Source organism: Alosa sapidissima, chromosome 13, assembly GCF_018492685.1.
Source record: "Alosa sapidissima isolate fAloSap1 chromosome 13, fAloSap1.pri, whole genome shotgun sequence".
NCBI classification, from domain to species: Eukaryota; Metazoa; Chordata; class Actinopteri; order Clupeiformes; family Clupeidae; genus Alosa; species Alosa sapidissima.
In genome coordinates, this window is record NC_055969.1 from 18,183,861 (window position 1) to 18,325,349 (window position 141,489).

The window sequence follows — 141,489 nt, forward strand, 5'->3', positions numbered from 1 at the left end:
GATTCATTGCATCCTGCATCTGCACCCAAGACACTGAGCCTATCCATGTTGTCTGCTCTTTCCCTTTGCCAGAGAAACAAATGAATTCCCAGTGTATCACTGAGGATAAGTCTGTTGTGAAAGCTTGAGCTCTATCATATCCAGGAGGTGGCCAGTGATTCCATCCATGAAACAAGGCACACTGTTTTAAATGTATGATATCACAAAAATGTGATGACACCTATGGTTACTGTAAAAATGTTTCAGAGTCTGTCCTAATTTGGCCAAATGTCATCAGTAGGCCACAATTAAAGACCATACATTTTCCTTGAGATGAATAAAGTATCTATCTATCCATCTATCCATCCATCCATCCACTGGAAAGCACTACAGAGGGTGGTGAAAACTGCATCGCTACAACACATCACCGGTTCCTCACTCCCCTCCATCGAGGCCATCCAGGGCAAGCAATGCTTGCGTAAGGCACGCAGCATCATCAGACTGTTCTCACCCCAACCACAGACTGTTCACCCCACTCCCCCTCCGGGATGCGTTACATGTCTCTCCCCACCCCAACCAGCAGGTTCAGAGGAAGTTTCTTGCCTCTGCATCCCAGTGACAACCAACCAACTAAGGCCCCCCCCCAGCCTAATGCCTCCTTCCTTGCCTGTGCCTGTTGAGGTACTAAGCCCATTCCCCCCCCGGACCCATAATATTCTATTTATTTATAACTGTACATACTTTAACTAGATGTACCGCAGAGGTACAAAATATGACCGCCGCCCAGTCCAGCACATTTTTTCCACAAAACATGTGTCACGCTTGTCAAATTGTGTTCCTTTCCTACTTTGTTCCTTTTTTGTGTGTTTGTAATTGAGTGTGTGCAGAGTGTGTGGTTGTTTTTGTGTATATGTTTTGTGTGTGTTCTTTTGTGTGTGTGTGCGTGTGTGTGTGTGTGCGTGTGTGTGTGTTTGTGTATGTAGGTGTGTTTGTATGTGTGTGAGGGTGTGTGTGTGTGTATGTGTTTGTGTTTGTGTGCATGTGCGTGTTTGTGTGTGTCGTGTGTGTGCATATATGTGTGTGTGCATGTGTAGTGTGTGCGTGTTTACGTGTCTTTGTGTGTGTGTGTTTTTATGTGTGTGTGTGTGTGTGCATGTGTGTGTGTGCCTTTATGTATGTGTACATAAATAAAGCAAATCAGGGAACCACCTACTCTTTGCGATAAGTGCCATGGGATCTTTAACAACCATGGTGAGTCAGGACCTCAATTTAACATTCATGCAAAGGAAAATATCTCCTGCAGTATAGTGTCCCTGTCACTGCAATAAGACATTGGGATTGATATTTGTTTGGTGGCGTTTGGCCACAGGGAAGAGTGCCACCTACTGGCCAGCCACCTACACCACTTCCAGCAGGAACCTACTCTTCCAAGGAGGTTTCTTATCCAAGTACCCAAGTACTAACTAAGCCTGCTTAGCTTCAGCAGCAAAGTCAGGGTATCTGCTGGTCTGGCTGCTGGCTAAAAACAAAATGTGAAAGGCATATATCAGGGGTATTCAATTAATCTTCAGCAAGGTCCAGTTACGGAAAATAAAATAAGTAGACTAAAAGGCAACATTCGAAATGAGAAATAAGGCAAGATAAGAGTAATTGGGGAGAAAAACTGAGTAGCCTTGGCTATTTTTAAGATCTTAACGTGAACTTAAAATAAAATTTGAGCTGAGACAAGGATGAATATTCCACAGCTGGTTCCTTGAACCCATTAATCAGCAGGTTTAATTGAATTTTTTTGTCTTTTTTATGTTGACCCGAAATCCTGGAAACCCAGGAACATCACGTTGTTGGGCAGTGAATGCATGTAGGCTTAACTAGATTGTGGTGGATCAATCATATTGCCTTCTTAAATCGTAAAATATTCTGTGGTCTCAGTTCACTGTTGAATGGGCCTAGCCTACCCTATGCTTGCTCAAAATATATGCTTTGTCTAGTAGAGGTGCTTCAAATTGTCGCTTTTAAAAATCGCCTGTCTCAGGATATATAGAAGAGGTCCAGGGCAATTCTGCGCAAAACTGTCACATCCATATTTAGTTTTGCCAGTTTTGCGTGGTATTGCCTCCGTATCGTTATATAAAGCTCTGTTCTCGCTGTCTAGCTTTCTCCTCTTTGAGCAATCGATGATTTGAAAATAACTTACTTATCGTTAACTTGGATATCCATCTGATTGTTTCTCAACCGTCTCCTCTCCGCGCTATAAGTCTCTTCTCCATAGTAGGCTACTTTACTCACTGACTCGACTTTATCAGAATTCACAGATTTTACTGGCTGAGTAGCAGCAAGCGAAATGATGGTTCCTGAAGCTCCTGAAGTAAATGCTGTTATCCTAACCAACGAAACATTTAGCGCAGCTTTGAAATCTTACGTGAAAATCTAAATTAGGCTATTATGGTCCGGGTCCGGATAGGATCACGTCACGATCCAGACTCGGACCGCGGTCCGCCATTTGGTGACCCCTGGCATATATGATTCGAACCGTCTCACTGAATTGCATTATGCACACTCAATTCTCACTGGTATCTGCTAGATAACAAGTACCAAAACATGATTAGTTCATAGATTTCACATGTAAAATACATTTTATACAACCCCTCCCCCATCTTGCCTGTTCATAATTCTGAGAAATTCGTGTGCATGTGTGCGTGTACGTGTTTATGTTTGTGTGTGTGTGTGTGTGTATGTGTGTGTGTGCATGTGCTTGTGGGTGTGCCTGTGTGTGTGCCTGTGTGTGTGCATGTGCATGCATGCGTACATACAGTATGCCTACTGTGTGTGTATGTGTCATACGTATGATTACTGTGAATGCATGTGTGTGTGAATATCTGTTTATGCACATGTGTACATATGGAATGGGTTAACATGACCCCTGGAGGCAAACATACACAAAAAATTGGTCATCCTAGGCCCTACGGTTCTCAAGATATTCACAGAAAACTCTGTTGGTGTACTGTCACTAAATGTACACATAAATTAATTTATTGTATGGACCCCATGAACGAAAGTCCACAAAACTTGGCATGCATTCAGAGGGTATCATAATGATCCTACACTTTCAATTTCGTGCAGTTTGACCATGTCAGCCAGAGATATTGTGATTACAACACCTAATGTTTTGCTTTTTAATTTTTAACTAGGTGGCGCTATACATGAATTGAGTGGTAATGGGATGGGTTGACATGACCCCTTAAGACCAACATACAAAAAAAGGTGGTCCTCCCATGCCCTACGGTTCTCGAGATATTCACAGAAAACGGTGTCCGGCCACCTACAGGCCAGTTGGTCTACAGTAACATAAATTAATTTATTGTATGGCCCCCCATGAACGGAATTCCACGAAACTTGGCGTGCATTCAGAGGGCGTCATAATGATCCTACACTTCCAATTTTGTGCAGTTTTGACCATGTTAGGTCACAGATACCTGCGATTGCAACACCTCATTTTTACTTTTTCGTTTTTAACTAGGTGGCGCTATACATGAAATGAGTGGTTATGGAATGGGTTGACATGGTCCCTTAAGATCAACATACAAAAAAAGGTGGTCCTCCTAAACCCTACGGTTCTCGAGATATTCACAGAAAACTGTGTCCGCCCTACCCTCCTTTCGGGGGTCCAGTCCAGCGGGGGGGCTACAGATCAAAACAATGGTTCCATGCTATTCTTGTGGGGCTTTCAGTGTCCCTGGAATCCTTGACGGAAAATTGGCCATGCTGCGCAGCGGTCATAACTAGGTGATACTTTGACCGTGTCAGTTTGACAATATTCACTTCCCGCAGAATTTTGGTGATATTTTGTGTTGAATTTGGGGAAACCAATTGTTGTTTCAGTTGTGTTTTCTCAAAAAAAAAAAAAACTCCAAAACTGTATGTATTTTGCAACAAAATTTCTAAAGGGGTGACAATACTTTTGTCAGTGGCTGTATGTGTCGAGCATGCCAAAATGTAAAAGTATTGTGTTCCCTTCAGATAGCTAGAAAGCATCTTTCATCTTTCCGACAAGTCAGTTTCCGTAGACCAATAAATCTTAAATTGATTTTAAATGCAACTAGAGAAGTCAAAACATGTTACAAATATAAGCATATTATTCTGATTGTCATTAAAAACAATATACTCATATATTCTGAAGAGACTTTTATTATGTATCGTTACAGAATAGCCACAGTAATCAGGATATTAATCCATCTGAGTGACTAGTCAGAAGATTTCACAGGATTTACTCTGCAGCCTCCTTGCCCTAAGAAAGAGAAATTGAGAAATTTAATGGAATTTAATGTATGAAATATGAACATATGATGGCTTATAATAAAATATGGTAAATGTGATTTACCCTTCCAGAATCACGGCTCTTGGCTCTCATTTTGTTGACCTGGGATTCAGCAATGTCAGCACGCTCCTCAGCCTCCTCCAGCTCATGCTGAACCTTCCTGAACTTAGACAGGTGGGAGTTGGATTGCTCCTCCTAATAATGAGCAAATATGTTTGAGTTCAGAGGCTTCTGTTTTGAAGCTAACAGTTTTTGTTTTACTGTTTTTCCTCTGTTGCTTTGGCACATTTCTCAGATCAGAATGGTAATTCTCAAAATTGTTTGTTCAAACTCCATATCATCTTATCACTTGTGCACATCATTGCAGTTAGGCAGTTTCTCCCCATTTTGAACAAATAGCAATGTTTGAGTACATCCATGCACCTGATTTTGTACAAATGTCTGCTGTTTTTTGAATTTTCAATGGCTAATGTCATGTTGGTCAAAATGCACTATACTGGTTCCCTGCTGACAGGGCCGTCGCAAGGGGGGTGTGAGGCCTTGTGCGAACTTGACGGGTGCGAGGCTCTTTTCACTTACGGCCATAAAATCATGCGATAGCCTACTTTACACGTAGTTTACTGTCCTGGGATTCGGAATTGCTCAAAAAGAACAAAAAAAACTTCAGGCAGTTTTCAGTAGTTATGAGGAGCAATATGAGAGAGAAATTTGATTATCATTGATCGTTGTTTTGGGACATTAAGCCCGTTAAGCCTTTTCCATAGGCGTCAGTGAAGGAGATTGAAGAAACATGCTGTCACGTCAGGTAGCCTAAAGTTCATAGGCCTAATATGACTTCATGCAAATTTTTTTGAAGGTTCTTAGTGATTATGAGGAACAATATGAGAGAAATTTGGTGATCACTGATCATTGTTTTAGGACATTAAGCCACGTTAAGCTTTTTGCTTAAAATAGGCGTTAATGAAGCTTAACGCTTAATGCCATCTTCGGCCAGGCGCGAGGCCCATCAGACGCGAGGCCCTGGGCGACGGCCCAACCTGTACTTCCTGTCTGGTTAGTTTCCCTCCATTTATGCTTGCACCTGCTCCCTGTTATTGTCTTGTTGGTCTCATCCAGTCCTCTGTCTTTCTGTTAATTAGTCTGTGTATTTCTACCCCCCTGTTCCTCTGTCCTTTGTCGGTTTGTACTGTCAGGTTTTAGGCAGGAGGACCCAAGCGCAAGACTCTTCCAAGCAGAAGTGTAGAAAAACACACTTTAGAAATTTAGAAAAACTTATATTATAAAGAAGACACCATCATACGCCTAAAATGTAAGTAAAGGAAGTTTGCTTTAGACAAACAATTCAGTACACTAGGCCTATACAGTACAGTTCTGCATATGTCGATAACAAACGAAACAAAAATAAGTGCTTGCATGTAAACTATTAATAAAAATATATCGATATTATGTTTTTGAAAATCAATACAGTATTGTCTAATAAAATGTTGCAATATTCAATTTCATGGATACTTTCTTACACCCCTTTAGGCAATATAAGAAGCTACTTACAGCTTCCTCAGCCTGCCTCTTGTAGGCTTTGACCTTCAGCTGCAGCTTGTCAACCAGGTCCTGCAGTCTGGTGACATTCTTCTTGTCCTCCTCAGTCTGAAAAGAAAAACAATCTGTCAGTCATTGTATTCCTTGAGTTAAATTAAATGTTGTTCCATTGTGGTTAAATAAACTTTGTACCTGGTAGGTGAGCTCCTTCACTCTCCTCTCGTATTTGCGAACTCCCTTGACAGCATCAGCACCACGTCTCTGTTCAGCCTCAATTTCAGATTCCAACTCACGGACCTTTATATAAACAACATTTTCATTTCAGACAATGTCTTCATTTTATTCATTGCGTTCTTTAAAAAAAATGTTCTTCTCATCCAAATTTAGTCACTTACCCTTGACTCCAGTTTCTGGAGCTGTTTCTTGCCACCCTTCATGGCCAGATTCTCAGCCTCATCCAGGCGGTGCTGCAGATCCTTCACAGTGACCTCCAGGTTCTTCTTCATCCTCTCCAGATGAGAACTGGTGTCCTGCTCCTTCTTCAGCTCCTCTGCCATCATGGCAGCCTAGATGACAGCATGATTGTTTATGGAAGGTTGCATGAAAACACTTTCTTAATGTTCATATATTTAATACATTAGGGATGAATTTAGAAAAAATATCACTTCATAAATATCACTTACATCAGTGATGGCTTTCTTGGCCTTGTCCTCAGCATTTCTAGCCTCCTGGATGATGTCATCAACCTCGCCTTGGATCTGAACCAAGTCAGCCTCAAGCTTCTTCTTGGTGTTAATCAGACTTGTGTTCTAACATTCAGAAATAATTTCAAATATGTTAAATAGTGAAAAATCTTTTGAAAGAACTGGGGATATGATTGAAATTATTCTCTTTTGTGAGAAAAAATATGTCTCTACCTGAGAGTGCAGGAGGCCAACACGCTCACTGGCATCAACTAACTCCTGTTCAGCCACTTTGCGGCCTCTCTCTGTCTGCTCCAGAGCAACTCTGAGCTCCTCAATCTCAGCCATCATCAGGGTGTTCCTGCGCTCCACCATGGCAACCTGCTCCTTCATGTCTTCTTGTCCTCTGACAGCATCATCAAGGTGCAGCTGGGCATCCTAATAATAAAAACATGGAATGACAAAAAAGATGTCATGCTACCAAGAGACAGTTTGGATGAAATCTTATGTTGTTTTTTGGAGAAACTTCTACTATCAATCGAGTAGTAATGATGGATAGATAAAATCACACAGGATTCTTGTAATATTTTATTCTATAACTGACCTTGAGTTGACCTTGCACATTTCTCAGTTGTTTCTGGGACTCAGAGGCCTGGCGGTTAGCATGGCTCAACTGAATCTCCATCTCATTGAGGTCTCCCTCCATCTTCTTCTTGATTCTCAGGGCATCATTTCTGCTCCTGATTTCAGAGTCCAGAGTGCTCTGCATGGACTCAATCACCCTCTGGCTGTTCCTCTTGATCTGCTCCATCTCCTCATCCTTTTCTGCAAGCTTCCTGTCAACCTCACCCTTGATCTGGTTGAGTTCAAGTTGGACACGAAGAATCTTGGACTCCTCATGCTCAAGACTTCCCTAAATAGCAAAATTAAGAATAGTAAAATATAAAGAACATAATTTACAATTCTCACTGTGTAGTAAAGCCCATCTGAGTTTCTACCTCAGCCTCTTCGAGGGCTGTCTGGATCTCAGACTTTTCAGTCTCTACAGTCTTCTTGGCCTTCTCCAGCTCATGGATGCTCTTTCCAGTCTCTCCAAGTTGCTCAGACAGGTCAGATATCTCTTCTGCAAATATGCAGTTATATTACAGTAAACATATTATATGGAATATTTAAAAATATGTTTTGAGTTGGATACGTATTGGGTTATTTTGACTCACGTTGCAAATTCTTGTTCTCCCTCTTCAGGGTCTCAAGGTGGTCAAGAGACTCCTCATAGGAGTTCTTTATCTTGAACAGCTCAGTGCTGAGAGAACGAGTTTCTTTCTGGGCACCCTCCAACTCTGCCTGACCCTCCTCGTACTTCTGCTTCCATTCTGCCAGGACCTTTTAGAAACAGTTTTTGTTGTGAGGCTTATTTGTTCATTTTACCTACATTCATTATCTGAATGATGTTTTGGAAGGTATTACCTTGTCAAAGTTTCTTTGCTTCTTGTCAAGATTGGCAGCTAGAGCATTGGCTCTCTCCACATCAATCATGAGGTCCTCAACCTCACCCTGGAGTCTCTGCTTGGTCTTATCCAGAGAGGCACATTTGGAGTTGACAGCCTGGATTTGCTCCTCAGCCTCCTGAAGACGCTGGGCAAGCTTTTTTCTGTAAGAAAAAGCACAAGATTTAAGTCAGAGGACATGATGGTTTTGCCCCCAAGAAAATAGAACGTTTTAGTGGTCAATATCCATATATAAATTCACTTTTTGCCATCTTTAGCACATACTTGGACTCCTCAAGCTCTTCAGTGCGCTGGATGGCATCAGTTTCGTACTTAGTCCTCCACTGAGCAACCTCGCTGTTGGCCTTGGACATGCCACGCTGCAGTTCAGCTTTAGCCTCCTGCTCTTCCTCAAACTGCTCCCTCAGGAGGTCACAGTCATGGCGTGCAGACTGAACAGCATGGGCCAGGGCATTCTTGGCCTATTTGTAAACAAGTGAGGGTGTTAAAGCCTTTCACATACTGTGTTCTATGTAATCCAATTTGTTTTCTCTTGGTGCATCAGTATATCAGTACCTTGACCTCCTCTTCATTCAGTCTCTTCAGCTCCTCAACTTGCTGAGTGAAGGCCTGCTTGCTTCTGGTCAGCTGAGACACAAGAGCATCTTTCTCCTCAACCTGGCGGCCAAGCTCACCATTTTCAGTCTGAAGTCTTGCTCTCTGAGCACTGAGGTCATTGACCTGGCGACCAGCCTCATCACTCTTGGACTTGGTTTCACTGAGTTGGTCCTCAAGGGTGCGGCACATCTTCTCCAGATTTGTCTGTTTAACAAAATGTCCGTTAGTAGCAAAAAGTTAACCAAAGTATTGGAAGTTGGTTTGTTTAAAAGATAACATGAGGGTAAACATAATCAACCTTAGCTTTAGCAACAGCCTCCATGTTGCTGGCGAGATCATCAATTTCCATCTTGTATTCACTCTTCTCCTTCTCAAGCTTCTGCTTGACACGTTGGAGGTTGTCAAGCTGCTCTCCCAGCTCAGCCACGCTGTCGGCCTGCTTCTTGCGGAGAGTTGACGCAGTGGCTTCATGCTGCAGGGTGGATTCTTCAAGGTCACGACGCAGCTTCTGGAACTCAGCCTCACGCTTCTTGTTCATCTCAATTTGAGCAGCAGTGGCACCACCAGCCTCCTCAAGCCTTTCACTGATCTCCTCAAGTTCCCTGGAGAGATCAGCTCTCTGCTTCTCAACTTTGGCACGAGCTGCACGCTCAGACTCAATCTCTTCCTCCAGTTCCTCAATTCGGGCCTTTTGAGGGGAAAAATGTAAGACAAAAACCTGCAAACAAACTCAGAGTTTTAGTTGATAGAGAATAATCAAACCTGAAGCTCCTTGATCTTCTTCTGCAGCTGAGCACCCAGTGATTGTTCATCTTCAATCTTACTTAGAAGTTGACTTGTTTCAAAGTCCTTTCTGATTGGAAAAAGAGTAAAGAAAAGGAAGATAATGGATAAAGGAAGAATAATCTCTGAAGTTGGCTGCATACATACAGTAGGAATTGAACGGTAACATTTTGCAATAGATAAGGCCTTTACTTCTTTATCTTCTCATTAGACTGCTGCTTGTCATTCTCCAGATCCATGATGGACTCCTGGGCCAGCTTCAGGTCACCCTCAAGCTTTCGCTTGGCTCTCTCAAGGTCCATACGGAGCTTCTTTTCTTGCTCCAGGGAACCCTCAAGCTGCCAATTTGAAATGTGAAGTTAATATGTGGGAAATATTGATTGTTTATACTCTAGATTCATATTATAGACTATAGATTAAGAATTTACATCATCCACTTGCTGTTCAAGCTTAGACTTTGATTTGGTCAGAGTGTTGACTTTGTCTTCCTCTGCTTGAAGATCATCAAGGGTCTGCTGGTGGGCCTCTTGGAGGGCTTTCTTCTCCTTTGTCAGCTTAGCAATGGATTCATCCTGAGAGGCCATCTCTTCAGTTAGGTTCTTGACCTGCACGGGGAAAGTTTAACATTAGTAAACAGTGTAACTTACTGTAGATGCTTTATTTTTTACAGATTACATTGGTAGGCTCTTTATAATTTCCAACCTTGTTCTCAGTGGCATGTTTCTCCTTCTCCACTTTGGCCAAGGTCAGCTCCAGATCATCAATGTCCTTCTTGAGCTCAGAGCACTCATCCTCCAGTTTCCTCTTCTTGGCAGTCAGCTCAGCATTGATTTCCTCTTCATCCTCCAGTCTCTCTGTTGTCTCTTTGACTTTGGCTTCGAGCTGGATCTTACTTTTGATAAGACCCTCACACCTCTCCTCAGCATCATTGAGACCCTCAGATCCCTATTGTAAATATAACATGTAAACATGACATCTGATTTGTTTTGAAAACACAATGCTGAGACTGGGTATTTGTATGAAAGTGAATATTGAAATTGTACAGTATAGACCTACAGATGCCACTTGCAGTGCCAGGTCGTTCCTCTCTTGTACCAGAGCCACCATCTTCTCCTCCAGCTCCTTCTTCCTGGCCTCTGCCTTTGCACAGTTTTCTTTGAGTTTATCATAGTTCTCTTTCATGTTGGCTAGCTCCTTCTCAGTTTCAGCACTCTTCAGCAGAGGCTTGACCTTGTAGTACACCTTCATCCATGGCCAAGTCTTGACATTCATGAATGAGCGGATATTGTACTGAATGGTGAAGATAGATTCTCTAAACAAGAACAACTGTTTGTGAAATCATTTGTCCTTGAAAATAAATACTCATACTTCCAATTGTTGAATACTTTTAATTGAAAACAATTACCTCCTTTCCATCATCTTCACAAACTCCCTCCTCATCAGGTATGCACGGCAGAGAGCCTGAGTCATTGTGACCAGGGTAGCCAGTTTCTCATCTCGCATTTCCTCAAGGGTACCCAGCAGACCAGCTTTGAAGAACACCTGAGGGATGAATGACAATATAAGCATTAATCTCACACAGAAAATGTGCTCTAGTTCCCTGTGCTCTTGTTGCTCCTGTACATATGATAGTCAGATAATAGATTACATGACACTTCTCTACCTTTGTGTGTCCAAATTTGTACTGGGTATGATCAACATCAATGGATCCCAAGAGCTTCTCAGCAGCCTTCTTGTTATCAATGAACTGACCCTCGGGGATGACACTGGCATTTAGCACTTTGTATCTGGATAGAATAAATGCATGTCCATATACATTATTACCTTTTCCTCTCTAAATGCAGTATTGTATTTTAGTATATTCTTTATCTTCTACTGTCCTTATTGCTTAGTTGTGTTTTTACATTATATACTTTAATTACTTTTTCTGCTGTTAGTGAATGTGTGTGTGTTGTCTGTATGCTACTGAGACCTTGAATTTCCCCTGGGGATCAATAAAGTATCTATCTATCTATCTATTGAATATCTGTAATGCTTTATTGGCTTTTTCAGTTCACCTCTGCTTGAAGTCACCATATAGGATTCTGCTTGGGAAACCCTTTCTGCAGATTCGGATACCCTCCAGTACACCATTACACCTGAGCTGATGGATGACCAGGAAGTTTTGCATAAGACCTGCAAATATAGATATTTGTATTTTTCAAAGAAAATACAAGGTGAAGAATAATGAAAAGCTATTTCATCATCAAAAGCTCTCTACCTGGTTTCTTAATTTCATTTGGAATCAGACAACGCACAAAGTGAGGATGGGTGCTCCTCAAGTTGGTCATCAGTTTGCCCAAGTTCTCCTGTTGAGATAAGAATGCAATCAAAAAATCCCCTCACCTTTCTTGATTAGATGATTGATTTGTTTGTTATTGGTTTAATATACATACCCTGAACTGTGATGACACAGTCTGCATGGAGCCACCCTTCTTCTTCTTCTGCTTACTACCAGCAGCCTCTGTTGAAATACAAATGATGGATTCAGTAATTAAGTTACATATATAGAAATTCATACACGGGATATTTGTAGCATTAGCTTATAGACTGGTATAGGTTTTTTTACCCTCAACAACAGGTGGGTACAAGGTAGGTAGGAGTTTTACTCCTGACTTCTGGTACAGCTGCACAACAGAATCGTTCAGTGGATCCTTGTTTTTGTCCAGCCACCCAGTAACATTGTAGTCCACAGTGCCAGCATAGTGCACCAGGGAGAAGTGGGCTTCTGCTTTGCCTTTGACAGGCTTGGGCTTCTCAAAGGCCTTAGTTTTGCCAAGATGCTGGTCATACAGCTTGTTCTTGAAAGTGGTGTCAGAGGCCTTGGGGAACATGCACTCCTCTTCAAGGATGGCAAAGATTCCCATAGGCTGTTGGATGAGCTTAGTTTTAAAAGTGGATATTATAAAACAATACAAATCTAGCACTTGGGTCATTTGACTGATTGAAACTGACCTTCTCAATGAGCTCAATGCAAGCGGCTAAGTCCATGCCGAAGTCAATGAACTCCCAATCAATGCCCTCTTTCTTGTACTCCTCTTGCTCCAGAACAAACATGTGGTGGTTGAAGAACTGTTGCAGTTTCTCATTGGTGAAGTTGATGCATAGCTGTTCCATGCTGTTGTACTGTGATTGAAAAATAGTTTGTAATATGAATGCCCCCTACTGAAATTATACCACATTGTGGAGTGAGTGAAAATGGTGTTAACTTATGCTTACATCAAAAATCTCAAAGCCAGCAATATCCAGCACACCGATATAGAACTGCCTTGGCTGTTTAGTATCCAACATCTGGTTTATACGGATGACCATCCACAAGAACATCCTCTCATAGATGGACTTGGACAAGGCTGCAACTGAGTTATTGACCTGAAAAAGAATATTCAAGCAGTGGTCATCCTATGCTCAGAGACCAAAAAGTAAAATGCTTATAGGATAAAAGCAGGTCATTTTACTACTAGTAATTTTGTCCAAATACTGCCAAGTGGTTTGTCATCTTAAGTGAACTTTTTAGTGAATAATACCTGTGGCACAGTCTGACCCTTAGTGACATATTCATTTCCGACTTTCACTCTTGGGTAGCACAAAGCCTTCAGCATGTCAGCAGAGTTCAGGCCCAGGAGATAAGCGACTTTGTCAGCTTCTAAAAACAGTGCAACAGTGAAGCATTGTAGGGATTCAAAATGTATAGCTTGGAAAACAATTTCATGCTCCACAATCCAAACAAATTTGGGACCGCATATAATGCAGGTTTGTCCACATTCATGAAAAAAAAATATAATGTCCGCAACACTTAGACTCCCATATTATGTAATGTACAAAGGCAAAGTTTCGACCCTTCTGGGTCTTCTTCAGGCAAAACACTGTCCACATTCATCTTATCTCTCTAAACCAAAAGAAAGTGTAGCTTAAAGACTATGTGCAACACAAACAACAGAGGTTTTTGATGTGGGTAATAAATATAATAAATGAATTACTATGAGACGAGGAAAAGTTATATGTTGATATATAAATTATACATAGTAAAATACTACAATAAACAAGACTAATTTAAACTTGAAGAACTGACAGAAGTTCACTAGAGTATTGTAATATGTTAGCTCTAGGCACCCCGGGACCGGTTTTGTTACAGTGCCCCCCTCCTCCTCCCGTACTGTACATCATCAATTCTATGCAACATATCACAAAGCACCATAGTGATACTATACATCTTTTGAAAGCTGACACTCTCAACAGATTTGGTACAGAATGTTCACATTCAGGTGAAGCACAGTACTTGGGCGGAGTGATTTGCAGGCCGCACCTGAAAAGTTCCGGTGTTACTTCTTCAAACCCCAAGGAGCGGTGCTTACATACGCTTAACGGCTGTGTCTCCTTTGACATTGTTATTTGTACACGTTGTCACTATACAAATCACAGCATGTAAATAGGAAAATGTTGGAGTTCTTTTGTCACTATTGGGAGGTGTAGGCTATTGGAACCGGCCACTTCGAGAAACCTGTGCTAAGCTAGTAACAACACGCACGGAGATGAGAAGGGTATGTACTGTATCGACTTAGCTAACTCTGGGGAATACGGTTAGCTAAAGTCCCAAAAAGTTGGTGTGTTCCTTTATGTATCCTACCCTCATTGCCATCAGGCTCAGCCTGCTCCTCACGCTGCTTCTGCTTGAACTTCATGTTGCCATGATGGAGCACAGCACCGGTCAGCTTGTAAATGGTGAATTTCTCCTCATTAGTGAAACCCAGGATGTCAATGGCAGTCTGAAATGATAAATGATATGCTTATTTTCATACTCTACATTCTCTGAAATAAGAAACCAAAGAACCTAGACATATGTAAATCATACATCTGTGGCCACCAACTCCTCTTTGTCATCAATGCTGGCCACAGCGATCTGACCCTGACTGCACATGGGGAAATCATAGGGGTTGGTTGTGATGAGGGACATTTCTGTAGGGAACAAAACACACCATAAACATCATACACATCTTCAGCTATCAACATCTAATGTGTTCATTCAGTATTGTTTGAATGGGTTAGCCTACCAACTAGCTCAGGCATGTGATTGGTCATCATCTGATAGAAGATGTGGTAGCCTCTCTCATCAGGAAGCTGGAATGTCACTCTAGACTTCTCCAGCAGGTCTATTCACATAGGGAAGTACAGTATGTATTTTGATTTGACAAAAGGCAGTAATAGTGAAACATTTTATAAATGCAGGATAATTATACTTACAAGTCTCAATATCAGCACTAGCCAGTTTTCCAGATGTGCCAAAGTGAATTCTGATGAATTTACCCTGATTGAAATTACATTTTGACATTAGATTTATTCATTTAGCTGACACCTTTAACCAAAGCAGGTTACAAGTGAGGAAAAATATTCAAGTATTCAATAAACATTTAGTAAATAGACCTAAGAGTAAATATAAATACTGCCTTTAGGCTACTAATATAAAAAGCAATTTAAAGTGTGGTTTAAGTAGAAATCAGAGGATGTTTTTCAAATGAGATATAACAGATATAACAATCTGGGTACATGATACTGTAAGTGTGAGTTAAAAAAAACCCTAAGAAGTTGATTATCTAAAAACTACAAAACTGAAGTAAGAGTTAAGATGAGAAACTAAACTTACGAAACGTGAAGAGTTGTCATTCCTCACAGTCTTAGCATTACCATAAGCCTCCAACAGTGGATTGGCAGCAATAATCTGGTCTTCAAGTGAGCCCTGCAAGTCAGTAGATATATCGTTATTGAAGTTCATGTCTGTGTTGCTATGTGATAATTAGCTTTTAAATATGCAAGGGAGGACCTTACCTTAATTTTTCCACTACTGGCTGGTGGCTGCTCTTGCTTCTTCTTGTCACCACCAGCCACTGCAATTGTTGCAAAGTACTGGATGACACGCTTGGTGTTTACAGTCTTGCCAGCACCAGATTCTCCGCTGTATTAAACAGAAGATTTGCAGTTTTCTATATCACAATTACAAAGTGTATCAAAAGATTATATAGAAGATAATGCAAAGATTTAGCCCTCTATTAAAATTCTAAAAAAGTTTTAAGGCGTGCATTGACACTTACGTGATCAGCACTGACTGATTCTCCCTGTCTGTGTAGCAAAATAGAGTTTTACATGAAAGGTGCATTTTACATAAATTAATAAAAAATATTATGTATCGAAATTATTCAGTGTTGACCTTTAAACTGAAAGTATACCTTGGAGCATAAACTGATAGGCGTTGTCAGAGACAGAGAAGATGTGGGGTGGGGCCTCCACACGCTTCTTGCCTCTATAGGCAGCCACCACCTCTGCATCGTACACTGGGAGCCACTTGTAGGGGTTCACAGTGACACAGAAAAGTCCAGAGTAGGTCTAGAATGAAGAAATAAAGAGGATTGGTTTTCCAGCTTTTCATTTTTTGTTATTAGTTCAAAGGTGTAATGCTTACGTAGATCATCCATGCTGCATAACGCTCTTTGAGGTTATACAGGACAGAAGCTTCATTGAGGTGGGTCATCATGGCCATGTCCTCAATTTTGTCATATTTGGGAGGATTCAAGGGGAAGACTTCATCTTCCTTCACTGTCCTTTCCTAAAACAAATGTAGAAAACAGCTTTAACAAAGAGATGTATTCAAGAAACTTTCTGTGAAAATGCAATTTTAACAGCCTTGCTAAAGTACCTCCTTTTTTTCAAGTGTTTCAACGACACATTTGCCACCTTCCTTCTTTTTAATTGTACCCTTGATGTACAAGTCCTCTTTATCAACCACAAAGCAAGCTGTCTTTGCATCAAAGGGCCTGCTTTGGGCCTCAATTCTCTCCCTCTCAGGCTTACGAAGGTAGATGGCAGCCTTGCCAAACACGGCCATTTCACCGTCTCCCATGGTTGCTGGTTACTGTATTAATCATGAACATGAAGAGCAGACATTTTCAACATAAAATGCTTTAAATAGTTAGACATGTACAGACACAGTACAGTACAATCATTAGGGGACAAAACATGGAAAACCACAGTTGTTTGCCAGGCCATGGAGTTTATCAATAGGGTACTCAAACTGTACAATTAATTAAAAAGTCACATACAAAACAGTCTTTCGATATCTAAATAATAATGGAAACAATTTAGAAACGGCATTATTGTTCTGAAATATAATCCCATTACCATCATATTAATATACACATTGAATACACACATATCCAAACACACCATACTGTACAAACCACTGAAGTGATTTATGAGCATATTAATTCACTGTAGAAAAGTATATCTTACCAAGTTTATTAAGATAAAAAAATCTATTAGTATTGCTTTTAGTATAAATATACTTACTTTGAGCTTTCTTGTAAGATTATTTGACTTAAAATACGTCAAAATCTTCTTATATCTTCAGACATAAAAACAAGTAAATTTATCTGCCAGTGGATTAAGTAAATTTATCTTAATTTAAAGGAACCATATGTAAGATTGTGGCCAAAACTGGTACTGCAATCACTTTCAAATTAATGTAGAGTGGTGTATCCCCTCCCCCTCCCTCCTGACTCAAGGTTGCCAACCTGGATGCCGAAACACTACTGACTTCGTGATTAGTAGATAGGTGGAGGGTGGTGCATCAGGCCAAAACACAACATGACATGACAAAACACAACATCAACATCAGTTGAGGACTGCAACTTCACTTTTTAAATGACAATATCCTGGCCGGACTACTGTTGTCAGTGATATAACTATTTGAAATGAACATGATTTCTTAATGTCTAGTGACATATCAGGGCCATTTTATGATTAATTGAAATACATTTCTTACATACGGTTCCTGATAAGATTCTTAAATTAAGATAAAATTACTTAATCCACTGGCAGATAGTGTTACTTGTTTTTATTTTAAAGTGCTCTTTAGAGAACATCTCCTCTCATAGCACCACTTACAACAAGTCTTGCTGATCCTAGCACTCACCAGCCGTCTTAAACTGACACGTAACTGTTAAAAACAGCACTCACTGATGCACTTATTCTTACTGTACTCTACCGTTTTTTAAATTGTCCTAAAATTGTTGAGAATTGCTTTAAAACTTAAACTGTTTACCATGTTGTAAGTCGCTTTGGCTAAAAATGCATCAGCCAAATGTAATGTAATGTAATGTAAAGTAAGTACTGTATCTTTATACTAAAAACAATGCTAACTTTGTTTTATCTTAATATAAGATTATAACACTTATATATATTATTAGATATACTAATAATATACTTAGATATATTATTTTTTGCAGTGTTGAATCTGACGGTGCTTCTCTGTTGAAGCTTTTTAGGCATAAGCTATCCGTGAATTATGGTAAAATTCAAGATCTGTGTAGGCACTAGAGTCATAACTAGGGACATTAAGTAATTAATGGTGTAGACATATTGGACACAATTTGCTGCAAAGATTGAATATTTCAATACAAGTTAAGCCTTGAATGGAGCTACACCTGTGTCACAGTTCATAGCAATAATTAGTAAATGCCCCCAAAACATTTTGTTTACTTGAAGACAATCGTTAAGCTGTTCAGATAAATCAGATGTAGTGACTTACCTTTTTCTCCCAAGACCAGATTCCAATTTCCACTGTTGTTAGAGTGTCTAAAAATGATAAAACATACAAAGTCAAGTATTTTAGTATAGGAATAAATGTAATGTAAATACATAACGTGTAGCAGTCTTAAGTGTATTAGTTCCATACTTTAGAGATTAAGAGATGGAGTTTGCCATGACACATTCTCTAATAGGAGGAGCCACCTCCTGTCTGTGTCTGTGAAAACAAAGAATGACTTACTGTGCACTGGATCCCCCCTGGCCTCTTTTGTAGCCCTCCCATACTCCCAGCAGGTCCTTATATTGGCCGTATTCTGTCAACTAAGCAGAGCTCTAATAAGGCAATGTGTGTTTGATATGTTTGGATTTATTTAAACATTACCTCAACCTCACTAGGACACAAAAACCCCCAGCAAATTGTGTGTGTGTGGGGGGGGGGGGGAGGGTGTTAGGGGGGTGCTGTGGTGAGACTGGCAACAGCGCCTGTACCACCAAGTGCCCAGTTTTGAGTAAGGATTTCCTGATCCCACCCCATCTCTCTCTCCCACTCGTTTTCTGTCAGTTTCTTCACACTCCTATCATCATAAAGGCCAAAAAGTCCAATATTTTATGTTAACTGTATATGAAGAGTTCAGATGCAAAAGCCTCTAAACACTACCTCCATCACAAATGAGATAACGATGGTGCGTGAATGCTCTCCACATGTACAGTAGTATACATTAATCAAATAATTTTGCTTCACTACTCGCTAAATACTACTCTCTTCCTGGTCTGAAGTATGAGCCAGATAAAAAAAAAAAATACAAGAAAAGTGGTCCGGTGGATTAAGAGGGTTTTGCATAATATGTATAGTGTACATATGTAAGGTAAGGGAGTTTTTCCTTGCCCCTGTTGCTCTTGGGTGCTCCTTGTTGGTGCCCCCCACCCAATCCCAATCCTCCACCACCTTTTTTATGCAGCCCTTGCCACTTAATCTACTAAACCCCTCTTCTACTGCACTCTTTACCCCCCCCCCCCCACCCCATTAATGCACAAATAGGCTGACACCAGACATAATTTCACTGCATTTCTTACTTCCACATATGCATGTGACAATAAACTTCCTTGTATCCTTGTATCCTTGTATAACAGTAAACCTCAAAGTAAGGGTCATAATTAATGTTGTGCCTTTTTTGGGATGGTTTTGTGTGTATTATAACTGATTTATTTATGAGATATATTAGGATTTAAAGAATTGTAAAACCATTTGATACCTGGAGATGCTCATTATGGTCAAAATCGGTGGCTATATTTAACTGAGCAAAAAAACTATTCTAGAATAAGAAGTTATTGGAAGGGGCACATGTTGTCCATGAATATGTTTTCAGTATGAACATAGAACAGTACTTTTATACCAGTGTGATACAAATGCAATTGTTATCATATATCATAATTAAAGTGTAATGTCTACCCCATCAGCTTGTCTAGGCATTTTTGCTTTTATGGCCAAGGGCTTCTTGTTTGTTTTTGTGTGGTGACTGTGAATATCAGATTACAAAATGTTGTTCCCCAATGATTTGGAGGCTCCCTGAAATAAATTGCATGTAACTAATATGTCCTTCAAATATGAATGTGCTGTATTCTATTTATGCCCACGATGCATACGTAGGATGTGGCAGTACTTTTGTTTTGGCAGTGATTGAACTAGTACATTTTATACCAAGATGAAGAGCACAGCGGTTTTATTACTGGTGTTCAGTGTCATACTGTATTTCATATAGGCTCTCTGCCTGGGACATGTAAAAAGAAGCAATACTGTATTCTGTATTCATCCTTGACCTTCTGTCACTATTAAAGACATGTTACTGTTGTTTATGTTGGTTCTTCAAATATGTGCAACCAGCTTCCAGCTCCATAGTTGAAACACCATGCTGTTGTCATATTTATTATGAGACTGTGTATGTTCTGTTTAGTTTGAAGGCACAACTGAATGTATCACCCAAATGTGTTTTAAATTGTTTCAGCTTAGTGATACTGGTTGTAAGCAATGGAGAGGGCAGTCAACCCACCCTTCCTCGAACCTGGGTCTCCTCCGTACTAAACAGCAACGGCAAAGACCCAGACTTGTTTGTATGGCAGTGGTATGCTCAACCGTAGTGACGGTACTTCATCACACTGCCCTCTCCATTGGGAAGTGTTCATGCACTTAAAGGAGAAATCCGGCAACTTTTTACATAGATTTCCGTTTATTGAGGTCACCGAGTACTGTTGGTACGGAAAAAACGAAAACAATCGATTTTACCTAGCTCGTTACTACAGCCAGCAGCTGACGCAGCAAGGAAGCTATAGTGCTACATTCTGAGGGCATATCCGTGAGCTCCCATGTACAGTACATGCCCACAGAGTGTAGCGCTGTAGCTGCCTGGCTACATTAGCTGCTGGCTTTAGCAACTCAAACTAGGTAAAACGATTGTTTTCATGGTTTTTTCGTACCAACAGTACTAGGTGACCTCGAGAAGCGAAGATCTATATTAAAACTCTAAAAAAAACTAAGTATTTCTCCTTTAAGCACAGTGGCGTCCCTCAATCACCCACCAGCCATACTTCTTCCAGCCCAACACGCGTCACCCATCTCTGGGATCCCTCACACAACCTTTCCTGGGGGTCCATAGAGCTTACATAGTGGGTACTCTTATAATGGGCTCACGGCATGCCATCCCACTTCTAAGTTTTTCTGTTGCTAACACCATCATAAAGTGTTGAGCTGATCCACTGATATGTCCTTTTTTGTCCTTAGGATCCTGCTTGTGGTATTAACTAAGCAAATAGATTCTGCTGCCTTATTAAAATGAGCTTTATTTAGGCTTTGTCTGTTATCTAAATATGCAGTGCTGTGCTCTGGAGGCCCATATTGAACTGTTAAATTAGCCTAAATTAGCCTATTAACTGTTGAAATTAGCCTAGAAATCTAGACGCACCCTAGCGGCAGCAAATTATATGCTGCCAGGGCTAGTCTAGCAACTCTCCGTTGGCTTGTGAGCTCGAAAAATTAAACTTCTATCAGGCCAATCAAATCGTGTATAGAGTCGTTAGGTGGGCTTAACATGATGATTGATGGCAGAGTTGCAACGGTTTGGCTTGAATTCCCTGCTACTTGAAAACAAATAAGATGGATGTTGCTGTTGGCGAACAGTGTGACACGAGTTAAGCTTTTATTAAGTTGGCAAAAGTTTGAACTAGCCAACTAGCTCCGCTGGTGGGAAACGCATGGGACTCATAGCGCTGTCCTATTGCGTGTAGAGGAAATTTGAAAGACAACCGTTTATCCCGCCCCCCGGATTGAGCACTGCCAATGGTAAGTTCCCAGACCCTACATCTTGATGTGGGCCTGGCTCGCCAGGCTACAAAATATGGGCAATATCTAAATGATTTACAGTAACTACTGTCTGAAAAAGTGATAAAAACACAATCAATAAATATTATGCAAACATAATTAGCTAAACATCATTATGAAACATAATAGAATTATTACTGAAATATAGCCTACCATACACAGGAATCATTCTGCAGAGTGGTAGGTACTGTAGGGGTCTTGTCCCGTTTTCCTGTCTGTACTTTTATTTTGTATCCATCATGTCTGCTCCTGGGGATTCAGGCAACACGGATTAGGGACAGGAGCTCCAGCAGTTTTAGAAGTTGAGCAGTTAAATATGCAAGGACTTTTATTATGAAACAGCAAAATGTATGCACTTGAGCAGAGGAAGTGTAGAATAGTGTATCCATATTCCTAGTTTGATGAAGTGAGACACAGAGAAAGAGAGCCACAATAAATTGAGCAGTAAAATGTGCAATGACTTTTATTTTGAGAGGAAGTGTAAATGAATGTAGCATTATTCCTAGTCCGATGGAGTGATACACAGAGAAAAAAAGCTTCAGATGTTCTATGATATGTCCATATTTATTTTATGCTGGTATCTAGACTATATTCTTGCATTGTTGCACTGTTGGACTTACTCATTTGCACCATCACCATGACAGTCACTCACACAGAGCACCTTACCTTACTATGCACAGAGAATCACAGGCTCAGTCCCTGCCTCAGTCATTGCACGCGCCTCTTGATTAATCACCCACTATGTGGATACTGTTTTTAGAATTGATTTAGATTAAGTGTCATTTACTATAATTTGTATTTTAGTATATTTAGTATATTGTTTATCTTCTACTGTGCTTATTGTGTGTGTTTTTTATATTATATACTTTTAATTACTTTTTTCTGCTGTTCTGAATTTCCCCTGGGGATCAATAAAGTATCTATCTATCTATCTATCTATGTAAAAGTAAAGTAACCAAGTTGAGTCGACTACCATAAAGAGTGATTTTCCAAATCAGTGAAACAATGAAAATTGTTTGTCGGTTCTAACTATATTGCAATAAACCTATTTCAACTGTGTCATTCAACCAAATGGAAAGGAAAATTCAAAAGCATATCTCCTCTTTGTCTAGTGGCTAGCCTATTTGTTCAAGACACCATTGAGCTTAACTTAACATCAGATTTTGACCATTGTGGTGTAGCCTAATTTCAACTAAAACACTGCATCCAAACTTTTGTTTATTAAAATAAAAAAATGTAAACTTTTTTCACTTTCTGTCCAGCATTTGAAGATAGCACCTGAGTCTTTGAAGGAACTGGCCCTGGGGTGTGTTTCCCAAAAGCAAAGCAACAACCTTACTAAAATGATGACCGCTGCTAACAAAGATTTTTTTTGTCATTATTCTATCATATAGAATTATATCATTATATTCATTATTCACTTTTTTCCGTCATCAACTTCCTGAACTTTGAATTGTTTTTATGGTATGTTGGTCTCAAGGGCCCACATCAACCTAGCCCATAACCACTCATTTGTGATTTCCACCCTCCCCCCTTTAAAAAATAAAAATGCAACGATATACCGTTTTAATCGCCCCTAACCCAAGTTTCATGGAATTTCATCCATGGGGAGCCATAATTAATTTATGTGTACATGTAGTGACTGTACACCCATCAGCCTGTACAACCCCAAATCAGAAAAAGTTGGGATGTTGTGTAAAATGCAAATAAAAACAGAATGTGATAATATACAAGTCTTGTAAACCCATATTTAGCAGCAAACAGGGCAGAAACAACAAATAAAATTTTATTTCATGGAAAATATATGATCATGTTGAATTGCACGCCTCAAGCATGTTTCAAAAAGAGTTGGGACAGGGAATGTTTACCACTGTGCTGCTTCACCTCTTTATTCAACAAAATTCTGTAAATGTTTAGGAACAGAGAAGACCAGTTAAGTTTTGAGAATTACATTTTGTCCCATTATGTCCCACAGTATGAGGTATTGTTAATAATGTTTTTCATTCCATGATACACCTAATTTGACAGGTCTGGACTGCAGACAGGCCATTTTAGCACACAGATTCTTCCTCTATAAAGTACGGTTTAAATATGTGCAGAATTCATTTTGGCACTATTTTCCTGAAATATTCAAGGAAAAAAAAACATTGCCTGGATGGCAATATATGTTGCTCTAAAACCTGTATACATCATTCAGAATTGATTGTGCCTTGCCAGATATGCAAGATGCCCAAGTTGTAGGCACTAATGCACCTCAACACCATCAAAGATGTTGGGTTTCGAACTGAGCACTGTTGGATATGTTGGATACTTGGATAGACCCTCTCCTCTTTAGCCCAGATGAGTCCATGATTTCCAAAAAGAAAAAACATCACACTAAATGAATTTCCACATTTCCACACATTTCTTTTTAGGATCACCTGCGCTGTCATGGCCATCAAACAAATCTAACATATGCTCAAAACTTTGTCAATGTCAACAATTGATGCCCAAAACATGGATTTAGCCAGACCCAGACCAGTACTGAGACTACAATTTGCAATATATGCTGGGGGGACTTCAGCACTGAACAGAGCAATTAGAATAATGATCAGGATGGTGTTACAGTATACTTTGGTGATTTTGCAGTCTTGTCTGCATATACAGTATATAATCACTTTATATTTGCTATCTTCAGAACACTCTTGGGATATTGCGTGGTCTTGCTTGGAAAACAAGTACAAATCTAAAACTACAGGACATGTGCAGGGCAAATGCATGCTAAGCAGAGCTTTTTCCAAATAGCCACCAGAGTGCATGGTGCTTAGTTTCAGACCAATGCTTGATCTCATTTATAAATACTCTCAAATAATTTCCTTTCGGCTTAAGTGCCCCCCCCCCCCCTCCCTCAACAAAGTATCCTCTGACTGTCCCCATTGACTTTTGGACTAATTAAACTAACACTCACAAAATATCCTTCTAAGGGAAAATCCTGCAGTGTGCCAGATTACTAGTCCAGCCTTGCCTGTATGTTGTGCACAGTATTGTCATTTGTGTCCACATCTGTGAGTTGCAATGAAAAGATAATGATCAAAATGTTCCCACTGTATTGCAATTATCCTTCATTGATTTTACACACCTGCTTTTTAAGTCTGTCCATACAACACACCTGTTTTCAAAATCCAGGCATGACTTGAAATTTCTTGTCATAGTTTGTCATGTAGTTCATCATGTCTCAGGACTGTGAATGACCATTATGAACTATATGGAGGGGGCAAGGGGACAGCAGAGATGTTTCATAATCACAAGAGTAACATCATCCAGGTCCAGATCCAGGTTTAAATATACTGCTCAAAAAACTAAGGGAACACTTACAGTTTTCCACAATTGTTAAAACACATTTTTTGAAACCTTCCACCCTTTTCTCCATTCTCAAACTACATTCACAGAATGTCTGACAGTTCTTGCAAAATAAAACACTCACCTCAAAAGTTTTACCTGTTCTCAGAGCCAAACAGTGTCAGAGTACCGATCCAGTGGATGATTGAAGTGTTCCCTTAATTTTTTTTAGCAGTATATCATTTGAGCTTTGTTGTGCCACTTAATTTTAAGCATGGTTTAACAAATCCACAATTAAAACCATAACTTTTTAATTATGTTTTTCTGCAGGGGCCCTATGTTGGGCTACATGGATTATTGTACTTCAAACAATATGCAATATCCTCATAGCTACATTTCTTGTCTAGGTTTATGAATTCGAGACTATTTTAGTTAACATGCTTGTGTTATCATATGGGAATTGATGGAATTAAAATTCCGTACTTTTTTGAATGTCAATGCACTTAGGGAATATAGACATGCTTTTAAAAATAACGGTATAGACTTTGCTACTACCTCAGCAGCAAGAAGGCAATAACATGAGCAACACCTACAGTAAATGTGTGTGTGTGTGTGTGTGTTGCTGTGTTATGCTGTGTTGGTACAGCTGGCGCAGATTCTTAAACCCTTTGATCATTCTGTAAGGCCAGCAATTTGCATACCTAAACCAGTGGAAAGGTTTCATGTTGACAAAAGCTTTTGTAATCAACAGCACCCCTGTTTATTCATACGGTGAACTAGAAAGTATCTGGTCTCAGCTGCCATTTGATCTCATTTCTTGTCACCCTGCTGAGGGCCTAACTCAGTCCCAGGCCTCCATCAAAGTTCAAAATCCCTGTGCACAGCCCTTCTTTTTCCAGGTGCTGATGATGTGCAGTAGAACTAAACCTCAAAAACGAGTATACATCGCCTACTGGAGGATATATTTTTTTGAACGAAAAAATATCCTCCAGTGTGCAATGTACAGTATACTCGTTTTTGAGGTTTCAGTCCCAGGCCTCTCCTGGACCACAGGAAAATACCTGAACTCTAACTATATTTGTCAAAGGAGAAATTATAATCTGCTCGTGTTTGATATCATTTTTAAAGTCACCATGTGAGAAATACTGTATTGTCAGTTGTAACAGTAAAGTTAATGCATATGATGTTTCTGTAACCTGGGATATTTGATATTTGATGACATACGCCCACACCCCCTGCTCTCAGATAACAGAGATACCCTGGTGATTCGGGGGTTTCCAGATGAATGCCATCTATATGTTAATATGTTAAGTTGTTTTTAGATATAAGGGGAGAACACAGATGCTTCTCACTTTTGCCTTTATTTTTTTTTCTCTTCTATTCTGCCTCTTGTCTTAGACTGGCTAGGCTCTGCCCTGCCTGCCCACTCTTCTGGAGGAGGCCTTGCTCTCTTTGTCTTTTTCTTTCTCCCTCTCTCTGTCTTTCTCTCTCTCTCTCTCCTTTATTTGGAATTTATTTCTTTATTTGATGAATTTGATGAGTTTTATCTGGTGTATTTCACATTCTAACTTGTTAAGTTTCAGTTTAAGTTTGTTATTTGGTTAACTTTGTTCTTTTGTTACTTTGTTACAGTATATTGACCTATCTGAGTTTTACTTTACACTCATTGTTAAGTGATTTTGGTCACATCTACCTTCATGGTAGCCTGGCTAACGCCAAACCTCATCTCATTAAGATGGGCTCTGGGAACTACATGTACATTTTCTCGTATTTGAAACGTGGTTTACGAATGCCCAGAGCCTTTTATTGGGCGCTACGAATGTCTATCAAATGCATCTGTACGTAGCTCATAACCGTTTCGGTGTGTCGTCATTGTCTTGCTGCCCCCCCTCCATTCTGTGATTGATTCCTTCGTTGAGGTGAAAACGAAGTCCATGGAATCCAGGCTGCCTAGCAGCGTGAATAAAATCACACGCGTAAGGCCTTTATGGTTTACTGGTAATAAATTGTCAATAAATTGTTAATTCACCCACCATTTATATATTTCTTCTCGTATGCCATGCCACTACTCTGCTATAGTTGATAAACTACTTGGTAAATGTCAAGTGTCAAGTTCTTAATTTTATGGAGTCAGATTAATCATAGTTTTTCGTAATATTACCACTGCTTCACCAGTCTGTCCTAAATGTTCAATACACGTTTAAACTTTTGATGGCCAATGCAATTCTCATCCTGAGAGCGCATTGTGCCTTCCTTTACAATTCCAACATTTGTGCTATGTGAACTCTCATTTTGTGGTTGTGATTCAACACAGAACTTGGATGAATGTATTATTTTTTTTTATCTGTTCATTTAAAATTGCATGTAATACTTGTGTGTGGTGGCAGAACAATGACACAGTGAAAACATAACAAGGGCCACATTGGAAAATGCTGCCTTTAATGGGCAAATTGGCATTGAAATTAAGGACCAGTGGCGTCGTTAGACCTGGGCATTCGAGGCTATAGCCCCGGATGTCTTGGGAATAGCCCCGGATCTCTATGCCTTAAAAGATAATAATGAAAATCGCCCTAGAGGTTTTTATGAGGTTCCAATCAAACGCCACGGCCAGCAGCCACAACTGCAACATTGTTACTAACGATGCGTTCCTCACGGAGTCGGAATAATTTGTTGCAAATGCAACATCAGTGTTCTATTCTTCTACTGATATTACCAGAGCCCGTCTACAGTTTAATAACCTACTATTGCAGCGTATAGTTAGTTGATACCCGACAAACACGGGACGTTCCCCGGACCTTATGTGGACATTCACGACGTCCCCGATTGGTCCCGAACGTCATGTTCTCTAGCGTACGTTCCGGTGACCTTATTGACGTCCGGAGCAAGTTATCCTTTGGTTATTGCGTGACGTCCGGTGCAGGACTTTCTGGGGACGTCACCGTCAGGTCCCTCGGATGACATTTGCATTTAGTCATTTCAAAGACGTCTTAAGGACCCGACAATATAACGTTATACCGGGGACATCATGGGGACGTTTGTTTATTCACACATGGAAGCAAAGTTGAGAGTGCTCTGGCAGAGAATGTCTAAGAAGGACTCTGGCTCTGGCTACAGCCTGCAGTACGGAGACATCACATCCATGCACGACTTCACTTACACGTCATAGCAACATTGAGGTCGAGGGTCAACTCCACAGCATTCGGAAGAAATGCACAATGGGTGGCCACCGATGAAAGTAAGTAACATTTTTGGCTGTGTATGTAGCTAATAAAGTTTTCAATAACTGAATGAAACTGAATGAAAAGTTGTCATAATGTCAGCTGCTAACGTATAACGTAATGTTCTGTAATTTCCCTCTGGGGATGAATAAAGTATCTATCTATCTAAGGGACTGTTCGTTATTTATAAACGGGGCCACCAGAGGAAAATAGGGGAGGGTCATGTCTTTTTATTCTTTGTTGAGGGGAGGGTCACCAAACTTTTTTTTGTCTAGGAGGGGGGGTCACCCATCTTTTGTATTAATGAAAACAGCAAAAAAACAAAGTGGCTTGTTTGATTGTTGATTTCTGTCGCCATATAACTGTCACGGTTCAGACAGACGACCAGAGGACCACAATTGCGTCACACCAGAAAGTTTATTAAACTTCAGGGAAAAGGGAAGTAGGGAGTGAGTGAAGGCTCCAGGGGTTATTCCAGGGGAATAACAGGGATACAGGGGTTCCGTCCAATGTGCTGTGACTGTCCCCCCCAGTGGCACCGATGCGTCCTATGACGCCGGTGGTGGGTGGTCCGGAAGTCCTGGGGGGGGAACACAGACACAACAGGGCGGATGAAACGAGGCAGAAGTACAGTTCAAGGGAGATCCAAATTCGTAGTAGCAAGGCAGAAGGCTGGTCAGAGTTACCGGGATCGAAGAGTAGTCAGGAGTCGTTACGGCAGAAAGCAGGTCTGGTTTTCTGGGGCAGAAGAGAATCCAAGATTCAGGCAGGTCCGGGGTCACAAAACAAGCGTGAGCCAGAAGCGCGAGCAAACAGGTTCCGGGTGTGAGCTTTGCAGACGATCTGACAAAGGAGAGCTGAAAGACAGGGCTTTAAATACTGGGAGAGGTTAGTGGGTAATGCAGCGCAGCTGGCAGAGTAATTAGAGCAGAGCAGAGCAGGGACAGGTGGAGCTAGTTAGGCTGAGTAGAGAGAGAGTGGTGAGCAGAGTGGAAGATAATGGAAACCACTTAAGGTGGTAACCCGGTGGAGTGAGAGGGCTCATGACAGAACCCCCCCCCCCAAGGGACGGCCCCAGAAGTCCCAAGAGCAACACCACGCCGGGCGGGAGGAGGGGAGCCGGAGGAGGGCTAGAACTCCTCCGAACGGTCCGAGTGAACGTCCTCATCCTCGGAGGAATCCTCATCCCCATCGTGGTCGGGAGATGGGACAGGTCCCGAGACAGGGTCAGGCACAGGACGGGAAGCTGGGCGGGCAGGACGGTTAGGGACCCCTCTGGGGCGGCCCCTACGGATTGCAGGTTGATCAGGATGCCGTTGGTGGAAGGCGGTGATGAGAGTCCGATCCACAATCCGACTAGCCGGCACCCAGGTCCTTTCCTCAGGTCCATAGCCCTCCCAGTCAATGAGGTACTGGAGACCCCTACCCCTCCGTCTGGACCGAAGCAGGCGGCGGACAGTGTAAACTAGACCACCATCGACGAGCCGTGGAGGAGGAGGAGAAGGCGCAGCAGGGACCAGCGGACTCTCATGAATGGGCTTAATCTTAGACACATGGAAAGTGGGGTGCACCCTCATGGAATTAGGCAGTTGGAGCCGGACAGCAGTTGGGCTAATCACTCTTATGATAGGGAATGGGCCAAGGAACCGAGGTGCCAGCTTTTGCGACTCCACCCTGAGTGGCAGGTTCCTCGATGACAACCACACCCTTTGACCAACATGGTAGGTGGGAGCAGGAATTCTCCGACGGTTGGCCCCGGTAGTGTAGCTGGCAACGGATCTGAGGAGTGTGGCTCGGGCTTGTGACCAGGTGCGGCGACATCGACGGGCAAAAGCAAGAGCAGATGGGCAAGTAACCTCCCCTTCCTGGCTGGCAAATAGAGGAGGCTGGTATCCATAAACACATTGGAAGGGGGACATACCGATGGCAGAGCAGGTCAGAGAATTGTGTGCGTACTCCACCCATGTCAATTGCTGCGACCAGGAGTGGGGGTTGCGTGAGGTCATGCATCGCAGTGCCTTCTCAAGCTCCTGATTTGCCCGCTCTGACTGCCCATTGGATTGGGGATGGAATCCGGAAGTCAGACTGACTGTGGCTCCCAGCAGGTGACAGAACTCCTTCCAAAAGGCGGAGGAGAATTGTGGGCCACGGTCAGAAACTACATCCTTTGGCAGTCCGTGGATCCGGAAGACGTGTTCCAGGACCACCTGGGCGGTCTCCTTGGCGGTTGGGAGCTTGGGGAGGGGAACGAAGTGTGCCATCTTGCTGAATCGGTCAACTATGGTGAGAATGACGGTCATGCCACTTGAAGGGGGCAGCCCCGTGACAAAGTCAAGGGCGATGTGAGACCAGGGACGTCTGGGCACAGGCAGGGGCTGCAGCAATCCGGCTGGGGGCTGGCAGGACGACTTGTGTTGGTTGCAGATGGGGCAGGCTTGGACGAATTCCCGTACATCCCTTCTCAGAGAGGGCCACCAGAACCTCTGGGCGAGCAGGTTGTAAGTGCGGGTGGAGCCAGGGTGACAAGCTAGGCGGGAGTCATGTCCCCACTGAATGACCTGGGACCTCAGGTTTTCGGGGACAAAAAGGCGGTCAGCTGGGCAAGCGCTGGGACCTGGCTGGTTACGGAGAGCTTCCAGCACCTGTTCCTCAACAGCCCAGGTCAGAGCTGCTACGATGCAGGGACTTGGCAGAATCGACACAGGATCCTTGGAGGGGGTGTCATCCTTCTGGAATTGACGGGAGAGGGCGTCTGGCTTGGTGTTGCGTGATCCAGGCCGGTATGACAGAGTGAAATTAAACCTGGTGAAGAACAGGGCCCAGCGGGACTGCCTGGAGTTCAACCGTTTGGCCGTGCGGATGTACTCCAAGTTCTTATGATCGGTCCAAACGAGAAATGGAATGGTGGACCCCTCCAGCCAGTGACGCCACTCCTCCAAGGCAAGCTTCACAGCCAGCAGCTCTCGGTTCCCTATGTCGTAATTGCACTCAGAGGGGGACAACCGACGTGAGAAAAAGGCACAGGGATGGAGCTTCCTATCCTCCGCAGCCCACTGAGAAATCACAGCACCAACTCCCACATCCGAGGCGTCCACCTCCACAATGAATTGCCGGTCCACATCAGGCATCTGGAGGATGGGAGCGGAGGTGAACCTTACCTTGAGGGTACTGAAGGCTTTGTCGGCTGCTGGGGTCCAGGTGAAGGGTTGCTTGGTGCTGGTTAGAGCAGTGAGAGGGGCAGCAATGGTACTGTAGTTCCGGATAAACTTTCTATAGAAGTTAGCAAACCCCAGAAACTGTTGCAGCTTCTTTCTGTTCTCCGGAACTGGCCATGAAGTGACTGCTGATATTTTGGCAGGATCCATTTGGATACTTCCCTCTGCCACTATGTACCCCAGGAAGGCCACTGTCTTGACGTGAAACTCACATTTCTCTGCCTTGGCGTAGAGGGAATTCTCCAGGAGACGATGAAGGACTTGCTGGACATGGCGGGTGTGTTCAGACAGGTTTCTGGAGTAGATTAAGATGTCATCCAGGTAAACGAAGACAAACTTGTTTAACATGTCCCGCAGCACATCATTCACTAGAGCCTGGAACACAGCAGGAGCATTGGTGAGGCCAAAAGGCATAACCAGATACTCGTAGTGGCCTGTTGGTGTATTGAATGCGGTTTTCCATTCATCTCCCTCCCGGATCCGCACTAGGTGGTAAGCGTTTCTGAGATCCAACTTGGTAAAAACAGTGGCTCCCTGGAGCAACTCAAAGGCAGAGGTGAGCAGAGGCAGAGGGTAACGGTTCTTCACTGTGATGTCGTTGAGTCCCCTGTAGTCGATGCAGGGGCGAAGAGATCCGTCCTTCTTCCCCACAAAGAAGAAGCCAGCACCAGCAGGAGATGAAGATGGACGGATTAATCCTGCGGACAGAGAGTCGTTGATGTAGTCCTCCATGGACTTTCTTTCAGGAGCAGACAACGAATAAAGACGGCCCTTTGGAGGGGCTGTTCCAGGGAGGAGGTCGATGGCACAGTCGTACGGTCGGTGAGGGGGCAGAGATGTGGCTCTTGCTTTGTTAAACACTTCTCTGAGACCATGGTAGCATTCTGGGACATTGGAGAGGTCAGGAGCGGAGTTAGTGGGTATTGGCCGAGGGGGTAGTGCGGCAGCAAGCAGGCAGGTTCGGTGGCAGTCCTCTCCCCACTCCCTGATCACCCCGGTCACCCAGTCGAGCTGAGGGTTGTGCCGGCGGAGCCATGGGTAACCCAGGATGAGGGGTTGGCCTGGAGAGGGGAGCAGGTGAAACTGGATAGTTTCTTGATGGTTTCCGGACAGACCCATCGAGACCGGGGCCGTGACATGAGTGACCGATCCGAGTAAGTGTCCGTCCAGTGCCCGGGCAGTCCAGTGCCCGGGCAGGGGTTTGCGGTCGGAGGACTGGATGGTCATTGAGCTCAACCGGACTCCCCCTATGCCCGGTGAGCTTCGGCTTTTTAAAGGGCAGGTTACCACACGATGTCCATCACCTCCACAATAGAGGCAGAGGTTTGAGGTGAAGCGGCGCTGGCGCTCTGCAGGAGTGAGAGAGGCTCGCCCAATCTCCATGGGCTCAGACTGGTCAAGCTGACTTGGGTGAGTGGCAGTAGATGACAGGAGCCCAGTCGGATCTCCCCGAATGCCGGTAGTTGGTGGACCTTGGCGCCCCCTCTCACGACTACGGGTCTGTATCCTTCTGTCGATCCGGACAGTCAGTGCGATGGCTTCATCGAGAGTGGAAGGCAGTTCATGGGAGACCAACTCGTCCTTGATATAGTCGGCCAAGCTATGGAAGAACGCGTCCACCAACGATGGTGTGTTCCAAGAACTTCGTCTTGCCAGGGTTCGGAAGTCGATGGAATGGTCTGCGACTGTACGTCTGCCTTGCCGAATACTGAACAGTTCACGAGACGCCTCTGCGGTTGGTGAATCCAGGTCAAACACCTTCAGCATCTCCTCAGCAAACAGGTCGAAGGTTGCACATGCGGGGGTTTGACGTTCGAACTCCGCTGTTCCCCAGAGTCGAGCTCGGCCCGTCAGGTGAGTGATGGCATACCCAACTTTAGCCCCTTCCGTGGCGAAGGTCCTTGGCTGCAAGGAGAACTGAAGTCGGCAGCTAGTCAGGAATGGCCGGACCTGGGTTGAATCGCCGTTGAACCGCTCGGGGTTTCCAATCTTGGGTTCCGGAGCAGCGGCTGCAATGACCGGGGCAGGTAACTCGGGGGCAGGGCTGGTGGGCAGACTGCCTGGAACTGGGCCGGTGGGCGGAGTGGCTGGGGTAAGGTTGGTGAGGAGTTGGATGATCATGGCGAGCTGTTGCTGCTGCTGGAACTGCTGCTGGAACTGCTGATGCTGTTGGTGGCCGACCTGAAGCAGGGAGGCGATGTCGCCGCTCATGCGGGCTAGCCCTCTCTCAGTGTGTTCCAGGCGTTGCATGGCGGTGGGTTGCTCAGGTTCGTCGGTTTCCATGTCGGGGGAAGTGTGCGCTGAGTCCATGATGGTCAGATCGTACTGTCACGGTTCAGACAGACGACCAGAGGACCACAATTGCGTCACACCAGAAAGTTTATTAAACTTCAGGGAAAAGGGAAGTAGGGAGTGAGTGAAGGCTCCAGGGGTTATTCCAGGGGAATAACAGGGATACAGGGGTTCCGTCCAATGTGCTGTGACTGTCCCCCCCAGTGGCACCGATGCGTCCTATGACGCCGGTGGTGGGTGGTCCGGAAGTCCTGGGGGGGGAACACAGACACAACAGGGCGGATGAAACGAGGCAGAAGTACAGTTCAAGGGAGATCCAAATTCGTAGTAGCAAGGCAGAAGGCTGGTCAGAGTTACCGGGATCGAAGAGTAGTCAGGAGTCGTTACGGCAGAAAGCAGGTCTGGTTTTCTGGGGCAGAAGAGAATCCAAGATTCAGGCAGGTCCGGGGTCACAAAACAAGCGTGAGCCAGAAGCGCGAGCAAACAGGTTCCGGGTGTGAGCTTTGCAGACGATCTGACAAAGGAGAGCTGAAAGACAGGGCTTTAAATACTGGGAGAGGTTAGTGGGTAATGCAGCGCAGCTGGCAGAGTAATTAGAGCAGAGCAGAGCAGGGACAGGTGGAGCTAGTTAGGCTGAGTAGAGAGAGAGTGGTGAGCAGAGTGGAAGATAATGGAAACCACTTAAGGTGGTAACCCGGTGGAGTGAGAGGGCTCATGACAATAACGTTCTCTTTCGTTCCATAGCTCTGTCAACATTGAACAATGAAAATAAGGGAGATTTCCCGGGTTTCTCACGCAAAATACGGAAAATGTCAACATCCATCCCCATTAACGTTGGAAGGGTTGGAGCAACAAAGTAGCCTACTTTTATCCAGCCCTAAAAAAGCTAAATTTAACTTTGGTTTACTTGTAGTTTACCGTGTAGCCTAACTTTAAACAGTGTGCATGCTTCACATGAAGCATACTTGTGCTTCATTCATCCACACATCCAGCTCCTAACGTTTTGACAAGCATTTCTACCAATTGACCTTGTTCCTGCCCATCTCTAGCTTTGCTGTCTCCATCCTTTCTGTTTTTGTTGTTTGCAAAAAAATATATAGTAGGCCCTATTTATTGGTAACCAGCAACAAGTGCAATTTGTTAATCGCTGTCATTCTCTCTCCTGCCAACAAAAATGTGTTACGTTCCAAATAGCAGTGCGTAATTCTGCTTCATAAAGTTGAACAAATACATTGGTCATATAAATAGCCAGTTTATGGTCTACAGTGTAGAGTTGGTAAATTATGGTAGGCCAACTTGGAGTGAATATACAGGGGGAATTGTCTACTCGTAGCTGAGTAGCCTGGCAGGTGCGCACGTAGACATAGCCTATGGCCGAACACTGCAAGCGCCAATGAATCCTGCTCTCACGACAACCACGTCGTTAACTTAAATAGGCCTAGGTTAACATCACTCTGAGTTCGCATTCAAGCAAGCAAAATGATGATTTGAATACATCTGTTTCACTGGAAGGGCAAGGGGTAACAACAGGACAACACAGAGACAGGCCAGAATGCAGGACTAATGTTATGAGAGTACAGTAATATGGGGTATTATACGGGAAAATATTTAAACGGCAAGACAGCGGGAAAAAGTTAAAATGATAAACCCGGAAAAAGTTGGCATGTTAGGTATTTTTTGGTCCCTGTGATTATTTGTGAAATTGTGCAAACGGCCTTTTCAAGTCATTTGAGAAGGAAGGAGTGTAGCAAGCTCCTAAATTGACGCTCGTCTGAGAAATTGAGTTTTGGATAATGTTCAGCTTCGGCAGCTTTACAATGACTGAGGAAGCCTAGAGACGAGTCCATAGCAACAAGTTCATGTGTTAAATTTGTTATTACCCAGTGTGCTTTGTTGTTGAATGGTCTCAATGTTTTATTGTTTTATTTCATGTGAATACTTACTAGAGGAGTAACTTATTTCAAGTAGCTAATGCAGTTGCAGGAAGTGTGCATTTAGTTTCCATGCTTATTGTGTTTCCACAACAATGTTAGTGAGTAAATCTACTGAAATGGCCACCGTCTTGGTGAAGTGTGATGGGCAGGTGGGGCATCGAACTACCTGAAGCATCCTCCACAAAAAATAGTTCCTCAGTAAATCATTGCTCCAAGTCTACTTTTAATAATGTGATTGTCACATTAATTATCTATAGTTTCTGTAGGCTTTCCAACTATTTTTGGTCCATTGACATCAACTTTTGGATGATGGTGGCGATTCTCGTTGAGTTTAATGTGTCATGCAATGTTGGTGCAGGGCACCTCGACGATCGCATTCCTCAATAAATTATCGCATAACCCTAGCAGCTTCAATAAGGATTGCAATCCGCGCTAAAAGACGCCTGTATGGTCGTAAAGTAGTCTGCCCCATGGTCATATTCTAGAACTAGCCTACTCAAATTATTCCACCAGTTATAAATTAAGCCTATCTTTTCATTTCAAGATGCAGAAATGGCGAGTAGTGTTGCACCTGTTAACCGTGTTGAGTTTCTGTTTAAAAAAACTATTTGAGAGGTTGAAATTAGAAGATACGTTAGCTAACCCTGGTGTCTTCCTTGGTTTAGTAGCTGGCTTCTAGTGGATTTAATAGCATCTTTTGACAGCGCAAAAACGAGAAGGCAACAGTGTTCGAAGGTAGGCTATGGCATAGGCTGCTGCATTCAGAATGAGCTATCAATATAGCCTAGTTTCTACAGTGAGTGGTTAGACAATTATCCATAACACTAACTGTCTTGAGTTGCAGTTATAAAACCCAACTACTTAAAAATATTAGATAGTTAGCAGGCCAGACAGAACACAAAAAAAAATTGTTTTGTTTACCCAACGTTGCTATGCTTCGCTGGTTTAACGTGATGAGAACGGTGCTGGGTTACTGATCTACAATTCTGACTGTGACATGATTTAACCATACCGCAAAGTCCTGTAAAATATGTAATTTTAATGTAGCCCAAAATGATAGGCTATTAAAAAAACTCAGACTTTCTGCCCTACCAAAATGTATGGTCACCGCACGCCACTGCCTTCCAGCGAAACAGATGTCTTCAAATCATCGTTTTGCTTGCTTGAATGCGAACTTAAGAGTGATGTTAACCTATTTAAGTTAACGGCGTGGTTGTCGTGAGAGCACGATTGCGCTTCCAGTGTTCGGCAATATGTCTACGTGCACACCTGCCAGGGAACGTTCGGGAACCAAAAACTAACGTTCCCGTAACCAAAAACGAAGAATTGTTAGCTGCTTAGCTATACACAAATAATTTCCCCTGTTTTATATTCACTCCAAGTTGGCCTACCATAACTTACCAACTCTACACTGTAGATCATAAACTGGCTATTTATGTGAAATAACCAAATGTATTTGTTCACTGAAGCAGAATTACGCACTGCTAGAGCGTAACGGTACCGATCTACTTGCACGACACTTCATTTTGTTTTGTCGCATAGATGTCGTGCTGCCTCCCCACGTTCAGTCGTGTGTGGGCGTTTTGTTTAAAATGTCAGTTACCAGCTCATACTCTGTTCGTTTTAACGTATCTTAAGTGTTTTTTCACAAATGGACCACAATTTTAGGCATTACAATAGTATACAACACATAGTATACAACACATTAATAGCCTAAACAAACTATGCAAGCCATTTGGAAATCTTGTTTTATTTAAACAACTCAATGCAATCTCAAATCCTCACCAGAAACACCAACAGTCAATATCATCCAAATCCTAGTTTCGTTTGTTTTATGGACTACTAGGTGGTCGTGGAAGAGATCGTTAAAACATTATTTGTCTTGTAAGCGGAACCAAAGTTTCACAGGCACCGTTGTGGTAGAACAAAGGACCTACAACCTCGTCCTTTCATTGGAGAGTCGCCTCGCGTTCAACGGATTCATTTGCATAAAGATGGGCTTCGCCCAGCTTTTTGATGCGTGACATATTTTCAAATGCAGCGCTGCCTTCCCGGAATGCTTTGCGGGCGCATTAAAGTCGCTTGACGTCACCCATAGGACTAGAGTGGAATGCGACACGACAAAATGAAGTGTCGTGCAAGTGGATCGGTACCGTAATGGCTTCTACATACCTGACGCACCCGACCGGTAGCGCGACAATGTGACGTCAAAATGACGTAAATCTTGCTGGTGCGCCAGGATTGAAGCCAGGTAGCGCGAGGTAGCCAAGGGGGCAGGCGAATTCCCGGAAGTAGAAGAATCGACGTAGGCTGGAGGGACCACCTCTCTGCTAACTCCCATAGAAGTCCATTCATTCTAGGATTTTTTTGAAATACCATAACTTCATATAACATATATCCTGTGCTGATATTGTAGCTTTTGTGTAATCAACATAAACACTACAAAGGCAAAACAGACTCCACTACCTCGTCCGTAATGTTGGTTACCCGTAAGAAGAATGGTTAGCTTGTTTGGTTGGAGGGAAGCTAGCTTTGACGTAATCTCTCTTTCGCGCCGTAGGGAGATCACCGTATTGTTTGGATAAGAAGCTCAGTCCACCTTACTGACGGTAACTCGTAAGCAAAACCTAGCATACACGACCGTATGTTAAAGGAGAATTCCGGTGTGATATTGACCTAAAGTGTATCGAAACATGATACCGAGTGTGAACGTATGTCTCATAGCCCATCTCGGCTTGTCCCCTGCACTCCAAAATCTGGCGCTAGTTAGCCGATGCTACCAACATCTTTTTCAATAGTGGTGCTTCGGCATCGGGCTAGCCATGCAAATAAATCACTGTTTTACACCCATTTACGAGGCTCAATGTATCTCCACACTTCATTGGTAGACTTCCGAGGGCCCTGACATTTAAAACGAGACATTGAGAACTTTGAAAAAACACTGGTAGTTTACTTACAAGACGATTTATACAGACAGTATCTTCACGAAGTTTAGCGTTTGCAGCCATCTTGAATTTAGTCACGATAAGTCGAGCAACGAGGGATCAGATTCCAAAAATAATTCAGTGGAAATGCATGGATTCCAACTGGAATCCATGCATTTCCACTGAATTATTTTTGGAATCTGATCCCTTATCATACCTGTTCATTCTTACTCGTTGCTCGACTTATCGTGACTAAATTCAAGATGGCTGCAAACGTTAAACTTCGTGAAGATACTGTCTGTATAAATCGTCTTGTAAGTAAACTACCAGTGCTTTTTCAAAGTTCTCAATGTCTCGTTTTAAATGTCAGGGCCCTAGGAAGTCTACCAATGAAGTGTGGAGATACATTGAGCCTCGTAAATGGGTGTAAAACAGTGATTTATTTGCATGGCTAGCCCGATGCCGAAGCACCACTACTGAAAAAGTTGTTGGTAGCATCGGCTAACTAGCGCCAGATTTTGGAGTGCAGGGGACAAGTCGAGATGGGCTATGAGACATACGTTCACACTCGGTATCATGTTTCAATACACTTTAGGTCAATATCACACCGGAATTCTCCTTTAAGGTAAAGCATTACACAGAGGCAACCTAATTTAAAAAAAAAAACAAAAAAAACGGCAGTAATCATTTCAGAGGTTTTCAATGGATTGACCGTAGGTCGGAAAAGTGGAAAGAAAATAGCTTCAAGGCTATAACTTTTTTGTTTTGTTTTAGCATGACTGTTTTTGAAGATGATCATGTATGGTAGCTTCAACATTAACACGACTTGGTGAGGATGATATTAATAATAATACATAAATAAATGTTTAACTTTGATGACTTTGAAGGCGAAGGAAATGTGAGAAGAATTTCTGTGTGTCTATCATATGAGTTACAAGATTCAGTTCTATGGCTATCGTCACGAAGTTAAGTGTGAGGCTGCGCAGTACTGGGGGGACCAACTGAAAAATCGTTCTATTTGACTCAGTGCCCTCTCATTGAAAACGACGGAGTCTGTTCGTCCATTTCTTTTACTGTCTATGGAGGTAGCGCACCACTCATTTTTTTTTAGACAAGCGCGACAAGGCAGAAACAGGAAGATGGACTAGTTCGAGGTCAAGCGAGAGTTGCAGTGTTTTGTTACAGTCGTGAATTTTTAATAGTTTGCTGGATAAGTTAACAAAGTTACCAGTGAGAGTTGCAACACATGGAATTTAGAGGAAAGAATAGAAACGATTTATTTTTAAACACAGGATATCTATTAAGGCCTGAACAAACTCTCTTTCAACTTCAGGAAATTACACAAACTCAGCCAGCTGCTAGCTAGCTAGCCAGCTAACTAAACTGTTTCAATTATTAAAATTTCCCTCGGGTTGACTAAAGTATCTATCTATATATCCATCTATCTATCTATCTATCTACCTGTGCACACACCTTGGAAACTAGATGATAATGATGATGGTAGTTGTGAATAGTAGCAACCAAAGTCTGAAGTACCATCACAGAGGCTAGCTAGGTAGCTACTAGTGTTTCCAGAGAATGTCTAATAAGGGGAGAACCATAGACATAATATACATAGACGCCGCATCGACCGCTACTCCTTACTAGCGCTGACGAGATTTGGAGCCGCCATCTTGGACCGGTCATCCACTCCACTCAGTGTAATCTGTTTGGCCGGTGAGATGAGCTGTCAGCGCACTTAATTAATCATATCTCACTGAATACCGAACAGATTCTCCCGCGTTTTTTTTTGCTGCAAAGGTCATACATGTAGCTATGATACAGGACACATGATTTAGCGTATTTTAATATTCATAGTGGGTTTAACAGTAATAGAATATTCTGATATATGATAAAGTGACCTGACGTCCGATATCAAAACTGGGAACATAATCCATATTTGACAGCATAGACAAAACTAGTTTGATACAAGTTCAATGAGTTAAATATAGTTCACAGTTGACAGAAAAGTTCCATCAACAGCATTATTCACAGTCCACAGAAAGGTTCCATAAACATTTAAGTGAGATCAGTGCCATTCAGACATCTGAGGGGTATTCCAAGTAGGCCTATGTGGTTTAGTGACAAACTTGGGTAAATTGACTCAGAATAAGTTGTAAACCTCCCAGTAGAAAAGCTGTATGATACAGGAAACATGGTTGTGTGTATATTCATAGTGGGCTTAACAGTAATAGAATATTCTGATATATGATATATTATAAAGTGATGACATCCAATATAAAAACTGCGATCATAACTAATCCACGTTTGACAGCATAGACAAAAACTGTAACCGGAGGGTTGCCGGTTCGAACCCCGACCAGTAGCCACGGCTGAAGTGCCCTCGAGCAAGGCACCTAACCCCTCACTGCTCCCCTCACTGCCGCTGTTGTTGCAGGCAGCTCACTGCACCGGGATTAGTATGTGTTCACTGTGTGCTGAGTGTGTTTCACTAATTCACGGATTGGGATAAATGGCAGAGACTAAATTTCCCTCACAGTTCAAAAGAGTGCTTATACTTAAATGGATTAATCCAACACAACTCCTTATTCAATTTTCAGATACCTACCTATAAGTTTTAATGAGTTAAATTTATAGAAAAAAATCCATTAACATTTTCAGTTCAGTGCCATCAAAAATAAAGTGATGAACAGACATTGGTGTGGCATAAAGGAAATGGAGTAACTGGGTTCAATATCAACAGCATTTGTTAGACAAGTTCCATAAATATTGTAAAGTGCAAGTTTGTAGGTTTGTTTCTGATCCTTAAAAATCAGACATTGGTTTGGCATAGTAAGTGTAACAGTTCATCAATTTAAGACAAAAAGGTGACTTGTCACTTGTACAGTGTCAATGGGTTCATCAACAGCATCTGTTATTTACAGTTCACAGAAAGGTTCCAGTGAGACAGAGTTACCGTCATGCAGTTGGTTCTATGATTTCGACAACTGGTGCATGTCATTTTGTATGTTCCCACCTTGCTAAAATTGCTTGGGTACACTTTGGCTGAGAACAAAAGTGCTTCAGACAGCAGGTGGGCAAATAAGATGGCATAGTAAACTGGGTAAACTCCATAAAAGAGGACTGAGTCAACCAGACGATGGGAAAATGGGACACAGAGTGGCGAATGCAGGTGATGAAGGTGGAGCTCATAAATCAAACATTCAGTCACAGTGTAGCAGATGCCCTGCAGTACTGCAATGAAGAGCTGCACCTTCCTCAGTTCCAGGGGTGTGAGGAGACCGTTCAGTTCATTCACAGTCTTCTTGAACAAGGCAGTTGTTCTGGAGAGATACAAAATAATAAATAAATGAATGAAAAGGAATTTGAGAGGCATCTTATTCTTGTTAGGGTAAATGGCATGTGAATAATACAGTGTTGGGCAAGCTACTTCGAAATTTTAGTGAGCTAAACTATCAGTTACTCTGCCATGAATAAAACACTACACAAAACTACCACCCAGTCAAATGTATTAGTAGCCTAACACAAACACAGCAGTAGGCTAGTTCACTACATAGGAAGCTACTTTAAATTGTGCTAATTTCACATGACAAGAAAAGTGTAGCTTGTCTGGCTAAGCTACTTGATAAATAAAGAAGTTGAGCTATTGAAAAGTTACTTTATTCAGGAAATAGTGAGGCTACCACCAACACACTTAGGCTACAAGTAGCAGCTAGCGATTGCCCAATAGGCTAGTCTGTGCCACTTGTGTAAAATTCGCCGGCCAAATCTAGTATGATTTATTTCTACAATAGCCTTCTTGTGTCAGTTGTAATCTAAGTCAGTGTTATGGAATATGACTTATCAAGTCTCAGTTCATAGCCGGGTGAACACCGAGTAAACATAGCCTAGCTAGATGGCTACGATTTTCATACAGTAATATCAAAGATTGCTCCTTCTCAGCTCTCTGGTAATATTCTATTCACAAAATACAACCAATAGTACGGTTATGTTAAATCTTACTTGTGAAAAGTAAATCCCCCGAGTATGGTCCGCCGATTTGAGAAGGAACATGCTGCACAGTGCTGTCATCTTGTGTCTTCTGCTGCAACGCAACGAGGAGTATGACCGGTCCAAGATGGCGGCCGCATTTCTTGTTTCCAGCAGCCAATGCGGCGTCTATGTATATTATGTCTATGGGGAGAACCTTCACTCTCGGAACGCTTCCGGTGTGGTACTGCATCTAGGGGCGCTCGCGGGCGAGTCCAGAATGAATGGAGGTCTATGGAACTGTACCCCTCAAAATCCACTTTTCTCGGGATATAATTTTTTTTCAAGTAATTTGAATATTGTATTCGAAAGGGGAGGCAAAGACAATACACTTGGTTGAGTATTATATTTTTTAAAGTCACTTAATTGTTCTAAAAAGCCTTTCAAACGTGTCAATGACGTCATTCGTAGCATGATCATAGCATAGCATCAATGCTAGCGTGTTATTTGCTTGCTCACTTGTTGCTGGTTACCAATAAATAGGCTACTATATATTTTTTGCAAACAACAAAAACAGAAAACAGCAAAGCTAGAGATGGGCAGGAACAGGTCAATTGGTAGAAATGCTTGTCAAAACGTTAGGAGCTGGATGTGTGGATGAATGAAGCACAAGTATGCTTTACTATGTTAAGCAAGCACACTGTTTAAAGTTAGGCTACACGGTAAACTAAAAGTAAACCAAAGGTAAATTTTTAGGGCTGTATAAAGTTGACCAAATGAATGTAGGCTATAAAGTAGGCTGCTTTTGCTCCAACCCTTCCAACGTTAACGGGGACGAATGACATTTTCCTGTATGAGAAACCCGGGAAATCTCCCTTGGGCTAGTTTCAATGTTCAATGTTGACAGCTATGGAACGAAAGAGAACGTTATATGGCGACAGAAATCAACAATCAAACAAGCCACTTTGATTTTTTGCTGTTTTCATGAATACAAAATTTGGGTGACCCCCCTCCTAGACAAAAAAAAATGTTGGGTGACCCTCCCCTCAACAAAGAATAAAAAGACATGACCCTCCCCTATTTTCCTCCGGTGGCCCCTTCAATAAATAACGAACAGTCCCTAGGCTATTTTTAGTCTGTCCCTGTTTGATCACAGGTCCAAGAAAACGCCTAGAGTGGATATAACGTCCATGCATTCTAGTTAGGCTATATTTCATGTACTTTATTTCATGTTGAGTTTTGCTTCCCAGCATGCATTGCGATTCATTTACGTATTTTTGGCTATTAGTTTTTTTATTTTGAATCAATATGGTTTGAACAATTTAGCTTAGGCTAGCCTAAGCCTATTCTGCTGATGTTTTGAACATACGGGATATGCCCATTAAAACGTTGTAGTAGTTTATCAAGAAAAAGACACCGTAGATGTGAAAGCAGCACATCCTAGCCTGGTATAAAGGTCCATGTCTACTCAGCATAAGTAATGCACGAGGAGGACGTGATTTCATACATGACTGGATGACGTGAAAACATCAGGTAAGTGTAATTGATTGAATAATTGTCATACATCATAATTGCATGTTCATGTTCTGTCAACCTCTCTCCTAGCAGTGGTGAAACCTATAGACTGAAATACCGCTACATCACGAATCATGTTTTTTTTGTTTTTTTTTTCGATCGCGGAAATATAAATGTCGCGCGCATAATGTCGCGTGACCATTACAGGACATCCCCTCAAAGTCTCGGGGACGTCTTTTAGACCTCCCGAACAGAGGTCCGCGGGACGTCAAGAGAACCCTACACAACCCCTGATAATACTTCCATCAGCTCAGGATAGTGAAAAAAGCAGCCAGCTCTGGTTTTGAATTAATGGTCTTACTAGCTACTAGTAGCCAGCCTCTGTACCTCGCTAGCTTTAAGACACTTCATTTGGATACCGGAGAAGAGATAAACTTACTTACCCTACCTGCTCTGTAGGAATGGATCACATTCTTCACAATTCTTCGCATTCGTTTTCCATGAACTTGTTCCATTAAGTCTACTAGTACAGTAGTCAACAGCCTTTTTTAACACTGCTAGCTACCATAGGGTATAAACCGAGTGGAAGCGCCAGGCTAGCCACAGATAGGCAGTCCTAGGTATCTGAAAATTGAATAAGGAGTTGTGTTGGATTAATCCATTTAAGTATAAGCACTCTTTTGAACTGTGAGGGAAATTTAGTCTCTGCCATTTATCCCAATCCGTGAATTAGTGAAACACACTCAGCACACAGTGAACACACACTAATCCCGGTGCAGTGAGCTGCCTGCAACAACAGCGGCAGTGAGGGGAGCAGTGAGGGGTTAGGTGCCTTGCTCGAGGGCACTTCAGCCGTGGCTACTGGTCGGGGTTCGAACCGGCAACCCTCCGGTTACAAGTCTGAAGCGCTAACCTGTAGGCCACGGCTGCCCCAGTTTGTGATTAGAGTGGCACCTGAAAATGATACATTCATTCATCACGTCACGGGTATAAAAAATTGTTTGGGTGTGTAAATGTAAAATGTAAATTTAGCTAAGAAATTTATTAGGTAGCCATATGAAATTTTAACAGATTGAAGAGCAGATCATGTACTCCCTATTTGTGCAAAAAAAAAAAAAAAAAAATTAAATTGCCGATACTGTTCTTAGCCTTTGTGAGGTCTCTGTTAAATGATGCTTTTTTTCTCTTAATGCCCCATAAATACCATATGCTCAGTAGGCCTACTGTAGGTGAGGGAAAATTAGCTTTATTTGTTATTCAAATATGATAATGAGGACCCCAACAATTGGGAAAAAAGCATCTTTGCACTCCTAGTGAAAAAATTGGATCTTTTGCACTCCTAGTGATGCCCCTGTATCCGCACCGGGCGGATATATATATCCTACTATATCTTTAACAGCCCAATTTACAAAATTTCCCGGGGGAGAAATCCCCGGACCCCCGCAAAAAAAAAAAAAAGGAAATTGCTGGGCCAAAACCCCGGACCTTTTGCTCTAGTGATGCCCCTGGTGTGAAGCACTGGGCATAACTTAATTCCGCGGCTATGTGGACCACTAGGCTAATTGTTGAGGAGGCCCATAGTTTGAGAAAAGCTGCAGATCATAGACAGTCCTTTTCACACAGCGATCACGCTAAATTTGCGGGAAGAGGAGACGTCTTTTTGCCGCAACGTATGTCTGAAAACGAGGTGAAAATTTGCCGGCCTGCTGATCTGCTCACATGATGCAGCATTTTGGGGAGCCAGGAGGCAGGATCAGCTAGCAAATTAAAATGTGACGTGCAACAGGGGGCGTGTAGAGTTATAGTCGTCGGCCTTACCTAACGTTCATGGGCTTCGGAAAAACCTTTTTCCCAGTGAAAACATCATCATTCCGCGTCATTCACGTCACGTAATGTGTGAGTCAGAGGTCGGAAACTGGGGCTAGATTTTGCTAACAGAGTTGCCCAGTTAGGGGCTCGTCATCACTTTTGTCGTCACGTTGTAGTTCGTTTGTAGTCCATGTGGCCTTTCATGTCCAACAGTTTTAATGTGAACTTGGGAATTTGCCGTTTTTGTCACTTGAAAGCTGCATATCTTTCTTTCACAACCGTCTTACGCTACATTTTAAGCAAATAGAGTTGTTTGTTTAGGATTAGTGAGTGTATGTTTTAACCTTTGTTGTGGCATCCGTGTTTGTCAAACATTCCGACGGCAAAGCACATGAACACTTGCTGTGGGAAAATCAAAGTAGCCACGGGGACGGTCCGAAGTGCCCTGAATGCACCATTATTATGTGTGGGCCTTCAAATGCAGCAGGTGTGTGATTTCCAAAACCATGGCGGGAGAACCGACTGCACTTTGGTTAGCTTGCATTTTGCTTTGCTGTTGCTTAGAATGTTAGATTATTGCGATAGATGACTTCAGACAATAAAAAGTAATTTGGGAGGGAAATTGAAGAGAAGAGTTGCCCCCTGCGTTGGCCATGATTCCCCTTTGAAAATCAGAGGTTCACAGGCTACTGTGGCCTTGGTCAGTGACGCCGCCAGCCGCAATCCTGTACGCACTGTGCGTACAATTTATTCATGAAATCATTCAATATTACAACAATAAAAATAGCTTGTATACTGTCTTAATTGAAGCATGCTTCGCGCACAAATGATAGCCTAGGGCAAAGAGAATGGACATCTCAATATAAGGATACATTAGAAGATGATGATTGGTGTAAACTTTGTCACACGACGTGATAAGCAGTTCTGGCGCTTAAAAACGCAACGTTCCATTCAGTCATAAATCATTCAAGCGTAGGCCGAGTGCTCGTCATGAAAAGAAAACAGCAGCTTAATATTTTTCAGGTGTTTAACAGTAGGCCTAGGTGCACTGTTAGCAGTTATGCCGAAGGCAGTGAGATTATTAGGCATTGCATCCTAGCTGTCACTCTGTTTGGAACATCGCAGTTCGCAGAAAGCATAATGCTCTGAGAACAGTAGCCAAGGGCCTTTCTGCAGAAACAACAAGTGCCTTGATGCGCGCACCCCCGCTTTCACTTTGACTCCCTGCATTTCTACATTGTGACAAAAACTCAGACAGGGAATATTGGTTTACTAAATTAGCATAATGCGGTAACAATTATCATTTCAATTCTACCTCAAATCTGCTCACTGCAGACATTATAATACAGACCCAAGCAGCAGCACAGCCTTGAAAGACGCACACTTTGAATTTGATCAGAGCGGCTCTGGTTCTTCACTGATGATAACTTGATGTGATTGGCTGGATGACTGTTCAATCAAATCAACAGAGCTATTTGTGTCTCTTTGTGTGTGCGTTATGGTAGATATGGTTCCAACTCTTTACGGAAGCATTTATTTCCATATTTTATTTTCGTTTTAAAGCTGCAGTAGGCAAGTCTGACAGATTGAGGGGACTTAGCCAAAATTTTGAATGTTTACAACACTCATGCCCCTCCCCCACTACCACAAGCACCCTCTCATCGAGTTTGTGCTCGTCAGTGCGCACCAGACTGTGATTGACAGTCAGATCTCACACAGCCCTGCTCTGATTGGACCAGAAGAACCGGGAGCTGTAGATTTTTGCAAAACAAATAATAGACTCTAGGTGGAGGTAGAAGTGTGTTTTTTTTTTTAAACTGGCTGATTTATGTTGTTCTGTCGGAGCATAGTGTCGGTTTCAGTGAATATGATCAAAAAAATCTTGCCAACTGCAGCTTTAATCTGACAATCTTGTTCCAGCAAAAGTGTGTACGTTATAATACCCACATCCCCCACGCTTGCTACGGCCCTGACTGACACATCTGTTAGGTTTACGAAAGGGATAACGAAATAAGATCAGATAACGAAAATATGACTAGGCCTATACTGTTCTGAGCAGGTGTTGTCGGTGAACAGGCTGTAACTATTGGCTAAGTTAAGACACTCATAATTATCTGGGAAACATTTGGCCCTTTATTTGTCTTGTAAATCCCCCGCCCGAGTTGGAAAGTGTAAATTACACAGTTTCTTGCTGCATTTCACGCAGGCATGCCCCCTTTACCTTGAGGGTACCCCGAGGTGGCCGTACAACCTTACGACAAACATGGCTGCGCCCATAGTTGAGATGAGATGACATTTTCTTTGCATTTGTACCGTGTTGGTCATTTTAATGTCGATGAAATGCTCTTACACACTAGATTACATTGCTGCTTCAATCCGGTCACCAATTCATGCATTGCACGGTCTTGCTGTGCGTGCAATACAATGAAACAATTTGTTTTCCAGCCGGTTAGCTAGAGGCTACATGTACTGTAGCACAATAATTGTGAGCGACGTGTTTTTGTTTAAAATATTTATTTCTTTATGAGATTTTCCTTTTTCTCAAAATAAATTTGCTTCCCTTCAAGGTTGGATTTTTCTTATTTTTTTTCATTGTGAGATTACAATAATCAACATTATTTTTTATACCGGTTTTTAGTCATCTTTAGCTTTTTCCCATTACTACTTGCGTTTATTTCAAGTTCATTGGTGAATAAAAGCAATATTAAAAATGCATTTGAGTATAGAAAATATTAAATCAATGCATGTTGGCAAACTGTGCAGACATAGGCTACTGTATTTAATACTCCTGATTCCTGATATCACTGGTGGACGCGCTGATCACATCTGGCCCTCTGACAGCAACAAGAAAATGTTCTTCAAAGTTGCCCATCCCTTATCCCCTATATATATATATATATATATATATATATATATATATATATATATATATATATAAACAATAAATAAGAATATTCAGATTTTCAATATTTATTAGACAGTGTACATAGCTACAGAATGATCACAGTAATTAGGATATTAATCTAGATGAAAGTGAGTTGGTTTATTCTGCAGCCTCTTTGCCCTAAGGGAAAAAAACAGACATAACATGAATTTCATTACATACAAAGACAGGAAATAACCCAAAGCTTCCCAAATAATAATAATAAAAACATAACAGGACATAAAAAAAATATATAACAGGAAATCTTTTACCTTTCCAGAGTCGCGGCTCTTGGCCCTCAGCTTGTTCACCTGGGACTCAGCAATGTCAGCACGCTCCTCAGCCTCCTCAAGCTCATGCTGCACCTTCCTGAACTTGGACAGGTAGCCGTTGGCTTGTTCCTCCTGTATTTAGTAAATGTGTTCATTAAATTAAATAATTCATCATGCAATAAAAAGCCCAAGTGAGATTATCAAAGAGATTTAAACAACTAAAAAAAAATACTACTCACAGCTTCCTCAGCCTGCCTTTTGTAGGCCTTGACCTTCAGCTGCAGCTTGTCAACCAGATCCTGAAGTCTGGTAACATTCTTCTTGTCCTCTTCAGTCTAGAGTGAAACGTGTATTAAGCCTTGTTGCTTTGTTTGAGTTTGATATTGATTAACAAAGTGAAGAGAGAGGATCAGGTACCTGATAGGTGAGCTCCTTCACCCGCCTCTCGTATTTGCGGACTCCCTTGACGGCATCAACACCACGTCTCTGTTCAGCCTCCACTTCGGCTTCCAGCTCACGAACCTTAATATTGAGAATAAGTACATGTATGACATTATTCTCTGTTGCTGTATGTTTTTGGCACATGTTTTAACCTCCATATTTTGCTGCTTACCCTGGACTCCAGTTTCTGGAGTTGTTTCTTGCCACCCTTCATGGCCAGATTCTCAGCCTCATCCAGGCGGTGCTGCAGATCCTTCACAGTGACCTCCAGGTTCTTCTTCATCCTCTCCAGATGAGAACTGGTGTCCTGCTCTTTCTTCAGCTCCTCTGCCATCATGGCAGCCTAGATTATGACATGGTGTTTCATCAATCATCATCAAATAAAATAAACCTTTAATATGTATTTTAATATATAATTTAGATTAACATTGGAAAACTCAATTTTACATCAGTGATGGCTTTCTTGGCCTTATCTTCAGCATTTTTAGCCTCTTGGACAATGTCGTCAACTTCACCTTGGACCTGAACCAAGTCAGCCTCGAGCTTCTTCTTGGTATTAATCAGACTTGTGTTCTAAAATTAAACAGACCCTGTCAATTATAAACTGAAAGGTGTACATGTTGAATTGATCTACCTGTTTTCAACACTCTTCTCTATACCTGAGAGTGCAGGAGGCCAACACGCTCACTGGCATCAACCAGCTCTTGCTCAGCCACTTTGCGACCTCTCTCTGTCTGCTCCAGAGCGGCTCTCAGCTCCTCAATCTCAGCCACCATCAGGGTGTTCCTGCGCTCCACCATGGCAACCTGCTCTTTCATGTCGTCTTGTCCTCTTACAGCGTCATCAAGGTGCAGTTGGGCATCCTGTCCGAAAAATGTGAAATGACAAAATATATAGTGCTACTATTTACTGCTAAGATTTGTTTTACTACTTTTAGATAATATTACACTAGACTACACCAAAGTGTTGTTTTATTGACATGATCAAACAAATCATTAGATGCATAGTAAAATCGACATGACTAACCTTGAGTTGACCCTGCACATTTCTCAGTTGTTTCTGAGACTCAGCAGCCTGGCGGTTCGCATGGCTCAGCTGAACCTCCATCTCATTGAGGTCTCCCTCCATCTTCTTCTTGATTCTCAGGGCATCATTCCTGCTCCTGACCTCAGAGTCCAGAGTGCTCTGCATGGAGTCAATCACCCTCTGGCTGTTCCTCTTGATCTGCTCCATCTCTTCATCCTTTTCTGCAAGCTTCCTATCAACCTCACCCTTGATCTGGTTGAGCTCAAGCTGGACACGAAGAATCTTGGACTCCTCATGCTCAAGAGTTCCCTAAACAACAAATTACGAATTTTAAAATATATAAACAGCATAATTTCCATTTCTCACTGCGTAGGAAAGCCTGTCTGAATTTCTACCTCAGCCTCTTCCAGGGCTGTTTGGATCTCAGACTTCTCAGTTTCTACAGTCTTCTTGGCCTTCTCCAGCTCATGGATGCTCTTTCCAGTCTCACCAAGCTGCTCAGTCAGGTCAGAAATCTCCTCTGCAAATATGCAGTTATATCACAGTAAACATATTATCTAGAAGTTTACTGCAATCTATTTACTGCACTTGTCCTTTAGATAATTTAAGCTTGTTTTATATATGCCTTTGATTATGAGTTTTATTTTTGTTGTTTGACTAAATTCAGGACTGTACACACAGTACACTACTTTTTTGTAATATATTTTGTAATATTTTTGCCATGTCAAACAAGGAAATCTGTTTAAAAAATATTTTTTCAGTGGGATATGTATTGGGTTATTTTGACTCACGCTGCAAGTTCTTGTTCTCCCTCTTCAGGGTCTCCAGGTGGTCAAGAGACTCCTCATAGGAGTTCTTCATCTTGAACAGCTCAGTGCTGAGAGAACGAGCCTCTTTCTGGGCACCTTCCAACTCTGCCTGACCTTCCTCGTATTTCTGCTTCCATTCTGCCAGGACCTTTTAGAAACAGTTTTTGTTGTGAGGCTTATACTTATTCACCTACACTCCACATCTGAATGATGTTTTGGAGGTTACCTTGTCAAAGTTTCTTTGCTTCTTGTCAAGGTTGGCAGCTAGAGCATTGGCTCTCTCCACATCAATCATGAGGTCCTCAACCTCACCCTGGAGTCTCTGCTTGGTTTTATCTAAAGAGGCACATTTTGAGTTGACAGCCTCGATTTGCTCCTCAGCCTCCTGGAGACGCTGGGCAAGCTTTTTTCTGAAGAAAAAAGCACCATATTTAAGTCAGAAAACATGATGATTTTTACACCAAGAAAATAGGTTTTAGTGGACAAAATCCGTATCCAAAATCATGTTTTTGCATCTTTAGCACATACTTGGACTCTTCAAGCTCCTCAGTGCGCTGAATGGCATCAGTTTCGTACTTGGTCCTCCACTGAGCAACCTCGCTGTTGGCCTTGGACATGCCACGTTGAAGCTCAGCCTTTGCTTCCTGCTCCTCCTCAAACTGCTCCCTTAGAAGGTCGCAGTCGTGGCGAGCAGACTGAACAGCATGAGCTAGGGCATTCTTGGCCTGTTTGTTAACAAGTAAGGGTGTTTATGAAAGCATTTACCAAAATGTGATTTCTGTAATCCATTTTTTCCATTTCATGCATACTGTAGGTATCGGTACCTTGACTTCCTCTTCATTCAGTCTCTTCAGCTCCTCAACTTGCTGAGTGAAGGCCTGCTTACTTCTGGTCAGTTGAGACACAAGAGCATCTTTCTCCTCAACCTGGCGGCCAAGCTCACCATTTTCAGTCTGAAGTCTTGCTCTCTGAGCACTGAGGTCATTGACCTGTCGGGCAGCCTCATCACTCTTGGCCTTGGTTTCACTGAGTTGGTCCTCAAGGGTGCGGCACATCTTCTCCAGATTTGTCTGTTCATGATAATGTCCGTTAGTAGCAAAAAGTTAATGAAATTATTGTAAGTTGATTTTTGTTGACAAGATAGCATGACGGTAAACATTTCACCAACCTTAGATTTAGCAACAACCTCCATATTGCTGGAGAGATCATCAATCTCCATCTTGTATTCACTCTTCTCTTTCTCAAGCTTCTGCTTGACACGTTGGAGGTTGTCAATCTGCTCTCCCAGCTCAGCCACACTGTCTGCCTGCTTCTTGCGGAGAGCTGCAGCAGTAGCTTCATGCTGCAGGGTGGACTCCTCAAGGTCACGACGCAGCTTCTGGAACTCAGCCTCACGCTTCTTGTTCATCTCAATTTGAGCAGCAGTGGCACCACCAGCCTCCTCAAGCCTTTCACTGATCTCCTCAAGTTCCCTGGAGAGATCAGCTCTCTGCTTCTCAACCTTGGCACGAGCTGCACGCTCAGCCTCAATCTCTTCCTCCAGTTCCTCAATGCGAGCCTATTGATTGTGAGAAAACATGTATCAACACTTAACTTAAAGAAAATCAAAACAGTTTTTTAAAAATGGCCACAAAAAAAAACCTGAAGCTCCTTGATCTTCTTCTGAAGCTGAGCACCCAGCGATTGTTCATCTTCAATCTTACTAAGAAGTTGGCTTATTTCAAAGTCCTTCCTGATAAACAAGTGGAAGAACAAGTTAACCCTCAAATTGCCTGCATGCATGGATATTAATTTTAATATTAAAGCAATGTTTTGTAACAGATATTAGATATTGGCCTTACTTCTTTATCTTCTCCTCAGATTGCTGCTTGTCATTCTCCAGATCCATGATGCTCTCCTGGGCCAGCTTCAAGTCACCCTCAAGCTTTCTCTTGGCTCTCTCAAGGTCCATACGGAGCTTCTTTTCTTGCTCCAGGGAACCCTCAAGCTTCAAAATGTGAGGTGTGTAAGTGGGAAATAGTCTCAATTGCATAATTTGTTTATTCATACACAATATATTCAGAACTTACATCATCCACTTGCTGTTCAAGCTTAGTCTTGGACTTGGTCAGAGTGTTGACTTTGTCTTCCTCTGCCTGAAGATCATCAAGAGTCTGCTGGTGGGCCTCTTGGAGGGCTTTCTTCTCCTTTGTCAACTTAGCAATTGATTCATCTTGAGAAGCCATCTCTTCAGTCAGGTTTTTAACCTGAGCATACAAGGTTTCATATTAGTGTCCAGTGAAATTCCAAAGAATTACTGACTATATGCAAAGTCCATATACTGGTCATCCATCTTGGCAATTTCAGGCTAACAACTTCAGGTTCCTATCTAAATGATTGAGGAGAGATATGTAATTCCTCATAAGAAGATCATACAGACATTAAAAGTACATCATGTGAATACATATTCACATCTGACATAAACAATCATAATATTCATAAATATTGTCCAAAATCTATTGTTATGTTATGGTGACAGAAATAAACAGTGGGTGAAACGTCAGTCATGCCCAACATTTTAAAATAATGTGATTATATTGCAATGCAGGACTTCCAGTTAACAAATACACCATGTTTGGTGTTACGGATTCCCACTTATAGATTCCAATTCATTTTCCTGCTAGTGATCTGTATTATTCCTCATTCATCAAGTTTCTGCTCTATGCTGCTTATTTTGTCCAGTGTTGCCGTTTTCCAACCCTACCAAATACCACAAGTATGCCTTCAGAAATGCATACCTTGTTCTCAGTGGCATGTTTCTCCTTCTCTACTTTGGCTAAGGTCAGCTCCAGATCATCAATGTCCTTCTTGAGCTCAGAGCACTCATCCTCCAGTTTCCTCTTCTTGGCAGTCAGCTCAGCATTGATTTCCTCTTCATCCTCCAGTCTCTCGGTTGTCTCTTTGAGCTTGGCCTCAAGCTGGATCTTACTTTTGATAAGACCCTCACACCTTTCCTCTGCATCATTGAGACCCTCAGATCCCTATTGTAAATATAAAATGGAAGCATGACATCTGGTTTGTATTGAATACACAAAGTTGAGACTGGGTAGTGGTATGAATATTGGAATTGTATACTATACACTTACCGATGCCACTTGCAGCGCCAGGTCATTCCTCTCTTGCACCAGAGCCACCATCTTCTCCTCCAGCTCCTTCTTCCTGGCCTCTGTCTTTGCATGGTCCACTTTGAGTTTCTCGTAGTTCTCCTTCAGATTGGCCAGCTCCTTCTCAGTTTCAGCACTCTTCAGCAGAGGCTTGATCTTGTAGTAAACCTTCATCCATGGCCAAGTCTTGACATTCATGAATGAGCGGATATTGTACTGGATGGTGTAGATAGCCTCTCTAAACAAGAACACTTGTTTGTGAGATAATTGTCCTTGAAAAGAAATACTGATACAATTGAATGCTTATAAAAAATGAAAACAATGACCTCCTCTCCATCATCTTCACAAACTCCCTCCTCATCAGGTATGCACGACAGAGAGCTTGAGTCATTGTGACCAAGGTAGCAAGTTTTTCGTCTCTCATCTCCTCAAGGGTACCCAACAGACCAGCTTTGAAGAACACCTGAGAGAGGTGGGATATTATATGTATAAATTGGACACAGTAAAAAAAGTTGTGATCCTAATTGTTCGACAAGCAGATTTAGATTGAAACCTCTCTACCTTAGTGTGACCAAACTTGTACTGGGTGTGATCAACATCAATGGATCCCAAGAGCTTCTCAGCAGCCTTCTTGTTATCAATGAATTGACCATCAGGGATAACACTGGCATTCAACACTTTGTATCTGGACATAATAAATACATATATTTTTACCTGTTTAAATCTGGTATACAACATGATTAATAATTTAGTTGCTGTCCTATTTCACCTCTGCTTGAAGTCACCGTAGAGGATTCTGCTTGGGAAACCCTTTCTGCAGATTCTGATACCCTCAAGTACACCATTGCACCTGAGCTGGTGGATGACCAGGAAGTTCTGCATATAACCTGTCAAATACAGGTCATGAGATCTCATATTCTCAATGTAATGCATCTTTATTCACCACCGAACGCACTTTACCTGGTTTCTTAATTTCATTTGGAATCAGACAACGCACAAAGTGAGGATGGGTGCTCCTCAAGTTGGTCATCAATTTGCCCAAGTTCTCCTGTTGAGGTAAAAATGGAGTCAAAATATCCCGTCACTGCTCTTTAACATAAATGGTTTGTTTGTTATTGGTTTAATATACACACCCTGAACTGTGATGACACAGTCTGCATGGAGCCACCCTTCTTCTTCTTCTTACCACCACCACCAGCCTCTGTTGACATACACATGATAGAGTCAATAATTGAGTTACATATGCATAGAAATTCATACATTGGATATTTTTGTATCGCTCGTAGACTTGTATAGTGTTTTGTTGTTACCCTCAACAACAGGTGGGTACAAGGTAGGCAGGAGTTTTACTCCCGATTTCTGGTACAGCTGCACAACAGAATCATTCAGTGGATCCTTGTTCTTGTCCAGCCACCCACCAACATTGTAGTCCACAGTGCCAGCATAGTGCACCAAGGAGAAGTGGGCCTCAGCCTTGCCCTTTTTGGGCTTAGGCTTCTCGAAGGCCTTAGTTTTACCAAGATGCTGGTCGTACAGCTTGTTCTTGAAAGTTGTATCAGAGGCCTTGGGGAACATGCACTCCTCTTCAAGGATTGCAAAGATACCCATGGGCTGTTTTACAAAAGATTAGATTAGTTGATATGGTTGACATCATGAAACACTACAAACTTAGCACTTGACTAGTTTGATTGATTAAACCTGACCTTCTCAATGAGCTCAATGCAAGCGGCTAAGTCCATGCCGAAGTCAATGAACTCCCATTCAATGCCTTCTTTCTTGTACTCCTCTTGCTCCAGGACAAACATGTGATGGTTGAAGAACTGTTGCAGTTTCTCATTGGTGAAGTTGATGCACAGCTGTTCCATGCTATTAAACTGTGGTGGAAACATATGAATCATTATTTGACAGTGGCTCACTTGAATCATGGAAACGTGATGGTGAACAGTCTTAATTTTGTCCTGATATAGTAATGAGATATCTTTTGTGAGTGACACATGTACATGAATTGAATGAAATTGAATGACATTTTTCTCCTCATATTTACATGTTTACATGTATTTAACTGTGGTATAATGTAATCCTTACATCGAAAATCTCAAAGCCAGCAATATCCAGCACACCAATGAAGAACTGTCTTGGCTGCTTTGTGTCCAACATCTGGTTGATACGGATGACCATCCACAAGAACATCCTCTCATAGATAGACTTGGACAAGGCCGCAACTGAGTTATTGACCTGAAAAAGGTTTTAGGCACAGACCAAACCTTACAATTAGAGTGGTTTTGAACATTTATGATTAAAGGTCAATACCAATTCCTTCTATACATTCTCAAAAACTGCTATTTAGTCAACCTTGTCATGGGTGAAATAATACCTGTGGCACGGTCTGACCCTTGGTGACAAACTCATTTCCGACTTTCACTCTTGGGTAGCACAAAGCTTTTAGCATATCAGCAGAGTTCAGGCCCAGGAGGTAAGCGACTTTGTCAGCATCTGAGAACAGTGAGGTTTTTGTTGTGGGTAATAAATATAATAAATTAATAACTTTAATAAGAGTAAAATTTGAATAAATGTATATATATATAAGTAAAACATTGTAAAAATACTACAATAAAGAAGACTACTTTAACATTGATCCTAGAACTGACTGATTCAGTATAGTGTTGTAACCTACCCTCAGTGCCATCAGGCTCAGCCTGCTCCTCACGCTGCTTCTGCTTGAACTTCATGTTGCCATGATGGAGCACAGCACCAGTCAGCTTGTAAATGGTGACTTTCTCCTCATTACTGAAACCCAGGATGTCAATTGCATCCTGGAATAATAAATGATATGATTATTATTATTTATTTATTTTCAAAAAATTGAATGGGGGAAAAATTCTTGGAAGACTTACATCTGTGGCATCCAACTCCTCTTTGTCATCGATGCTAGCCACAGTGATCTGACCCTGACTGCACATTGGGAAGTCATAGGGATTGGTTGTGATGAGGGACATTTCTATAGAGGTTAAAACATAATTTTACAAATTCAGAATTACATATACATTGATACATTGATATTTGAATGTTGGTTGAAAATATTAACCTTACCTATAATTTCAGGCTTGTGGTTGGTCATCATCTGGTAGAAGATGTGGTAGCCTCTCTCATCAGGAAGCTGGAATGTCACTCTAGACTTCTCCAGCAGGTCTATTTGCATAGGGAAGTATGTATTTTAAGTTGAAAAAAGACAGAAATCATGAAACATTTTTATAAACACAACATAATTATACTTACAAGTTTCAATATCAGCACTAGCCAGTTTTCCAGATGTGCCAAAGTGAATTCTGATGAATTTACCCTGTTTGAGATACAACATTATCTTAAGAAATTGATCTTCATCCATAACTACAAAAGTGAGGCAAGAGTTCAGATGAGAAATTAACTTACAAAACGTGAAGAGTTGTCATTCCTCACAGTCTTGGCATTACCATAAGCCTCCAACAGTGGATTGGCAGCAATAATCTGGTCTTCAAGAGAGCCCTGCAAGTCAATGTATAAATTGTTATAAAGTGCATGCCTGTGTTGCTGTGTGATAATTAGCCTATACACATGCATGGGGTCCTAACCTTCATTTTGCTTTTTGCTTCCGAGTCTTTCTTCTTTTCACCAGACACTGCAATTGTTGCAAAGTACTGGATGACACGCTTGGTGTTTACAGTCTTGCCAGCACCAGATTCTCCACTGGAGTACACAAAAGATTTTGCAATTTTTAGATCATGATTAAAAGAGTGCTATACTATTACACAAAAGATAATGCAAAGGCTTTGTCCTTAAAGCTGTGAAAAGTTTTAAAACATGCTTTGACACTTACGTAATCAGGATAGACTGGTTTTCCCTGTCTGTGGGGCAAAATAGTTGACATGAGTGAATCATTTTGAATATATGAATCAAATGTATCATTTATGGGTAAGGCTATTTGCACCCCTGGTACAATTAGCAGTGTATTCGTACCCTGGTGCAATTAGCAGAGCCGGACAGTAACGGAGTACATTTACTTGAGTACAATTTTGAGGGATCTGTACTTTACTCGAGTATCATTTTTGGGCAGTACTCATGACTTTACTCAAGTACATTTGAGAGGCAAATATTGTACTCTTTACTCCACTACATTTCTATCCATAGCCGTGAGGACCCGTTACTTCTTCTAAAAAAAGGAAAAAAGAGAAATCTCGGAAACCCTCAATTTGCTGTTTCCCTCTCAAACGTGATTGGATTGTGCAGGCGCCACTGATTGGGACAGCCTATCAGCAATCACCTTCAGCTTTCTGCCAAAGTGAACTCCATGGTCAGATTTAGATAAGAGACGAAACCATGGACGAAACAATGGATGAAGACGCAGCAGGTCCATCCCGGGAATGTGCCAACCTGTGGCCCCACCCAGACTATTTCAATTTTCTGAACAAGTTAATGATCGTTTTTCGCTTCAAGTGTTTCAATTACAAAATAGTATTTTATATTTGAAATATGTATTTTAAATACATGTATTAGAAATACTGCCCATCCCTGGCAACATGGTAAAAAGATGAAAATGATTTGATTTTACTGTCAATTTTTGCATTCTCCAAGGTATTAACATTAACATTTTTCTTAACTTCATGTAGGACCATTCTGTACATAAATGTAAGCACTGTGGCAGTAGTATTGCAATATTTAGAAAATGTAGGCTACTCTTGTACTCTTGATATTCAAGTACTTTTAAAAACAAGTACTTCAGTACTTTTACTTAAGTAGACATCTGACTGTTGTACTTTTACTTGTACTTGAGTAAAATTTAGTAAAGGGTATCTGTACTTTTACTCAAGTAATGAAGCTGTGTACTCGACCATGTACATGACCATGTTAGGTCACAGATACCTGCGATTACAACACCTCATTTTTACTTTTTAGTTTTTAACTAGGTGGTGCTATACATGAAATGAGTGGTTATGGAATGGGCTGACATGGCCCCTTAAGATCAACATACAAAAAAAGGTGGTCCTCCTAAACCCTACGGTTCTCGAGATATTCACAGAAAACTGTGTCTGCCCTACCCTCCTTTCGGGGGTCCAGTCCAGTGGGGGGGCTACAGATCAAAACGAAAAACGATGGTTCCATGCTATCCATGTGGGGCTACATACCCACCAAGTTTCGTGTACCCCGGTCTTTCAGTGTCACGGGAATCCTTGACGGAAAATTGGCCAATGCGAATTTCGGTTGTCTGGTGGGTGCTTCGTCTCCCCCTAGAGCTTCTCCGCGGAAAAAACGAATATGCAACTTTCTGGTCGCGGTCCGAACACATCCGGATTTGACTCAGCGGAAGTCTCCAATCACGCCTCGAAAATGTAGTCAGATTGTAGTTTCTAAGAAGACTGCAAAACGGACTCCGACTTGGCTTTGTTGCTGTTGAAATTTTAAGTAGCCTACCCTTGGGTGAACTTCGTTTTTGTAATGTGGTTTGAACAATGTGTTTGCTCGACCGTTTTATTGTGAGCCCTGTATGTGTTTAGCTTGGTTTCTTGATGGCTAGCTCGCTAGCTAGTGGGGCTTTAGCGTAGCAGTCACTTGCTACCGAAGCTGCAGGTGAAAACCCAGAAACAGCGAAGGAATAACCAGACCTGCATAGGGCTTCTTTAAAGGTGTCATGTGTAATGTCCGCCAAAAAATCAATTCATACTCCACATTCCATAAAAGATGGGGGCAGTATACCTCCAGAAAGTGAGTTGGTCTACCCTAGAGTAACAACCGAGACATGTGTATTGCAGTTTGGCTGGCGGTTATGTTGCCTCTCATGGCCGAAACTGGTATTATGACACCTGTTGGGCTGTGGCTAGTAATTTAGCAGGCTAATTCAGGTTGATATCTCTGCAGCACTATACTTTGTCATTTTTTTAATGACATCATCACCCTTATTTCTTGTCATTCTTTTGATGCGTGTAGCTCATTTTTTGGATATTTTTACCTCAATTCTTACACATGGCACCTTTAATTCAGTGGCTCTTAAACTGTAAGCATACCTTGAAGCATGAACTGATAGGCGTTGTCAGAGACAGAGAAGATGTGGGGTGGGGCCTCCATGCGCTTCTTGCCTCTATAGGCAGTCACCACCTCTGCATCGTACACTGGGAGCCACTTGTAGGGGTTCACAGTGACACAGAAAAGTCCAGAGTAGGTCTAGAATAAGGAAATAGGAAGATTGGTTTTCTAGCATTTTTATTTGTATTTATTTAATTTGTATTTAACTGTAATGCTTTTGTTTTTGTATTTAACTATAATGCTTACGTAGATCATCCATGCTGCATAACGCTCTTTGAGGTTATACAGGACAGAAGCTTCATTGAGGTGGGTCATCATGGCCATGTCCTCAATTTTGTCAAACTTGGGAGGATTCATGGGGAAGACTTCATCTTCCTTCACTGTCCTTTCCTAAAGCCAATGTAGAAAACAGCTTTAACAAAGAGATGCATTCAACAAACTTTCTGTTAAAATTACATTTTATTATTAGAACAATTTTTACAGCCTTGCTAAAGTACCTCCTTGGTTTCAAGCACTTCAACAGTGGCTTTGCCACCCTCTTTCTTCTTAATTGTACCCTTGACATACAAGTCCTCTTTGTCAACCACATAGCAAGCACTCTTTGCATCAAAGGGCTTGCTTTGGGCTTCAAGTCTCTCCTTCTCAGGCTTACGAAGGTAGATGGCAGCCTTGCCATATTGCGCCATTTCACCGTCCCCCATGGTTGCTGGTTACTACATAGATCAGAAGAATTTATAAAATTACTGAATTTAATCAATTAAATAAGTTTAATCTAATATTTTTAAGTCAATATTACTAATGGTGCAGATGCCATAACAAAATAAATAGAATCTGGAAACAATGCAGAAAATTGTACATATACAATAATTGGTATTGTTATAATTGTACATATACAATATGGTATTGTTATAATTGTACATATACAATATGGTATTGGTATTGTTACAATTACATCAGTACTCAAATTCATAATGGTTTACCAGTCTACACAGTACATACATACTGTACATATGTCTATTGGCATTAACAATTTCTGCTCCCCTTTCTTCTTATAAACATCTTATAAACTATTCCCTTTAATATTATTCATTGAAAACATTCAGCATTAAATCCATGACCAAAGAAATGGCAACCTCTGATTTTTTTTCTCTATTTTGCCCAACAATTACAGAACAGATGATGCTGCATATGGGGAGATTTAGGACTGCTCTCTCTGAATTCTGTTTGACCGGCATTCAATATCCTTGGAAGGACTAAGAACAGTGTGCAATTATATTGTGGAAAGAGATAGCAAATATTTCTGTGTCATTTATGGTAGATTTGACAATAAATCCCTTTTTCTCCTAATGACTGTCTTTACCTATCAAAGATCAATTTTGAGAACAAAACTTTTCAACTCAATGATATGCTGTAAACACAATAATAATCACATTTATAAAGGAAAATGTTTGGATTAGCCCTGCAAAGCAGCCACCTTGTTGTGTGTTGTAGCCATATAATTAGAGCCATACTATATAGAACTGGAGAGAGTGAGGAAGAAGCGCCCCCATTAATTTCATTGGCTGATACTACACTAGCTAATTCAGCCAAAAATACTCATTAGGCTGCCACCATCATTAAAAATGGCACCCAACACGTGCTCACTTCCACCAGTTAGGTGCCTCATTACTGATGGCCACAAATTGTGTTGTCCATGTGGATTGGTGGTTTCGCTGGTAATTTCCTGCTGGGAGGATTAGCCAATCTAGCCTGGCTAATGCCAAACATCATCTCATTGAGATGGGGTCTGGGAACTACATGTACATTTTCTCATATTTGAAACGTGGTTTACGAATGCCCAGAGCCGTTTATTGGGTGCTACGAATGTCTATCAAAAACGTCTGTACGTAGCTCAAAACCGCTTCGGTGTGTCGTCATCGTCTTGCTGTCCCCCCTCCGTTCTGTGATTGGTTTCTTCGTTGAGGTGAAAACGAAGTCCATAGAATCCAGGCTGCCTAGCAGCGTGAATAAAATTGCGCGCGTAAGGCAGCATAGGAAAACCCAGGCTAAAGCCAATCCACATTTGTGTGAAAATATAATTGGAAGTTAGCATATGTTAGATATCATTTTTAAAAATGGAGCCGGCCAGCTGGGTAGCTGAAGTTAACCCTCCAAATTCTAACCCCCTAGTGATTGTAGCGTATTCAATTTTACAAGATCACCTGTCCAATTCTATTAAATGACAGGCTATGGAAAGTGGTCTCTAAAAAATAATTATCTGATATTTTTATTGTTATATTTGTAACTTAAAACTTAAATGGAGTAATAGTTTTTTTGCTAAACTAGTAAATTCAAATAAAGTCTTACCTTTTCTTTCCAAAATCAAAATGAAATGTCAAAGTTGTTAAAACCGCTGAAAAACAAAGTCAGTTACAAAGTTAGATGACAAAACGCATATGTAAATGTAAGCAAAAGTAAAGGTGAAGGACTTTTTCATTAAAATCCAACTCTCATCCTTCACCACCACAGTGTTTGCCATGTAACAACTCCAGCAGCCTTCTCCCTGTCAGTGTCTGCAATGCCTGCAGGGAAGACTTACTTACTGTGCACAGGAACCCCCACCCTCTTGCTGTTCTCCCTGCTCCCTGCAGGTGCTTATATTTGCCATCTTCTGCAAACTAAGCAGCCCCCTAATAAGGTAAGATGTGTTTGATAGACATGGTTTGATATATTTAAACATTACCTCAACCTTGCTGTCCAACACGCTAATTAAATTGATGGTTTACTACATATCAGTAGTTACTATAATATTATTCCAGTCAATTGTAGTCAATTTGTCAGATACATTTAACTACTCCTAAACTGGTCATATTATGGCAAATTTCTCCTTGAAGCATCATTTGGCATCTTAATACACTAATATATATATAATAAATATAAGTATGTATATATAGTAGCTTCTGCATGTAACCAGAAAAGATAGACATGATAACGTATTACATGAGGCATTTTGATATGTATGAAGATGATGGTGATGATATATTGATAAATGAAGAGTTTGGTTCCAAACGCTATATCTTCCATTTTCATGAATTAAGAGGTGGAACTGTAATTGGGTTATTGTTATTTGATCTTTACTCAATCAAAACAACACAACTGCACATATTATTGCTATTACCTGAGATTAAATAAAATTACTTATTGTTTTTTAAATTGATATATAGCGTTTTGGAACCAAATTGCTCAATGGATATGTATATTGATGTTTGTGTGTGTGAATATATGAGTACAAGTGGAGTTCTCAGTACATTTCAGTGGATTGAAGTATATGGCTTCTTTGTGATTTATAGGCCATGCCTGTAGACCTTGAAATAAATTCATGAAATCAATATCCCTATCAAACATTAATATGCTGACATCTATTTATGCCCCACACACATGTAGCATGGTTTAGGCCTTTTTTGGAAGCGGTAGAACTGGTTTATGTTAAGGTTAAGAGACCTTTCCAGTTTAATGACTGGTGTACTGTGACAAGTATTTTTCTCTTTAACCAAGTACACTCAGAACATTCTATATCATGCATACATCAAAAAGGGAGACAGAGAAAAGGCATAAGATTTTTTTCAATAAAATGTTCTCTCTATCTTCTCTCTTCCTTAGACTTGTGGCGCTATTTATATTTTTAATACTTGTGACCTTCTCCACAGTAAACATGATGACCTGTTGCGGTGTTATTTTGATAGCTTTCCAGCTCCATAGTTGAAACATAAGAGAATCATCAGTCATATATTTATTAGAGTGTATTATGTTCCACTCAGTTTTAAGATCCTACTGCTGGATTGCATATGATAATTTGCCATTCCATAAAACACCATAGTAATAAAACTGATGAGGAGTATTTTTCTTTATGTATTCATTTATGTTATTTGTGAGGGACCATGTACAATGTCAAGCATAAATATTGCCATTTTGTGCATTGTACCGGTTAGCCGCTAATTTACATCTGCAGACAACTGGCAGTGCACAATTAAACAGCCAGTAGACCAGACCGACACCAGACAACATTCAACAAGTGACCAGACAGATAACAGTAAACAGACAAATCACATATACTAATACATACACAAACACACAGAGAGAGAGAGAGAGAGAGAGATACATACACAGTCAGTACCATAAGAAACAAGCAAAAGTGACAAAAGAACTCAACATTTTCAACAGTATTTTCCTATTTACATGTTATTGTGGGGCAGCCGTGGCCTACTGGTTAGTGCTTCGGACTTGTAACCGGAGGGTTGCTGGTTTGAACCCCGACCAGTAGGCACGGCTGAAGTGTCCTTGAGCAAGGCACCGAACCCCTCACTGCTCCCCGAGCGCCGCTGTTGTAACAGGCAGCTCACTGCGGCGGGATTAGTGTGTGCTTCACCTCACTGTGTGCTGAGTGTGTTTCACTAATTCACGGATTGGGATAAATGCAGAGACCAAATTTCCCTCACGGGAAAAAAAGAGTATTTATACTTATATACTTGCTAACTTGGAAATGAGGTCCTATGTCCAAAATCCTGAACCACCCCTTTAAAGCATAGATGCCCTCATTGTTTTGTCTTGTCTTTTAATTATTACATTTAATCTACTTTATTTTTAAACTATTTTATGCTTTCTAATACTATCTAGCTAAACAATGTTATCCCCTTTGATGCTTTCATTTACTATAATTTACACCTCAAAGTGTTAAATGTTAATGCCATGGAGTCTGGAACTAGGCATATTTCTTTCAACCACACATTGGGCTGTATTTTGGGTCACCAGCGCATGGCGTAAAGTTCGTTTTTCACCCGCGCGAAGTTGAATTCGGTATTTTGCACGTATTTTTTAAGCATTGCGCCCAGGGGTGTGGCAATTAACAACCTAGGGAGGGGCCTAGCGCGTTGTCTAAAAATCGCTATCATACACCACCTAAACCTGGTCAGAAGTCAATGGCGAGTTGTTCATATGCTATTTTAAGAGCGCATGTCACCAGTCATATTGGCAGGTGCACGCACCATCCTCCTATCATTCATGAACGCACACCAGCGCACGTCCATGCAAAGCATTACAAATTGCACGATTACAATGGGAAACATAATTAGAACAAAGATATTACGAAATACTGTACATCTCATAATGAGTAGTTATTCACCATCATTTGCAAATTGGTAATGACGGTTAAAAGTGATTAGGGGAGAGGCGAGAGACACGTATGGAGCACAGCTGAAGACGCACTGTCACGAGATATAAGCAACTCCTCTGCAGGATAAATGTTGTTTCATTCAGTCATTTGAGCAATATTAGGGTAAGTGTTGCTTTTTCCAGCCTATGTTTTCGGTGGTAACCCATTGTCAGTCAATAGTGAAAGTAACTGCATATAACTGTCTTGTCGTTGACTTATTCCTTGGTGAAGTTAGTTTCACTTTGCCAATGAGTTCAAATAATAGACGAGTGCAAATGCGTGAAGGCTATGCTAGGTTTTAGTAAGTCATGGTTTAAGAATGACTATTCCATACGGTCTCGCAAGCAGCCTCCTTCAAATGCGCCGTTGAATGCCAAAATACCGATGCATTTATTTGACATATCGCGCGTTGCGCCGTTAAAGGGAATGACAGATGTCATTCTCATTGGTTTAAAATGATGTTACGCCCCAAACACACCCATATGACTGATTAAAAGACCTAGGAACACCTTGTTACGCCATGCGCTCCACTTTTGATAGCGAAACCCCTCCCAATGTGAACTGGACATCCTACTAAATTTGAATAGACTTTTGACGAGTGACGATGCACTTTAGAATGTCATGATAGGGCCCATTGACTCATATCTCAACACACAAGACAAACTGTCATTGTGTCTTTATTGTGTCTGGCTATGTCTTAATTATTTTCTGGTCCTGGTTATTTTGACTAATTGTCTTTAGTGATGTAGTACTCGAGTCCGGTCTCGAGACCAATTTCTGCTTTCTCGGTCTCGTTTCGGACTCGTTCCTTCAAAGACTCGGTCTTGACTCGGTCTCGGACCACAGTGGGAGGAGAAGGACTCGTAATTTCAGACCGAGTCCTCGAGACCAACGCATTTTTTATGTTCATATAAAAAAACAGACAACACATAACAACAATAATAATAAAATGCATTATTTAAAAATGACATCCCATGGTGCAATGCAAAGATACTGCCGTCAGAGCCGTTTATTTCTATGGCTCTGCTGCCGGTGAGTGTCTGTAGGTCAGCATAGTCCATATTAAGACGTTAAGACTGCTCCTCTAAACAATTCCCAATCTAGCTTAGTCTGTAGGCCTAACTGTTGATTATTAACTGGGGTGATATTAAATTATGAATATTAAAACTAAAATTTTTTTATGGTCTTGGTCTCGACTCCTAAAGGACTCGGTCTCGACTCGGACTTGCTTCCTCAAAGACTCGGTCTTGACTCGGACTCGACTGTATTTGAAAACCAACAGACTCGGTCTCGACTCGGTCTCGACCCTTCAAAGACTCGGTCTTGACTCGGACTCGGCATAGGCGGTCTCGTCCCCATCACTAATTGTCTTTGCACGCGTGTACTGTAAGACTTGTTTTGGGAGGGTAGGGGTGAGAGTGGTTGTTAGAGAGGGTGGGTATAAGCTAAGGATAAATCTGTTTATGTCAATCAGTAGTAAAACTGAAAGACTTTCTCATTGAAATCCAACTGTCATCCTTCAGCTATTTGACATAACTACTCCTGCTTGATACCCTCTCTCTGGCAACTGATGCAGGTGATAACTTACTGTGCATTGGAACCCCCCAGCCTCTTGCCGTCCTCCCAGTTCCCTGCAGGTCCTTAAATTGGCCTGATCTTCTGCACACTTAGCATTACTCTAATGAGGTAAGTTGTTTGATAGATATGGTTTGATATTTAAACATCATCGCAACGCAACCTTGTTGTCCCACACATCAATATGGATGGTTTACTGCATTGTTTGGGTTGTTTGATTGATGTAATTATGCTTGATCAATGTTGATGCTTGATCTTGAACTAACATTGACATCTTAAAACGTGTTTAAAATATTAGTAGTAGCTATATTTGTAACCAGAAAAGATGGAAAACTCCATGGTGTATGTTTATTTATTTATTTTATTAAAGAACATGTAATGCATACATTTGTAAATAAATTTATTGATTATCTTATACACATACAAATTACTCAACGTTAACAGTTTAAACCTATTTTTGTATGTATTTGTGCTTGTGTGTCATTGTTTGTTTGGGAGATCAAGTCACTGACTGGCAAGTAGGCTAAAAGTAAGTCTCAAGTCAAATCGATGACGTTCGAGTTACGTCCCTAGACAAAGATAAAGAAGTCCTAAGTAAGCTTAATGAAACAGAAGCAATGTTTTCTTCAGAATATTTCCAAGCTTTGTGACACTATTTATGTAAGGGATAATGTAAAGAACGCTGGTCATTATCGGGAAAATAAGTCCTGACAGGGCAAGGACCCGGCGCATCAGCGGAGTGTTTTGCTTCGCCCTGAAGGGGCTTATTTTGACAGCCATTGACAGCGGTCATTATATGTTCCAGCGATCATTACATGGTGTATATTTGACTGTAGAACGTTGGGAAATCCCATTCAAGGCAATGGAGGGAGCCGTGTAATAAATGTATATATTTGTGACCTTTTCCAGCTAAACCACGATGACCTGTCATATGTAGCAATCAGTTTGTGAATATGGCACATTTCAGTGAATCAAAAGTCAATAATGAGTAACCTAATTGCCCCTTTATTCAGGGGTCTCCAACCTTTTTTCCTCCGAGAGTTACTTTGACAAAATGGACATGGCCGAGAACCTTTTTTCCTCCGAGAGTTACTTTGACAAAATGGACATGGCCGAGAACCTTTTTTCCTCCGAGAGCTACTTTGACAAAATGGACATGGCCGAGAACCTTTTTTCCTCCGAGAGCTACTTTGAGGAAATGGATATGGCTGAGAGCTTTTATATTATAGTAGCATGCCATGTATTCACATAGCTGCTCTACACCCAAAACTGCTGAATAAGATTTGTATGCTTTTTAAAGATTCCTTTCAACTCATTTACCTTCTCTCTTTGTAGACTGTGAATTTGATGTCATAGAAATGTTTCCCAAGTGGTTGGGTTATCAGATTTATAAACATCGTCCTCAAACCTTTTGGAGAGCTACTTAGAAAAAGGTGGGGTAGCTTGTGATTAATATATATATATATATATATATGAAAGAAATCTATCTTTGAAATTAGATGTAAATATCCCTGATGTTATCTTAAGCACTGCTATACTGCATAAAAGAATGGTAACCTCATCTATCTTAGCTATTTCATTCAAATCATATTTCATAGATCATAGTTTATGTAGACTTGGGTTTTATGCTTGCAATCATCGATTTGCTGTAAGAAGGCTATTTTTAAGTTAGCTGATCCTAGATAAATGGATTCTTTATTTTGAGGTTTTTAGTAAAGACAAACTGACCATGTGGTCAAACCCTGATTCTGCCTTGCAAATCTGCCTTTAGAGAAAGAACGAAAATGAATGCTCAGATTCCAATAATTTATTGTAGGTAGTGAACTTAGCTACAGAATGGTCACAGCATCAGAATCCAGGTAAAAGTGACTGGAGTTCAGAGGGTTTACTCTGCCGCCTCTTTGCCCTTTGGGAGAGAACAAAGACATTACATGAATTTGATTACGTTACATGTAGTCAAGCCAAGAAATCGACATTACTCCACAAAAAATCTTACCTTTCCAGAATCACGGCTCTTGGCCCTCAGCTTGTTGACCTGAGACTCAGCAATGTCTGCGCGCTCCTCAGCCTCCTCCAACTCATGCTGCACCTTTCTGAACTTGGACAGGTGGGAGTTGGCCTGCTCCTCCTGTGTGAAATAATTGTGGATCCATTCAGTTTCAAACCAATCATGTTAATTATGTAATAAAAAGGCCAAGTGAATATTTGCAATAGAGATGAGGTTTGGATAATAAATACTACTCACGGCTTCCTCAGCCTGCCTCTTGTAGGCCTTGACCTTCAGCTGCAGCTTGTCAACCAGATCCTGAAGTCTGGCAACATTCTTCTTGTCCTCTTCAGTCTAAAGAGTAGATGAAGTGTATCAAGTCGTATCTTCTTCTCTTAAGCGTAACACTATGATACGGAGTTAAAAGAAATGTCTGTACCTGGTAGGTGAGCTCTTTAACCCTCCTCTCGTATTTGCGGACTCCCTTAATGGCATCACCACCACGTCTCTGTTCAGCTTCAATCTCATTTTCCAGCTCACGAACCTTAATGCGGAAAATATTTGCATGTTAAACACTATTTTCTACTAATGTGAGATTTCTGGCACATTTCTTCACATGCATATTTTGCTGCCTACCCTAGACTCCAGTTTCTGGAGTTGTTTCTTGCCACCCTTCATGGCCAGGTTCTCAGCCTCATCCAGGCGGTGCTGCAGATCTTTCACAGTGATCTCCAGGTTCTTCTTCATCCTCTCAAGATGAGAGCTGGTGTCCTGCTCTTTCTTCAGTTCCTCTGCCATCATAGCAGCCTAAATAACAGGACAATCATATAAACTACATATTCGCCTTTGCATGTGTCTAATTTCAAAAGAAACACTTCTTACATCAGTGATGGCTTTCTTGGCTTTGTCCTCAGCATTTCTAGCCTCTTGGACAATGTCATCAACCTCACCTTGGACCTGAACCAAGTCAGCCTCAAGCTTCTTCTTGGTATTAATAAGACTTGTGTTCTAAAATTAAACACACCATGTCAATTATAAACTGAAAGGTGTACTTGTTGAATTGATCTACCTGTTTTTAACACTCTTCTCTATACCTGAGAGTGCAGGAGGCCAACACGCTCACTGGCATCAACCAACTCTTGCTCAGCCACTTTGCGGCCTCTCTCTGTCTGCTCCAGAGCAACTCTGAGTTCCTCAATCTCAGCCACCATCAGGGTGTTCCTGCGCTCCACCATGGCAACCTGCTCCTTCATGTCCTCTTGTCCTCTTACAGCATCGTCAAGGTGCAGTTGGGCATCCTAACCGAAAAATATGCAATGACAAAAGATATCATGCTACTACTATGTCCTGCTAAGATTTGTTTTACTACTTTTAGATAATATTGCATTAGACTGCACATTGACATGACTAACCTTGAGTTGACCCTGCACATTTCTCAGTTGTTTCTGAGACTCAGAAGCCTGTCGGTTAGCATGGCTCAACTGAATCTCCATCTCATTGAGGTCTCCCTCCATCTTCTTCTTGATTCTCAGGGCATCATTCCTGCTCCTGACCTCAGAGTCCAGAGTGCTCTGCATGGAGTCAATCACCCTCTGGCTGTTCCTCTTGATCTGCTCCATCTCTTCATCCTTTTCTGCAATCTTCCTGTCAACCTCACCCTTGATCTGGTTGAGCTCAAGCTGGACACGAAGAATCTTGGACTCCTCATGCTCAAGAGTTCCCTATAGAAGAACATTATTAATTAAAAAAATGATATTACTTTCTTTAGAGTTCTGTAGTCACGTTTGTATCTGAATGTCTACCTCAGCCTCCTCCAGGGCAGTCTGGATCTCAGACTTTTCAGTCTCTACAGTCTTCTTGGCCTTCTCTAGCTCATGGATGCTCTTTCCAGTCTCACCAAGCTGCTCTGTCAGGTCTGAGATCTCCTCTGCAAATGTGCATTGATGATATTACATTAAACATATTTTCTGGATGTTTTCTGCAACATTTTTGTAAGCGGGTGGGATATGCATCAGGTTTTCTTAACTCACGTTGGAGATTTTTGTTTTCTCTCTTCAGGGTCTCAAGGTGGTCAAGAGACTCCTCATAGGAGTTCTTCATCTTGAATAGCTCAGTGCTGAGAGAACGAGCCTCTTTCAGGGCTCCTTCCAACTCTGCCTGACCCTCCTCATACTTCTGCTTCCACTCTGCCAGGACCTTGTAGAAACCATTTTTGCTATTAGGCAGATACTCATTCAGATTTTACCAACATTCCACATTTTAGTGGTATTTTGGAGGTGTTACCTTGTCAAAGTTCCTCTGCTTCTTGTCAAGGTTAGCAGCCAGAGCATTGGCTCTCTCTACATCAATCATAAGATCCTCAACCTCCCCCTGAAGTCTCTGTTTGGTCTTGTCCAGAGAGGCACACTTGGAGTTGACAGCCTCAATTTGCTCCTCAGCTTCCTGCAGACGCTGGGCAAGCTTTTTCCTGATTACATGATAGTATTTGTTAGACAAGAGTTTTAAATGGGAAATTATTTTGTGTATTTCGGTTTTACATACTTGGACTCCTCAAGCTCTTCAGTGCGCTGGATGGCATCAGTTTCATATTTAGACCTCCACTGAGCAACCTCGCTGTTGGCCTTGGACATGCCACGCTGCAGTTCAGCTTTAGCCTCCTGCTCTTCCTCAAACTGCTCCCTCAGGAGGTCACAGTCATGGCGTGCAGACTGAACAGCATGGGCCAGGGCATTCTTGGCCTGGTGGTAAAAAAGAATAATGCCTTAAGTAGTTGCATAATATGTTATTAAACAGTTGTTTGTCAATTAAGATTCTTTACCTTGACCTCCTCTTCATTCAGCCTCTTCAGTTCCTCTATTTGCTGAGTGTATGCTTGTTTGCTTCTGGTCAGCTGAGAAACCAGGGCATCTTTCTCCTCCACCTGACGTCCAAGCTCACCTGGTTGACAATTGTGTTTTTTTTAAAGCTCAGATTTTGTAGATAAATAACAGCTGTCCATATTATAAATCTTACCATTTTCAGTCTGAAGTCTTGCTCTCTGAGCACTGATGTCGTTGACCTGACGAGCAGCCTCATCACTCTTGGCCTTGATTTCACTAAGTTGGTCCTCAAGGGTGCGGCACATCTTCTCCAGATTTGCCTGTTTATATGTATGTGACCCACAGGAGTGCAGGACAACAATAGAGTTATATGAAATAGCACCTCAGTGACAAGTTAACAAGTTTGTAAGTTGGTTTGTTCAAAGTAATAAATGAAGGCATGCATTTCACTAACCTTAGCTTTAGCAACGGCCTCCATGTTGCTGGAGAGGTCATCAATCTCCATCTTGTATTCACTTTTCTCCTTTTCAAGCTTCTGCTTGACACGCTGAAGATTGTCGATCTGCTCTCCCAGCTCAGCCACGCTATCGGCCTGCTTCTTGCGGAGAGCTGACGCAGTGGCTTCATGCTGCAGGGTGGACTCTTCAAGATCACGACGCAGCTTCTGGAACTCAGCCTCACGCTTCTTGTTCATCTCAATTTGAGCTGCAGTGGCACCACCAGCCTCCTCAAGCCTTTCACTGATCTCCTCAAGTTCCCTGGAGAGATCAGCTCTCTGCTTCTCAACCTTGGCACGAGCTGCACGCTCAGCCTCAATCTCTTCCTCCAATTCCTCAATGCGAGCCTATTGATTGCGAGAAAACATATATCAACATAAATATCAACAAATTCTAAATATTTTTGAATGGCCTAAAAACAAACCAACCTGAAGCTCTTTGATCTTCTTCTGAAGCTGAGCACCCAGTGATTGTTCATCTTCAATCTTACTAAGAAGTTGGCTTGTTTCAAAGTCCTTCCTGATAAACAAATGCAAGAACAAATTAACCCTGAACGTGGCTGTATGCATGGAAATTAAATAGCAATGTTTCGTAAGAGATATTAGATTTTGGCCTTACTTCTTTATCTTCTCCTCAGATTGCTGCTTGTCATTTTCCAGATCCATGATGCTCTCCTGGGCCAGCTTCAGGTCACCCTCAAACTTTCTCTTGGCTCTCTCAAGGTCCATGCGGAGCTTCTTTTCTTGCTCCAGGGAGCCCTCAAGCTGCCGTTTCAAATTGTGAGGCGGGTGAGTAAGAGGAAAATAGTCTCCATTGCATAATGTCTTTGTTCACATACAATATATTCAGAACTCACATCATCCACTTGCTGTTCAAGCTTAGTTTTGGATTTGGTCAGAGTGTTGACTTTGTCTTCCTCTGCCTGAAGATCATCAAGAGTCTGCTGGTGGGCCTCTTGGAGGGATTTCTTCTCCTTTGTCAACTTAGCAATAGATTCATCTTGAGAAGCCATCTCTTCAGTCAGGTTTTTAACCTGAGCATACAAAGTTTCATATTAGCATCCACTAAAATTCCAAAGAATTACTGACTATATGCAAAGTCCATATAGGCAACTCTTTAAGCTCCGCAGCCATCTTGGCAATTTCAGGCTAACAAGTTCAGGCTCCTATCTAAATGACTGAGGAGAAATATGTAAATCTTCATAAGAAGATCATATAAACATTAAAGGGGTGGTTCAGGATTTTGGACATAGGACCTCATTTCCAAGTTAGCAAGTGTGATATTTATCAGTGGAGACCGTTTTCAACACATATCCTCCAGTCCTTCTAGTTTCAGAGTTCGCAGGTGCTAGGTAAGACTGTTTTTCGTGGCAGACTAACACATACTGATGACTTGCGCTAGCCTAGCACCTGCAAACTCTGCAATTGGATGAAACGTGTTGAAAACAGTCTCTCCACTGATAAATATCACACTTGCTTACTTGGAAATTAGGTCCTATGTCCAAAATCCTGAACCACCCCTTTAAAGGTACATGTGAATCAGGCTTGTGCAAAATTTCAGAATTGAATTGAAACTGGCTCTTAAATTCCAATTCAATTCTTGAATTTCACTTTCATTTCAATTGAGGTAGCAAACAGGAAGCAGAATTGCAATTCGAATTGTGCACAACCCTGATGTGAATACATGTTCACATCTGGCATAAACAATGTGAACAGGGTGAAACGTCAGTCATGTACAGTAATTTCCAATAATGTGATTGCAAGGAAAGACCTCCAGTTAACTGATTCCTCTTATATATTTCCCTTTTTAGATTTTTGTTGTATGCATATTTTTTCCAATTTTGCAACAACCCCTACCAAATATCACACTTATGCTTTCAAAAAATGCCTACCTTGTTCTCAGTGGCATGTTTCTCCTTCTCCACTTTGGCCAAGGTCAGCTCCAGATCATCAATGTCCTTCTTCAGCTCAGAGCACTCATCCTCCAATTTCCTCTTCTTGGCAGTCAGCTCAGCATTGATTTCCTCTTCATCCTCCAGTCTTTCGGTTGTCTCTTTGAGCTTGGCCTCAAGCTGGATCTTACTTTTGATGAGACCCTCACACCTCTCCTCAGCATCATTGAGACCCTCGGATCCCTATTGTAAATATAAGATGGAAGCTGATTTGTATTGAAAACACAATGCTGAGACTGGGTAGTGGTATGATTGTGAACATCGAAATGGTACAATATACACTTACAGATGACACTTGCAGTGCCAGGTCATTCCTCTCTTGCACCAGAGCCACCATCTTTTCTTCAAGCTCTTTCTTCCTGGCCTCTGTCTTTGCATGGTCCACTTTGAGTTTCTCATAGTTCTCCTTCAGATTGGACAGCTCCTTTTCAGTTTCAGCACTCTTCAGTAAAGGCTTGATTTTGTAGTAAACCTTCATCCAAGGCCAAGTTTTGACATTCATGAATGAGCGGATATTGTACTGGACAGTGTAGATAGCCTCTCTAAAAAAAGAACAATTGTTTGTGAAATAATTTCTCTTTGAAGAGAAATAATCATACGGTGGCGCATTGCATTCACATCACAAAAAAAAAAATAATCAGGTTATCTTATAATTATGAGATAATTATCTCATAATTATGACATATTATCTCATAATTACGAGATAATTATCTTGTAATTACGAGATAACTATCTCATATTTACGAGATAATTATCTCATAATTACGAGATGATTATCTAAGGATAAGGATAGGATCCGTGCTGAGGATCTAAACAGCCTTTCAATAAAAGCAAGCACATATTTCCTACTGATTTCCTGCTTTGAATGACTTTCGTACTTTGAGAGATTAACATGTCTTTAAGTGGCATGAAAAATAAGCCTGTCAAATCGCCAACAACCCCAAAGCAAACACTAAGCTTCTATAGGCTACTCTTTGCCCAAAGGCAATACCATGTTGCATGTTACAGTCCTAACCAGTAGGTGGAGGTACTACTACGCATAGGGCTACCTCCATCCACGTTGTCACACGCACGCCTATTGTTTATTTTGTGCAGCTAGGCTACTTGTTCAAGTGGCATTGATGAGTTAAACAGTCACATTTTTCCTACACGTATTATATTGAGAGAAAATAGTCAGTTGTAAACAAAGAACTCTTCTTATGTAACCCTTTCGTACTGAAGTTGGCTCTACATACTGTATCTACTTTTATTGATTATGCTAACCGTTAGCATCTCTATGGGATTTCTCATATACATAGCCATAAGCTAACACATTAGTTTCTATTCTGTAACTTGAAATGCTAGTCTACATGATTGCTCTTAAACAAAACATTGAAGGAAATAACTGAGATGTACTCTGTTGGTCTGCATAGTTTTACAGTGAATCCTAAGTAAAGGTTTGAAAGGAACTTAAGCTTCAGACTTTCTCTTAGGAAGCTGTTAGGTTTATCTTCTCTAATAGACCATGTCATTGCCTCACACAAGTGGGGGCAGAATTGAAAATGTGTCATAAATCATGATTATCTCATAATTACGAGATAACCTGTTTTTTGTTTTTTTTTGTGATGTGAATTCAATGCGCCACCGTATAATCATACTTTTGAATGCTTGTAAAAAATGAAAACAATTACCTCCTTTCCATCATCTTCACAAACTCCCTCCTCATCAGGTATGCACGGCAGAGAGCTTGAGTCATTGTGACCAAGGTAGCCAGTTTTTCGTCTCTCATCTCCTCAAGGGTACCCAGCAGACCAGCTTTGAAGAACACCTGAGAGAGATGGGATATTATATGTGTAAATTGGACACAGGAAAAAGCTGTGCTAATTGTATAACAAACAGATTTCGATTAGCTTGAAACCTCTCTACCTTAGTGTGTCCAAACTTGTACTGGGTGTGATCAACATCGATTGATCCCAAAAGCTTCTCAGCAGCCTTCTTGTTATCAATGAATTGACCATCAGGGATAACACTGGCATTCAACACTTTGTATCTGGACATAATAAATACACACATTATGTTTCCCTGTTTAAATCCGGTAAAGAACATGACTAATATTTTAGTTGATGTCCTACAGTAGTTCACCTCTGCTTGAAGTCACCATAGAGGATTCTGCTTGGGAAACCCTTTCTGCAGATTCTGATACCCTCCAGCACACCATTGCACCTGAGCTGGTGGATGACCAGGAAGTTCTGCATATAACCTGTCAAATACATGTCACAAGATCTTGTAATCTCAATGTAGTACATAAATAATGCACATATCTTTATTCACCACCAAACACCCTTTACCTGGTTTCTTAATTTCATTTGGAATTAGACAACGCACAAAGTGGGGATGAGTGCTCCTCAAGTTGGTCATCAGTTTGCCCAAGTTCTCCTGTTGAGATAAGAATGCAATCAATTCATCCCCTCACCTTTCGTTTAGATGATTGATTTGTTTGTTATTGGTTTAATATACACACCCTGAACTGTGATGACACTGTCTGCATGGAGCCACCCTTCTTCTTCTTCTTACCACCAACCTCTGTTGACATACACATTATGGATTCAATAATTGAGTTACATATATAGAAATTCATAAATGGGATATTTTTGCATTAGCTTGTAGACTTAGTGTAGTTTTTTGTTACCCTCAACAACAGGTGGGTACAAGGTAGGCAGGAGTTTTACTCCCGACTTCTGGTACAGCTGCACAACAGAATCATTCAGTGGATCCTTGTTCTTGTCCAGCCACCCACCAACATTGTAGTCCACAGTGCCGGCATAGTGCACCAGGGAGAAGTGGGCCTCAGGCTTGCCCTTTTTGGGCTTGGGTTTCTCGAAGGCCTTAGTCTTGCCAAGATGCTGGTCATACAGCTTGTTCTTGAAAGTTACATCAGAGGCCTTGGGGAACATGCACTCCTCTTCAAGGATGGCAAAGATACCCATGGGCTGTTTTACAAAAGATTAGATTAGATTCGTTATTAGGGTTGACATACTGAAACACTACAAACTTAGCACTTGATTAGTTTGATTGATTAAACCTGACCTTCTCAATAAGCTCAATGCAAGCAGCCAAGTCCATGCCAAAGTCAATGAACTCCCATTCAATGCCCTCTTTCTTGTACTCCTCTTGCTCCAGAACAAACATGTGGTGGTTGAAGAACTGTTGCAGTTTTTCATTGGTGAAGTTGATACACAGCTGCTCCATGCTGTTGAACTGTTTTGAATACATATTAAATATGATTTAAAAATAGCCCATTTGAGTTACGAGAAAGAAATAATGTGTGTGAAAAATTGTTGGCCTCACATCGAAAATCTCAAAGCCAGCAATGTCTAGCACACCAATGAAAAACTGCCTTGGCTGCTTTGTGTCCAACATCTGGTTAATACGGATGACCATCCACAAGAACATCCTCTCATAGATAGACTTAGCCAAGGCCATAACTGAGTTATTGACCTGAAACAAGATGTTAAATTAACTTTCTCACTATGCACAGACCAAACCATACAATTTAGAGTGATTTGGAACATTAATGATAATTCCTACCAAACCAATGTCAACACATTGTACACACTATGTCCAGACACCACAAAAAATAAAATGTTAATATGATAAAAGCATGTAATTTCACTACCAGAAATTCTGTTTAAACACTACCAAGTGATTTGTTGTCTTTAGTTAACTTTTTAGTGATTTGAATAATACCTGTGGCACAGTCTGACCCTTGGTGACAAACTCATTTCCAACTTTCACTCTTGGGTAGCACAAAGCCTTCAGCATGTCAGCAGAGTTCAGGCCCAAGAGGTAGGCAACTTTGTCAGCATCTGAGATAGACAAAGCATTTACGTGAGTTATATATCAAATGGAAGTTAGACACATTGACTAAACAATTACATTGTAAATTGGTTAAGGCTTTAGTTGTGGATGATAATTAAGGGGTGATGTATTTTCCGCCATTCAGTATTGGATAATATGTCCCAACTGGGTGAAGGGACCTTATGGGACTTATTTTCAAATAAGGACTAGCAGACAATATACATTATCCCACTTATTACACGGCTATTTGACATAACAAGAAATTAAACTTTACACAATGTGTTTTCTTTTTGTGGCTTCTGCTGATTACTTCAATAAATAAAATTACCTTAAAGTTATTAGTAAAACAACTGAGCGTTGTAACCTACCCTCAGCTTCGATGTAGTTGACACTGGAAGTGAGTTTTTAAACCTACCCTCATTGCCATCAGGCTCAGCCTGCTCCTCACGCTGCTTCTGCTTGAACTTCATGTTGCCATGATGGAGCACAGCACCAGTCAACTTGTAAATGGTGATTTTCTCCTCTTGAATGAAACCCAGGATGTCAATGGCTTCCTGGAATGATACATTATTATTAAAGATTTTTTCAAGAAATTGAAGAGGCAAAAACACATTCTTGGAAGACTTACATCTGTGGCATCCAACTCCTCTTTGTCATCAATGCTAGCCACAGTGATCTGACCCTGACTGCACATTGGATAGTCATAGGGATTGGTTGTGATGAGGGACATTTCTGTAGGGGTTGAAAAATTATTTTAGAAATTCAGGATTACATGTATTGATTTGTGAACATTGGTTTAAAATATTAACCTTACCTATAATGTCAGGCTTGTGATTGGTCATCATCTGATAGAAGATGTGGTAGCCTCTCTCATCAGGAAGCTGGAATGTCACTCTTGACTTCTCCAGCAGGTCTGTTTAGGTAGGGAAGTAAGTATTTTGAGTTAACAAAAGGCAGTAATCAGGAAATATTTTTATAAAGACTTATACTTACAAGTCTCAATATCAGCACTAGCCAGTTTTCCAGATGTACCAAAGTGAATTCTGATGAATTTACCCTGTTTGAGATACAACAATATCTTAAGAAATTGATCCTCATCCATAACTACAGAAGTGAGGCAAGAGTTCAGATGAGAAATGGACTTACAAAACGTGAAGAGTTGTCATTCCTCACAGTCTTGGCATTACCATAAGCCTCCAGCAGTGGATTGGCAGCAATAATCTGGTCTTCAAGAGAGCCCTGCAAGTCAATGGATACATTTTGATTTAAAGTGCATGGCCGTGTTGCTGTATGATAATTAACCTATAAGTGGTTTGATGGTATTTTGGGCCCCCACTGTCGACTTCAGGGCAGCACTGCCACCGTCAACTTCAAGGGACCTAATCCTAACCCTAGAACCCTCCAGGCAGCGCTGCCTTGAACTCAACAGTGGGGGTCCAAAAATATAACCTCTAAATATGCATGGGGTCCTAACCTTCATTTGGCCTGTCTCTTTCTTCTTGTCACCAGACACTGCAATTGTTGCAAAGTATTGGATGACACGCTTGGTGTTCACAGTCTTACCTGCACCAGATTCTCCGCTGGAATACACAGAAGATGTTGCAACTTTTAGATCATGATGAAAACAGTGCTATAGGATTACACAGAATATAATGCAAAGGCTTTGTTCTTAAAACTGTCAAAAGTTTTAAGATATGCTTTGACACTTACGTAATCAGGATAGACTGGTTTTCCCTGTCTGTGGGGGAAAATAGTTGATATGAGTTGATCATTTTGAAAATCAAATGTATAATTTATGTATTTCATTCAGTGGCTTTTAAACTGCAAGCTTACCTTGGAGCATGAACTGATAGGCGTTGTCAGAGACAGAGAAGATGTGGGGTGGGGCCTCCACACGCTTCTTGCCTCTGTAGGCAGCGACCACCTCTGGGTCGTACACTGGGAGCCACTTGTAGGGGTTTACAGTGACACAGAAAAGCCCAGAGTAGGTCTAGAATGAAGGAATAAAGAGGATTGGTTTTCCAGCATTTTTATTTTTCAACAGTTTTTTTTTCTATTTAACTATAGTGCTTACGTAGATCATCCATGCTGCATAACGCTCTTTGAGGTTATACAGGACAGAAGCTTCATTGAGGTGGGTCATCATGGCCATGTCCTCAATTTTGTCGTATTTGGGAGGATTCATGGGGAAGACTTCATCTTCCTTTACTGTCTTTTCCTAAAACCAATGTAGAAAATAGTTTTAACAAAGTGTTGCATTCAAGAAACTTTTCTGTGAGTGTCAGCCTTGCTAAAGTACCTCCTTGGTTTCAAGCACTTCAACGACGGCTTTGCCGCCATCTTTCTTCTTAATTGTACCCTTGACATACAAGTCCTCTTTGTCGACCACATAGCAAGCTGTCTTTGCATCAAAGGGCATGTTCTGTGCCTCAATTCTCTCCCTCTCAGGCTTACGGAGGTATATGGCAGCCTTGCCAAACACGGCCATTTCACCATCCCCCATGGTTGTAGATTACTGCATAGATTAGAAGAAGCATTTATAAAATTACTGAATGTAGCTAAGCGAACGCAAAAGGTATAATTTGAGTTTTTTTATATCATATTTAAAGACAATTAAATATTACTAATGGTGCAGATGATGAGGGAACACAACTAAACATGCACAACAAAATTAATAGCATCTGGTAACAGTCCAGAAAATGGTAAGTAAACCAAATATATGAATTTTATATTAAAAATTCACAGATAACATATGTTCACATTCATGGCAAAATTCAAACGGGACCAGAAAATAATTATTTTCTCACATTCACTTGCATTAATGATTTTTCAATCTAGAGGTCCAGCGGGGATAGCGGAAAGGGCGGGACTTACCAGCTCTATAGGACTATGGGTCAATTTACACTGAACTTACACTTTAAGGTTGCCACTCCTTGATATTAAGGAGCTTAAAGCAAAGGATACTGTTAAAAATCTTGGTGTCATAATTGACAATGATCTAAACTTAAAGTCACATGAAAGCAATAACTAAATCAGCTTTTTACCACCTCAAAAACATTGCCAAACTTAGAGGGCTAATGTCAAAACATGATCTCACTCAATATCCTTGGAAGGACTAAGAAGAGTATCCAATGCTTTTGTGGAAAGGGATAGCAAATATTTTTTTTGCAATTTTTGTGTGTTTTTTGTTTATGGCAGAGTTATCAGTAAATCCTATCCATTTATTTGTGGCCTTATATTTTTGTGACCTAATGAATTTCTCTCAACTCAGTGGTGTGGTGTGAACACAATAGGAATTACATTTAGAAAGGAAAATCTTTGAAGTGGGCCTGGAAAGCAGCCGCATTATTGTGTGTTGTAGTCATATAATTAGATCCATAATATTATATAGAACTGGAAACAGTGAGGAAAAAATCGCCCTCATTTATTTCATAGGCTGATGCGAGGCTAGTTAACTCAGCTGCTGCCATCATTAAAATGGCACCCAACACATGCTCACTTCTGCTTACATTTTCACAAACAAACCAATTAGGTGCCACATTACTGATGGCCAGAAATTATGATGTTCTTGTGGATTGGTTTTTGATTTACCGTTTTGCTGGCCATTTCCTGCTTGTTTGTGAAAATGTAATTAGAAGTTACCATATGTTAGACGTCATTTTTAGAATTAGCTGAGGTTCACCCTCCAAACTCTGACACACTGGTGATCATTGTAGCATGTCAATACACAAACAATACAAGCACTATTTTCAATATTTGAAGGGTTTGGTTCCAAAACGCTATTTCCGTTTTTCAAAACATTAAAAAGTCAGGCTGTGTATTTCAGGTAATATCAATCAAATTGTAGTTGTGTTGTTTTGATTGGGTAAAGAAAAATCAAATAACAATACCCAATTACAGTTTTACTGAACTTATTGGAAAACAAAATGTAAAAAACATTTTAATGAAAATTCATTAAAATGGCGGATATAGCGTTTTGGAACCAAACTCTTCATTTCATTTACCACATTGATTCTATTATGAAACAGGCTATGGAAAGTGGTATCTATAAAAATAAGCATCTGATTTTTTTGTTATATTAATAATAATAATATTTGAAATAGAGCAATAAAGTAGTTTTTCCTAAACTAGTAAATTCAAATAAAGTCTTACCTTTTCTTTCCAAAATCAAAATGAAATTTCAAAGTTGTTAAAACCGCTGAAAAAGAAAGTCAGTTACAAAGTTAGATGACAAAACACGTATGTAAATGTAATGTAAGCAAAAGTAAAGCTGAAGGACTTTTTCATTAAAATCCAACTCTCATCCTTCACCACCACAGTGTTTGCCATGTAACAACTCCAGCAGCCCTCTCCCTGTCAGTTTCTGCAGGGCAATGTCTGCAGGGAAGACTTACTGTGCACAGGAACCCCCACCCTCTTGCTGTTCTCCCTGCTCCCTGCAGGTGCTTATATTGGCCATCTTCTGCAAACTAAGCAGCCCCCTAATAAGGTAAGATGTTTTTGATAGACATGGTTTGATATAATTAAACATTACCTCAACCTTGCTGTCCAACATGTCAATTAAATTGATGGTTTACTTCTACATTCACAACATACCAGTAGTTACTATATAATATTATTCAAGTCAATTCTAGTCAGTTTGTCAGATATATTTAAGTACTAAACTGGTCCTAAACTGGTAAAATTAAGAGACATTTCTCACTGAAGCATCATAATCCACTTATTTTGGAGGTACAATATAAGTAGTTATGGTTAAATCTAACCAGAAAAGTTAGCCATGAGAACTTATTACATGGGGCATTTTGTTGTATGATGATGATGATGATGATGATATATATTGACATATATTATTCAATAGATACTGTATGTGTATTGATGTTTGTTTCTGAATATAAGTGTACTAGATGAGTTCCCAGTGAATTGAAGTATGGTTTCTTTGTGATTTATAGGCCATGTCTGTAAACCTTGAAATACATTTTATGAAATTAATATCCATATCAACCATTAATGTGCTGATATCTATTTATGCCCCACTCACATAGGCAGCATGGTTTAAAGGCCTTTTTTGGTAGGGATAGAACTAGTAAATTCTAAGGTTAAGAGTTTCCAGATTTATGGCTGGTGTACTGTGACAAGTCTTTAAACATTGTTCTCTTTAGCCAAGTAGACTCAAAAAGGGAGCCAAAGAAGACATATGATCTTGATAGTAGGTGTCATAAGAAAAGAAAACTCTTGAGAATACTTCCATAGCCTTATGGCCATTATTTACATTCATGACTTTCTCCAGAGAAACCATGATGACCTATTGGGGTGTCTTCATGATGACTTTTCAAATATGCTCAACCCCTTTCCAGTTCCATAGTTGAAACATAACAGAATCATCAGTCATATATTTATAAGAGTGTATTATGTTCCATTCATTTTTAAGATCCTATACTGGTTTGCCAGTTTGGCTGAATGTCTAATTTGGCAGACCATTTTAGAACTGATGTAGCCAAACCTAGATATTGCAACACTGTTTGCCCTCTCAGGGGAGATCTGGCAGTCTGCTGATATCAGTCATCAGTTGGCAGGCCTTCCACTCCTGAGTTACAAACAAACTGCCCACCATTTTGCCAGTTGCAGTCATATTTTATAATTAAATTAATCAAATTAATTTACTACAAATTGCTTAACTAATATCACTATCAAAAATGTATATGCTTTTCTTACCTCTATTTATTTCCTAACTGCACAGCATGGCTTAGAGGCACTTGTTCAGTTTTTAGCATTTGTGAGGCAAGACAGCTTTATTTGCTTTTTTACTTTTTCCATAGACTCTAAAAGCCACTCTACTCTGTCTAAATATCAAAAACAATCTTCAACTTCACACAAGGCCTAAGCTTAATCAAAATGCAAATGCAACATCTTTGTTATCAGAGTAACAGCACCTGAAATACATTCAAATAGGTCAGTGACTTTGTAATGTCAAAGTTAGAAAGTTTATGGATGATTAGCAAAGAAGATTAGCTCAGCATCATCTACACTATCTAACAGCCTACTATAATGTGCTTTTGACCGTCTTTCACTTAAATACCTACCTTAGTTAATGAGAATACCAAATGGAGGTTGGGCATTGAACTCAAAGACCAAATGAGGTCATTGCGTGTCAAATTAGATAAGGTTGCTGCTGCACCCTCTCAGATTGTTGTTAAATCTTGTTTTTATCATGAATGAGTCCCAAAACCAAGCCCTGTAAAATATTTCTGTTCAAATCCTGCCTCATATTATTTTCCACCCTTGAAATTACTTCAGTTGTACAGCCTGAAAATCACATTATCTTGGAAGTATTATTCATAGCCAGCCCAAACTTTGTAAGGTGGTAGACAAACATGTCCTCAATATGACTGAAGCATTATAAGTTTGTACGGCATGCTTATTGATTTTCTACAAGGCCCTAGATTTGGGTGCAAAAGGAGTGACATTACGGGTACTATAAACTTTTGTTGTACGCATTTGGTCAATCATTGTTTTTTTCTTGAATATTGTATTAATGTTGTGCCAATATTTGAGCTCTCCACACATAACCGACTTGAGGATTTTAAGCATTAAACATGAGAAGTTTGAGTTTGGTAATTTTCAGAGGATTAAAATGGTATGTGGGGTAGTTAGCAAGCACCTGAAAATATATATGGTAGTAGCTCAGTGTATAGGCATTTAGTGTACAAAGTGGCAATGTTAAATAATTAAATGGAGTCAAAAATCATTGTTTTACCTCAGGGACAAGAATGAAAATGCATAGGTATACAATGTAGCCAAATAAGTGTATTTACAGTGCAACCAGAAAGTTTTCAGACCCTTTTGAGTTTTCCACATTTTGTTTCCAGGAAATGTTTCAGACTCGTCTTAAAATGGATTCATTTTTTTTCTCATCAATCTACACACAATACCCCAAAACTCAAAACACAGGTGTTTGGAGTGTTTTGTAAATTTATATACTTCTATCAATGGTCCTTGAGATGCTCCTACAACTTAATTGGAGTCCACCTGTGCCTAAATTAATTCACTGGGCATTATTAGGAAAGACACACATCTCTTTATATAAGGTCTCACAGTTGATGGTGTATGTCAGAGTGAAAACCAAGCCACGAGGTCGAGAGAATTGTCTGTAGACCTGCGAGACATGGATGTGTGAAGACACAGATCTAGGAAAGGATACAAGAACATTTCTGCATCATTGAAAGTGCCCAAGAGCACAGTAGCCTCCATCATTCTCAAATGGAAAAGTTTAGAACAACCGACAGTCTTCCTAGATCTGGCCGCTCAGACAAACTGAGTAATCCGGGACGAAGCTGCCTTGGTCAGACAGGTAACCAAGGACCCAATGGTCACTATGAAGGACATCCAGAGTTCATTTGAGAGGATGAGAGAAGCGTAAAGAAGGACAAACATCAGTGCATCTCAGTGCCTGGTTTCCTCCACAAACACCGTTGGGAATTGTGGCCAAATAGTTCAGTCTTCGTTTCATCAGACCAGATGATTTTACCTCTCATGGTCTGAGATTCGTCCAGGTGCTTTTTGGGAAACTCCCGGCAAAAAATGGCTTCCATCTGTCCACTCTACCATAAAGGCCTGACTGGTGGAGTGATGCACTGATGTTTGACGCTACAAGAAATGACTATAAACTGAGCTGTTCCTTTTAGCTACCCCACATACAATACCATTTTAGTCCTAAGAACATTACCAAAAAATGCAATCACACCTCGTTTTATCCTTAATATCTTCATGTGTATTTGTTGCGGAGACCTCAAATATTGGCTCATCATTAAAGGGGTGATAGGATGGTTGAACATAGCGTTCTACCTTGTTCTGTGATGTTAACACAGAAGGTATGCAACTTAAGTCAGTCCAAAAATGCTCAGATGTTATTTCACAAGCACCTAACCCCTCACTGCTCCCCGAGCGCCACTGTTGTAGCAGGCAGCTCACTGCGCCGGGATTAGTGTGTGCTTCACCTCACTGTGTTCACTGTGTGCTCAGTGTGTTTCACTAATTCACGGATTGGGATAAATGCAGAGACCAAATTTCCCTCACGGATTCAAAAGAGTATATATACTTATACTTACTTATATGAACGATGCAATCTAATACACTGAAGAAGACTATGCTATCACTTCAAGATCTGTTTATGTCAGGCACCAAAGTCAGTTTTGCGTACATGAATACTAAGAAAGAATCAGTCAGAATCAGTCCCTCAAAGATTGGAATGAAATGTTTCTGACTGTCAAGCTATTTTATAATCTATGCTGTAAAGTATTGTTCTTTTGTAGGTCTACGTTTCCTCTATACTGGCCCTTCAGCCTACAGTAGGCACAAAGCATAACTTGTCGGGGGGAAAAAAGATAGATAAATAGATAGATAGATACTTTACTGATCCCTAAGGTCCCAGTAGCTTAACACATCACACACAACATACACTTACAACATAAACAGGATGATAAAATAACAAATGAATGCACATGAATAATATGGACAGTAAAAGATACTAAATCAAAGATCCACATGAATGTAAGGGATGTATAAACATGAGGTGCTTGCAGTGACAGGCCAGAGACTGATCCTGTGATTCAGAATGCAGTGGTAAGGTGCTCTATGCGAGTGTGTCATGGTGGTAGTGCAAATAAGTCCAACAGTGCAACAGTGCAAGGATAAAGTCTAGAGACCAGCATTAAGTATGGACAATATAAAAGAATAATGTAGACATAGTACTATAAAAGCAATAGCAGTGTAAGGATATGTTTGATGTAAGAGGGTTACAGCCATTGGTCAAGTATTAAGTTAGGCCTTTTTTGACCTTATTTTCCTGCATAAATTCCATCATTCTGTTATTAATGATATTGCAGAACAGCTTCCCTAAATTTCTTGAACATCATCAGTGCTTCTACCATGGAAATAATGAGTAAAGAGGGGTCTATACTGTTTAACTTGTGTTTAAGCGCTTCTTATGTGTTATGGTTTGTATAATATTGTTTTATTTTCATTAGGCTGCTGATTAATTTGACATTATTGTTTATTATTGATATTCTCCTTAATGTAGTCTTACCATGTCATTGTTTTTATAGTATTGATTGAATGGACATTATTGTTTTATTATTGCTTTTCCCCTAATTTTCATTGCTTATTTTATTAGGCTATTGATTGAATTTATATTGTTGTTTATTATTACTATTCTCCTAATTATATTTGACCAACATTCTAATCTGTTCCCTGTTCAATTTTAAATATTATGTTGTTTTGTATTTGTGTGTCGCTTTGGACAAAGGTGTCTGCCAAATCCATAACCATAACCATAAGTAATGGAGATTTATTACCGGTTAGGAGATTATGTTTTCATCTGTCTTTGTTGTTGTTTGGTTGATTTGTTAGTTAGAAGAATTAACCTACAAGCTTATTAAAAGAGCTGGCTCTGTACTTGAATGCACACTGCGAGCCTCTAGATTCGGTTGTTGCTTAGCATTATGAACAACGCCTTACATTGCTGCATGAACTACTGGACAACAGTGTCCCCAGTGAAATGCTCACAAAGATTGTTCTGTTGGTAATGCTGCTTTTATACACAAAGGTTGCTTTGTTAAGGATTTATTTATTTTTCAACTCACAGGACTACTGTTATTGTGTGGGAGGGTAGGGGTGAGGGTGGGTGTTAGAGGGGGTGGGTATAGACTTGGGGTAAAGGAATCTGTTTGTGTCATTATAATATAAATGGTAGAACTGAAATACTTTCTCATTGAAATCCAACTGTCATCCTTCAGCTACAGCGTTTGACATGTACTGTAACAACTCCTGCTTGATACCCTCTCTCTGGCAACTGATGCAGGTGATGACTTAGGCCTACTGTGCACTGGAACCCCCCAGGCTCTTGCAGTCCTCCATGTTTCCTGCAGGTCTTTATATTGGCCATCTTCTGCAAACTGAGCATCACTCTAATAAGGTAATATGTGTTTGATAGATGCGGTTTGATATTTTTTAAACATCAGCCTACATTCACTACATACATAGCCTACCAGCGGTTACAAAGTAGGCTAATAGCAATGTGTTAGATACATTTAAATACTCCTAAATTGGTTAATTTTGGGCATATTTCAACATATTGTAATGTCGGTGTCTTCCGGACTGAGTGCTAGTCTCCCAGAATGCAATGTGTGTGAATGCTGGTTTGTGTAATGTCGGTTTTAGTGAGTATAATTGCGTTTACCTTGTCATGTATGTGTTTGTCTTTCTTTGGTTTTTTGGTTGTACCTCATGTGTTTTACCCGGTGTATTGTATGTGACTACCCTGTTTGTGTATCGTGCTTGTTTTATTGACTTCCCTTGTGTTTTCCAGTGTAATGATGTCTTGGTCTTGGTATGTGTGTGTTTCCTGCTTCCGCTAATAAAGCTTTGTTTGGACAACTGTGTCGCATCAATCGTTACAATATCAAACCTTGAAGCATCATTTGACATCTTATTTTTTTTTTTTCAAATATCAGTAGTAGTTATATTTAAAGGTGCTCTGCCACACAAAACCATTTTTACTTCACGATGGTTAGAGAATGTTAAATATGTTCAATATCCCTAATGGAATGCATGTCTTCGCCAAAAATGACAAAATATGATGTTATATTAATGATGCAAATGAACGGCAAACTTTGAAATATAGTCTGAAATGAGATGTTATTATCAGTGAGACAACAGAGGTATACAAATACAGCAGCCGACTATTTAGGTTAAGTTTATAACGTTGTGGACGGCCACCAAGCATCTTCTGCCCCACGGCTGCGCGCGCATCTAGTTTTGTTTGTAAACAGAAAACCTGTGTATGTCGTAAATATGAAAATGAACAGCTAGGCTACCTCCTCTGTCAGCTCTAGCCACTGAAAAGAAATAAGCAGAGAAATTAGGCCAATTTACCTTTGCAAAAGCTCTTCAGTTTGACGTGGAATTGATTGAGCTCATTACTATTCATGAGCGCGCCCAGTTAAGACCGTGCCCACTGTAATAACTTGGACTTATCTATTAATATATCCATAACAGCTAAGGATGATGGAGACAAACTTCCACACGTCTGCATCTCTTTATTGGAACTCTCCGACTGACTGACAATATAGTCAACATCCGGATTACAGCATAACTTAGTCACCACTAGATGGCAGTCGTTTTGGAGGCGCCCTCTCTGACACCACTAGATGTCAGTCGTTTTAGAGGCGCCCTCTCTGACACCACTAGATGTCAGTTGTTTAGGAGGCACCCTCTCTCTCGAAGGGTACCTGCGCTCAAGCACCTCAGGGGAAATGGCTGCTCGGTCGGCAGGTGTCACTGCCTTGTCACAGGCCACTGAGCCTGGTAAGGGTGTTGCAAGCGCCTTAGCCTGCATTTGTGTCAACGGTGTAGCTTCAGGTGAGTATGGGCTACCACCTACTGCTCCAGGTGTGCCTTTCCCCCCCAAGTCCGCATGAACCACTGCAGGGTAGTTGTTGGTGACGTCCATCTGCTCATCCTGAACCTCAAATGTCTCTGGACTGGACGGTCGGTTGTACAGCAGATGGTCGATGTGGACTGGGCGTCAGTTCACTCCATTCCACACCAGGTAGGTCACTGGTCCGAGTCGTTTTTCCACTGTTCCTTTCGTCCACCTCTCCTTTCCTCCACGGAAGTTCCAGATCAGAACTGAATCACCCTCAGACAGATGTCTCAGCTTGAAGGCGGTTTGATCATGGTAGTCTTTCTGTTTTTGTCGTTAGGCTTCCACCACTCTAGCAAGATCTGGTTTCAGTAAGCTGAACCTGGTCCTGATCTGACGTTTGAGGAACAGTTCAGCTGGTACACAACCAGTAATGCTGTGTGGTGTACTCTTGTAGGCCATCAGGAAGTTGGCTAGCCTGTGCTGCATTGTTATAGTGACATTATGTTTCTTCTCATCGAGCACTTGTTTCAGCAGTGATGCTTTCACTGTCTGGACTGCTCGCTCTGCGGCTCCATTAGAAGCGGGATGGTAGGCGGGTACCAAGGCCTGCTTTATGCCGTTGCTTTGCAGGAATGTTTTGTACTCCTGCGAGGTAAATTGCGGACTGTTGCCGGAAACAATCTCCTCTGGGAGACCATAGGAAGAAAAGATGTTCCGCAGCACCTCAATCATTTTGGCGGCTGTGGTTGTTGCCATGGGAATTACCTCAAGCCATTTCTAATGAGTGTCCACTAACACTAGGAAGTGGTGCTGATCCTTCTCTGCAAAGTCAATATGTAGCCTCTGCTACACCCTAGCAGGCCACTGCCAACAGTGTAGTGGTGCTGGTAGTATAGTTTCCTCACACTTTGACAAGCATCACATTGCTGTACTGCATGTTCAATCTCACTGTCTAGCTGGGGCCACCACAAGTAGCTCCTGGCTAAGTTCTTCATCTTGCACCCTCCAGGGTGCCCTTGGTGTAGGTCACGCAGTAGTCGTTCTCGGTGTGCTGGCGGGATGATAACTCGAATTCCCCACAGAATGCATCCTTGTACCACAGACAGTTCATTCCTTCGGGTGAAGTATGGTTTCAGTGTGTCATCCTTGATAGAACTCGGCCATCCAGACCGAGTCAGCTCCAGTACCTTGCATAGGACTGGGTCCTTTAGAGTGCTCTGTGCAATCTCTGTAGCCTGCACGGGGAACATGATAATGAGAAATAAAAGATACTACTCTCCTCTGCTGTATTATCCTGACGTCCTGTACTCTATACTGTAGTCATAAGCCATCAGTTTCAGGGCCATCGCTGCATTCGCAAGGCGGCTAGTGTGGGAATTTCAGACTTGGGTCCTAAGATGGCAAGGAGGGGTTTATGGTCAGTTATTAAACTGAACTTGCGGCCATACAAGTACTTATGAAAGTACTATTATGGCCAAAGCCTCCTTCTCTATCTGACTATAGTTACTTTCTGCCCCTGTCAGCGTGCGCAACGCAAAGGCGATTGGTTTCTCGTCCCCATTTTCCATTATGTGTGACATGACCGCACCTATCCCATAAGGGGATGCGTCACAAGCTAATCTCAGGGTTTTCTTCGTGTCATAGTGAACTACTACTGAGCTCTTCACTAGCTGTTCTTTTGCATTTTTGAATGCTGCTGTGCACTCAGGTGTCCATTTCCAGTCGACTTCGTTCTTTAGAAGTAAGTGTAGCGGCTGCAGTACGGTCGACAGGTCTTTCATGAAACGGCCATAATAGTTCAACAGTCCTAGAAATGACCGTAGCTCTGTGACATTTGTGGACTGGGGTGCATTTACTATGGCGGCAACCTTTGTCTCAGTGGGGTGCAGTCCCTCTTTATCTATCAGATGCCCCAGGTACTCTTCTGCATGAAGTCGCATTTTGCTCTTATTTTACTCTCACCCCGAAGCTCTCCAGCCGGCTTAGTACCTCCTCTAGGTTCCTCAGGTGCTCAGCTCTTGTTCTGCCCGTGACCAGTATGTCATCTAAGAAGCACTTCACATGCTCTAAGCCTTGTAGGATCTGGTCCATCACATTCTGAAACATAGAAGGCGCACTGCACACCCCATATGAAAGTCTATGATAGACATACAGTCCTTTGTGAGTATTTATTGTCAAATACTTCTTGGAGTCCTTCTCTAACTCAAGCTGTTGGTAGGCATGTGACAGGTCTAATTTGCTAAAGAGAGTGCCCCCGGCCAATGTGGCAAAGAGATCTTTGGCGTTCGGTAGTGGATAGCTCTCCTCCTCGACACTCTGATTTACTGTGACCTTATAGTCGCAGATACGAATTGACTTGTCTGATTTGGGTACCACTACTATCGGGGCAACCCACTGACTATGTTCAATCTTTGAGATAATACCTGCTTTTTCTAACCTGTTTAACTCTTTCTCGACTGCGTCTTTAAGTGCATACGGCACTGGTCTGGCCTTCCTGAAGACCGATTTTGTATCTGGCTTTACTGTAATGCTGGCCGAAAATACTGCTTTGTGTCTCTGCAACACTGCCTCTACATCTGCGTTATTACAACCCCCTGCTGGTATAACTGATAATATGCTTGACCAGTCTAACTTGAAGTTTGTGAGCCAGTTACGGCCAAGGAGGGCTGGTCACCTTTCACTATCACTAGGGGTATATCACCACTCTGGTTCCCATATTTCGCCCTGGCAGTCACTTGTCCCATCCAGGGAATGTTCTCACCGGAAAAGGTTGGCAGCCACACTTTACTTTCTCTCAGTGGCAGATGAGAGAGATGTTTCTTATACACTATCTCAGAAACAAGTGTTACGGCAGCTACTGTGTCAAGCTGCATCTCTAGAGGGGTTCCTTCTAACTTGACATTTACTCTAATGTCCTTTTTTCCACTTCCCACGGTATATGTGGTGTACACTGTATTCCTGAAATAAGGCCCGAACAGTTCATCACCATTTCCTGCGGTGTCATTTGGACTGCTGTGTTCAGTTACATACTGTGTATGTCCCTGCCTATTTTTAGTTTTACACATCTTTTCTATAAGCGCTTTCAGACATACGTGTAAGACCGGAGGTTCTGCGGATGTTAAACGGTGGGGCCGTATATCTGAACGACATAACCGGTCATATGGAAGTCCGAATTTAGCCGGTGTTTCTACTACTCCCCCCCCTAGTATTTCCAAACGATTTCAAAAGACTGAATTATCATATAAGCAGAAGGCGCTGAAAAGGCAGTAGCCTACAGCGACGTCGTTGACGACAATAACAGGAGTATTTAATAAATTGTTAGCCAACACGGTCGGTTTTCTGTTCATTGATAGCCTTCTCATGACCTCACTGCTGAGCTCGCAGTATTGTTGATATTTGTTGAGCATAAATATGCCTAGAGAAAATAAAAACGAAGAAAACCCAACTTTGTTCCAAGCTCCTTACGTAAATGCAATAGACACATGGGGAGAGGATGCCTTTGGAAAAAATAAACCATGAAAAAACGAACCACTTCACTGTTATGTTAGTATTCTATAATAGTCTTGAGTTAGCCTACTGAATTGGCTGGTACCATAAAGTTTGTGCATGCTCTCTCTCTCCAACGCAAACCAGATTTGGGGTTCCATAGCCAAGTAATTCTGCTACATAACGTTGAAAACAGATATATGTGTTTATTCGAAGCACACATACAAATACTGTAGGTCAATTTCAAGTGTGCACTTACGTGACTACTTCAAGTATTAGCCTACGCACAATAGATTTTTCTTCTTTAGCCTACATAATGCATACACTTTGTAAACAAACAGCAGCTGTGACAGGCAGCGGCCACATATATTCTGCATCATATCTCACATCTTGTGAACTCTACAAGCCCCCACCCCTCACTCGACAACCACACGGAGATTCTGTAATGTGTGTGTATGTCGTTGACACATAGGTCCGTATAAGGTCGGTATAAGGTCCGCAGGTTAGCATCATATCTGAATCATCCGAAGTGTAGGACCTCCGTTTGACAAACCTCCGCATATACTCCGGAGGTTATATCTGAAAGCGCTTTATGTTTCCTCCTTTGAACACTTGTGACATGTCTCTGATTGCTACCCCCACATCGGTAACAGGGTTGGTGCGTTTCTGTTCTCTGTGGTCTGAAATTGTCACTTGTGGTCTTGCTTTTCCACTCGCTTGTCGTTGGTTTGCTTTTCCACGAACCCTACTCAAAATACTCTTTTCTGGAAAGGTTTATGGTAAAGACAAACTGACCATTTGGTCAAACCCTTTTGCTTTTTTCTGCCTTTAAAAAAAGAAAAACGAAAATGAATGCTCAGATTCCAATAATTTATTGTAGGTAGTGAACTTAGCTACAGAATGGTCACAGCATCAGGATATTAATCCAGGTGAAAGTGACTGGAGTTCAGAGGGTTTACTCTGCCGCCTCTTTGCCCTTTGGGAGAGAACAAAGACATTACATGAATTTCATTATATATATAAGTACACATGTATTACATGTTACATGTAGTCAAGCCAAGAAATCGACATTACTCCACAAAAAATCTTACCTTTCCAGAATCACGGCTCTTGGCCCTCAGCTTGTTGACCTGAGACTCAGCAATGTCTGCGCGCTCCTCAGCCTCCTCCAACTCATGCTGCACCTTCCTGCACTTGGACAGGTGGGAGTTGGCCTGCTCCTCCTGTGTGAAATAATTGTGGATCCATTCAGTTTCAAACCAATCATGTTAATTATGCAATAAAAAGGCCAAGTGAAAAATTGCAATAGAGATGAGATTTGGATAATAAATACTACTCACAGCTTCCTCAGCCTGCCTCTTGTAGGCCTTGACCTTCAGCTGCAGCTTGTCAACCAGATCCTGAAGTCTGGCAACATTCTTCTTGTCCTCTTCAGTCTAAAGATTAGATGAAATGTATCAAGCCTTATCTTCTCTTAAGCGTAACACTATGATACAGAGTGAAAGGGGATGTCTGTACCTGGTAGGTGAGCTCTTTAACCCTTCTCTCATACTTGCGGACTCCCTTAATGGCATCAGCACCACGTCTCTGTTCAGCCTCAACCTCATTTTCCAGCTCACGAACCTTAATGTGTGTTATATTTGCATGTTAAACACTATTTTCTACTAATGTTAGATTTTTGCCACATTTCTTCAAATGCATATCTTGCTGCCTACCCTAGACTCCAGTTTCTGGAGTTGTTTCTTGCCACCCTTCATGGCCAGATTCTCAGCCTCATCCAGGCGGTGCTGCAGATCCTTCACAGTGATCTCCAGGTTCTTCTTCATTCTCTCAAGATGAGAACTGGTATCCTGCTCTTTCTTCAGTTCCTCTGCCATCATAGCAGCCTAAATAGCAGGACAATGACTTCAAAATCAAATCAACTACATATTCGCCTTTGCATGTGTCTAATTTCAAAAGAAACACTTCTTACATCAGTGATTGCTTTCTTGGCCTTGTCCTCAGCATTTTTAGCCTCCTGGACAATGTCATCAACCTCACCATGGACCTGAACCAAGTCAGCCTCAAGCTTCTTCTTAGTGTTAATCAGACTTGTGTTCTAAAATTAAACATACCATGTCAATTATAAACTGAAAGGTGTACTTGGTTGAATTGATTAACATGTTTTTAACACACTTCTCTATACCTGAGAGTGCAGGAGCCCAACACGCTCACTGGCATCAACCAGCTCCTGTTCAGCCACTTTGCGACCTCTCTCTGTTTGTTCCAGAGCGGCTCTCAGCTCCTCAATCTCAGCCACCATCAGGCTGTTCCTGCGCTCCACCATGGCAACCTGCTCCTTCATGTCCTCTTGTCCTCTTACAGCATCATCAAGGTGCAGTTGGGCATCCTAACCGAAAAATATGCAATAACAAAAGACATAGTGCTACTGTGTCCCACAAATAATTATTTTACTACATTAAGACAATATTAAAAGTATATTGTTTTAATTACATGATCAAACAAATCATTACTAACCTTGAGTTGACCTTGCACATTTCTCAGTTGTTTCTGAGACTCAGAGGCCTGGCGGTTAGCATGGCTCAGCTGAATCTCCATCTCATTGAGGTCTCCCTCCATTTTCTTCTTGATTCTCAGGGCATCATTCCTGCTCCTGACCTCAGCATCCAAAGTGCTCTGCATGGAGTCAATCACCCTCTGGCTGTTCCTCTTGATCTGCTCCATCTCTTCATCCTTCTCTGCAAGTTTCCTGTCAACCTCACCCTTGACCTGGTTCAGCTCAAGCTGGACACGAAGAATCTTGGACTCCTCGTGCTCAAGAGTTCCCTATAGAAGAAAACAAAGAATTAAAAACTGTATATAACTTTCTGTAGAGTCCTATGGTCACTTTTTGTTTGTAATCATGCTCATTTGAATGTCTGTACCTCAGCCTCCTCCAGGGCAGTCTGGATCTCGGACTTTTCAGTCTCTACAGTCTTCTTGGCCTTCTCTAGCTCATGGATGCTCTTTCCGGTCTCACCAAGCTGCTCAGTCAGATCTGAGATCTCCTCTACAAACGTGCATTGATGATATTACAGTAAACCAATTTTCTGGATGTTTAAAAACATTTTTGTAAGCGGGATATGTATCAGGTTTTCTTAACTCACGTTGGAGATTTTTGTTTTCTCTCTTCAGGGTCTCAAGCTGGTCAAGAGCCTCCTCATAAGAGTTCTTCATCTTGAATAGCTCTGTGCTTAGAGAACGGGCCTCTTTCTGGGCACCTTCCAACTCTGCCTGTCCCTCCTCATACTTCTGCTTCCACTCTGCCAGGACCTTTTAGAAACAGTTTTTACGGCAGATGCTCATTCAGTTTTTACTAGTATTCCAAATGTAGTACTATTTTGGAGGTGTTACCTTGTCAAAGTTCCTCTGTTTCTTGTCAAGGTTAGCAGCCAGAGCATTGGCTCTCTCTACATCAATCATAAGATCCTCAACCTCCCCCTGAAGTCTCTGTTTGGTCTTTTCCAGAGAGGCACACTTGGAGTTGACAGCCTCAATTTGCTCCTCAGCTTCCTGCAGACGCTGGGCAAGCTTTTTTCTGATTAAATGATAGTATTTGTTAGACAAATGTTTTGAAGAGGAAATTATTTTGTGTATTTGGGTTTTACTTACTTGGACTCCTCAAGCTCCTCAGTGCGCTGGATGGCATCAGTTTCATACTTAGTCCTCCACTGTGCAACCTCGCTGTTGGCCTTGGACATGCCACGCTGCAGTTCAGCTTTAGCTTCCTGCTCTTCCTCAAACTGCTCCCTCAGGAGGTCACAGTCATGGCGTGCAGACTGAACAGCATGGGCCAGGGCATTTTTTGCCTTTTTGTGAAAACGAATATGTGTTAAAAATAGTTGTATAGTACAAGATTTCATTAAAGTGAGACAGTCGTTTGTCAATTAAGATTCTTTACCTTGACCTCCTCTTCATTCAGCCTCTTCAGTTCCTCTATTTGCTGAGTGAATGCTTGTTTGCTTCTGGTCAGCTGAGAAACCAAGGCATCTTTCTCCTCCACCTGACGTCCAAGCTCACCTGGTTGACAATTGTGTTTTTTTAAAGCTCAGATTTTGAAGATAAATAATAACTGTCCATATTATAAATCTTACCATTTTCAGTCTGAAGTCTTGCTCTCTGAGCATTGATGTCATTGAGCTGGCGGGCACTCTCATCACTCTTGGCCTTGATTTCACTAAGTTGGTCCTCAAGGGTGCGGCACATCTTCTCCAGATTTCCCTGTTTATATGTATGTGACCCACAGGCGTGTAGGGAAAACAATAGAGTTATAGAAATATAGCACCTCAGTGACAAGTTAACAAGTTTGTAAGTAGGTGTGTTTAAAGCAATGCATGAAAGCATATATTTCACTAACCTTAGCTTTAGCCACTGCTTCCATGTTGCTGGACAGGTCATCAATCTCCATCTTGTATTCACTCTTCTCCTTCTCAAGCTTTTGCTTGACACGCTGGAGATTGTCGATCTGCTCTCCTAGCTCAGCCACACTGTCGGCCTGCTTCTTGCGAAGAGCTGCAGCTGTGGCTTCATGCTGCAGGGTGGACTCTTCAAGGTCACGACGCAGCTTCTGGAACTCAGCCTCACGCTTCTTGTTCATCTCAATTTGAGCAGCAGTAGCACCACCAGCCTCCTCAAGCCTCTCACTGATCTCCTCAAGTTCCCTGGAGAGATCAGCTCTCTGCTTCTCAACCTTGGCACGAGCTGCACGCTCAGCCTCAATCTCTTCCTCTAGTTCTTCAATGCGGGCCTATTGATTGTCAGAAAATACACTCCGTCCATGTTTCACATATAGCCCTGTTGCTTGGGGTACTAAGTAAAAAAGTGTGTGTGGGGGGGGGGACAATCGGTGCTACCCAACGTGAGTTAGCCTGCTCATGGCCAATGCGGCCAAGGAGCTACAAAACTATGCATCACTTAAACTGTGCCTTTGTGTCTCTTAATAGACTCAGATGTCATTACAACTGCTGCGCAACATGAACAGGGTCCTCACATGACAAATTTATTTTCTTTCTAAAAAAAAAAAACTAAACAAACCTGAAGCTCCTTGATCTTCTTCTGAAGCTGAGCACCCATTGATTGTTCATCTTCAATCTTACTGAGAAGTTGGCTTGTTTCAAAGTCCTTCCTGGGTAACAAATGAAAGAACAAATTAACCCTGAAGTAGGCTGTATGCATGGAAATTAAATAGCAATGTTTCGTAACAGATATTACATTTTGGCCTTACTTCTTTATCTTTTCCTCAGATTGCTGCTTGTCATTTTCCAGATCCATGATGTTCTCCTGGGCCAGCTTCAGGTCACCCTCAAGCTTTCTCTTGGCTCTTTCAAGGTCCATACGGAGCTTCTTTTCTTGCTCCAGGGAGCCCTCAAGCTGCAGATTCAATTGTGAGGAGAGTAAGTAGGAAATAAGTCTCAATTGTATCATTTTATTTATTCATATACTATATATTCAAAACTTACATCATCCACTTGCTGTTCGAGCTTAGTCTTGGACTTGGTCAGAGTGTTGACTTTGTCTTCCTCTGCCTGAAGATCATCAAGAGTCTGCTGGTGGGCCTCTTGGAGCGCTTTCTTCTCCTTTGTCAACTGAGCAATTGATTCATCTTGAGAAGCCATCTCTTCAGTCAGGTTTTTAACCTAAGCATACAAAGTTTCATATTAGTGTCCAGTGAAATTCTAAAGAATTACTGACAATATGCAAAGTCCATATAAGCAAGCCATTTTGGCAATTTCAGGCTAACAACTTCAGGCTCCTATCTAAATGATTGAGGAGAGATAAGTTTCTACTGTATGGTTATTTTGTCCAGTGTTGCAGTTTTCCAACCCTACCAAATACCACACCGATGACTTAAAAAAAGCCTACCTTGTTCTCAGTGGCATGTTTCTCCTTCTCCACTTTGGCCAAGGTCAGCTCCAGATCATCAATGTCCTTTTTGAGCTCAGAGCACTCATCCTCCAGTTTCCTCTTCTTGGCAGTCAGCTCAGCATTGATTTCCTCTTCATCCTCCAGTCTCTCGGTTGTCTCTTTGAGCTTGGCCTCAAGCTGGATCTTACTTTTGATAAGACCCTCACACCTTTCCTCTGCATCATTGAGACCCTCAGATCCCTATTGTAAATATAAGATGGAAGAATGACATCTGATTTGTATTGAAAGCACAATACTGAGACTGGGTAGTGGTATGATTGTGAATATTGAAATTGTACAGTATACACTTACAGATGCCACTTGCAGTGCCAGGTCGTTCCTCTCCTGCACCAGAGCAACCATCTTCTCCTCCAGCTCCTTCTTCCTGGCCTCTGTCTTTGCATGGTCCACTTTGAGTTTCTCATAGTTCTCCTTCAGATTGGCCAGCTCCTTCTCAGTTTCAGCGCTCTTCAGCAGAGGCTTGATCTTGTAGTAAACTTTCATCCATGGCCAAGTCTTGACATTCATGAATGATCGGATATTGTACTGGATGGTGTAGATAGCCTCTCTAAACAAGAACAATTGTTTTTTAAATAATTTCTCCTTGAAAGAAAAAAACTTCCAAACTTTGTAAAAAAATAAAAAACAATTACCTCCTTTCCATCATTTTCACAAACTCCCTCCTCATCAGGTATGCACGACAGAGAGCTTGAGTCATTGTGACCAAGGTAGCCAGTTTTTCATCTCTCATCTCCTCAAGGGTACCCAACAGACCAGCTTTGAAGAACACCTGAGAGAAGGGAAATGATATGTATACATTGGACATAGAAAAAATATATAACAAACAGATTTCGATTAGCTTGAAACCTCTCTCTACCTTAGTGTGTCCAAACTTGTACTGGGTGTGATCAACATCAATTGATCCCAAAAGCTTCTCAGCAGCCTTCTTGTTATCAATGAATTGACCCTCAGGGATAACACTGGCATTCAACACTTTGTATCTGGACATAATAAATACATACATTATTTTTCCCTGTTTAAATCCGATATAGAACATGATTCATATTTTAGTTGCTGTCCTAGTTCACCTCTGCTTGAAGTCACCGTAGAGGATTCTGCTTGGGAAACCCTTTCTGCAGATTCTGATACCCTCAAGTACACCATTGCACCTGAGCTGGTGGATGACCAGGAAGTTCTGCATATAACCTGTCAAATACATGTCATGAGATCTTGTAATCTCAATGTAATATATGAATAATGCACATATCTTCATTCACCACCAAATGCCCTTTACCTGGTTTTTTAATTTCATTTGGAATTAGACAACGCACAAAGTGGGGATGAGTGCTCCTCAAGTTGGTCATCAGTTTGCCCAAGTTCTCCTGTTGAGGTAAGAATGCTGTCAAATTACCCCCTCACTGCTCTTTAAGATAAATGGTTTGTTTGTTATTGGTTTAATATACACACCCTGAACTGTGATGACACTGTCTGCATGGAGCCACCCTTCTTCTTCTTCTTCTTACCACCACCACCACCAGTCTCTGTTGAGATACACATGATGGGTTCAAATTCATACATGGGATATTTTTGTAATAGCTTGTAGACTTGTAGTGTTTTTGTTACCCTCAACAACAGGTGGGTACAAGATAGGCAGGAGTTTTACTCCTGACTTCTGGTACAGCTGCACAACGGAATCGTTCAGTGGATCTTTGTTCTTGTCCAGCCATCCACCAACATTGTAGTCCACAGTGCCGGCATAGTGCACCAGGGAGAAGTGGGCCTCAGCCTTGCCTTTGGCAGGCTTGGGCTTCTCAAAGGCCTTAGTCTTGCCAAGATGCTGGTCGTACAGCTTGTTCTTGAAAGTGGTGTCAGAGGCCTTGGGGAACATGCACTCCTCTTCAAGGATGGCAAAGATGCCCATAGGCTGTTGGGAAAATGAACTTAGTTTTAAAAGTGGATATCATGAAACAGTACAAATTTAGCACTTTGATTGATTAAAACTTCGATTGATTAAAACTTCATTTGATTTATTAAAACTGACCCTCTCAATGAGCTCAATGCAAGCGGCCAAGTCCATGCCGAAGTCAATGAACTCCCATTCAATGCCCTCTTTCTTGTACTCCTCTTGCTCCAGAACAAACATGTGGTGGTTGAAGAACTGTTGCAGTTTCTCATTGGTGAAGTTGATGCACAGCTGTTCCATGCTGTTGAACTGTGGTGGAAACATGTAAAACATTATTTGAGAGTGGCTCACTTGAATCATGGAAACGTGATGGTGAGCAGTCTTATGAAATGAAATATCTTTTGTGAGTGACACATGTAATTTGATTTTTTTCCTCATCATATTAAAATGGGCATGTTTTAACTATGGTATAATGTAATCCTTACATCGAAAATCTCAAAGCCAGCAATGTCCAGCACACCAATGAAGAACTGTCTTGGCTGCTTTGTGTCCAACATCTGATTGATACGGATGACCATCCACAAGAACATCCTCTCATAGATAGACTTGGCCAAAGCCATAACCGAATTATTGACCTGAAAAAAATTATTCAAAGGTTTTAGGCACAGACCAAAGCTTACAATTAACACTTAACAATCAACATATGATCAAAAAGGTCAATACCAACAGCAAAATTCCTTCTATACAATCTCAAAAATGTTTTGCTCTTTAGTCAACCTGGTCATGGGTGAAATAATACCTGTGGCACGGTTTGACCCTTGGTGACAAACTCATTTCCGACTTTCACTCTTGGGTAGCACAAAGCTTTTAGCATATCAGCAGAGTTCAGGCCCATGAGATAAGCGACTTTGTCAGCATCTGAGAACAGCAAGGCATTTAAGTGAGTTGTTTTTGTCAATTATTTTGTCTGTTGCTTAACTTTAATTGCCTAATGAATGACACTGTAGAGTTGTTCTTAGAGGTTTTTGCAGTGGGTAATACATATAATAAATTAGTAATATTAAAAGAGGACAAGTTAATATCTATATGTGAGCACGCCTACTGATTAGGCGCACACTAATTGTGCCCACCTGTGGACATGACACTGAGCCAATGGGCCCATCACTCCTTGGAAATATAATGGTGTTCTGTGAGGCTTGTAGGATGAAAGTTGCCGTCGCTGGCAGTAGGCTACTCTGGAGGACAGGAGCGTTTTCTTGTGCTTATTTCACGCTGGGCATCGGTAGGTGGACTTTTATACTAGGCTAACGTATGCGGTTGTGATTCATCTTGAACTGCAGTATCGTAGTCGATGGGCTTTAGCTATGTTTGTTTCTCTTGCTAACCAACAAACAAACCTTGGGCTGCTTGGTTAGTGACGGTAAGGGGGGGGGGGATGATTCATACTGTTTAGCTTTATGGTGGTTTTTAAGGATGTTGGCTGATTGTGCTGTTCCGTATGGCCCAATCTCACTGCAGTGTGACAAAAGCTCCCTGGAATCCTGCCTTATTTCACCCGACATTTGACTAGTAGACTACCCATGTTCATCAAGGTAGGCGATGCATGCTAATGAGCCTAGCAAGTAGCATAGTTGAGTGTTAATGTTCGTAGCGCAGCAATGACGTCTACAGCTGTTCTGTCTTGCCGTAACCAGGCCCTGCCTTTACGTTAGCTATGCCCTGTACATTGGCTCAATATTCCTTTTTTTCCATTTATAGCTGACGCGCCCTCCCTCCTCCACTCTGACCCCTCGGGCCTCTTGCCCATAGCACAAACAAGGCCAAGGTAGGCAGCAATGGCTTACTTGTACTGCCAGTTAACCATGCAATAATGATTGGGGTTGCTACTGTACATGGGTTTAGAAAAATGTGTATTTGTATGTTATTTAAGTGCATACATTTTGTACTGATTAAAAGTTCTTTGTATTGATAACTGTAAAATTATGACTTGTGGCATGTAGGTGATAATTGAAGATGATGTATGTTATTAGTAAAATCTTGTTTTCTTGTTTGCTATAGATCACAGCTGGCTGTCAGTATGACAGCCTGACCACTGTTTTCCCCTGATTAAATTTAGTTTGTGTTTTTTTTGATTGTATGCTCCCTAGTGGTGACCTGCTCTGTCCTTAGCCCATTATTGTGCCTTCCAACGCCAAGTAGCGGCGCTAGGTTGGTTTATGGTCAGGTTGAGTTAGTTGGTTGTTCATCCCCAGTTTGTTTGTTTTCTGCTTTTCCCTTCTCCTACCCTGTCGGCACTGGCCTAGTCGGCCAGTGTTTTTGAGCAGCCCTCTTAACCATCCGCTCGAGGGCTGCCTCAGTTAATGTTCCCCTCCTGATTTTTCTCCCTTTTACTGGTTTGAGTTTTATTATTTTTATTTGTCTCCTCTTGTCTCTTTGCCCCTCCTAGCTGTGACCAATTGTAATTTTGCTAGATAGCCAATGCCTGTATAGCAATAGGCTCCTTCTTAGTATATGCCCTAGTGGCCAGTGTGGGTTTCAAACCATTTCATGAGTGTTCTTTAGTGTGATTGATTACTCACTCCTGATGATTGCAGTGTAGTGGCACTTGTGGGTGCGTGTGAGCACAGTTTTGTTCCCTCCTAGTCGAGCGACGGCATATGGTATTTTGCTAACTAGTGCTTAAAAGACAGTCACAGCTGTACCCAGGGGTCCTTGTCTTTGTGTTATCCCCAAGTTTATTGAGCTATTATTGTTTGTTTCTGTTCTGACATTCTCCCTGACCAAGTCTCCTTTCCCCCTCCTGGAGCAGTTAAAGAGAAATAAAAAGCAAAAATTATTGACCAAAGCTCTCTGTTCCTATCCATTTATTTGGGTCACCTGCAACACACTTAAGGTCCACCTTGTTACATATATATATATATATCTTAAACATTGTAAAAATGCTACAATAAACAAGACTACCGTAAAACTTCAAATAATCGCAGTGTCCCTAAGAGACGCCTGTCTCTTTTAAGCGCCTGGTGTGGCTACAGGTTTGGGTTAAAGGCCGGTCTCCAGTAGAGGCCTGGTCTGTTTTTTAGTTTCGGGTTATATTTAATCTTCTAAAACCCGTCAGATCGTCTGTTTAAAGATTCGCAATGACACGAAACCGTTACAGAAAGGAGGTTACAGCAGTGTGAATTAGATGTTGCACGTCGTTACAAGCCGTCGCAAAGCATTCACATGTCTGGTCACAGTTGCAAGGTTTTAGAATGTTGCATCAAGTTGCTGCTTATCTCGCTGCGAATCTTGGGTGTGATTTGGGAAGTATGGCGCAGACTGCGCACGTTATGATTAGATGGCATTAAAAGACTGCGGTGGGGAAGAGCTAGAGTTCCAAATTGTATAACTTTTTTTCCAATATGAACTATGCCTATATGTCCGACTTCGTCATCGTTAAATTCATCCCTTGTGTTTAAAATTTGCGGATAGGCCGATGGTAAGCTTGTTTTTATGCTGGCAACAAAACCAGAACGGTTCGCGAATGTTATTCTTTATTCTAAATGCCATGGCGATAAAGAGAAAGAAGTCAGAAAAGGAATTTACCTTAGACTAGGCTATATCAGAGCCCATCTACGGACATTCTCTGGCTATATAACCTACTGAAATAGGTTAATGATGTAAAGTCAAGTGCGCTTCTATGGGACCGGTGTGTGCGCGCACAGTTTTTATTGATGAGTCGGAGTGGCAAGTGCTGTGCATAGTTGCAGTGGAATGTGCTGCCCAGGGCATTATAAAACTTCTCACTCTTAGACCTACTCATACATGGCGGTGAAATGGCGTATTTAGCTGTCTAAATTCGAATCATATGCTGGGGGAGAAATCGTCGGACATCCATGATTATTTTGTTATTCAGTACCCCTGGTCAAAAATATGTTCCCGCGCGCCTGGAAGTAGGCTATGCTTTGAATGTAGACTGTTGTCAAATTTGGCAAATACAAAACTGGAGAAACAATATGGTTCATGCTCTCTCATGCTGTTTCATTCGTGCCGAAAAGGAGGGAGAATGAAACATTAAGCACGTTCCACTTTTGCATAAATAATTCCTGAACGGTTTTGGTCAGGGCTGATAATGCAACTGTATTTGACAAAGGACCGATATAGGCTATTTGCTAGTGACAAAATATGAGCTTTCAGTGAGATACGATCTATTTGTAGATTACGTTTAATTAAAATGTGTTTCATCTGTTCTGGCTATGCTATTTGGATCTTACTGTATCTCACTCAATGAACAACATCTCAACACTAAATGAATGATCCGTAATTGTCATCAGATAGCCTAGTCATATAGGTAGACATTCAGTGTGTTTGAAATAATTAATTCGATAATATTTTCCATCTTTGCAGAGGAAAAGTTTTGTGTAAAGGGAATTTAAGGCCTGTCTCATATAGACGCCTGTCTCTAATACTAGCCGGTGCAGTTTGGCGATTTGGGAAAATAAAAGCCCGGGCTATTATTTGGAGTTTTACGGTACGTTAACGTTGTTCCTAGAACTGACAAAGATTCAGTAGAGTGTTGTAACCCATTGGTTTCCAAAGACTGGGTCGCGACCCACAGGTGGGTCGTAGGAGATTTTATTTGGGTAGCCTAGTGACAATTTATGTTGCGTAATACCCCTAGCTTATACCTTATATAGATTAGGAAAGCTAACAGCTTTCTAATAGGATCTAGTTTGTTAACTACCACAGTCACAAGTTGGGTCGCGATAATCTGTAATTTTTAAAAAGTGGGTCCCCAGAAAAAAAGTTTGGGAAACACTGTTGTAACCTACCCTCAGTGCCATCAGGCTCAGCCTGCTCCTCGCGCTGCTTCTGCTTGAATTTCATGTTGCCATGATGGATCACAGCACCAGTCAGCTTGTAAATGGTGACTTTCTCCTCATTACTGAAACCCAGGATGTCAATGGCTTCCTGGAATGATAAATATTTGATTATTTTAAAGGTTTTTCAAAGGGGGGAAAACACATTCTTGGAAAACTTACGTCTGTGGCATCCAACTCCTCTTTGTCATCGATGCTGGCCACAGTGATCTGACCCTGACTGCACATTGGGAAGTCATAGGGGTTGGTTGTGATGAGGGACATTTCTGTAGGGTTTAAAAATGATGATTTAACAATTTAGAATTACACACTGTGTGTGTGTGTGTGTGTGTGTGTGTGTATATATATATATATATATATATATATATATATATATATATATATGTATGTATATGTGTGTGTGTTTAGAATATATAAGTTGTTATTGTTATTGGTATTGGAATTTTGGTTGAAAATATTAACCTTACCTATCAGTTCAGGCTTGTGGTTGGTCATCATCTGATAGAAGATGTGGTAGCCTCTCTCATCAGGAAGCTGGAATGTCACTCTAGACTTCTCCAGCAGGTCTATTTACGTAGAGATGTATGTATTTTAAGTTGACAAAAGGCAGCAATCATGAAACATTTTTATAAACACAGGATAATGATGCTTACAAGTCTCAATATCAGCGCTAGCCAGTTTTCCAGATGTGCCAAAGTGAATTCTGATGAATTTACCCTGTTTGAGATACAACATTATCTTGACGTGAAGAGTTGTCATTCCTCACAGTCTTGGCATTACCATAAGCCTCCAACAGTGGATTGGCAGCAATAATCTGGTCTTCAAGAGAGCCCTGCAAGTCAATGGATACATTGTTATGAAGTGCTTGGCTGTGTTGCTGTATGATAACTAGCCTATAAATGTGCATGGGGTCCTAACCTTCATTTTGCTTGCGTCTTTCTTCTTGTCACCAGACACTGCAATTGTTGCAAAGTATTGGATGACACGCTTGGTGTTCACAGTCTTTCCTGCACCAGATTCTCCGCTGGAATACACAGAAGATGTTATAATTTTTGGATCACGAAGAAAAGAGTCTCAGAAGATAATGCAAAGGATTTGTCCTTAAAGTTTTAAACATTTTAAGACATGCTTTGACACTTACGTAATCAGGATAGACTGGTTTTCCCGGTCTGTGGGGCAAAATAGTTGACATGATTTAATCATTTTGCATATATGAATCAAATGTATAATTTATTCATTTAATTCAGTGGCTTTTAAACTGCAAGTATACCTTGACGCATGAACTGATAGGCGTTATCAGAGACAGAGAAGATGTGGGGTGGGGCCTCCATGCGCTTCTTGCCTCTGTAGGCAGTCACCACCTCTGGGTCGTACACTGGGAGCCACTTGTAGGGGTTCACAGTGACACAGAAAAGTCCAGAGTAGGTCTAGAATGAGGAAATAAGGAGGATTGGTTTTCCAGCATTTTGATTTTTTTTTTAAAAAAATTATTTAACTGTAATGCTTACGTAGATCATCCATGCTGCATAACGCTCTTTGAGGTTATACAGGACAGAAGCTTCATTGAGGTGGGTCATCATGGCCATGTCCTCAATTTTGTCGAACTTGGGAGGATTCATGGGGAAGGCTTCGTCTTCCTTCACTGTCCTTTCCTAAAACCAATGTAGAAAACAGCTTTAACAAAGAGATGTATTCAAGAAACTTTCTGTGAAAATTTAATTTTATGAAAATGTCAAATGCCAATTTTATCATCAGAACAATTTTAACAGCCTTTCTAAAGTACCTCCTTGGTTTCAAGCACTTCAACGACACATTTGCCGCCTTCCTTCTTTTTTATTGTACCCTTGACATACAAGTCCTCTTTGTCAACCACATAGCAAGCTGTCTTTGCATCAAAGGGCTTGCTTTGGGCCTCAAGTCTCTCCTTCTCAGGCTTACGGAGGTATATGGCAGCCTTGCCATATTGCGCCATATCACCGTCCCCCATGGTTGCTGGTTACTGCATAGATCAGAAGCATTTGTAAAATTACTTTTAAAATGTCAAATTAATATTACTAATGGTGCAGATGATGAGGGAAAACAGATAACCATGCCATAACAAAATTAATAGTATCTGAAAACAATGCAGAAAATCTTTCGTGCAAAGAGCCCATTCAGCCAAAAACATACTCATTAGGCTGCTGCCATCATTAAAAATGGCATCCAACATGCTCACTTCCGCTCACATTTTCGAAAACAAGCCAGTTAGGTGCCACATTACTGATGGCCATAAATTGTCCATGTGGATTGGTGGTTTCGCTGGCAATTTTTCTGATGGGAGGATTAGCCAATCCACATTTGTGTGAAAATGTAATTGGAAGTGAACATATGTTAGATGTCATTTTTAAAGAAGCTGCCAGCTAGGATAATAAGTAGATGAAGCTAATTCTGACACACCGGTGTAGCATATCCATACACAAACAAAAAAGTCTTGAAGAATTATTTTCAATATTTAATTTTACAATGAACACCTGCCCGATTCTATTATAAGTATAGTATATATACTCTTTTGATCCCGTGAGGGAAATTTGGTCTCTGCATTTATCCCAATCCGTGAATTAGTGAAACACACTCAGCACACAGTGAACACATACTAATCCTAATAAGCTCCCATAATAAATAGCAAACTAGTAACCTAACCCTTTCCATGCACACTAAGCTAAACTACACTGAATGCATGGAAAGTTGCTAGCGGAGTTTACAGCTAGTCACGTTAGACTCAGTGTGTATGAACTCGTGGTCATAATGAAAACATTAATAAGTTGCTAGAATTGCACCCAAATCCTAACAATAAATGTAAAGTAATATAATACAGGTGGTATATCGAAGTTTTCAACTTAAACAACATTTTACAGTTACAAAATTAAAACAAAGTGGGGAGTGCTTTATACAGTCAATCTACCCATGCATACCGCTTCTGGTTGGCTATGGCAACAATACAAGGACAAAACGCAGCAGAGCCGCAGTATACCGTTTCTCCAAAGGGGGCTCCAAAACACCAATCTCAATAAAGCTGCTTAATTACGGCGAAAATCACATACAAACACTAAACTACATTTCTAACTCTGTTTACACCCCCTCCTCTGAATTTCACCAAATTCAAGCAGCAACCAAATAGTACTTCCAAAGGCAAAGAGTACACTACTTTCAAACACTAGACAGAGGGTCACCAATTACAGGACAGCCAACCACAAAGGTATCCAATAAGGATGAAGTGGAAGAAGAGGTGCGCAAACTCTCACACAACCAACCACTGGCAGTAGGGTGCCTTATACACCCCACAAGACCATAAAGCCATAAACCATAAATTCCATACATTTTCCACAAAGCTAATCAGAAAAGCTAGATAAATAATAATATGCCATTAACTTTTATATTAGCATATAGTTTGTATATAAACATTTAACATTTAAATGATGTAAGAAATAACTGTTAATTAGTGCCAAAAAACACATTTAGTTAACTATTAACAAATATCAATACAATATTAGTTAATAGATTTGTTAAAACATTAACATACAGATTTTATGCAAACAACTAATATTTAATTAATGATGAAAAAACTATTAACTTGTGCCAAATACATATTTTAGTAACAATTAACAAATATTTACAAAGGGTTAGGTAATTACTAGTTTGCTATTTATTATGGCACCTTATTATGGAGTGTTACCCAAAAATCTCTTAAATGGAGCAATCAAGTGTTTTTTGCTAAACTAGGACATTTAAATAAAGTCTTACCTTTTCTTTCCTAAATCAAAATGAAATGTCAAAGTTGTTAAAACCGCTGAAAAACAAAGTCAGTTACAAAGTTAGATGACACAACGCATGTGTAAATGTCATGTTAAAAGTTTAAGGACTTTTTCATTAAAATCCAACTCTCATCCTTCCCCACCACAGTGTTTGGCATGTAACAACTGCAGCCCTCTCTCTGCCAACGTATGCAGATGCTGAACCCCCAGCCTCTTGCTGTTATCCCTGCTCCCTGCAGATCCTTATATTGGCCATCTTCTGCAAACTAAGCAGCCCCTTAATAAGGCAAGATGTATATATGTGCATTTTATAGTAGTCAATTGATATATTTAAACATTGCTTCAACCTTGCTGCCCCACACATCAATTCAATTCATGGTTTAGTACTACATACACTACATACCAGTTATGAACCCTGGTTGGGAACTGGGGGAAGGGGGAAGATCTGGTAGCCTGCTGATACTTTCATGTCATTAGTTGGCAGGCATTCCACTGGTGAGTGGAGCAAACAAACTGCCCACCATTTTGTGGTCATATTTCATAATTAAATTAATTGAATCCTTTCACTATAAATTATCTCTATCATAAATTAATAATATTTACTTATCTTTATGTCCTCCATACAGAGGTGGACATCCCGGTTCCAGAAAGTAAAAGTCCTGCCATATTTTCTTTCTACCCGTGCACTTAACACAGGAGATATTACTAATATGATCTACCTAGCTGCTAATTAGGATGAGCTGGCTTACTAAATGGTTGGATCAAATACTTGGCAGGACTTTTACTTTCTGAACCCGGGATGTCCGCCCTCTGTACCATGCATGCACAGGATGGTTATAGGCCCCTTTTTAGGTAGTGGTAGAATGTGTTATGCGACAACAATTGAAGAGCTTTGCAACTTCATTGCTGGTGAATTGTGAAACATCTTTAAATGTTATTTCTTTTTCTTTAACCATGTAGACTCAAGTTACTATATAATATTATTTTAGTCAGTTTGTCGGATACATTTAAGTACTCCTAAACTGGTAAATCGTAGGCCAATTTTATCCTTGAAGCATCATTTGGCATCTTAATACACTTATTTTGAAATTAAACTATAAGCTAAGATTAAATGATTCATTACAAATATGTATTGATGTTTGTTTGTGTGTGAATATAAGTGTACTAGAGGAGTTCTCAGTAATATGTACATTTCAGTGAACTACAGTATGGCTTCTTTATGACTTATGACTTCAGGCCATGCCTGTAGGCCTTGAAATAAATTTATGAAATCAATATCCCTATCAAACATTAACATGCTGACAGCTATTTATGCCCCACATGCAGCATGGTTAAGAGACCTTATTTGGTAAGGGTATAACTAGTAAATTTTAAGGTTAAAAGACCCTTCCAGTTTTATGACTGGTGTAATGTGACAAGGGGGTGATCAGCCGGTCAGTTTTAAAGGGCATCAGTTTGTGAATTTTAGATCCTCATAAAATGTTCTCAGGAACATTTCCACCCCACTCCACCGCACACACACACACGCACACGCACACACACACAGTCAGCACCATGACAAACAAGCATAGTATTTAGCTTATGGTAAGTAGTTGTGTGTTGAGTTTTTTAGTTTAGATTCAAAGCTAGCCTACTAATAGAACCACTGCTCTTTATGTCATCCCGCATTGCATTCCACTGCTTGGTGGCTTTCACTGAGAAAGCTCACTGTCCAAAGTTTGTATAGAGAAAGGGAACAAGACAATTGTGTATAGAAGCTGTTCTTGTGGAACTTTCCGAAACAACAGTAATAATAGAGAAAGTAAAGTAAACAGGTAGGAGCCAAGCCATTAAAAATTGTATACACTAGGCAAAGTTTTGAAAGAAGTTGAACATTCTGAAGCTCAGAAAATTGTTTCTCTAAAATAAAATCGTACAGTGATGATGCAAAAATTGCTTTTTTTATCAAAACTTTTTAGCTCTTGTTTATAAGAGATTTTAAAGTTGTTTCCCCACCCTGTACTCACTGTAATAGACTTTTGTAATTGTCATGATATGTTTATTGAAATTAAGATTTGCATCTAGTATGACGCAGAGAGAATAAGGTTGACACCAGAGTGTCCACTAGAAAAAAATGGTGCTGGTCAAAGTGACCGGCAGAGGTTTCTTTTTCCAGACATTTTGATGATAGGCCGGTCAAATATCCTATTATCGCTTCTTAATTAGTCAAATTGAGGAAAACTGGAGACAGGATATGTAGCTTAAAGAATGACATAATCAGGCTGTATAGAATGCAACGTGTTCATTAGCCTAACTTAAACATGCTTAACAAGATCTAGCCAGTATCTATGTTTTCATGGACAGCAAGAGTCCGCTTCGTTCGTTGTTTTAAAAAGGCTATAGGCCTACGTTGTTTGTTGCTGCTACCCACGTTATCTCCAGTGGTGACTGTTTAACTTGCACAGATGCGCACAGTCGCACACACAAGAATGAGCGCTCGCACCACTACCCCCTAAGCTATGCCTCTTTATTTGATAACAATACATTAAGAAATGTTTCCTATTCTGGGAAATGTTTAGTTTATTTTTCTTTCGGTCCGCGGTTCAATGATACTGTTTAATTGTGCCGGAAATTATCAGCGGACCAGCAATCTCCTCGTCGAGGAGGCCCTAACCCTGCAGATCATAGACAGAGAAAGCATAGGCCTACTACTGTATGCTTTGGGTAAAGAACACAGTTGCATGTCTAGTGTACACGGAGAATGACAGTGTCTTGGAGCAGTCGCACCCCCGCAACTCCACTTCCAATGTCACTGATTCCGGCCACTTCTGCTTTTTATCTGGGGGTGGTGGAGTTGACCGGACAGGCTTCAGACGTTACCAATTTATCATCATCCATCGCGTCTGGCCTCTGACAAAACTTTTAAGGCTAGTCTGCCTGGGCCTGGCCATGCCTCACTCATTTGTTCGTTGTTTAACATGGACATTTTAAGCGTGCGCTTCCTATTTGAAATGCAGCATACATAGGCTATGCGTGTTGTTTAATAGCCTACTTTTCAAACGGTAGAGCCTGTTCATTTAAAAACATAGCCAGAGGACGTATAATATAGGCTTACATGTTAAGGCTTATTCTCAAATTCAGATTGTGTTAGGGGACGGGATTATTAGCCAATTTCAATCAGACAATTTGACCGGAGAGATTTAATTTTGTCGGACATTTCATTTTTTTTTTTTCGGCCAATGTCCGGTAATTACCGGACAACGGAAACCCTGGTTGACACATAATGACAACTCTTCATTTGCATGTCCTCAATACTGATTCATAGCCATTATTCAATACTGGCTGAATGTTCAAAATGTCAAAATATGTTAACTTTTAAATGAAAGCTTTAGTTGTGTGTTTCTGTCTAAGCTGGTTGGATGGTATGCTTATTACAAGCAATAGCAATGCCCATTTTTGCATACAATGTGTACTGCGTGCATGACTGCTGTAGAACATATTTTGATGATTTTCTTGAACAGCTTACTGTAAGATGCTTGAATTGGTTCTGACCACCTTAATGAACTATGCTAAGCTAGGTTAATGGTGGGTGTGTCAGACTGAGTTCCTGCACACACAGAGATGAAAGGGTATGCATCATCTTATCTAACTCTGGGGGAGATGGTGAATAAGCTAATTTCCCAAAATGTTGCTGTGTTCCTTAAAGACTTGAAGATACATAGTTTATGTCAAAGCACTATATACCAAAATAAATTCCTCTCTAGTTGGTCCAGATATCCACTGTTAGCATGCAAACCAACTAGCGCCGGCCCAGCTCTCTTGTAATAATACCAGGTGTGACTGCTGTATGATATACAGTGCATGTCAATGGAAGGGTGCTGTGTGGCTGAATTCAACAACTCAAATCCCACAGAATCTTAAAGAGCTACTCTGGAGGTTTATTGGCCAAGTATACTTAAACAAGGAATTTGTTCTCTGCATTTAAACCATCCAGGTGTAGTGTACAACACACACACACACACACACACAGTGTACACCCATTCAAACACACACAGCCTCAGAACAGTGAGCAGACTAGGAGCACACATACACACCCAGCAGCCTTAATCCTGGCCGTGGTGTGGATGTGGGAGAGCACTGTTCAATCACTCCCCTCCCCCCATCCGTGGATGTGGGAGAGCACTGTTCAATCACTTCTCTTCCCCCATCAGTGGATGTGGGAGAGCACTGTTCAAATACTGCCCTACCCACATTTTTCCTAAGTCAGGGATCGAACCGGCCACCCTTCGGTCACAAGTTGGATTTCCTAACCAGTAGGCCACGGATGCCCACAACATGACACCGAACACCAGCAATAAATGTGCTATGCTCTCCCTACTTTTGGAATGTCGTCTTATAATTTAGCAGGTTCCACACCACTGCCTAAGAGGGACCACTTAAACAGACTGAAAATGTGTGTAACATAAATAGGATGACATTTACATTTTATAGGCATTTACATTTTATAGGCATACTTCTGACATACATCTGTCATTCCCTTTAACAGCAAGCAGCGCAATTTCAAACATCAAGTGCATCAGTATTTTGATAGCCAGCAGCACATTTGAAGAAATCTGCTTGCATGCAAGACCATATGGAACTCATGGATTCAACTCAATCTTGCTTTACTAAAACCTGTTTGTGACTAACAGAGTAGCCTACATGCATCTATACTCGCCTATTATTTGAACTCATGGGCAAAGTGAAACTAACTTCACTGTGGTCTCATAGTCAATGACAAAACAGTTCTACACAACTTTAATCACTATTGACTGACAAGGTGTTACCATCATAAAAAATACTTTATATCAGGAAAAGAAACACTCAGTCTGACAAGAGTTGTTTGGTGGTGATGAAATTTTAGTTTTTAGTTTTTCTTATCTTCTACTGTCTCTATTGTACAGTGGAGTTGTGTTATATGTATATACTTATATTTACTCTTTCTGCTGTAAGTGCATGTTGTGTGTGATGTCTGTATGCTACTGAGACCTTGAATTTCCTCTTGGGTATCAATAAAGTATCTATCTACTGTATCTATCTATCTAAATGTTTTTAAATCAGAATCACCCAGAATCTTCAGCTATAAAAGCATGACTCAGAAGCATATCACACATATCAAAGTCTGGACAATGGGTTACCATCGAAAACATAGCCTGGAAAAAGCAATACTTACCCCAATAATGTTTGAATGACTGAATAAAAAACGTTTATCCTACAGAGTAGTTGCTTACATCTCGTGACAGTGTGTCTTCAGCTGTGCTTCATATGTGCCTCTCGCCTAATCACTTTTATCCGTCATTACCGATTTGCAAATGATGGTGAATAACTACTCATTGTGAGATGTATTTCATAATATCTTTATTCTAATTATGTTTCCCATTGAAATCGTGTAATTTGTAATTTTTGCATAGATGTGCGCTTGTGCGTGTTCGTGGATGAGAGAAGCAGGGTACATTGTGCACCCGCCCACATCACTGTTGACATTGTTTTTTTTCTTTTGATTAAACCCTGCAGATATATTGCAGACATTCTCTTTTATTTTTACCTTTTAGTATACTTTGTCTTGCACCTGGCCCAAATACGCAACCACTCTATCAAACTTCCTGAATTAAACTTGATCATGTATGTATGTATGGGTATGAAAAAAAAGTTGTATGGTGTCCACTGCTATCCACAGTCTAAGCTAGCTTTGAACTTGGCCTGTATTGTCTGTGTAGCTGATTCTGTTTTGGTTTGGTCAATTTATGAATGGATGTAATATGGATGTTTAGGTATCACTAATGGGAATTGAAGAAGTGTGACATTGCCTTGAGAAAGGTGTTTGGGGTTTTAAGCCCCCAACGTTGTCTTCCAGGCAGCGCTGCATGGAAGGCACTAGAGTTAGGCAAGGGTTAGGGTTAGGGTTAAGGTTAGGTGCCTTGAAGTCAACAGTCGCAGCGCTGCCTTGAAGTCGACGGTAGGGGCTTAGTTCAAAAGCACTTTTGCACACCTCTTTTGGGACAGGTGCATCGGAAAAGGTTTGGTCACCAGTAATGCGTGTTGAAGAAATCCCACACACTGTCCTTTATGCATGCAAATACTTTATTATACTTCACACAACCTTTCGCTCACACAGACCTTCCTCAGGTTTGACACATTGAATTGTGCGTTGTTTGGTTGACTACTTGAGAACTCATTGCCATCTGTGAGTAAAAAACATTGCGGTAGTCAGCGCTCTCTTAACACAGTCAGAATATTGACAGCCATACTACATGACCAGATATAGAAAGTCTGACTTGAAATATATAATTTGATCAGTTCAAAAAATAAAGTTGTACATAATTACATGATGAAGAAGACAAAATAAGAAAGTACATGAACATAAAAAAGGAAAAACAGGATTACAACATGATATTTAGGTTGAGCCTTTGGGAGATAGTGTTTCTAATGTGAAAATCCAGTATGCTTCACGTTTTTTTTTTTTTAATAAATCATGGTTACCGCCTCTCTGTGGATTTTAGCATGGACTTACTGACAGGTTTACACTCTGGACTGCTCAGTCAATATTGAAGTCAGTGTTCTCCCTGTGAGTTTCCTTACAATTCCTAGTAGTCTGATCCTTTAGAAATAGTATAACGTTTATTAAACATTATTTAGGTATGGATGTAATATAGGTAAGGACATAACATACTTCAGAACAAGTCAAGATGTTTTTTTATTTATACTGCAAATAAAGATGGGGGGGAAAAAACATAATGTTACATGAACAAACAAACAGGAAAATTCTGATTGGTTCAAAGCCATAAAACCTGTTATGTTATAATTGCACTGACATTATTGCACAAATAATTGGAAAACATTCTTCAAGAGGATCCTTAAGTAGGGGATAATGTATAGAACGCCGGTCATTATTGGGAAAATAAGTCCCGACAGGGTGAACTGGACCCCGACGCGCAGCGGAGGGACTTATTTTCCCAATAATGACCGGCGTTCTATACATTATCCCGCTTATTACACGGCTACTTGCCAAAACGAAATAATAAACTTCCCACGATATGACTTTAGCCTACATAGCCTAGCCTATTGTTACCGTTCATCGGCATTTGCTGAGAAACATAGTTCGCAACAACACACGTTGAACTTGAATCAAACATTCTTTAGAACACAGCTGATCAACCGTCTGCTTTCACTTTTGAATGAAGTTCCAGTTCTTGCGTAGTGATATGAAATACCTGAAGTAGAAGCACAAACTCCATTGACATTGACAGCGGTAATTATATGTTTGCAGCGGTAATTACATGAAAATATTTTACCGTAGAACTTTAGGAAAGCCCATTCAAGTCAATTGAGCGTTCTACTTGCCTTGTGAAGAGCCGTGTAATAAATGCTTCTATGACACAGTTGTACATAGTGTGCTCCAGGTCCACTTTGAAAATAACTGACACAGAGTTGCAACATTTTAGTTTATTTTATTGTATAAGGATTTGGTCAATACCAAATAAAATAAAATATTGCCTCATCTAAAGAGGGCAAATGTGCAATGGCCTTGTGCAGTGTGTATGTGTGTGTGTGTGTGTGCTTTCTTGTACTAGATGGTGAAGAAGCTAAACAAAATTCCTGTTCCATGTCACACTGTGCTGTACAAGCATATTGTGGGTCATATGTGTGTGTCAGTGAGCAACCATCTTGGAGTGTCGGACCATTCTTATATATTGTGAATATGAATCAAAAAGCCGATATAATATAATTAATTTACCTTATATATAAATTTGCGGTTCCATTTTTGTGAAATGGCAATTGCCACATATTTTGGAAAGATTTCCCTTATTAATGACACACATTTCATGTTTCTAGAAAGAGATTTTAATGTCTTTATTTTATTTTAATAAGTTCCACATGCTTGATCATTCTTGTGGTTTGCAAGATTCAACATATGATTTAGCAGTGGCACACGGAATGGAAGATGATAAGTCTTTGGAAAATGTTTCCGTCCATTTGTAGACATCTGACATGATTCCTCTAAAAACCTCCTTTTGGAAACAATTTGCTGTGGCAGTTATACATTTCAGACGTCACTGTTACCTGGTAAGGATTTTTTGTATTTCTAAGGAGCTGAATTTAGAAAATATATGAAGACGGTCAAAATCCTTTATAGATTTGTTAGATTTGCTAATGCTAGATATGTTAAACTGCACTCAACTACATCAAGGACAAATAAGCTAGACACAGAAGAGATCTTATTTTCAATTTTGTTTTCCTTTTGGTGATAAAAGACCTGCTAATTCTTAGCCAAACCACATTATTCTTTTTCTTAATACAGTGTTAAAAATAGCAAACAAAAAAGAAAAGTAGTATCTTATGGTGGCCAAGAAATGCAAAGTTGTGTGGTTCATTAAAAGTCATCATGCACACACAGAAAGAAACATTAACATGTAAGCATTTGGCTTGCATATTAAACCAAGCTTGCCAACTTTGAAAGTTAACCACACCCTAATATAAGACTTTACTTACATCACAGCATTGGTACCCATCACAGTCTAGCACAAAGTTTGTTTTTTCCAGTAATGTGTATGCACACATCTAAATTCTACTATTGTACAGATATTTTGAAAGCCATAACCTTAAACTTTATCCCACGGATCATAAATATGTCCCATGCTCTGCCACGTTGGCTGCCACAAGCTTCTAGCCAGATGGAAACTATATCAGGATGACCTTGTCCCATACAAGGTAATAAGAGGTGTGCCTTGACTCACATGTCTGCCTTTGAGTACCATATTTCTGCTGCGACTGCTACATTTATTTAAGACTGTGCACCCTGCCTCTAAAGTCAACATCAAGTTCATGAGACTACATTACATTAATCGTCATTTAGCTGGTGCTCATACACAACTAGACCACCACCCAGCTGCGGAGTTATTAAATGAGTGGCTATGTCACTGTAGCAAACACATGTAAATCTCAGGGAGATTTTGTTAAAGTTCAACAAGTTAAAATGATCATAAAAACATGTTTGAAAGGAATAAAAAACACAAAACATGTCTCTCTTCAGACAGGGGAAGGTGTTTCCAACAATGACTAAAAGTGGCCTGTATCGTTCCAAACCCATAATGAAATGTGCTGTCTTGAAAGAACATATAACTCTGCCTCATGTGATGTTCAAGAATCCCCAGAAATCTCATCATGGTTCTTTAGTTGCGGCACATTCAATTTATTTCTGTGTGGGTAAGCAAAGATGCTGGTATCTGTGTGGCAACAGGTGTGAATGTTCTATTTTGATTCAACTTGTTAGAAACATTGGCAATAACAAGAGCATGGTTAAGAGATGCATACATTTTCTCAAGGGGGACTGGGGACACCAGACCTTCTTTGGTTATGAGGATACTCGATAGCAAGGTGTATTTCTGGACGCTATGACATGACACTAGGGCAAATTTCAGCAAATCAGAATGGAAGTACGTCTAGAGAGTTGTGTACAAAAAGCCTGTCTTGTCTTGAACCTCTAGTATTGCAGGCTGTCAGGACCTTAAACATTAGCTCTTGCGGCCCCCTGTGGTCACATTTGTAAACTGAACAGTTATGAATGAGGATAGTGAAAAACGATCTGCCAAATCTAGAATACATTTTTACATTTACATTTAGTAATTTAGCTGAGGCTTTTATCCAAAGCGACTTACAAAAAAGGGAATAATCAAGGTACAGAGCTACTATGACATGTTAGTGCAACAATAACTACTACTCGAATAGAATAGAATGACATTTCAAGCAAAGTTAAATCATGGGAATAAGGGATAGTCAGGAGGATAGAGGAGAAGGTTGTGGTAAGAGCTAGATTAAGCACGTCCAGTTAGTGCTTAGTCTGGCTTAATTTCACCAGACCAAGCTCAATCTTTTAAGGTTGAACATTAGTCTGGGGTGTTCGCTATGTAGGCCTATTTTCTACTGCACAAGAGGCGTGATCAATGGGCATAGTTCAAATGACTGTACGCAATTGGATAGTCATTCACCAATCTGACCAACAAACCTTTTGCAGAGCAACACAAACACTCCAGGCTCCAGCCAGTTTGTGATTGGCCCCCGCAAAAGTGTAACGGAACCAGGAGAAAGAGATGTACATGTTTCCAGCCTGAGCTGCAGGGCGGAAAAGAAACTGCCGTCAGATTTTTCCAATGCCCATGAACGATAGGTTAGGCTGGCATCGGAAAAAAATGTCCCAGTGAAAACGTCAGCATTCCGCATCATTCATGTCACATCATGTGTGAGTCAGAGGTCGGAAACGGGGGCTAGATTTTCTCGCTGTGGGAAAAACAAAGTAATCACGGGTGCGGTTCCCAGGTGCCATGAATGCACCATAAGTAGTGCTAGGAGTGGGGGTTGGGTCTTCAGATGTTATTTGCAGATATAGAGGGACGCCCCTGCTGTGGTAGGAACTGGTAGTGCATTCTACCATGGAGAACAACAGATAAAAAAAGTTTAGCTTGCCATGAGCATATGGGTGGCAGAGCCAGGCGGCGTTACCAACATTACCGAAATCAAATTGACGCAAAACCCGGCGCAAAGGGTAGGCTACTATTCCGATGCAAAGCGTATTCCTATCGTACACTCGAGTTTTTCGCCCTTCTGTTTTACTACACCATGCGCTCAGGGGTGTGGCAATGATTGGTGTAGTTTTGGCGAATTATCTAACAATCTTACACTATCTAAAACGCATTACGCCACTGACCAAGAAACCCCTGGTCTATAGCGAAAGGCGCATATGCAGCACAGCTGAAGAAGCACTGCCACGAGATGTAAGCAGCAACTCCTCTGCAGTATAAATGTCCTTAGGTTTTTTATTCAGTCATTTGAATATTATTGGGGTAAGTGTTGCTTTTTTAAAGCTATGTTTTCGATGGTAACCCTTTGTCAGTCAATACTAGTGTAAAGTAATTAACTATGTATAACTGTTTTGTCGTTGACTATTGACACCACGGTGAAGTTAGTTTCACTTTGCCAATGAGTTCAAATAATAGACAGCGCAGATGTGTATAATACTCTGCTAGGGTTTAGTAAAGCATGGTTAAGTGGAATAGGCTACCTGTTCCATAAGCTCTCGCGTACAAGTAGATTCCTTCCAATGCGCCGCTGACTATCAAAATACCTATGCTGTTTTAAGTTGCTGCTTGCTGTTAAAGGGAATTACAGATGACATTGTCATCTATCCCCGACTTAATTTTATCCCTTAATATCTGCCCTCCCCTGCCACAGTTCATCTAGGGTTCCCCAAATAGCGGTCCGTGGGCCACATCCGGCCCGCAAGAGCCAAGTCAGTGTCTGTCACGCGCGGACAAGTCAGGAAATCTTTGCCGCATCCGAGCGAGGAACTGTTTTCGACAGAAAGAAATAGAAAAGTTCAAAAGACAAGTTCTGCTCAAAACATCGCGTCGCGTTGTGTTGCACAGCAAACCACCAGCTTCATGCTGTCAAGCTATACAAAACGATGTAGTCTAATTAAACTGATTATGCTTGTTCGCATCGCATTGTCCAGAACCTGAGAGCCATATAGCGATATCAGTTGTGTCGATGTTCAGTGTGTGTGTGTGTGTGTGTGTGTGCAGCGCTCTGCATGAAAAGCTCTGACGGTGACTAGATAGATAGATAGATAGATAGATAGATCGGTAGCATACAGACATCACACACAACATGCACTTACAGCAGAAATGGTAAATATAAGTAGGCCTATATACATATAAAACTCCACTGTACAATAGAGACAGTAGAAGATAAGAAAAACTAACAAAACTAAATACTAAATATACTATAAATTAAATTAAATAAACTGTATGTACTGTATAGTGACTTTAACGAGGTAAATGATAACTATTTAATTTGGCAAATAGTGTGGCAAACACCTTTACGCTAATGCAGCACACTGGGACCGTTAACTTTACTATAACATGCAAGCTGTATTAAACGTATTAAGAGCAACAACACCAGAATTCCAGCTGATTGTAAGGTTCCCTTTTATAGCAGCTATGTTCGTATGAAAATGTCAAGCAAGCTCTGAACACACTGTGACAGTAAGTCGTTTTGTATGGGTTGTTTTCACATCCACTATCTTACATTGACATTGACAAAATATTTTCAGATTTTTAAATGTTAAGTTTCATGTTGGTCATTCCTGTACTTTTGCTGATGTTTTGGTGTTTTGCCCTACTAGAATCCTTTTAGCAGTCTATCAGTACCAAGATAATTTTGGCAGGTATCATATTGTCACAGTGTTGCTAATTTGCTTTCAGAGGTGCAGTAAATTAAAATGTTTTTGGTCAGAGTCATATATAAATGTGCATGAGTGTTAGGATGAATATTTTTCCATTTCTAGATGTTTGTGGTTGTATACGTGTTTAATCCTGGATGTTTTGGCCCTTGGTTTGGCATGCTTGGGTCAAACTATTTGGGGACCCCTGATCTATAGGCTATTTTATTTACATTTTTTCCCATAGGCTACAGTTGGAATAGCGGCAAGAAGGCTTACATGATGGTGTTTATTGTTTATAGTATCCCCATTAGCTGGGGCATAAGTCCCAGCTATTCTTCCAGGGGTCCGACAGTACAAACAGATAATAAATAGGTTAAAATGTCATTACATAAGACTAACAAACCTTAGGTTCACATGACTCCATACACATGAATATACAAAAGCTAAACAAAAAAACACACACTCACACATATATACATTAATACATGTCTACATGTCTACATACATACTGTATATACATACACATATACATGCACATATACACACACATGCAAACATATAAATATACACACACACACACATATATATACATACATATATTCATACGTACATACATACACACATATACACATACACAAAATATGTAAAACCTTCTAAATACTCTATGCACCCACTAATTACTATTTAGATCACAGCTTATGTATAATTGGCTAAGATGCTTTTTCATGTGTTTTTTGAAAGTAGATTGATAAGATAAGAAGAGTAATTACTATTAATTTCTCTGCATTGTGCTGGCTACACTCTCAAATGCATGGGCAGAACAAAGAAGAGGAAAAAATGTCTAGTCCACTGATGGCAGGATAATACCTTAACATGGTAAGTAACTTTAGCAGAACTTCTACTGTGATAGTGGAACTTCTATGCTATTCTATGCTATGCTACTATGGTAGCACAACTTCCATGACTGTGAGTTTTAGAATAAACAAATAGGAATATTAATATTTAAATAGTAAGCTATCTCAAACGCTTAACTGATAGTTCGACTATCCAGACATGGGCAGTATTTTAGTTATATGTATTTTAAATACGTATTTAATTACTGTAGCATATTTTGTCATTTGTATTTTGCAGGATTTGAACAAATCTAGTGTAGTTTGTAACAAAAGACTTTGATTTCCCTATATTCAGTTCTAAAGTTGACCTAAGTAGCGATTTGTCCATAAAAATGTTATTTTCATAAAATGTAAACACATTTTTCCTTTTTCTAGCAGTAGTATGCCACATTGTGACCAACTTAAGTGTTAGATCCAAAAGCCAAAATGGTCAACATGGGTTGTAAACCCAATTTTTTTTGTTTGTGCTGCCAATTTTATGTCACCCTGTAGAAAACCTAAAAACATTGTATCTGTCTTTTCTGTTTCATCATCTCATTAGAACATTGAAAGTTGAAAAAAAAGTAACTAATTTCAGGAGCTTGAATTGTCAGGTGTGTCAAGTGCTACAAGAATAAAATTTGAAAACGATACAGATAAGATACTGAGGGAGAACATTAGGACATGGACCCCATATGATGACTTTTGACCCCATGTCCTTGAGCTGATGTTCATTCTCACTACAGGACAGTATTAAAACCACTTAATGGATTTGACATGGATTGTATAATGGATTATGCAAGAGATAACATTCGCTGAGGTATGCAGAAATAATGGAGGAGAAGGATGCAAAGACCTCCCCAATGCGAAAAGTTTTCTCCACCAAGTTAATTAATTCTGTTTATCGGAACACCTTACAGGACGCTATTCTGTTTGCCAGTCATGTATGTAGGCAATAGGCATGCATTTATAGCACAGAAAGGGAAATGTAGTTCAGTTTAAAAAGAGGCCGACCTGTTGATTTGTCGTACTACATTCATTGGTTACAGAAATGATGGTGGGCAGTTTGCTATGTTATAGTTGATTCCACTTTTGCAAAGTCTGCTTCTTGTCAATTCAATCATCGTTTACATTGCTATGGGACGCTGATTACATTTTTTACCAGATCTACTTCATAGAAGCCCCAATGTACAGAATTAATAGCCCTCTGCCAGCCAATCAGTCCCCCCCCCCATAAATGCACAAACAGGCTGACACCAGACATAATTTCACTGCATTTCTTACTTCCAGTAACTATATGCATGTGACAATAAACTTCCTTGTATCCTTGTACATCAGTATTTTGTATTTTATTCTATGAGCCAGTATTTGTAGTTTTTGATGTATTTGTGCCCATGTCTGTGAGTATCCCTGCATACCAGTGCCTAGCAGTAAGCTAGGCTTTGTCGTAGCTTGATGGGTAAAGGATGCTGAAATACGGCAACAGGAGACCAGATCACAACATGTAAGTAATGCTATTACAGCCAACAGCACATAATAGCCCAGGTGTGCTGCACAATCTGCTTGTGTGACTTTCCTTTCACTCCACTCATGTAGCACAACGGTAACCATAGGAAATAAATGGTGTGGGCTGTGACAGCGGGCATGACATGGGCACAAGCATGGCGCGTGAAAGTTACAGTGACGTCATGTGACAGAAATGAATTGGAACGATGTTAAATTGTATATCAAATAATAATCCAAAAATATATAATCAAAATCAAAAAATATAATCAAAAAATAAAATTCAATCTCCCTCACACAAGACCTGCCGTGATGAATCTTCTTCAGAGTGAATGTCATTGTTGACTTCAAAGTAGTGTAGTTGTACTGTGGACAAGAAATCTTGCATACAGTAGGTTATCTCAGTGCCAGACAACACAGCCAATAAAGTTTGTATTGATTATACGTTTGGGGTTCTCTTGTTTAGAGTCAAAAAAGGAGTCCTTTAAATTCCTGTGTCAGATGGGGCTTTCTTCATTGGCCCGATTCCGGATCAGAAAGTACCTCAGATAATTGTGTCAGTATTATTTAAAATCCTTGTAAGACACATGATAGATATGAAATAAATTATATCCAAATCAATGTAAATATGCATGATGGCTACTAGCAAGGGCTATCTATCAGATAGCTTTACGTTTCATGGCCATTGTTAACAGAATGGAGTTATTAATCCATATTTGCCAGTACAGCTTGATTTCAGTTACAATGTGAATGGGAATTCTATCAGATTTATGATAATGCTAGTGATTTTGTCCATAAAGTACATCTCAGGAATCAAAGGTTTATTCTCTGATATAATCCAAATTTCCCATTGCTGCAATTCCTCCAATGGCCAAAACGTGGCAGTAATAAACTCTTACAGTGCCCAGTGTATTCGCCTTATTCACCCGGTGGCCAGAATGAGGCTAAAGGTTACATGTGCAATAAATCACTTCGGGAGCAGCAGCAACAGTGTGCAGGTACTGCCAAGTGAACCCTTCTTTCTTTTCGGTGAGCTGCTTGATGTTCACACTAACTGCTCTTTATGGCCAGATGAGATGAACCATCCAAAAAAGAGGGAATATGATTAGATTATTAAATTCATATACTATATACAATGAAATTAATACCCTAGATGGTATATGTTAAACTGAAACAACTAGGTTCATTGCAATATTCAACAAGACGTTTGTATAAAAAGGTAGATAGATAGATAGATAGATAGATAGATACTTTATTGATCCCCAAGGGGAAATTCAAGTTTATCACTATAATACAACAAAACCAACATTTAATTAGGTAATGTGGATAAGGGAAAGACAGTCAACTGATGGGCTCCAGGCAGGAAACCTCTGTATGTATGTTTGATATTAAAGATATTTGAGTGAATTTTTGAAGGGGGGGGGGGGTGGTTGGGAAGGACATAATCACAAACCAAATTATCACACAAAAAACACATTAGAAGTGGTAGTTCTGTTGGTGATTCTGTTTTTTGTTTTGACTCACCTGAAGAAAATTAATAGGAAATTCACTACCGGAACCAGACCCTGTAAAAAAATAAATGAAAAAGTGGGTGGTCACTATTAAGCTCTGTCTCCAATTGTGTGGGGAAAATATGGCAGCATAGAAATGCCAGTGTTTTTTCCGATGTATATGCAAAGGGCTCATTGTAGGCAAATGAAAACACTTTCTTTTTTTATTTACAGGTAATTATACTCTAAAGAAAATATCATTGTTAACACTTTATTCCATTTCTGCTAATATAACTTTAAATACTACAGTACATACTCTAGCTTTAACTGAAGGGGCTCTATTTTAAAGCAACACCAAAGAACTTTTCCTCTGTCGCACATACTATTTGTTTATCCAGCACTGGCTTTGGAAATAGCAATGTCCACAGACAAGGTAGAATATGTTGCATGATTTTATGAAAGTACGATGTATTGCGACATCAGATGCAAGTCACATTTGTAGTTTCTTATGTGTCATTCCATCGAACTACAGATCCGCTACCCGATCTGACAAACTAACATAGTGCGGTTATAGCTGATAGAGGGCCGCGAAGCGAATGCAGAAGTGCCGTTCACCCTGTTACGAGTTGATGAACCACTGAAACGATTTTGGAAACATTATTTTAAGGTGGCTTTGTGGGCGGCGCTGATGCTATTTTACTGGCGGATAATTGACTCTTGCGCCCGACGCAAATCTAAAATGGGGTGGTCTGAAGTAGCTACATTAATCATGGGTGTGGTTTGGGGGTAACGTGCAATAAACCAATCAGAGCATCATCTCACATTTCCTTTGCAGCCATCTTGAATTTAGTCACGATAAGTCGAGCGACAAGTAAGAATGAACAGGTATGCTAAGGGATCAGATTTCAAAAATAATTCTGTGGAAATGCATGGATTCCAGTTGCTGCTACCGGAAGAAACTGAAATCCATGCATTTCCACTGAATTATTTTTGGAATCTGATCCCTTAACATACCTGTTCATTCTTACTTGTCGCTCGACTTATTGTGACTAAATTCAAGATGGCTGCAAACGCTAAACTTCGTGAAGATACTGTCTGTATAAATTGTCTTGTAAGTAAACTACCAGTGCTTTTTCAAAGTTCTCAATGTCTCGTTTTAAATGTCAGGGCCCTCGGAAGTCTACCAATGAAGTGTGGAGATACATTGAGCCTCGTAAATGGTGTAAAACAGTGATTTATTTGCATGGCTAGCCCGATGCCGAAGCACCACCATTGAAAAAGCTGTTGGTAGCATCGGCTAACTAGCGCCAGATTTTGGAGTGCAGGGGACAAGCCGAGATGGGCTATGAGACATATACGTTCACACTCGGTATCATGTTTCAACACACTTTAGGTCAATATCACACCGGAATTCTCCTTTAACAACAGGCACGCTTGTTCCATAGCTGATTGCTATTATGGTGGCGTATTTGCCAGGCGCAGCCAGGAGCGTTCACATCGCTATAATTACTGTTCAGTTGGAAACAGTTAGCTATTGATTTTTCCTCTTGACAAAATGTAATGCAGAATTGTCACAAAGACATACTTTCCGATGTTTTGGGATCACTCTCACTGAATCACGAGGTTATGAATGCATGGTGATATTTTTGCAATGTACAATGTAATCTAACATACTGTAACGTCGGTGCCTTTTGGACTGAGTGCTAGCCTCCCAGAATGCAATGTGTGTGAATGCTGGTTTGTGTAATGTCTGTTTTAGTGAGTGTAATTGCGTTTACTTTGTCATGTATGTGTTAGCTTGTGTAGTCTTTCTTTAGGTTGTACCTCATGTGTTTTACCCGGTGTATTGTATGTGACTACCCTGTTCGTGTATCGTGCTTGTTTTATTGACTTCCCTGGTGTTTCCTATGTAATGGTGTCTTGGTCCTGGTCTATGTGTTTAGCTGATTCCTGCTTCTGCATTAAACCTTTGATTGGACAACTGTGTGTGTCGCTATCAAATCATTACATTGGTGTCAGAAGCGACTTTCGAACATGGCCTCCGCTCAGCGAGAGAAGCTGGGAGCGGGAGACCTCACCACTGGGGGAGGCCCACGCAAGAGGATCCAGAGAGAGCCCTTGTAAGGGTTGGTAAAAAGCTCGGGGCCTTCTATCGCTGCTGCCGATGGAGGAGAGGTGCTGTCGTCTGGACCTGCCTGCTGCCATGGGAGGAGATCTTGCCGGAAGAGGGGCCTGAAGAAGCGTTCGCAGATAAGACGACGCTGGCCTGGGCAGTGACTCCGCGCCGGGTGGTTCGAGGCTGGAGCTGGCGTGGGCAGAGCCGAGGGAGAGCGGCGAGGAAGAGGTTCCTGGACGACAGACGGTTGGCAGAGACGCTGGGGGCAGCGAACTCACGACGGTGGGGCAGCTTCGACGGAAAGGCTCTCTGAACTCTGAACTTTGCAACGTTTGGGTGCGTGTGAGAGGCACCGTGCTGTGTGGGCGCCCGTTCTAGTTGGCCTGTTGGCCGGCCCCAAAAAAAAAAGAAAAAAAAGAAAGGTTCGCTGTGTTGGGAGATAGCACGAGGCAGAAGAGGGGGGTCAAGCCTTCGTCGCGACCATGACGGAGTGGAGCGGGCCGGGAGCAAAGGAGGACAGCTCTGCGAGGAGGCAGCGCTGTTGAATGAGCTCCTGCGGCGTGTGCACCCCACGTGTTGTTGGCTGTACCATGGACTGATGGACTGAGCGAGTGAATGCCCACACCGACATTATGGCAATGGCTAAGTGAGGAGATATTGCTGAGGACGGCAATAGCTTGCGAGGGGGCTGTGTAACGTCGGTGCCTTTTGGACTGAGTGCTAGCCTCCCAGAATGCAATGTGTGTGAATGCTGGTTTGTGTAATGTCTGTTTTAGTGAGTGTAATTGCGTTTACTTTGTCATGTATGTGTTAGCTTGTGTAGTCTTTCTTTAGGTTGTACCTCATGTGTTTTACCCGGTGTATTGTATGTGACTACCCTGTTCGTGTATCGTGCTTGTTTTATTGACTTCCCTGGTGTTTCCTATGTAATGGTGTCTTGGTCCTGGTCTATGTGTTTGGCTGATTCCCGCTTCCGCATTAAACCTTTGATTGGACAACTGTGTGTGTCGCTATCAAATCGTTACAATACTCTCCCGTGCTGCCGCTGGGGCATTTGGATTAAATGGCATCGGCATGCAATTCAACATCACGTCTAACCTGGCGAGCCAGACCCACATTAAAATGTAGGGTCTGGGCACTAACCGTTCGCAGTGCTCAGTCCGAGGGGCGGGATAATCAGTTGTCTTTCAAATTCCCTCTGCACGCAATAGGACGCTATAAACCACTTCGCAACGGTGGTGAAAACATAAACATTCGGGTGGGCATGACGTCACTGGAGGCAGAAACAATCGTTTGGATAGTGAGGCGGCTATTTGAATAGTAGATAGTGAATGCATATAACTATCTCCTAAATGGTCATGTCCAAGACTTACAATAGGCCTACAATGACGTGGTGAGTTTTGTGTTTGCCGAACCGACATTTTACCGAGCCAGCGCCCGCCCATGTCACAAGGCAAAGATGTATTGCAAACGTGCTAATCGTGAGTCAAACGAACAACTACGTTCTCACTGGAAACTGTAGCCTAGGCCTACTTATTTCAAATTTAACCGATGACTTTTTCGGTTCTGGCACCCGACAGCACAGCAAGATGAGACCATGATAACCTTTAGCCTCCCGAATATGACTGTTCGTTTAGCTTCCCAGCTGAGGTGATGGTTTGTTTTGCCTCCAAGGAACGTAATGACGTAAGCTCAGAAGGTACCTATAGGATATTTGTTTTCAAGTAGCAGGGAATTCAAGCCAAACCGTTGCAACTCTGCCATCAATCATTATGTTAAGCCCACCAAACGACTCTATACACGATTTCAATGCCTGATTAAGTTTTGATTTCTGGAGCTCACAAGGAGAGTTGCTAGACTAGCCCTGGCAGGTGCCGCTAGGGGCGCATCTAGATTCGAAGGGTTCAGATGCAAAAGCCTCTAAATGCCACCTATGTCAAAAATGAGATAAAGATGGTGAGGGGATGCTCTCCACACATAGTATACGCTAATCAAATAATTTAACTTCTAAACCCACTAAATACCACTCTCTTCCTGGTCTGAAATATCGATTTATAGGCAAAAACCTATAGGAGCCTGAATTTAAATGCTCATTTAAAAGAAAAGTAGTCAGACGGATTTAGAGGGTTTTGCATCTGAACTCTTCATTTCTAGGCGACATCACGTCTCCTTAAGTCCTAATATTTCCTAATTTATGTCAACACATCCGTAATTCGTGAAAATGTGTACGCTAGATTTATGCCTATTTTTTCACATCTTAATGGACACCACACTGACTTCCCTCGAGTGGTAATATTTTTCTTTGAAATTATCTATGGTTTACAGAAATGGGAACTACAATGTATAGATACAAGGATACAAGGAAGTTTATTGTCACATGCATATAGTTACTGGAAGTAAGAAATGCAGTGAAATTATGTCTGGTGTCAGCCTATTTGTGCATTAATGGGGGGGGGGGGGGTTTAGTAGAAGAGGGGTTTAGTAGATTAAGTGGCAAGGGCTGCATAAAAAAGGTGGGGGAGGATTTGGATTGGGTGGGGGGCACCAACAAGGAGCACCCAAGAGCAATTGATGAGATGAGAGGAGTGAAGTGTGCGTTGCGCAGCACAGGCGGCCAAGCAAGGGCTCCTTACCCTCAGCAAACTCAACAACGAGAAACAGTTTCCAAGTTGACCTAACTTTCAACTCTGCACAGTATCTCATTAACTGCATGACAGTAGGCTATTTACAATATTTTCTGTTAAGTAGAGTTTGTAAACACGTTATCATCAACTAATGCATGCAACTATGCAATGCATGCAACATGTGTTTGAGCAGGAGAAAGAATAACAATGAATGGATGCAGCAACTACAGAAATTGTAGCCATACTTGCTGCTTTCTTGTAGGCTACTATCTGGTTGCTGGTTAACAGCACATAAAAGCTTATTTAAGCTAATTCACTAGGCTTCAAGGCCATCATGGATATAAAACTTTTTTTGAAAATAACGAAAGGATGGAGGGAACACAACAAAACTTGTTATTTCAGTTATTTCAGATGGGCTACAACAAGGTAGGCAAAATGATGGTGCTTAAAACCTTAGCGCAGCTGGAATAATGCTTAGGCTGATGTTAAAGCGCACGCGATGTTTAAAGCCATACACAACAGTAAATTGGAACAAAACTAAAGGTAACTTTAGCCTTTATAGTTCTGTATAAAGTTGTCCAAATTAATAGGTCATAATTAGGCGTTGTTGTTGTAAAGATATTGCATATAGATGTTGTACTATAGGCCTATATACAAAATTTTTAGGTCACCAATGCACGAACAAAACCGGGAAATGGACAAATATTATCAAGGCTTTGAATGTTTCCGTCTGTGCACGGGGGTGTCTGTAGATTGGTGTGCAACGCATTCATTCATTCAGGCCTGTGGTCATGCATGCACCCTTAAAATAGCATCTGCATTTGCGCCACAGACTTTAGACCAGGGAGTTCCTGGTCTGTGGCGGAATTGTTTTCTGAAACGGCAAAATATCAACAGTGAACGTTTGCGCCGGAACACGCCCCGTCTTTTTTCGCTGAACCGCCCCCGTGGGTGCAATCGAATTCCCTAATTTACAGGCATGTACCTGTGGAGGGAAAATTCCAATATGCGCTGACTGCAAAATAGTAAAGACAAAAGCGTGAGTTTACAAAGTCAATTGCGCTGGGACGCAAGATAGAGGTCTCACATTGAACACCTGAGTCTGGTAAGGCCTGGTCCAGGGGTGTTTTTCCCAAAAGCATTGTCTTACAAAATTGATAGAGATAATTTGAATACTCTCTTTCCTCATTTACCACAGTCAGAGTGTATAATCACATTAATTATTTTTCATACAAGATGATGTTGCAACCTGGTTGGTTTTGAAGTCAGGTCTACATAATATTACCCCACTCAAAGTTGTGCTAAGATTTCTTCAGAAAACTGTAGATAGATTTTTGTGGTCCAGTTTCAAAAAAGTGCTTACCAATCTAAAATGTCCAGACAAAATACATGTTCTTTGTCCCAGTGCTGAGCAGAACATATTGCTATTTCCATGCAGACTTCTGAGTGATCAGCACAACTGTTTGCCTGAAAGAAATTAGAAGAAATACGAATACATCCTTAATATAACCAGTTGCACAAAACTATACCTTTAGGAAACCTATAGGGAACGTTCCCTGCTGGTTTTATTAAGGATACATTTTTTATCCATTAAGAAACGTTCCCTAAAGGTATAGATTTGTGCAACTATTAGGGAACCTTTAGGGAACATTCTCTGATGGTTACATTAAGGATACATTTTTTATCCATTAAGGAATGTTCCCTAAAGGTATAGTTTTGTGCAACTTTTAGGGAACATTTCCTTAAGGTTCCGTAATAGTTCCACAAATGTATATCTATAACTATGTCTGAGCCCAGGGGCCCAGTTCGTAGTCCGTCCATGATGCCAAGAGGTCTAAATACCAATTATTCTCATTTGTTGCTTTAACAGTAGGCTATGAAGTGCATAGTTTTATTTGCATAATATATATTATGCAAATAAAACTATGCACTTACCCCACAGACACACACACAAACACTTTTAAAAAGCTTGATACGCCCCTGCAAGGCTCAGCAAACACACAGGAGACACAGGTTAACGGAAATCAGGCAAAAGGTCCAAAGCACACAAAAGATCCAATAATATAAATATAATAATAATATAATAATAATAAAATAATAATAATAATAATAATAATAATAAAATAATATAAAGAGTTCAAGCAAAAGGTAAGTAAAAAAAAGTGACATTTATTTTTAGAGCACATTTAAACGCAGCTTTCACTGACCAAAGTGCTGTACAGAATAAAATCAAGAAACAAAAAGAAATAAAGCAGAAAAAGCAGACAGACACAGATCAACAATGACAACAGGAGACATGTACAGTTCCAAACAGGGCAACAGACAGACACAGATCAACAATGACAACAGGAGACATGTACAGTTCCAAACAGGGCAACAGACAGACACAGATCAACAATGACAACAGGAGACATGTACAGTTCCAAACAGGGCAACAGACAGACACAGATCAACAATGACAACAGGAGACATGTACAGTTCCAAACAGGGCAACAGACAGACACAGATCAACAATGACAACAGGAGACATGTACAGAGTTACAGACAGGGCAACAGACAGACACAGATCAACAATGACAACAGGAGACATGTACAGTTCCAAACAGGGCAACAGACAGACACAGATCAACAATGACAACAGGAGACATGTACAGAGTTACAGACAGGGCAACAGACAGACACAGATCAACAATGACAACAGGAGACATGTACAGTTCCAAACAGGGCAACAGACAGACACAGATCAACAATGACAACAGGAGACATGTACAGTTCCAAACAGGGCAACAGACAGACACAGATCAACAATGACAACAGGAGACATGTACAGTTACAAACAGGGCAACAGACAGACACAGATCAACAATGACAACAGGAGACATGTACAGTTCCAAACAGGGCAACAGACAGACACAAATCAACAATGACAACAGGAGACATGTACAGTTACAAACAGGGCAACAGACAGAGATTTAGGGAGCTGGGGAGGATAAGGTAAAAAGGTGGGTTTTGAGCCTAGACTTAAAAACACAGATGGATGGAGCATTTTTAATGTCCAGGGGCAATTGGTTCCACAGTCGTGGCGCTGCAACTGCAAAGCCTTGACCGGGGCACATGGAGGAGAGCTTTGTCATTTGATCTGAGAGACCTGGGCAGAGATGGCAAAAGTACTCACTTCCCGTACTCAAGTAGAAGCACAAATACTTGTGTTAAAAAATACTTACTGTACTGATTTAACTTCTTTACTCAGGTAAAAGTAACAAAGTACAGGCTTGGAAATTTACTTAAAGTATAAAAGTAAAAGTAGTCTTGTGAATGACAACCATATTTTATGCAATGGTACCTGGACCACACAAATGTTACTAGAGTGCAAGTGTGGCAGTCTCTCTTTTTAAATCATCCCATAACCTGTTGGGCCCCCCATTCTGAAAAATCTACTTGAGTACATAACGAAGTATTTGTACTTTGTTACTTCCCATCTCTGGTCCTGGGGACTTGGTGCAGATGGAGGAGGTCAGTGATGTAACTAGGGGCCTGCCCAGGGAGTCCAAACAAACAATCCAACTTAACTGGAGTATCTGGCAAGCACTGGAGTAGACGTGGGAAGTTAGGAGCATGGCTGAGACACCTACTGTTATATGTTATTCACCTGGTTTATATAGCTTATGTAGACTAGGGCCTAGGCTATGGGTCCCGTGTGTCTGTCTGCCAAGGGGCCTGCACTAAAAGATTGTGCTGATACCTTTCTCGCCCATTTTTTGTTGTCCCCCCCCCCCCAAAAGTAACCCCAATATACTATCTGCTGAATTATCACTCTATTATTTTCCTTAAAAATTCAACCATGCTGCCTTTTCAGTCAATTTTCACCCTATAAGTCCATTCTTTTCCACACTTTCCCAATTGAAAGATTGAAGACTGTACCATCTGTCAGGGCAAAGTTGAAGATGGACATGATAATGTCAAAATTTGACAAAAGGGTGCAGATGCAGCTAATCTCCAAAGAGGTGGCTATTGTTGTGACATCTGGCTTAAAGGTGCATGCAAATTACTGTACATTTTTGGGCATGTACTCTGTAACGGAATACGTTTTGAAAGTATTCTTCCCAACACTGTTTGTGGGTGAGCTGCTTCTATGTTTAAGTTATTAAGCGTAGATAAACCCTCATGAAACAGACATAGAGAATGAGCAGTTGCTAGTCTATGGGAACATCAATGTAATCAAGGATGAAAGGACTGTTCATTATTTATGGAAGGGGCCACCGGAGGGATTTTGAGTGCTTCAGTCAAAAGTTGCATGACCCTCCCTTGCCTGCTAGAAATTTTTCAATGACCCTCCGACAGAATTGTCAAAAAAGACATGACCCTTCCCTGCCAATTGTTGCTGTCTTCCGCCCACGCTGCTTTGCGCCATGAAGACACACTGTGATAACGTTCTTAAATCAATCTTTCCCGTGAGCTTGCATGCTACCAGTCCTTCCTTTTCAAATGTGTTTCACCATTTGCACAATTTCACAAATAATCATATGGGATTAATAAGGGACCGAAACAATGCATGCCAACCTTTTCCGTGTTTATCACATAATTTAACTTTCCCCCCGCTGTCTTGCCGTTTTAATATTTCCCCATAGAATATCCCATATTAGGCTAGTGACAATGGCCCCACATTTTTTAGATACCCCTACCGGAGGTAGAACTAAACCCAACAATGTTTTTCCTCATCTCTAAGGTCTCCCATATATGAAATGGATTCTTGGCTAAAAATATTTTACTGCTAAGATTGTTAAATTAACAGATATTGTTATACACCTCAAAACCAAAAAAGGACTAAAATATAGCCTGTCCGTATTGGAGTTAAGGCATATAAATTAGTGCAGATCAATCACACAAGCTCTGAAAGCTTGTTTATAGTCATGTTTATAGTCAGGAAGTTGCTTTACCTACTAGAAAAGACTGGATGCGAATATCTTGATGTATGGAATGAATAGAGACATGTACACAACATACACCTAAAATAAGCGGACATGCAAAAAAATAATATCTATGCAGAATGTTTTCATTTACTTTGTGGCTGCTTTGCCAGGGATTATCATAGAAACACATATGATGGCTTGTTGGAAAGGTGGGGTTGTACTGAATCCAATATGACCAAATATGTAAATATAGTATGACACATTAGGGTGTTCTGTCACTCAATGTATGAGGTGTCCAAAATGAAAGAAAACAGAACACTGGCAAAATACAGTCCAAATCACATTATCAGTGGTGAGAAGAATGTTGACAAATTCATTGTTACTGCAAGGTAAGTGCTGATCTACATCTACATTTAATAATGATACATTTCATATGAAACACAGATCCAATTGAATCAGGTTAACATTGGAATGGAACACCTTTATTAAAATATTTACATTCACTTGAATTTTGTTTTGGTCATGTCATTACTGAATAATGGAAAATAATATTGTTAGCTTTTGTCTATCCAGACCAGCAGTGGACAGTAGAGCCTACACTGCTTACTTCACCCCTAAGTAGCTAAACAGTTAGTTGTAGAAACTACTTTCCCTAGCTAAGAAAGTACTTAGCCCTCTGACTAATGTTGCATGTGTAATTCAACTTGATTTGCATTTCAATGAAATATCTGAAATGTATATCATTTTTCCTTTTCACTAGTCTCTTGAATTATGGAGAATGTCTTACAGACATTGGATCCAAAGCTTTGTATCATTTGTGGAAAACATTTTGAAAAGGGCAAGAAAAAAGATTCCTATGTCTAAAACCCCACAGTAGAAGGCCTCCAACGCATACTTACCCTTGCTCAGCAGAGAGAGAGATGGTGATGTCCATAAAAATGGCTCCATATACAGATGATATTTCCTCCAAAATCAAAGTTTCATATCATGTATCATGTAGAGCGAACTACTGCAGTAAGACAAAAATCAGTGTGCAGCAGCAAGTTGCAAATGTTGAGAGTGAGAGCACCAAGAAGGCTGAGTAGGGCTGATACAACATAATTTCAAATATGGAGAGATTGTTTCATTTGTGGTAAGGCCAACTCTAAACCAGAACCCCTGACAGCAATTTCAACTGGAACAGGCGCAAGTACTAGAGACAAGGTCCTTCGGGCAGCTGAAAGGCTTGATGAAGATAAAAAGGGAGATCCAAGGTCTAACAAGAGCCAAGGAGCAGGACCGGAGCACTCAATGCTTAAAGTGATCTTAATGCTTAATACTTAATCTGAAAGATTCCAGGGTCTGGTTTACCAGGCCATACCTCCGGTAGGGGTATCTCAAAAACTAAAGCCCTTTCTGACCATTTGTCACTAGCCTATATTTTAATACTCTCATAACATTAGCCCTGCAATCGGGCCTGTCTCTGTGTTGCCCTGTTGCCAGGGCCGGCCCGAGGCATAAGCGAACTAAGCGGCTGCTTGGGGCCCCCAATCGAGTTTCTTTCTTTTTTTTTTTACATAATAAATAACGTAAACAAGTGACATCAATGAATGAATAAATGAAACAATTAATAATTTAAAACAAGAAAATTCTGATTTCATGATCAATATGCTTGCCTACCTCTACTGTGTCTGCCAGCCTTTGAGTCACGCGCATAAACTAGACACCTCGGATGCATAGACAATTCGTGCAGACACTGCATCAAGTTCAAAAATCGGAAGAGACGGTAATGTTAAGAAAAGTATCCCTCTGGTGCCAAAAACAGTAAGAAGAAAATGACAGAGGAGGAGAAAAACGAGCAAGATACAGGTATGTTTGCATGATTATTTACAGTATGTTTTGTGCTTGAGGCAGCTAGCTAGCTGTCATGATCTAATAATATAAGCCATCACCAGAGCTAAATCTCCGCCATCAACAGAGAAATGTCTCCCATTAATATATATTTATCTAGATGTATTTCAGATGTCAAGGATATTGGGATTGTTTTGGATGTTTAATCAAGCATGTACCCTAGCCATAGGTGGGCTTTTGTTGTAAATTAAAGTTAGCTAGCTGACTGACGTGGACATTAGCACTAGCTACATGAAAACGTACTGTAGCTGAAGGCAAATGTACCACAGAGGGATTGTTTCTGATTTCGCACCTGAAAGTGTTGATAGTTTATTACTGTTCTATAATATGTGACATAGTGGTAAGTCTGATAGCAACAGCAGGCTAAGCCCAGGCTCCCAGTCACAACCCCAACCCACTGACTAGCGCGACTCTGGGCAATCGTAACGTTCCAGCTTCATAGGCAAAGATGGAAGTACGTGCAGTCTGGCAGTACGTGCGCTCTGCTCTATGATCTTTAGAGAGAGATGGTAGTGTTTGAGAAAATATACCATGTTGGGTGGGGAGACTTCTGTGATGAAAATAGACTTACATTTGATTAAGATAGTGGCAAGTGATGTAGCGGTGCTACCATAATATTTAGGCTGCAGTAGATCACCATGTTAAGCGTTCACCATACTGCAATTAAGTATACTTTTGATTATGCCTCATTTGCCAATAGAATATGAATTGTTACATGTGGAATTGCTTGTTGATGAGTGTAAGTAATGATAGCAAAATAAACTCATTCTGCTCGATCAAATATGCACTTATGCAATTTTTTTTTTTTTTCAGAGACACTGTTGAAGTACTTTGGAGCACATCTCTACCACTACCTAACTCTACCTCATCAAGTGTCTGCCTCCATGGCTGATGACACAGAAGGTGAGGTTTTCTTGATGGCAAATGGTTACATAGCCTGTTAATATGACATGACACATTTAACATAGTTTTTGTTTTATTTATTTATGTATTTATTTAATCATTGCAGGTTTGTCCACTGCAGAGTTGCAGATACCTGAAAGCCAGGAACGAAGTAGGAATAAGTATCTATTTTTTGGGACATTTTATTTTTGATTATTAATGTTTGTCTATTTTGGTTTTATTTTGTAGTTGAAGATTGCTCATTTAATGCACATTTGCGGATTTGTTCTGCAAATCTGTTGAAAAACAAGTCATTAAACGGATGTACTTGTTTACAACAAATACAAATGCTGTTGTATTTTGTTATTTGTCAATTCAACTTCAGTAAACCACCCTTAGTGCTTCACTTTGAATATGAATGTTTGAAATAAATCTGTAAATAATAAATCAATAAGTACCCTCTAAGATTAAAAGGTGACAGGGTTGGGGTAAATAACAACTAATACATTGGTTTACCAAGCACTTGGGGCCAGAAGTCTAGAGCGGAGCCCCAAAACATTTTTGCCATGTGAGCAAGGATGGATTACTGAATGAGCCTACTGAGTCCTTATGCATCTGTGTCCAGGGGGACAGTAGTTCATAATCAGTCACTGTATTAATACATAACCTTACTGTATTAATTTATAATATGACATTATAGTGTGAAGTTGTCAATTATCGCCAAGCACAGGTGACTCACAGGTGCGTTGTGGGAGGGGGCCCCCAAATCAAATTCTGCTTAGGGCCCCCAAAAAGCTCGGGCCGGCACTGCCTGTTGCTATCCCCTTGCCCTTCCAACTAAACAGATGTCTTCAAATCATCGTTCTCCTTGCTTGAAGGCGAACTTAGAGCGATGTTAACCTATTTTAAGTTTAACGGCGTGATTGTCGTGAGAGCACGATTCATTGGTGCTTGCATAGTGTTCGGCCGTAAGTCTACGTGTGCACCTGCCTACCATCAGCTACTAGAGAAAGAATTTCCCCTGTTTGTATGTTCACTCCAAGTTGGCCTATCATAACTTACCAACTTTGCACTGTAGACCATAAGCTGGCTATTTATATTTTTCTGTGAAATAACCAAATGTATTTGTTCAACTTTCTTAAGCAGAATTACGCACTAGGTTACTTGGAACGTAACACATTTTTGTTTGCGCAGGAGAGAGAATGACAGCGATTAACAAATTGCACTTGTTGCTGTTTACCAATAAATACTATATATTTTTGCAAACAACAAAAACAGAAATGATGGAGACAGCAAAGCTAGAGATTGGACAGGAACAAGGTCAATTGGTAGATATGCTGGTCAAAACGTTGCAGCTGGATGTGGATGAATGAAGCACAAGTATGCTTTACTAATGTTAAGCATGCACGCTGTTTAACGTTAGGTATACTAACAGTAAGCCAAAGGTAAATGTAGCCTTTTTAGGGCTGTGTAAAGTTGACCAAAATACTCTAATATAGGCTGTTAGGCGTGAATGAAGTAGGCTACTTTGTTGCTACAACTGCAATGGTAGACGACGTTAATGGGGACGAATGTTGAAATTTTCCCGTAATTTGGGTGAGAAACCGGGGGCATCTCCCTTATTTTCAATGTTCAATGTTGACAGCTACAGTATGGAATGAAAGAGAACGTAATATGGCGCTAGAAATCACATTCCCTCTAGAACCTTTGCTAGTGCCTAGATGTCCCTCAGTCTCCATTGAGGCCTAGTCCACACGTACCAAACTGATCTTTTTTTCCTCCTTCTTCCCTGGAACCGTATCAAGAATATTTGCGTCCAAACGGATCCATCTCAACACGTTACTTCATACGTGGCACTGTGTCTTTACAGAAATTCACCAAAACTTGCAAAATGTGCGCTTTAAAAACAGACAGAATAGGCTACGGCGAAATGGCTAGTGCAAGGAAACCAGAATTGTTTGTGTGGACTGATGGTGAACTGTCAACTGTAGCCAACTGTAAAACTAATAAACTTTATTTTACGGTTTGTGAAGGGTGCAGTCCCGTCCTTTATTTGGCTAACGCAGGTAGGCCTACTAATCACCTTTACTTTCTTTGGTTGTAGGATAGTCCGTGATTCACATTAGTTTTGGCTATCACCGCAATTAGGCTACTAAACGCAAGGCTTACCCAAGTTCTAGGCTATTCTGTTGCCACATTCATAATATTGCTATAAAACCTTCGTTAGTAACAGTCAATACTTTTGCCTGCATCAAATCGTGCATTCGCATTCAGTGTGCTACCATCGGCTTAACGTGAGTTCTAAGCGTCTTTGTATGCTTATATCTGATTTCACTCGACTGTGAATGCATGTATATATGTTGTAAGACATGTAAAATAAATGAATGACACTGGCACTACGCACAAATTAATGTAGCCTAAACTTACACCGCACTTTCCTAATAACTGAAGTTCTCTCGCATCACTGACAGTAGCTAGAATGCATAAAAAAACACCGGGAAAAACTGTGTTCAGTCCACCAAGTCAAAAGCTATCGGCGCTGCGCATCAGTTGTGATATTTATCTTAACGGAGTGTAATCGTAGGTAATGTCATGTATGAAAACTAGTATTGTTAGGCAATACTATAAGTGCAAGTCCAGGGCAGCTGAGGTGTGGCGATGACATCATCGATACGCAAGCAGGATGTGCGGTTTCGCTGTCTAAACGAACTCAAACGGGCTACGGTTTCAGATTTCTCCACTCTAGGACCAGGTTTCAGAAAAGTGCGGTTTCGGGCAGTGCGTTTACAGGATTCGTTTGGACGCTCGGCCAAGACGAAGCAAAACCTCTGCCTTTAACCTAAAAAGCGTCTCCGTGTGGACAGGCCCTGAGTCTCTACGAAGGCCGCAGCGCGAGGCCTTTATCTTGCTACTCTGCAAGAAAGAAGGAAATGAGGGGTAAACGTGGTGTGCAGAGAGGGGTGCCCGAAGTGTGAAGACTGAGACTGAGAGCTACATGGAAAAATATGCACCAAACAGGCCATTTTGAAATGTTGCTGTTTTCATGATTACAAAAGTTGGGTGACCCCCCCCCCCCCCTCCTAGACTAAAAAAAGTTGGGTGACCCTCCCCTCAACAAAGAATAAAAAGACATGACCCTCCTCTATTTTCCGGTGGTCCATTCCATAAATATACCGAACAGTCCCTAAGTGAGTGTTGAATACACCAAGATGTAAAGGTTTTGTGTTCCCTTCAGATTGCTATAAAGCATATTTGGTAACACTTTCTATGAAGGTCACTGTTATGCATACTGAGTTTCATTCATGCATGAAATCACTAAGCAAAAGTTGTTCTAACATCAGTAGCCTACAGTGTGCCCACGATGTTTAGTTATGAGAAGGCAGGGTCAGAGGTATGAATTATACAAAATGAACTGAGATTTTTGGTCCATAATGAAATAATCTGGTATAACCATTAGTTA

The 141,489-nt window shown here is 40.9% G+C and overlaps 2 protein-coding genes, 2 long non-coding RNA genes and 1 pseudogene across 5 annotated transcripts; 2 read left to right on the forward strand and 3 right to left on the reverse strand.

The window, feature by feature from the left end:
* Nucleotides 1-4,146: 4,146 nt before the first annotated feature.
* On the reverse strand, nucleotides 4,147-18,062 carry LOC121680846 (myosin heavy chain, fast skeletal muscle-like). Its single transcript, XM_042060394.1, has 39 exons — nucleotides 18,016-18,062; nucleotides 16,126-16,341; nucleotides 15,892-16,035; nucleotides 15,659-15,815; nucleotides 15,524-15,551; nucleotides 15,261-15,387; nucleotides 15,079-15,171; nucleotides 14,679-14,742; nucleotides 14,489-14,587; nucleotides 14,290-14,393; nucleotides 14,065-14,203; nucleotides 12,965-13,083; nucleotides 12,660-12,809; nucleotides 12,396-12,566; nucleotides 12,010-12,310; nucleotides 11,837-11,904; nucleotides 11,662-11,749; nucleotides 11,459-11,576; nucleotides 11,065-11,188; nucleotides 10,807-10,943; nucleotides 10,458-10,713; nucleotides 10,104-10,346; nucleotides 9,830-10,006; nucleotides 9,594-9,739; nucleotides 9,381-9,471; nucleotides 8,917-9,306; nucleotides 8,577-8,822; nucleotides 8,286-8,482; nucleotides 7,981-8,164; nucleotides 7,731-7,896; nucleotides 7,512-7,636; nucleotides 7,118-7,426; nucleotides 6,748-6,951; nucleotides 6,514-6,639; nucleotides 6,226-6,396; nucleotides 6,023-6,127; nucleotides 5,843-5,938; nucleotides 4,358-4,489; nucleotides 4,147-4,264 (listed from the first exon to the last, which is right to left on the reverse strand). Exons 2-39 carry the CDS (start codon nucleotides 16,327-16,329, stop codon nucleotides 4,244-4,246), a joined length of 5,820 nt encoding a protein of 1,939 aa, XP_041916328.1. The 5' UTR covers nucleotides 16,330-16,341; nucleotides 18,016-18,062; the 3' UTR covers nucleotides 4,147-4,243.
* A 27,284-nt stretch (nucleotides 18,063-45,346) lies between these two features.
* LOC121680951 lies at nucleotides 45,347-46,811 on the forward strand. The gene is made up of 3 exons (XR_006021882.1): nucleotides 45,347-45,380; nucleotides 45,422-45,426; nucleotides 46,714-46,811. It is a non-coding gene; the product is annotated as an uncharacterized LOC121680951 (long non-coding RNA).
* A 1,724-nt stretch (nucleotides 46,812-48,535) lies between these two features.
* Nucleotides 48,536-82,578, reverse strand: LOC121680859 (myosin heavy chain, fast skeletal muscle-like). 2 transcript variants are annotated; one of them, XM_042060408.1, is made up of 41 exons: nucleotides 82,498-82,578; nucleotides 82,256-82,301; nucleotides 80,403-80,618; nucleotides 80,178-80,321; nucleotides 79,937-80,093; nucleotides 79,814-79,841; nucleotides 79,578-79,683; nucleotides 79,250-79,342; nucleotides 79,097-79,160; nucleotides 78,918-79,016; nucleotides 78,732-78,835; nucleotides 78,519-78,657; nucleotides 77,993-78,111; nucleotides 77,594-77,743; nucleotides 77,333-77,503; nucleotides 76,935-77,235; nucleotides 76,767-76,828; nucleotides 76,594-76,681; nucleotides 76,388-76,505; nucleotides 76,172-76,295; nucleotides 75,937-76,073; nucleotides 74,553-74,808; nucleotides 74,207-74,449; nucleotides 73,172-73,348; nucleotides 72,934-73,079; nucleotides 72,744-72,834; nucleotides 72,273-72,662; nucleotides 72,012-72,138; nucleotides 71,818-71,936; nucleotides 71,541-71,737; nucleotides 71,283-71,466; nucleotides 71,030-71,195; nucleotides 70,802-70,926; nucleotides 70,412-70,720; nucleotides 70,094-70,297; nucleotides 69,882-70,007; nucleotides 69,636-69,806; nucleotides 69,439-69,543; nucleotides 69,258-69,353; nucleotides 69,009-69,140; nucleotides 68,805-68,918 (listed from the first exon to the last, which is right to left on the reverse strand). In XM_042060408.1, the coding sequence occupies exons 3-41, from the start codon at nucleotides 80,604-80,606 to the stop codon at nucleotides 68,898-68,900; spliced, it is 5,793 nt and encodes a 1,930-aa protein (XP_041916342.1). In that variant the 5' UTR covers nucleotides 80,607-80,618; nucleotides 82,256-82,301; nucleotides 82,498-82,578; the 3' UTR covers nucleotides 68,805-68,897. The 2 variants fall into 2 exon arrangements, with proteins under 2 accessions (XP_041916341.1, XP_041916342.1); XM_042060407.1 differs by lacking the exons at nucleotides 68,805-68,918; nucleotides 69,009-69,140; nucleotides 69,258-69,353; ... (34 more) ...; nucleotides 80,178-80,321; nucleotides 80,403-80,618 and adding exons at nucleotides 48,536-48,645; nucleotides 48,777-48,908; nucleotides 49,016-49,111; ... (33 more) ...; nucleotides 60,496-60,639; nucleotides 60,747-60,962 and having other exon boundaries at nucleotides 82,498-82,545.
* Nucleotides 82,579-93,951: 11,373 nt separating this feature from the next.
* Nucleotides 93,952-107,715, reverse strand: LOC121680936 (annotated as a pseudogene).
* LOC121680942 lies at nucleotides 102,062-103,767 on the forward strand. Its single transcript, XR_006021874.1, has 4 exons — nucleotides 102,062-102,139; nucleotides 102,376-102,449; nucleotides 102,616-102,682; nucleotides 102,916-103,767. It is a non-coding gene; the product is annotated as an uncharacterized LOC121680942 (long non-coding RNA).
* Nucleotides 107,716-141,489: the final 33,774 nt, after the last annotated feature.

What these genes read in the sequence shown, in the direction of transcription:
- LOC121680846 (XM_042060394.1), bottom strand. Translation starts at nt 16,329, where the DNA reads ATGGGAGACGGTGAAATGGCCGTGTTTGGCAAGGCTGCCATCTACCTT. An exon ending in AGAAGATCAAGGAGCTTCAG is followed by an intron (nt 9,307 to 9,380) that starts GTTTGATTATTC and finishes TCCCCTCAAAAG; the next exon opens with GCCCGAATTGAGGAACTGGA. An exon ending in TTGGCCTCCTGCACTCTCAG is followed by an intron (nt 6,640 to 6,747) that starts GTAGAGACATAT and finishes TCTGAATGTTAG; the next exon opens with AACACAAGTCTGATTAACAC.
- LOC121680859 (XM_042060407.1), bottom strand. Translation starts at nt 60,950, where the DNA reads ATGGGGGACGGTGAAATGGCGCAATATGGCAAGGCTGCCATCTACCTT. An exon ending in CTATCAGTTCATGCTTCAAG is followed by an intron (nt 58,077 to 60,230) that starts GTATGCTTACAG and finishes TTTGCCCCACAG; the next exon opens with ACAGGGAAAACCAGTCTATC. An exon ending in GTACCCACCTGTTGTTGAGG is followed by an intron (nt 55,397 to 55,505) that starts GTAACAACAAAA and finishes GTATGTCAACAG; the next exon opens with AGGCTGGTGGTGGTGGTAAG.